Source organism: Medicago truncatula, chromosome 6, assembly GCF_003473485.1.
Source record: "Medicago truncatula cultivar Jemalong A17 chromosome 6, MtrunA17r5.0-ANR, whole genome shotgun sequence".
NCBI lineage: Eukaryota > Viridiplantae > Streptophyta > Magnoliopsida > Fabales > Fabaceae > Medicago > Medicago truncatula.
In genome coordinates this window covers 38,526,938-38,671,116 of record NC_053047.1, presented here as the reverse complement: position 1 = coordinate 38,671,116, position 144,179 = coordinate 38,526,938, and the positions used below count along the sequence as shown (strand labels likewise).

Here is a 144,179-nt window from a genome sequence, read left to right as displayed (position 1 = left end):
GGGACAAAACTAACTAATGTGGGTTTTAGAATATTTGAAACTTAAGAAAATAAGTTCTTTTTCTTATATGATAAATTCATGTTTTAACTAAGATCTTGCTAATTTATGTCGTATAGGACACAAATTAAGAAGTTTACAAAATAAATTCAAAGAAAAGTTTTATAATGAAAAGATAAATTTTTAAATTTTTAATACATTAATACATAATTTCCAAAATTAATTTTCTATATTTAAAGTTTCTTAATATCTTTTTGAAATAATATTTAATTTCTTTGCATGTGATCTCTTAGAAGAGCACAAAGCTAAGATTTTCCTTGTAATTGACACAAATGCTGATGTAGTTTACCCAGCAGTCTTCTAGACTAGACAATTTTAAAATAATTAAAAAACTCAAAATTGAGTCAAAACGTCACGACCAAAACCTGCTTGAAAATTTTCACTCGGTTTCAAATGCAAAACCCCTTTTATGGCTTGAACAACAAGTTTCTATATATTAGTAAAATTTCCACACTCTTTTTTGGTTGTTGATAATTAAGAAATTCTACTGTTTGTTCCACAAGACGTGTTTTATAACCGCGTAATATTAATTACCTAACATAGAATTTTTTTCTTGAAATTTAATTGCAACATTTTATTTCCTAGTCAAAATTAAATACTATGATAAGTTGTACAAAAAAAAAACTATGATAAGTTATAAATACTTTTTTTTGACAAAATAAGTTATAAATACTTGATGCGTTATTTTGGACATGGAAAGTTTGATAGCTCCTTATTGAACTTTAGTGACACAAACAATTACACATGCAATACAACACGCTTCTAGCCATTAATGTTTGTCCAAAAAAGAAAAGAGGGTAATACAAAAAAGCTAGATTATAGCTTGTTGGACTAGCTTATAAGCTTGTTTTGATAAAATGAGATGTGTTTAGTAAAAAGTTTTTCTCACTAGCTTATAGCGTTTTTTAAGAAGCTAATCCAAGTAGACTTTTAACTTATAACTTGTAGCTTTTTATACTTTCTTCCCATTTTAACCTTTTCTTAATTTTATTTTATTTTATTATAATAAAAAAAAAACTTATCACTATCTTCTTAAACTAACCACGTTTACCATGTATGGCTTTTTAAATTTTCTTGTCCACTTTTTTTTTTACTTTGCTCATAATTCATATAATATATAATTTTATATAAAATTTATAATAAATAGTGAAGCAAGTTTAGTTAAATAAAATTTATAAAAATAAAATAAAAATTGTTAAATAAAAAAATTCAATCGAATTCATAAATACATTTATTATTTTGGAGATGAAAATAATTTGAAATATATTTAAATATTTAAAAATAAATGCGTTAAGTAATAAAAATTATATATATAATATAAAAAATATTAAACAAGCATGTCCTTTTATGTCATTTTATATTTATAGTCACTTCAATAGCTAATTTTACCAAACACTTTTAATTTTAATCAGCTAACTTTTTAGCTATAAGCTATCAGCCATCAGCTATAAACTAGCTTTTCAACTATCAACTAACTTATAGCTTTTTTTTACCAAACACACCCTTGGTCACATCTCTATCACATACCTAATCAGATTGATTCGTTGCGTAAAACTTTTTATTGGAAACTTTGTTTCATAAAAAGATTCAAAATATTGACATTCCAATCTCCGATTGAAGATCAAAAGTGAAAATTGAAAGAACTATAACTTACTAACATAGGAAAGAGCTCCTTGTCTGCTAGTAGAGTATCTTGCCTAAAAGCAGGCCCCGCCTTGAGGGTGTGCAAGGTGCTCAACCAGGCCGGACCTACAAATGCTACGGGCCTCTAACGAAAAATTAAATCTAATACCCACCCCCCCACATAAATAAAAAATATATATGTTATATCCTTTTCTTTCTTTAGTACACGTTTGAGTTTTTTCTAGACTCTAATTATCCTTTTTGTACATAAATTTACCCTTTTCCACAACAGAGGAGTGACAAATCCAAACAACACCGTTAGATAAATTTCACCTCTTTCACTTAATTTTTGTTAATTCCTTTCATGTTTAGAACTTCTTCTAATTCTGGTTTTTTTAATGAAATTTAGCTAGACAAAAAAAATTACGTTTTATTTTACTAGGGGCCTGTTTTTAAAAAGAGAGCCGAGCCTCCTATTTCACGGGGACGGCCCTGCCCAAAAGGTGCTTGATGCTAACACTTGATCAATAGTTATTGAGTTAATATTTGATTGACTTTTAGTGCTAGTGGGGTATTAATAGAGTAAACCCTGATAGTCAATCTATATTGATTTAATTTTTCTTTGTATCATAATATTGATGTGTGTGTGTGTATATATATATATATATATATATATATATATATATATATGATATTTCTTTATTGCTTTTGTTTTGTTTCAAAATAATAAAGTCTCTAAAATAATTAGTATATGGAACATTGAGTGTGACTTATTCGTAAGACCCACTAAACTAAAAGACATTATTCTTAAAATGTACATATTTAGTCAAAAGCATTACTCCCTCCGTTCCTTTTTATAAGAGTAGCTTACAAAATAAAATAAAAAAGTCCCTAAGTATATAAGATCATATACAAGTTTCTACATGCATTGATTACTCTTTTTTCTTTCAAATATACTCTCCCTTATTGATGCTATCAATTTGCTTGATATATGTAAAGTTAATATTAAATATGCTATTAATGTCACACACATTTGAGACAACTTTATTATTCCAACAACTTTTCTTAATACTTGTAATGTTTATAAACTACTCCTATAAAAAGGAGTGGAGGGAGTACTTTAAAATGGGATAGTAGTAAGACAAAGACTATTATGTGGGTAGATAGAATCTGAACGGTATAAACACTCTATAAAAACATCCAAAAATACGTTGAAACATTTTAGATTCTATAATTCGAATAAGGCACACTGAGAATCTTAGAGTGGGAAAAGTAACGATAGAAAAATATAGGTGTTATTCTATATTCATTCTAAATTTTGCGAGGCTTTTCGCTTCTTGTATAGCTCATTGTAAATTTATGTTTGACAAGGGTAATTTTACGTTTCACAAATGATTCTTAGCCTGTGAAATAGATAATTTTCTAGTAATGTTGCTTCGTGTAAGAGTTTCTTATTTTTTTCGAGGGAAAGGTAAATTATTTCATTTCATCTAAAATATTAGAGTGAATACAATTGGGAGGATGAAAGAAAATACCGAGAATAGTATGTAATATAGACGCTCGAGCAAGGTTATGAGCGACTATGTTAGCTTATCTTCTAACACAAGTTAGAGCATAACTAGCATAAGCTAGGGCAAGGTTATGAGTTTCTTATTTTTTGTTTCTTTGAAAATTACGGATATTTAGGTGTTTGCATGTGGATCTTTTGTTTTGCAAATCGTTTGTACTTCTTTCTGTTTATCCTTTTGATTAGACATTTTCAATAACCTCCTAATTATTGAAAAAAAAAAATAAAACATAGATAGTTTCATAAGTTGTAGCTCAACTGCTAAAAATATCGAAATTGTAAGGATTGACGTCATGACTGGGATTCAAACCTTAGTACCTCCACCTTATGTGTGTGAGTTTATGAAGACTTTGCCATCTCGTCTATTAGTGAAAATAAATAAATAAATAAATAAAACAGAGATAGTATTACCATCTCTTAACAACAAGAGTACTTTTGATTGGAATGGATTCAACATGACTGTAACAGATATTTATTTAAGTGGTTTTCTTCGGAAACTAAAAATAAAATAAAAGAAATTACATAGAAACTCAATGTTATAATTTTCTTTACAAAATATATAATTTATAGAGACCTATACATTTAATCATATTTTTTTCTTTGTCAACAAAAATTAGAGGTGAAAAAAATAAATTTAATCTTCAACTTTAGCATTTAACAATGGAATTAAAGACGAATTTAACATTTTTCTCTCTTCAATTTCTTACACTAAAAATTACTACGATTTATTTATGGGGATGAAATAAAATTTAAAAGTTTAGTACAAATTAAAAACATATTTAATTTTAGCGCAGTTTATAAACAACATTCACACTCTATCTATGGTGAAACAAATTTCAACAAAGATACAATTTTAAGGACATTGCACAAGATCCTAAAACAAATGATGCACTTTTGAAATGCGGTTTGAGGTTAAAATATTGTTGTTGTTTATGGAAATCGAGCGTAGCCCCTTTACCTTGACTTAGGGGCTACCAATATGAACTTCCAGTGCATTAAAAAAGTCTTTTATTTCATTATAATTGAAAGTAAAGATAGTTTATAAACAACACTCATATTCATAAATCTATTTAGACACTTTATAAAACAAAATCACGAGGACTTTGCATAAGACTCCAAAATGGGTAATGCCAAAGAAATGTGGTTTGAGTTCAGAAAACATCAAATGAACAGTTGAAACAATTTTCATATCGTTGAATATACAAGTAATTAGTATTTCCCTTTATAATAATTTAATTTGTAGGTAAGTAATTACAAGTGAGTTTCTTCTTTTGGCACCCGAATTTACATGTATAATAATTAATAATTGATGAATTCGTGACACAATAAATATTTTTGATCTAGTTGCTCTTAACACGTATTCGATCCTTCCAAGAAACATGTATTTTGACCAGATGGGTAATCATCCAAGTGTCAAACCATAAAGAAGACAGACATTTTTTTTTTTGGCAATAGTAAAAAAAGACAAACAAACTGAAAGCAACTTAATCTAAAAAAAAACTACTCTAAATTTGTCATGACGAACAAAAAAATATATCTTAGAATTATGTTATATAAAATCATACCCTTTTTTTTTTTAATAAAATAAGATCAAGGTTCCTTGTTCCATAAGAATGCAATGCAACCCTTGTATTTTGATACGCTTAATTCTCAAACACCCAATCAACACTTCATTTTCTTTATCTTTATGTGTTTTTCACTATTATATTATATATAAGAAATGATATTTCTACAACCACTTTATGACATTTTTTTGACAACTTTCTCTCAAATACTTATATTATGTTCTTATTTTTTTTCCTTCAATTTTCTCTTTACTATTTTTGATCAATTAAAAAATAGAAAAAAGAAGTTGTCATAAAAGTTGTTTCAAATGGTTGATCAAATAAAAATACTCGTTGTATCTTTATCATAAACTCTCTTCATTTCTATCCTATGATGATGGATGTAAAAAAATATTTTTCCATAACAATGATAGTCAATGGTCACAATCACCAAACAGTGTAATATTTGAAAATTAATATGCCAAGTCGTTACACAAAAGCACATCATTTTCAACAACATTTTTAATTTTAGACCCTATATCCTATTTTCTTGGATATTTCCTCCGACATTCTAAGAAGCTTCGGATTATTATTTTATGCATGTTTAATTATTTTAATATGTATTTCAAAATTCTAAAGTCTATTCCATTTTTTGGGCTATAAATAGGAAGGTCTTGGACAACCTTCCCTTCTCTACTCGCCTTTGATATATTTCATCTTTCTCATATTACAAGACATCAAAACCTTAACTCTTGCTTCATAACACTTTTGCAAAAATGGCTACTAAAAGGGTTTTTGATGATTCTAATGATAAAGATCAAGACAATCCAAACGACAAACGAATGAGATCATCTACTAGTCGACCTTCTTTTGCTTCGTATGCACTTCTTTTCTAATCTACATTTTATGCTTCATTTTTTTTTACTAATCTCATTCGTATGCATGATATATTGAATTCTTATTGACAGTGTAATAGAAACAGCAGTTAAAGTGCAAAATATGCAGAACTTTTTAGGAGCTTTGGAACCTTTTCTTAAAAGAGTGGTAAGTCAAGTCAAACTTTACCATGACATTTGACAAAGATGCATACATATTTAGGGTTAATGAGATTAATTTGTTTCTCATGAGTTAGGGTTGGGGTGGCCTGATAATAGCTGACCCAACAAACAATATATTTATATTATACATTCTATGATATATCATCTTAAAATTTATTTGAGTCAAATTCAATATTAAAATCTAGCTCATCAAATATGAGGGTGTATCATAATAGTATATTGTACACAAAAATTGTTGTTTGGGTCACTGGATGTATGTCCATATTTGATATTATCTTAAAATTTATTGGTGTGTTAAATATGATTCTCTAAAATATGGTTTAAATATAGACCTAATTTACCATTTTTAATAAAAAAATGAATTTTATTATAATGTAAAATAGAGATTAAAAATAATATTTTATTAAAAATAGAATGATGTACGGTTAAAGCATATCTATATTAAACAACCCGGAAAATACTTTGTCTAGACACAAGTATTTGGTCAATAAATTTAGGCACACATAATTGAGAAAAGCTAAAGAGAGAAAATAATTAGATCATATTTATTTTTCAAATAATTAAAAAAAATGTATTTTTACGTGTGAGTGGCTAAATAATGTGTCCAAAAGTTTGTGTTTCAATTTTTTAGTGTCTTTAGCTAACTGCAATGTCAACTGTATCAACCATCAGTATGAAATCTCCAATTGCAGCAGTCTCCGCCTAGCTATTCATACTACAAAGAACCAACTCCACCTAACTACGAATCTTGCATCAATTAATTGAATACTACTTGTATTTCTCATTATGTAGTTATAATTTTCTCATGAAAGCTTACTTTATTATATGATTCATTTGGTTAGGTGAGTGAAGAGGTAGATAGAGCAATTGGAAAGTGCTGTCCATCTTCCATCAACAGGTCACCTTCATTAAGAATCCAAGCACCAAGGGATCAACAACCAACCTTACAACTCTCATTCAGCAAAAGGCTTTCCCTCCCAATTTTCACCGGTATATGATACTAATGTTCATTTTACAACCATTTCTTGAGATGAATTCCGACCCTTATAGTTACAATAGAATTAAGTTGAAATAATGACGAAAATTTAGAGATAGAAAAAGGAAAAATCCACCTTGTACTTGCAGTAAGTAAAATATCTAAAATTAGAGTTTAATCTGTTTAGGTCATAGAATACTCTCAAGTGTGGTATTTATAGCCTTGATTGAGCTTGTTTTCGTGTCTCAGGCCCTAAGTTGCCTTGATTGAGTTTGTTTTTGTCTCTTGGGCCTTAAGTAGTTTAGACCCCCAAGTTAGTAGGCAGACACTCTAGAAGCTTCTAGAAGCTAGGAAAGGCGATTTACGCCTCTTAAGACCATTGGCGTGCCCCCTAGGGCTAGTGAGCCTTTATTGAGGGCTAACAAGCCCTTAATATAATATTGGTGGTCCACACCTCTAATTTAGTCACTTAGAGATGCCAAATTTGATTACCAAATTTATATTTTTCATCTCTAGTTTTCGTCGTTATTAAATTTTTCTTGTATTGGTCAAACTTCTACCATTGAGTTAACTTCGTCCCAATTTTCACAGGTAGTAGAATACTCGACGCTGAAGGTAAGCCTATCTGCATAAGTCTTGTTGACAAAACAAACAATAACCAAATTGTTCAAACAAGTCTTCCTTACCCTATAAAGCTAGAGATTGTTGTACTTGATGGAGATTTTCCACATGATGAAAACGAGAATTGGACTAGTGAAGAATTCAATAAAGACATAGTGAAGGAAAGACCTGGGAAGAGACCATTACTTTCTGGAGAATTGAACCTTACTATGAGAGGTGGAATTGCACCAATTGGGGACATAGAGTTCACAGATAATTCTAGCTGGATAAAGTGCAGGAAATTTAGGGTTGCAGTTAAGGTGAATCATGGGAGTAATCAAAGTGTTAGGATTCAAGAAGGCATGACTGAGGCATTTGTTGTTAGGGATCATCGTGGAGAATGTAAGTTTTATAATCATAAACTTGGTATATTAAATCATAAACTTGGTATATTATATTCTATATATGTTATCCTGAATATGACTTAATTTTTTGTGTAGCATGATATATTATTGCAATATAGATTGGAATATATTTGATGACAATGACTAAACACTTATTTCCAACTAACTTTGTTTTTTAAAAATTGAATTTGTTTACATGTTAATGTGTTTTCCATTGATGATTTGCCAAGTAAGCACTTTTTTTTTGCCAAATCACTTAAAAATTAGACACATCAGCGTTTTTGGAAGAGAAATTAGGAGTTAAGACTAAAACAACAAAAACATGATAGTTTAGGGACGGTTATGTTCGATTTAAAAAAGGCAGGACCATTTTCTTGAGTTGGTCAAAATACGAGGGCCAAAAGTGTAATTAAGCCTAAATATATTAATAAGATGATCCCCACTTTTGTTGTTGTAGTTATGTTATTGAGTGTGCAAATATTGTTTATATTTAGTATTTACACAAAAAAATGGAGACGGTCCATTTCCTAAACAAAAGTAGTACTTTAAATCTTACTTTGATGTAGTATTAATTTTATGAGTTGCATATAAACATATTTGCCTGTTAAGGGAATCATAGTTTAGAAGTATTACTTAAGTTTTTTTTTTAAGAAAGTATTACATGCTAAATATCTAAATTTAATTTCTTGTTGACATTGTTTTCATCATTATCATTATCAGTGTACAAAAAACACCACCCACCAATGCTTAGCGATGATGTGTGGCGCCTAGAGAAGATAGGGAAAGATGGAGCTTTCCACCACAAAATGATGGCTAAGGGGATCATAACAGTGCAAGACTTTCTTAAATTAGCAGCTATTGATACTCCAAAGCTAAGAGAGGTATATATCTTTATAATTAGGGGTGAAAATAATATAGATTACTCCAAAACATTTCTATTTTTATGCTAATTTTGTTTAGGATCTATTTATCTAAAAAATCACACTTTAGTTCATAAAAAAGTCTTAGTTCTATTAGGTCAACATATTTGAATATATTTGTTATTAATATTTTCAATAATTTAAACATATTAAACTACGTAGAACATTATACAAGATCGTCTCATAAAAAAGTCCTAGCTCAAGTGACAAAAATGTCCAAATTGTTAGGTCGGACGTCATGATCGGGGTTCGAATCCCGGCACCTCCACTATGTGTGTGAGTTTATGATGACTTTGTCATTTCGTCTATCTACACACACAAAAAGAACTTTATACAAGATCAATTTCTTCAAAGGATTAAGTTAGACCGCAAATTTGAATTTAAACTTAATGATCTATTAACTTGTGCTCTTATGACACATGTGAAGAAATTTAAAAGTAAAAATTTTATACTGAAAAGAGTAGCTTGGGTACTTTTAAGAAATTGATTAGACGACTTTTGAGATAGAATTACTATATATATTTCCTTTAACATGTGCTATTAGCATTTTCCTTTAATTAAATATATTAGATTCTTATTTGTGAAGCAATATGAACTAATTACTTTTTTATTGATGAATTTATCTGAAATCAGATTTTGGGCATAGGGATGTCTGATAAAATGTGGAAAGTCACAATGAAGCATGCAATGACTTGTGACATGGGGAGCAAGATCTATAGATACCGTGGACCTCAATTTATCATTCTTCTGAATCCAATATGTAAATTTATCAAAGCTAATATCAATGGACAAGAATTTTCCAGCAGAGAGTACTTGAGCCAAATGAATAAGGTACAATATATTAACCATCTACTACTCAAGATTCACATTTGTAGTATTACTCTGTAGATTATTATATATATGCTAGATGTTGGTCCTCTAATTCATTTTAATTGGTGCCATACCATTTCAAAATTGGCAGAGCTATATAGACAAATTGGTGGGAGAAGCATACACAAAATGGCATGAGTTGGAGGAAATTGATGGGGTTTTAAATGATAACATTGCTTTGTTAACCCAAGGTATTTTCAATTAATCATCAATGACTTTTGTTCTCAATAAGCTACATTATACATACATTTTTTTTAATAGCAAATGTTAGTTGTTATTTTGTTGATAGAAATAAGTTCATATACTCATGTTGATTGGCTTCGTAGCACCACACAAGATATGTTGTACTGGATAACAATACATGTATTCATGTAGTCGGCATGTTAGTGATCGTTGTGATCAAATGACTTAGACTTTAAACTCGACATTTCATTTTAAAAAAAATCAAAATATATATCAAAATTTTAATCGATCATCTGATCTCAATTTAATCTTAACCGATGTGACCAATATGTTGAATGTGTGAATTTATCGATTGCAGCGAATCCAAATCTCATACAAATCTGTGCAAAAAACAAATTCATGTTAAGAGTGGTGAATGAATACAAATCTCATACAAAACTATTAGATATTATTCTAAAAAAATATCAACTAGCTTGTATATATAGTTCCATTTTATCAAGTATCTTAAAAACTTTAAATTATGAATTTGACAAATAATTAATTACATTTTATTCTACAATGAAATTAATGTTAATATGAACTTAATTATAGGTGATCAAATTGTGGAGCAATATCCAAACAATCATCCAGCAACAGTAGCAACAACATATCATCAGAATCAATATTATGGTGATCCATCTATAGAAAATATTGCTAGCTATGTACCAAGCAATAATGCACAAATGGTTAGTGGTGAGTGGTTACCAAATGCAAATGGATTTCCTTTTGGCTTCACAGGTTCACAATCAGATGGGGACATGACACCTTCAAGTTCTGTCCCTAGGGACATTAATGGGTTCACAAGACAACTTTAGATGTATTAAATGCGGACCTGAATCGTCTGTTGTAACTGCTTCACGCAATAGCCGATCGCAGCAATAGAAAAGTGATTCAACAATTTAAATTTATTTGGCTATTTTTCACAGTTTGATCTCAGCCATCGATTGGAGATCGGACGGCCAAAATCCATTACAGCAGGACGTTGTCACAACACCAAATCCTATTCTATTAAATTCCTACAAATGTTATAGTAAGCAAATATAATAGGAAAGCTACGTAGAAGTGGTACCCATAAATAATGTGTCAAAGTCAAAATGGTAAAAGAAGCTGCTTTGATTTTGGGTTGTACATAAAAGCAAGTGCAAGCATCGAAGATAAACAAATTAGATTTAGTGTAAAGGTAGCAGGGACTAATGTTGTGGAAATCAACCTGCTACTTCGTAGGGAAGAGCTAATACTCTGATATTAATGTATTTATGATCATGAAACAATAGTATGTCTAGTAGCTAGTAATACATATTCTTCTATACTATATAAAGAAAAGAGTAAATTGTTATTTAGTATCTGATTCAGCATCTCGTGGTCATAAAAGTCTCTAACTTAAGATTAAATATAAAAAAAGTCTCTGATTCTGTATTTCCGTTATCATTTTCGTCCCAGATGTTAAATAATTATGTTAAGTGATGATGTGCTACATATTTTACGATGACATGACATATAAAGTGTCACATGGACTAAAGTCAAAGTAGAAAATGGTCACTTTTGTTCTTGAACCAAAAATCAATATCCCCAAATTGAATCTCAAATCTTTAAATCCCTAAATCTCAAATCCCTAAATGTCGTCTAATTCTCTCTTTTGTTCAAAATTAATTTTTCATTAAACAACAACTTACTGTTAGATCTATGACTGTGCATACTTACTATCAGTTACGCCCCTGACAGTAAACATATACTCTCACTAAGATCCCTGAAAAATTGTTAATTTAACAGAATGCTTAATTATGTATTGCAAACTTGGCAGCTCCCTCTCAACAAACTTGTATCATGAGCTCCTTGCTTTGGAGCAATAGGAGGGCCTTGAACTTTTTCATCTCTATCTGCCTCCTATAACATATAATGCTTTCAGTTTCAAATCCATATTTTTAATAAAACTAAATGCATGCGTGTGAATCGTGTATTCTTTGACAAAAGATACTTATGAGTGTCTTTAAGAAGATGAAATGATAATAATAACAATTATAGTTATAGTTATAATTATAATGTTATCTCTATCTGCCTCTTACGAAGCCTTCGCATGATTGTTAATTATAAAAAACATGTAAATCCTATTCTGCCCATAAAGGAAAGGAATGGCAGACCTCCCACAAAAACTATGAGAATATATAGAAATTGTCTCTTAATTTTTATCATACCGAATTAAACATGTCTTGATTTTGTGAGAGTTAACTTAAAATAAAAAATCTGGAGTATCGTGCCACGATGGAGAAGCATCGCGCCATGATGGTTGAAGCAAGATTCCTGATAAGCTACTGGAAAAATCGTGCCACGATGAAGTAGGGCCGTGCCACGATGGTCGCGCTGAAGATAAAAAAAAACGTATTTTCAGTTAGATTTGTTTCAGTTTTTTAAGGGTTTACTTTCCACTATAAATAGAGCCTTGTATCAGATGATAAAAGTGTGTAGAAAAACAAAGTTTAGACCAACAACAAACTAGGGTTTATAGAGAATCTCTCTTAGAGACATAGAACCGTGGCATACACACCTCAACAGAATGGTCTTGCTGAAAGAATGAACAGGACTCTGTTGGAGCGTGTGAGGTGTATGCTGTTGGGAGCTGGATTGTCCAAGAGTTTCTGTGGAGAGGCTATTAGTACTGCAGCATATTTGATTAACAGATGCCCATCAACAGGGATAGATCTCAAGACACCTATGGAGGTTTGGAGTGGGAGACCGGCAGACTACTCTAACTTGAAAGTCTTCGGAGCTTTAGCGTTTGCCGATGTCAGGCAAGACAAATTTGATGCTAGAGCTGTGAAGTGTATTTTCATGGGTTATCCTGAAGGTGTGAAAGGTTATAGACTGTGGAAGATGGAACCTGGAGAATCAAAATTTATTATAAGCAGGGATGTTACTTTTGATGAGACCCGCATGGGGATGAAGTGCAAAGACCTGGATACAAGCTCAGAAACGGGGACAGAGAAACTTCAGTTTTAGGTGGAGCCTATCACTGATGAAAGGGAAGAGGAGGATCAGACTCCAGTACCTGATAAGGGTGAAGGCCAAGAGATAGTGAATCCTGACTATCAGCTAGCAAGAGATAGGGAGAGGAGAGACATTAATCCACCTAAGAGATACGGTTATGCTGACCTTATTTATTATGCTTTGAATGTGGCTGAAGAATTGCAAGACTCGGAACCAAAGAACTTCAGGGAAGCATTAGAAAGCAATGAAAACAAGGACTGGCTGAAGGCAATGAATGAGGAAATGCTTTCATTGGAGAAGAACCAGACTTGGAAACTTGTTTCATTACCTGAAAATCAAAGGGTAGTGGGAAGCAAGTGGGTGTTCAAGAAGAAAGAAGGTATACCAGGGTTCGAAGCACCAAGGTATAAGGCAAGACTTGTAGCAAAGGGTTTTACTCAGGTGGAAGGGATTGATTACAATGAAATCTTTTCACCGGTGGTAAAGTATTGTTCTATAAGGGTACTTATGGCGATTGTTAACATGTATGATCTTGAGTTAGAACAAATGGATGTGAAGACCGCATTTCTACATGGAGAGTTGGAAAAAACTATCTATATGCAACAACCAGAAGGTTTTGTAGAAGACAATACAAAAGTGTGTTTGTTGAAGAAATCTTTGTATGGGTTGAAGCAAAGTCCAAGGCAGTGGTATCGTCGGTTTGATGAGTTCCTAGTAAAGGCTGGTTTTATGAGAAGCAACTATGACAGTTGTGTTTACATGATGAGAAGGAATGAAAAAGTCATTCTCTACCTTCTCCTTTATGTAGATGATATTCTTATGGCAAGTTCTGACATGCAAGAGATTCAGAAGCTCAAGGAAAGATTGAATGATGAATTTGAGATGAAGGATCTTGGTAATGCAAAGAAGATACTTGGTATGGATATCATAAGGGACCGGAACAAAGGTGAGTTGTTCTTATCTCAGCAGGGGTATTTGAGGAAAGTGGTGGAGCGGTTTAGAATGAAAGATTCTAAAGTCGTTAGCACTCCTCTTGGTCACCACACTAAGCTATCTATAAAGCAATGTCCTCAATCCGATGAAGAGAAAAACAAGATGAAGGGTACTCCCTATGCAAGTGGGGTTGGAAGCATCATGTATGGTATGGTTTGTAGTAGACCGGACTTATCCTACGCAATCAGTGTGATAAGTCGGTTTATGGCAAATCCGGGTCAAGTGCACGACAAGCTTTGAAGTGGGTTCTGAGATATTTGAATGGATCTTTGAAAGGTGGTCTAAGGTATACAAGGTCACAACCAGGTAGGGATGCTTTGGAGGGATATGTGGATGCGGACTATGCAGGTAACGTAGACAATAGAAAATCTTTGTTAGGTTTTGTGTTTACATTGTTCGGTACAGCGGTAACTTGGAAGGCAAATCAACAATCAGTTGTAGCTGTAACGCCCTAGTCGTATTTTATTATTTTTAGAATTATTTAGAGTCTTTTATGTATTTTTATAAAATATGTGTGTTTTATTTGGTGTGTTATTTTATTTATATGATTTAATTTAATATATGAGAATATTATCTAAAATAAGGTTATTTTGGAGTGTGGGGTTTTGATTAGTAATTAATAGAATTTAGGGGAGGTTTAATGTAATAGGAGAAGTTACACTTTAGGGGATTAAGGAAAGAAAAGTCAGAAAAACAGTTTCACGTAAAAACAAGTTGGAAAGGAGAAAAACTAAGGCAAGGAGAGAAGACCAAGAGAGAAGAACTTAGGAACCGATTGCTGTGTTTTCTTTGTCTTTGCAATTCTAAGGTAAGGGTGAGATTATCTTTTAATGATTATAATATATAATTTCTGAAAATTAATCTAATTGAATAGTTCTTGAAGATAAAATTGAGAATTAGGGTATGAGGCTGATTTTTGAAAGAAAGGTGTAAGAATTATGTTTAACGTGTTGTAATTTGATGCTATGTATGATTTCTTAATCTGTAATGCTGCTATATTCTGAATTGGAATGAAATTAGGATTGGTTGATTGAATTGAGAAAATTGTAGATGATTGTTGGAATGAGTTGAATTGATGTTGTTAATGCATGTTTCGTGTTCCTTTCGATGACTAGTTGTGTATAGAACCTGTAAACAATCGCTGGAAAATGTTTTGGGTGATCAGGGGATTAAAACTGGGTTTTTGGAGTGGAGAGAAGTCTGAAATCGTAAGTTTTTACCCTGTCCAGATGAGTGGTCGCTTAAGCGAACATCCCGTCGCTTAAGCGAGCGATCAAGATCGCTGCCCAGAAATTGTCTTTAGCCGTTCGCTTAAGCGAACCGTGAGCGAGCCGTAAGCGTAGAATGCCTTTAGATACGACATTGTGTTCGCTCAAGCGAACTGTGAGCGAACCGTGAGCGAGCGAGGATCCAGATTTTCCTGTAGCTAGTCGCTTAAGCGAGCTACCCTTCGCTCAAGCGAACTGGGCCTTAGTCAACCTTTTTTTGAACCTTGCTTCGTGCAATAGGGGTCCCTTTTGAGTACTTCTAGGTGTTCCCTTAGCTTGTATAACTCTTGTATATGCATCAAATCTTACTTATAACACGATGTTAATTGATTGGTTAATTTTATGAATTTTGGAGATGTTGTAGTTACTTGAATCAAGTGAATGAACATGTTGCATTAAAGGGGTGGTGAGTCATATAAGTACATATGCATTTGTTGAGTTGTATGTAGATATACACAAGTGGAGTTAGTTGCATAAGCATAAAAACGGTTAGGACCTCGGTCCTGGAACGCCTTGTCATTCAAAGCGGTGGAACACTATGTTGTTCAAAGCGGTGTTAATGGGAGGACTCATGTCCTGATAAAAAGAATGCTTTAACCATTCTATAACGGTGAGGGCTTCGGCCCTGATATGGCGCCACATGCATAGTTGCATTTGTTGAGGAGTCTTAGTGGAGTTGTCATGTCCTGCATGAGTCTTAGTAGTGGAGTCGAGTGGTTGCATGAATCGTTATTTGCTGGCTTATTTACTATTGGATGTTGATGTTGCTAATGATGTTGTACTTATTTAATTGATGAATTGTTATAATGATAGGGTGTTAGATTCATTGATGTTATTATATATTAATATTATTGTTTGAGAATCTCACCCCTTCTGCTTGAAAATGTTGCCCTTCCTATGGGTAACTTGCAGGTGATCCTGAGTAGTAGGTGGTGGCTCACTGTGTCTAGGGCTCTGATACGTGGGATGAGATTTTATTTCTTGAATTCTTCCTATGTATCAATTTTGAAATATTGTTGTTGTAGCCCTATGGATGATTTGATTTCTTTCGATGAAGCGTTTGTGCCAAGAACAATTGTTGGAGTTTATTTAAGTTGAAAAATATTCCGCTGCAAGTTTAACGATGTTTTTATGATGAATGTTTAATTAAATAGATTTTTATATATTCTATTTAAGAAATTTTGATGATGTAGTGTGACATGCCCGTTGGGGTTTTACTCTGAATGTTGAAATATGATTATTTAATTGATTTTGGGAAACGGGGTGTTACAGTAGCTCTTTCAACAACTCAAGCGGAATACATAGCCCTTGTTTAAGGGGTCAAGGAAGCCATATGGCTTAAAGGTATGATTGGAGAAATGGGGATTATTCAAGGATGTGTGAAGATACATTGTGATAGCCAAAGTGCCATTCATTTGGCAAATCATCAGGTGTATCATGAAAGGACAAAGCACATTGACATTCGTTTGCACTTCGTCAGAGACATGATTGACACTAAGGAGATCATGGTAGAGAAAGTGGCATCGGAAGACAATCCAGCAGACATGTTCACCAAATCATTACCAAGATCAAGATTCAAGCATTGCTTGGACTTGATAAACTTCATTGAAGCATAGATGAAGGATTGGATAGAGCAGCAAGGTGATTGATGGTTAAACTGGCATCATCACTGATTTGAAGTCAAGGTGGAGAATTGTGAGAGTTAACTTAAAATCAGAAATCTGGAGTATCGTGCCACGATGGAGAAGCATCGCGCCACGATGGTTGAAGCAAGATTCCTGGGAAGCTACTGGAAAAATCGTGCCACGATGAAGCAGGGTCGTGCCACGATGGTCGCGCTGAAGATAAAAATAAAACGTATTTTCAGTTAGATTTATTTCAGTTTTTTAAGGGTTTACTTTCCACTATAAATAGAGCCTTGTATCAGATGATAAAAGTGTGTAGAAAAACAAGTTTAAACCAACAACAAACTAGGGTTTATAGAGAATCTCTCTTGGCAACAACTCTAGGGTTGGGATTGTTTTGATTCACCTTGAACAAAACACTATTAGGATTGAGTCTCTTGGTCACAGGAAGAGGTTGGGACTTGGGTAGAATTAGGTTTGAAGACTGATTCTTGAAACTCATTATCTCTTTGTAAAGAAACTCATTCATTATAGTGGATCGGAGAGCTACTCTCTCCCCTATACTAGGTCATCATTATACCGAACTTGGTAAACAAATATCTTGTGTTCTTTCTCTCTCTCTCTCTCTCTCTCTCTCTCTCTCTCTCTTTTATCTCTTGCTGTTTTTGTTTGGATTATTTGCTACCCGCTTGATTTGATTACTTGGTATTAATTTGCTCCACGCATCAAGTTTTATTGGTGTGGTTTTCTCAACGAATTCACAACAGATTTTTATCTTGCACAAATGTCTTATTGCTGTCAGTAGGTAGCATTCTGTTAAAATAAAACCTTTTCAAGGACCTTAGTGAAAGTATATGTTTAATGTCAAGGACCTAACTGCTAGTAAGTTGGCGCGAATTGGTGGCCTGGGACGAGGAGTTTGTAGGGTAGTGTAAGACCTTTCTTTTTTATGTTTCTTTGTAGGATACTGTTACAGATGAATGGAAGTGGCATCCTAAACAGGGAGACAGGTATACAGTATGTGGTGTGTATCAAATGCTCACTCGGCGGGAGATGCACAACTACGATGCAACTTCAACAGGTATATGATATAAAAATGTTCCTTTGAAGGTTTCTATTTCTGTGTGGCGTCTTCTTCGTAATATGTTGCCGACAATGGATAATTTACTTAGACACGACATTATTTCCTATGACTCTCAATTGTGTATGTTTAGTTGTGGCCATAATGAATCATCATATCATCCTCTCCTCCATATTGTCTTATTTTCGGTACTCTTTGGCAGTTTGTTAGAGAATGGATTGGTATCTCGTCAGTGGATCTTCAACACATTTTGCATCATTTTCCTCAATTTGCTTATTCTTCAAGATGCTTTAAACCCCAACGATCATTTTTGCAGCTAATATGGCTTTGTTGTGTTTGGGTGTTGTAGACTAAAAGAAATAGTAGACTCTACCAATAAGGTAAGGGTCATGTTAACTAGTGCCTCTCGTGACACTAGTTAAGAAAGTTTAAAATAGAAATTTTCCATTAAAAACAACAACTTTTTGACTTTTATAAAGTGGAACATTTCACTTTTCATCATTTTCCAATGCAAAATTTCTATATTAGTCTCGTTAACAAGTGTCCTGGAGGCACTAGTTAACATTTCCATCTCATAAAGTAAAATCATGTACGCATCTGATGAATAAAGTTAAAGTGTTATTCTTTTGGTGGCTGAAAGCTAAATTTGGTAGTTTTCCTTTGGCTTAATTACCTTTTTGGTCCTCTAACTATTTAGTTGGTATCGGATTGGTCCTCTAACTAAAAATTAATTTATTTCAGTCCTCTTAAGTTTTTCACCGTTACTACATTAGTCATTTCTGTTAGTTTTATTCAAATAAACGTTAAAGTTTGTGTTATGTGGGTACCTGACTTCCTGTTTCACACATACATATGAACCATAATAGTTACCAATAATATCTGTCATTATTTAATCATAATACCTTAACAAGGAATATGATCAAAATGATACTAATAAATAAAGTTAGAGGACTCACATAAAACAAACTCTAACGTTTATTTGAATAAAACTAACAGAAAAGATTAAATGTAGTAACGGTGAGAAACTTAGAACACCGAAATAAATCAATTTTTAGTTAGAGAACTAATCCGATACCAATTAAATAGTTAGAGGACCAAAAAAGTAATTTAACCTTTTCCTTTTGGTTACCATATATGATGGCAAAAATCTTTATATATTTGGACATCGTTTAATTTTATTTTTTACTATTTTATTTCTAATACTGTTTTGCTTCTCTTGACACATCTTGTGATATGTACTTGCTAAACAAAAATTAACAAGAATAATTTAATTTGCTGCTAAGTAATTACAAGCGAGTTTCTTCTTTTGGTACCCGAACTTTCAAAGGCATGGTGAATTCGAGACACAATATATGTTTTTGATGAATTGTAATTGACCTTACGTATTCAACAACCTTTCCTAGAAACAACTTGTTTGACTAAACCGTTAATCATCCAAGTGTCATTGTACCACAAGGAAGACAAATATATCAAGCTGAAAGCAACTTATGAAAAAAGAAAGGGAAATATTGTTACTTGTACCCTTAAGCACGAAATAAGGATCTTACAATAAAATTAAATAATAATATTGTATTAAAAAGTTAAGTTTTTAAGTTTATGAATGCATAATTTTCAAGATTTTTATTTAATTTTTTATCTTGTGCTCTTAGGGCACAAATTAATAAGACCCAAAAAAAATGTCCTAAGATTTGTTACTAAACAAGATCATACCGTATTTTATAGAAAAAGGTTTTGTGTATATACTTTAAGAGAAAACGAGATAAAAGAGAGGAGGGTTGGCCTATGGGCAAGAGGGGTGGCAACCCAATGTACCAGTTTTATAGAGGCACCAAAATTATTGTTTCTACGTAGTAGTTAGTACTAACTATATAGGTATATTTCTTTTGCAATAAAAAATGCAAGAATAAAGACATCAAATAATTAAAATGACACAATTTTATTAATTCGTTCAGGGCACTTAAAATCTTAGGACCGTCTCTGAAATAGAGTGATATGATAAGTATATAATTTGATAAAAAAAAAAAAATCAATAAAATGAAGTGTTGAATGAATCTATGAGAATGTAATTTGTTTAAATAACGATTGTATCCCATAATATTAAAAAGTCAATGGTCACAATCACCAAATAGTGTTATATTTGAAAATTTAAATGCCAAGTAGTTACATTACATCATATAATAAGCACATCATTTCAACAACATTTTTAATTTTAGACCCTATATCCTATTTTCTTGGATATTTCCTCCGACATTCTAAGAAGCTTCGGTTTATACTTTATGCATGTTTAATTCTAAAGTCTATTCAATTTTTGGGGTATAAATAACACGTTATTGTGAAACCTTTCCTTCTCTACTCGCCTTTAATAAATTTCATCTTCCTCATACTACACCACATCAAAACCTTAACTGTTTGGTTCATAATAACACTTTTGCAAAAATGGCTACTAAAAGGGTTTTTGATGATTCTAATGATAAAGATCAAGACAATCCAAACGACAAACGAATGAGATCATCTACTAGTCGACCTTCTTTTGCTTCGTATGCACTTCTTTTCTAATCTACATTTTATGCTTCATTTTTTTTTACTAATCTCATTCGTATGCATGATATATTGAATTCTTATTGACAGTGTAATAAAAACAGCAGTTAAAGTGCAAAATATGCAGAACTTTTTAGTAGCTTTGGAACCTTTTCTTAAAAGAGTGGTAAGTCAAGTCAAACTTTACCATGATGTTTGACAAAGATGCATACATATTTAGGGTTAATGAGGTTAATTTGTTTCTCATGAGTTAGGGTTGGGGTGGCCTAATAAGAGTTGACCCAACAAACAATATATTTGTATAATATACAATATTACATTTTCTAAAATATCATATCATATTATAATTTATTTGAGTCTAACTCTATATTAAAACCTAGCTTATGAAAATTGAGGGTATAGCATAGTATATTGTACAAAAATATTGTTATTTGGGTCACCAGATGTGTGTCAATATTTGATATTATCTTAATATTTAAGGTGTATTTAATATGATTCTCTAAAAAAATGGTTTAAATGTGAACATTTACCATTTTTAATTAAAAAAAAAAATATAATAAAAAATGTAAAATAGAGATTAAAAGTAACATTTTATTAAAAATAGGATGGAGGATACCAAAAAATAAAAAATAGGATGGTCGACTGCTTAAACCTGATCCATATTAACCAACCCTTATAATTTACTCTCTCCGTTCATTTTTAATTGTCATTTTTAGAGAAATTTTTTGTTTGTATTTAACTGTCACTTTCAAAGTTCAATGCAACATTAATTCTTGTTTTATCAATATTATTCTTAGATATTTATTGTGGAGAGAGAAACATATGAAATGAAATATTAAATTAATAAGGTCATTATAGTAAAAGTAAAAACAATTGTATCAAAAGTACTACCATTTATTGATTGTCTTGGTTTGTGTAAAAAATCAAAATGTGACAATTAAAAAGGAACGGATGTAGTATTTGAGAGTTTTGAAAATTGTGAAAATTTGTCTCCACCTATAACTAACTGCAATGTCAACTGTATCAACCGTCAATATGAAATCTCCAATTGCAGTAGTCTCCGCCTAGCTATTCATACTACAAAAAACCAACTCCACCAAACTATGAATCTTGCATTAATTATTTGAATACTACAACTTGTCTAAAAATATCGAAAATTTGTATTTCTCATTAATTTTCTCATGAAAAACTTCATTTATTATAAGATTCATTTTGTTAGGTGAGTGAAGAGGTGGATAGAGCAATTGGAAAGTGCATTCCATCTTCCATCAATAGGTCACCTTCATTAAGAATCCAAGCACCAAGGGATCAACAACCAACCTTACAACTCTCATTCAGCAAAAGGCTTTCCCTCCCAATTTTCACAGGTATGAAACTTACATTGGTTACAAGATTTGAATTCCAACCCTTAGAGAGTTAGAGTTACATAAACAAAAGTTGAAACTTGAAATAGTGACCGAAGTTTAGAGATAGAAAAAGGCAAAATCGATCTCCAAGGCTGTTCCTATGAAATTGTAGGCTCGACTTTCATAATAAAAATAGGCATGTAATAAAATAAAAACACAATTCTGTGAAAAATATAACATTATTGTGATTCTTTGAAATAGCTTTTCAATTGATTGATTAAGTGATTATACAAATTGGATGGTTTGATAGCATTGAATTCTTGTCTAAAAAGTAGAACTAGAGTCTAAAGGATAAATGTATGTTGGATTTGTGGTGGTTACCAGTGTGTGGCGGCGCGCGGCTGAGAGAACGCAAGAGAGGTTGAGAAGAACAAAGAAGTAGTGTTGTTGCTGGAAGAAAGAAGAAACAAAGACATGTATTGACTATAATTAGTTTTTGAGTCCCGTCTTTTTGGGTGGCCCAGCTCGATTGAACCGTTTCCACATCCCAAAGAATGGGCCTGTCTATCTCTAATTTAGTCGCTAACCGTAGAGTTGTTAAATTTGATTACCAAATTTATACTCAATGAAAAGAATTTCATCATTATTAAATTTTTCTTGTATTGGTCAAACTTTTACCATTGAGTTAACTTCGTTCCAATTTTCACAGGTAGTAGAATACTCGACGCTGAAGGTAAGCCTATCTGCATAAGTCTTGTTGACAAAACAAACAATAACCAAATTGTTCAAACAAGTCTTCCTTACCCTATAAAGCTAGAGATTGTTGTACTTGATGGAGATTTTCCACATGATGAAAACGAGAATTGGACTAGTGAAGAATTCAATAAAGACATAGTGAAGGAAAGAACTGGGAAGAGACCATTACTTTCTGGAGAATTGAACCTTACTATGAGAGGTGGAATTGCACCAATTGGGGAAATAAAGTTCACAGATAATTCTAGCTGGATACCGTGCAGGAAATTTAGGGTTGCAGCTAAAGTGAGTCATGTGAGTAATCAAAGCATTAGGATTCAAGAAGGCATGACTGAGGCATTTGTTGTTAAGGATCATCGTGGAGAATGTAAGTTTTATAAACATAAACTCGGTATATTAAATCATAAACTTGGTATATTATATTCTATATATGTTATCCTGAATATGACTTAATTTTTTGTGTAGCATGATATATTATTGCAATATAGATTGGAATATATTTGATGACAATGACTAAACACTTATTTCCAACTAACTTTGTTTTTTAAAAATTGAATTTGTTTACATGTTAATGTCTTTTCCATTGATGATTTGCCAAGTAAGCACTTTTTTTTCCTTTCAAATCACTTAAAAATTAGACACATCATCGTTTTTGGAAGAGAAAAAAGGAGTTAAGACAAAAACTGCAAAAATATGATAGTTTGGGGACAGTTATGTTCGATTTAAAAAAGGCAGGATCATTTTCGTGAGTTGGTCAAAATGCGAGGGTCAAAAGTGTAATTAAACCTAAATATATTAATAAGATGGTCCCCACTTTTGTTGTTGTAGTTATGTTATTGAGTGTGCAAATATTGTTTATATTTAGTATTTACACAAAAAATGGAGACGATCCATTTCCTAAACAAAAGTAGTACTTTAAATCTTACTTTGATATAGTATTAATTTTATGAGTTGCATATACACATATTTGCCTGTTAAGGGAATCATAGTTTAGAAGTATTACAAGTTTTTTTTTTTAAGAAAGTATTACATGCTAAATATCTAAATTTAATTTCTTGTTGACATTGTTTTCATCATTATCATTATCAGTGTACAAAAAACACCACCCACCAATGCTTAGCGATGATGTGTGGCGCCTAGAGAAGATACGGAAAGATGGAGCTTTCCACCACAAAATGATGGCTAAGGGGATCAAAACGGTGCAAGACTTTCTTAAATTAGCAGTTATTGATACTCCAAAGCTAAGAGAGGTATATATCTTTATAATTAGGGGTGAAAATAACATAGATTACTCCAAAAACATTTCTATTTTTATGCTAATTTTGTTTAGGATCTATTTATCTAAAAAATCACACTTTAGTTCATAAAAAAGTCTTTTAGTTCTATTAGGTCAACATATTTGAATATATTTGTTATTAATATTTTCAATAATTTAAACATATTAAACTACGTAGAACATTATGCAAGATCGTCTCATAAAAAAGTCATAGCTTAAGTGACAGAAATGTCGAAATTGTTAGGCCGGACGTCATGACCGGGGTTCGAATCCCGACACCTCCACTGTGTGTGTGAGTTTATGATGACTTTGCCATTTCGTCTATCTACACACAAAAAGAGAACTTTATACAAGATCAATTTCTTCAAAGGATTAAGTTAGACCGCAAATTTGAATTTAAACTTAATGATCTATTAACTTGTGCTCTTATGACACATGTTAAGAAATTTAAAAGTACAAATTTTATACTGAAAAGAGTAGCTTGGGTACTTTTAAGAAATTGATTAGACAACTTTTGAGATAGAATTACTATATATATTTCCTTTAACATGTGCTATTAGCATTTTCCTTTAATTAAATATATTAGATTCTTATTTGTGAAGCAATATGAACTTATTACTTTTTTATTGATGAATTTATCTGAAATCAGATTTTGGGCATAGGGATGTCTGATAAAATGTGGAAAGTCACAATAAAGCATGCAATGACTTGTGACATGGGGAGCAAGATCTATAGATACCGTGGACCTCAATTTATCATCCTTCTGAATCCAATATGTAAATTTATCAAAGCTAATATCAATGGACAAGAATTTTCCAGCAGAGAGTACTTGAGCCAAATGGATAAGGTACAATATATTAACCATCTACTACTTAAGATTCACATTTGTAGTATTACTTTGTAGATTATTATATATATGCTAGATGTTGGTCCTCTAATTCATTTTAATTGGTGCCATACCATTTCAAAATTGGCAGAGCTATATAGACAAATTGGTGGGAGAAGCATACACAAAATGGAATGAGTTGGAGGAAATTGATGGGGTTTTAAATGATAACATTGCTTTGTTAACCCAAGGTATTTTCAATTAATCATCAACGACTTTTGTTCTCAATAAGCTAAATTATACATACATTTTTTTTAATAGCGAATGTTAGTTGTTATTTTGTTGATAGAAATAAGTTCATATACTCATGTTGATTGGCAGCGAATCCAAATCTCATACAAATCTGTGCAAAAAACAAATTCATGTTAAGAGTGGTGAATGAATACAAATCTCATACAAAACTATTAGATATTATTCTAAAAAAATATCAACTAGCTTGTATATATAGTTCCATTTTATCAAGTATCTTAAAAACTTTAAATTATGAATTTGACAAATAATTAATTACATTTTATTCTACAATGAAATTAATGTTAATATGAACTTAATTATAGGTGATCAAATTGTGGAGCAATATCCAAACAATCATCCAGCAACAGTAGCAACAACATATCATCAGAATCAATATTATGGTGATCCATCTATAGAAAATATTGCTAGCTATGTACCAAGCAATAATGCACAAATGGTTAGTGGTGAGTGGTTACCAAATGCAAATGGATTTCCTTTTGGCTTCACAGGTTCACAATCAGATGGGGACATGACACCTTCAAGTTCTGTCCCTAGGGACATTAATGGGTTCACAAGACAACTTTAGATGTATTAAATGCGGACCTGAATCGTCTGTTGTAACTGCTTCACGCAATAGCCGATCGCAGCAATAGAAAAGTGATTCAACAATTTAAATTTATTTGGCTATTTTTCACAGTTTGATCTCAGCCATCGATTGGAGATCGGACGGCCAAAATCCATTACAGCAGGACGTTGTCACAACACCAAATCCTATTCTATTAAATTCCTACAAATGTTATAGTAAGCAAATATAATAGGAAAGCTACGTAGAAGTGGTACCCATAAATAATGTGTCAAAGTCAAAATGGTAAAAGAAGCTGCTTTGATTTTGGGTTGTACATAAAAGCAAGTGCAAGCATCGAAGATAAACAAATTAGATTTAGTGTAAAGGTAGCAGGGACTAATGTTGTGGAAATCAACCTGCTACTTCGTAGAGAAGAGCTAATACTCTGATATTAATGTATTTATGATCATGAAACAATATTTTGTCTAGTAGCTAGTAATACATATTCTTCTATACTATACTATATAAAGAAAAGAGTAAATTGTTATTTAGTACCTGATTCAGCATCTCGTAGTCATAAAAGTCTTTAACTTAAGATTAAATATAAAAAAAGTCTCTGACTCTGCATTTCCGTTATCATTTTCGTCCCAGACGTTAAATGATTCTGTTAAGTGATGATGTGACACATATTTTACGATGACATGACATATAAGGTGTCACATGAACTAAAGTCAAAGTAGAAAATGGTCACTTTTGTTCTTGAACCAAAAATCAATATCCCCAAATTGAATCTCAAATCCTTAAATCCCTAAATCTCAAATCCTTAAATATCGTCTAATTCTCTCTTTTGTTCAAAATTAATTTTTCATTAAACAACAACTTACTGTTAGATCTGTGACTGTGCATACTTACTATCAATTACGCCCCTGACGGTAAACATGTACTCTCACTAAGATCCCTAAAAAATTGTTAATTTAACAAAATGCTACCTACTGACAACAATAATACATTAATGCAAGATAAAGATTAAGACATGTTTAATTATGTATTGCAAACTTGGCAGCTCCCTCTCAACAAACTTGTATCATGAGCTCCTTGCTTTGGAGCAATAGGAGGGCCTTGAACTTTTTCATCTCTATCTGCCTCCTATAACATATAATGCTTTCAGTTTCAAATCCATATTTTTAATAAAACTAAATGCATGTGTGTGAATCGTGTATTCTTTGACAAAAGATACTTATGAGTGTCTTTAAGAAGATGAAATGATAATAATAACAATTATAGTTATAGTTATAATTATAATGTTATCTCTATCTGCCTCTTACGAAGCCTTCGCATGATTGTTAATTATAAAAAACATGTAAATCCTATTCTGCCCATAAAGGAAAGGAATGGCAGACCTCCTACAAAAACTATGAGAATATATAGAAATTGTCTCTTAATTTTTATCATACCGAATAAAACATGTCTTGATTTTTATCTTGCACAAATGTCTTATTGCTGTCAGTAGGTAGTATTCTGTTAAAATAACAACTTTCCAGGGACCTTAGTGAAAGTATATGTTTAATGTCAAGGACCTAACTGCTAGTAAGTTGGCGCGGATTGGTGTGGCCTGGGACGAGGAGTTTGTAGGGTAGTGTAAGACCTTGCTTTTTGATGTTTCTTTGTAGGATACTGTTACAGATGAATGGAAGTGGCATCCTAAACAGGGAGACGGGTATACAGTCTATGGTATGTATCAAATGCTCACTCGGCGGGAGATGCACAACTACGATGCAACTTCAACAGGTATATGATATAAAAATGTTCCTTTGAAGGTTTCTATTTTTGTGTGGCGTCTTCTTCGTAATATGTTGCCGACAATGAATAATTTGCTTAGACACGACATTATTTCCCATGACTCTCAATTGTGTATGTTTAGTTGTGGCCATAATGAATCATCATATCATCCTCTCCTCCATATTGTCTTATTTTCGGCACTCTTTGGCAGTTTGTTAGAGAATGGATTGGTATCTCGTCAGTGGATCTTCAATACATTTTGCATCATTTTCCTCAATTTGCTTATTCTTCAGGATGCTTTAAACCCCAACGATCATTTTTGTAGCTAATATGGCTTTGTTGTGTTTGGGTGTTGTTGACTGAAAGGAATAGTAGACTCTACCAATAAAGTAAGGGTCATGTTAACTAGTGCATCTTGTGACACTAGTTAAGAAAGTTAAAAATAGAATTTTTCCATTAAAAACAACAACTTTTTGACTTTTATAAAGTGGAACATTTCACTTTTCATCATTTTCCAATGCAAAATTTCTATATTAGTCTCGTTAACAAGTGTCCTGGAGGCACTAGTTAACATTTCCATCTCATAAAGTAAAATCATGTACGCATCTGATGAATAAAGTTAAAGTGTTATTCTTTTGGTGGCTGAAAGCTAAATTTGCTAGTTTTCCTTTGGCTTAATTACCTTTTTGGTCCTCTAACTATTTAGTTGGTATCGGATTGGTCTCTAACTAAAAATTGATTTATTTCGGTCCTCTTAAGTTTTTCACCGTTACTACATTTAGTCATTTCTGTTAGTTTTATTCAAATAAACGTTAGAGTTTGTGTTATGTGGGTACCTGACTTCCTGTTTCTCACATACATATGAACCATAACAGTTAACAATAATATCTGTCATTATTTAATCATAATACCTTAACAAGGAACATGATCAAAATAATACTAATAAATAAAGTTAGAGGACCCACATAAAACAAACTCTAACATTTATTTGAATAAAACTAACAGAAATGACTAAATGTAGTAACGGTGAGAAACTTAGAAGACCGAAATAAATCAATTTTTAGTTAGAGAACTAATCCGATACCAATTAAATAGTTAGAGGACCAAAAAAGTAATTTAACCTTTTCCTTTTGGTTACCATATATGGTGGCAACAATCCTTTATATATTTGGACATCGTTTAATTTTATTTTTTACTGTTTTATTTCTAATACTGTTTTGCTCCTCTTGACACATCTTGTGATATGTACTTGCTAAACAAAAATTAACAAGAATAATTTAATTTGCTGCTAAGTAATTACAAGCGAGTTTCTTCTTTTGGTACCCGAACTTTCAAAGGCATGGTGAATTCGAGACACAATATATGTTTTTGATGAATTGTTGACCTTACGTATTCAACAATCTTTCCTAGAAACAACTTGTTTGACTCAACCGTTAATCATCCAAGTGTCAAAGTACCACAAAGAAGACAAATATATCAAGCTGAAAGCAACTTAATGAAAAAAGAAAGGGAAATATTGTTACTTGTGCCCTTAAGCACAAAATAAGGATCTTACAATAAAATTAAATAATAATATTGTATTGGAAAGTTAAGTTTTTAAGTTTGTGAATGCATAATTTTTAAAATTAAATTTTTTATTTAATTTCTTATCTTGTGCTTTTAAGGAACAAGTTAATAAGACAAAAAAAAAACTCTAAGATTTGTTACTAAAAAAGATCATACCGTATTGTATAGAAAAAGGTTTGGTGTATATACTTTAAGAGAAAACGAGATAAAAGAGAGGAGGGTTGGCCTATGGGCAAGAGGGGTGGCAACCCAATGTACCATTTTTATAGAGGCACCAAAATTATTGTTTATACGTAGTAGTTAGTATTAACTATATAGGTATATTTCTTTTGCAATAAAAAATGCAAGAAGAAAGACATCAAATAATTAAAATGACACAATTTTATTAATTCGTCCAGGGCACTTAAAATCTTAGGACCGTCTCTGAAAGAGAGTGATGTGATATATGTGATAAGTATATAATTTGATAAAAAAAAAATATATATATATATCGATAAAATGAAGTGTTGAATGAATCTATAAGAATGTAATTTGTTCAAATTACGATTGTATCCCATAATATTAAAAGTCAATGGTCACAATCACCGAATAGTGTTATATTTGAAAATTTAAATGCCAAGTAGTTACATTACATCATATAATAAGCACATCATTTTCAACAACATTTTTAACTTTAGGCTCTATATCCTATTTTCTTGGATATTTCCTCCGACATTCTAAGAAGCTTCGGTTTATTACTCTATGCATGTTTAATTCTAAAGTCTATTCAATTTTTGGGGTATAAATAACACGTTATTATTGTGAAACCTTTCCTTCTCTACTCGCCTTTAATAAATTTCATCTTCCTCATACTACACCACATCAAAACCTTAACTCTTTGGTTCATAATAACACTGTTGCAAAAATGGCTACTAAAAGGGTTTTTGATGATTCTAATGATAAAGATCAAGACAATCCAAACGACAAACGAATGAGATCATCTACTAGTCGACCTTCTTTTGCTTCGTATGCACTTCTTTTCTAATCTTCTCTCTAGCTCTTTTTCTTGATAATCTTTAATACTTTGATCCATGTAGGAAACTACTATATATATCTACATTTTATACTTCATTTTTTTTTTACTAATCTTATTCTTATGCATGCTATATTGAATTCTTCTTGACAGTGTAATAGAAACAGCGGTTAATGTGCAAAACATGCGGAACTTTTTAGGAGCTTTGGAACCATTTCTTAAAAAAGTGGTAAGTCATAGTCAAACTTTACCATGACATTTGACAAAGATGCGTACATATTTAGGGCTAATGAGGTTAATTTGTTTCTCATGAGTTAGGGTTGGGGTGGCCTAATAAGAGTTGACCCAACAAACAATATATTTGTATAAATATACAATATTACATTTTCTAAAATATCATATCATAGTACAATTTATTTGAGTCTAACTCAATATTAAAACCTACCTTATGAAAATTGAGGGTATATCATAGTATATTGTACAAAAATATTGTTATTTGGGTCACCAGATGTGTGTCAATATTTGATATTATCTTAATATTTAAGGAGTATTTCATATGATTCTCTAAAAAATGGTTTAAATGTGAACATTTACCATTTTTAATTAATAAAAAAATAATAAAAAATGTAAAATAGAGATTAAAAGTAACATTTTATTAAAAATAGGATGGAGAATACCAAAAAATAAAAAATAGGATGGTCGACTGCTTAAACCGAATCCATATTAATAATCAACCCTTAAAATTTATTTGAGAGTTTTGAAAATTGTGAAAATTTGTCTCCACCTATAACTAACTGCAATGTCAACTGTATCAACCGTCAATATGAAATACTCCACCTAACTATGAATCTTGCATTAATTATTTGAATACGACAACTTGTTTAAAAATATCGAACATTTGTATTTCTCATTAATTTTCTCATGAAAAACTTCATTTATTATATGATTCATTTTGTTAGGTGAGTGAAGAGGTGGATAGAGCAATTGGAAAGTGCATTCCATCTTCCATCAATAGGTCACCTTCATTAAGAATCCAAGCACCAAGGGATCAACAACCAACCTTACAACTCTCATTCAGCAAAAGGCTTTCCCTCCCAATTTTCACAGGTATGAAACTTACATTGGTTACAAGATTTGAATTCCAACCCTTAGAGAGTTACATAAACAAAAGTTGAAACTTGAAATAGTGACGGAAGTTTAGAGATAGAAAAAGGCAAAATCGATCTCCAAGGCCGTTCCTATGAAATTGTAGGCTCGACTTTTATAATAAAAATAGGCATGTAATAAAATAAAAACACAATTCTGCGAAAAATATAACATTATTGTGATTCTTTGAAATAGCTTTTCAAATTGATTGATTAAGTGATTATACAAATTGGATGGTTTGATAGCATTGAATTCTTGTCTAAAAAGTAGAACTAGAGTCTAAAGGATAAATGTATGTTGGATTTGTGGTGGTTACCAGTGTGTGGCGGCGCGCGGCTGAGAGAACGCGAGAGAGGTTGAGAAGAACAAAGAAGTAATGTTGTTGTTGGAAGAAAGAAGAAACAAAGACATGTATTGACTATAATTAGTTTTTGAGTCCCGTCTTTTTGGGTGGCCCAGCTCGGTTGAACCGTTTGCACACCCCCAAGAATGGGCCTGTCTATCTCTAATTTAGTCGCTAACCGTAGAGTTGTCAAATTTGATTACCAAATTTATACTCATTGAAAAGAATTTCGTCATTATTAAATTTTTCTTGTACCGGTCAAATTCCTACCATTGAGTTAACTTCGTCCCAATTTTCACAGGTAGTAGAATACTCGACGTTGAAGGTAAGCCTATCTGCATAAGTCTTGTTGACAAAACAAACAATAACCAAATTGTTCCAACAAGTCTTCCTTACCCTATAAAGCTAGAGATTGTTGTACTTGATGGAGATTTTCCACATGATGAAAACGAGAATTGGACTTGTGAAGAATTCAATAAATACACAGTGAAGGAAAGAACTGGGAAGAGACCATTACTTTCTGGAGAATTGAACCTTACTATGAGAGGTGGAATTGCACCAATTGGAGACATAGAGTTCACAGATAATTCTAGCTGGATAAAGTGCAGGAAGTTTAGGGTTGCGGTTAAGGTGAGTCATAGGAGTAATCAAAGCATTAGGATTCAAGAAGGCATGACTGAGGCATTTGTTGTGAAGGATCATCGTGGAGAATGTAAGTTTTATTATCATAATTCATAAACTTGGAATTGTATAAACTATAATATCTTTAACATGCCTTAATTTTTTGTGTGTAGAATCGTATATAATTGCAATATTGATTGGGATATATTTGATGACAATGACTAAATAGTACTTATTTCCAACTAACTTTGGTCTTTTTAAATTAGTTCTTACACCCTTAAATAAATTAATAAGATGGTCCCCACTTTTGTTGTTGTAGTTTTGTTATTGAGCGTGTAAATATTGTATATATTTATTGTATCCGTTTTAAAATAATTAAGTGTCGTTTTAGCAAAACAAAAATTGTTTTAAAATGAATGTCACTTTCAGTTTTCATTGCAATAATAATATTTTCTTTTCAATTGTACCCTTCAATTGATACTAAACAAACTACTTCCAAAATATTATTATTTTTTCTTTAATGAAAAAAAAAACCGATAGTTGATTCAGATAACTTGGTAGAATATTATTTCTCTTTCTTTTAATTAATGTATTTCTTAATATGTGTGTAAAAACCTTAAAAGATATTCATTTTGAAACAGAGTGAGTAATATTTACACAAGGAAATGGAGATGAATTGCATATAAACATTTTTACATGTTAAGGGAATCATAGTTTAGAAGTATTACAAGTTTTTTTTATTTTTTTTATTAAGAAAGTATTACATGCTAATTATCTAAATTTTATTTCTTACTGACATTGTTTTCATCATTATCATGAAGTGTTCAAAAAACACCACCCACCGATGCTTAGCGATGATGTGTGGCGCCTAGAGAAGATAGGGAAAGATGGAGCTTTCCACCAAAAAATGATGGCTAAGGGGATCAAAACAGTGCAAGACTTTCTTAAATTAGCAGTTATTGATACTCCAAAGCTAAGAGAGGTATCTATTTTTATGCTAATTTAGTTCATAAAAAAGTCTTTTACTTCTATTAGGTCATCATTTTTGAATATATATGTTATCGTAATTTTATTATTCTATTATATTTTTGAACATTGTCTTGCATCAAATATATTTTTAATATTTTGAATAATTTAAACATATTAAACTACATAAACTTTATACAAGACTTATTTCTCCAAAAGATCAAATTTGAATTTAAATTTAATGATTTATTAACTGGTTTGTTTATTTAAGGGTATTGCTAACTTGTGTTTTTAGAATATATATAAATGAATTCAAACGTAGAAATTTTACATTAAAAAGAATAGTTTCAATACTCTTAAAAAATTGATTAGACGACTTTTGAGACAGAATTACTATACATGGTTCCTTTAACATGTGCTACTAGCATTTTCTTTTAGTTAAATACATTATATTCTTATTTATGAAACAATATGAACTTATTACTTTTTTTATTGATGAATTTTCCTTGCAATCAGATTTTGGGCATTGGGATGTCTGATAAAATGTGGAAAGTCACAATAAAGCATGCAATGACTTGTGACATGGGGAGCAAGATCTATAGGTACCGTGGACCTCAATTTATCATTCTTCTGAATCCAATATGCAAATTAATTAAAGCTAATATCAATGGACAAGAATTTTCCAGCAGAGAGTACTTGAACCAAATGAATAAGGTACAATATTAACCATCTACTACTCAAGACTCACATTTGTAGTATTACTTTAATTTGTTGATTACACTATATGCTAGATATTAGTCTTCTAATTCATTTTAATTGGTGTTATACCATTTCTAATTTGTAGAGCTATATAGACAAATTGGTTGGAGAAGCATACACAAAATGGCATGAGTTGGAGGAAATTGATGGGGTTTTAAATGATAACATTGCTTTGTTAACCCAAGGTATTTTCAATTAACCATCAATGACTTCTGTTCTCAATATTCATACCTTTTTTTTTTTTAAATAATAAATATTAGTTATTTTTTTTAATAGAAATAAGATCATATACTCATACTGGTTGCTACGTAGCACCATACAAGACCTGTTGTAGTGGATAACAATCGATATATTTACGTAGTTGGCATGTTGGTGATCGTTGAATTGTGATTGGATGACTTAGTTTTTGAACTCACCGCATTTCATTTAAAAAAAAATTCAAAATGTATATCAAAATTTTAATTTTAATCGATCGTCTGATCTCAATTCAACCTTAACCGTTATGACCAGTATGTTGAATGTGTGAATTTTCCGACCGCAGCAAATCCAAATCTAATTCAACTTGTGCAAAACACAAATTCATGTTAATAGTGGTTAATGAATACAAATCTCATACAAAACTAGTAGATATTAATCTAAAAAAATATCAACTAGAATGTATATATTGTTCCATTTTATTAAGTATCTCAAAAACTTTAAATTATGAATTTGAAATATAGTTAATTACATTTTAATCTAAAATAAAATTAATGTTAATGTGAACTTAATTATAGGTGATCAAACTGTGGAGCAATATCCAAACAATCATCAAGCAACAATAGCTCCAACATATCATCAGAATCAATATTATGGTGATCCATCTATAGAAAATATTGCTAGCTATGTACCAAGCAATAATGCACAAATGGCTAGCAGTGAGTGGTTATTGAATCAAGGCTATACCACAACACCAAATGCAAATGGAGTTCCTTTTGGCTTCACAGGCTCACAATCAGATGGGGACATGATACCTTCAAGTTCAGGCCCTAGGGACATTAATGGGTTCACAAGGCAACTTTAGATGTATTAAATTCGGACTTGGATTGCCTGCTGTAACTGTTTCACGCAATAGTCGATCTCATCCATAGAAAAGTGACTAAACAGCTCAGATTTATTCGGCCATTTTTCTTACAGTTTGATCGAAACCACCAGTTGAAGATTGGACGGCTAAGATCTATTACATCATGACGCTGTTACAACACCAAATCCTATTCCAATAATTCCTACAAACTTTATAATAAGCAAATATAATAGGTAAGCTACTTACACGTATGTATAAGTTCTTTTTATAATTATTGTAAACTTACACTTGCTTGCAAGTGGTGTACCCATAAATAATGTGTCAAAGTCAAAATGTAAAAGAAGCTACTTTGATTTTGGGTTGTACATAAGAGCAAGTGCAAGCATTGAAGAAAAAGAAATTAGGATTAGTGTAAATGTGGCAGGGGCTAATGATGTAGAATTCAACCTGCCATTTTGTAGTGAAGAGTCAATACTCCGATATTAATGTATTTATGATCATGAAACAATATTAATGTAAGACATCCTCTATAATATGGTTCTTAATTCTATTCTCTTATTTAGTGTTACAAAATTTCTATTTAGCTAATAATCTTTTTATAATTCTTGTAACTTACACTTACTTATAAGTGGTGTGCCCCTAAATAATGGAGTATCTATGTAAAATTCCTCACATGATAATTTCAATACATAGGTTTTTATTTTGTGTACAATACAGTGCATAATTTGTTTGATCAGGCCAATATTGGACATTTTGAATACTTCATTAATCAGCAATTGATGCATGCTATATCTTGAAATTCTGCAAAGTAGCTTGATTTCTTGTCTAATTTCTTTACAAATATGTCCTGAAAAGAAGAAACCATAATAGAAAATATGTTATCTGATATATATTCTAATTCAATTCATCCATGTCACTTCTACTTTAACCTCCATTTGCAACAATAGATTTATCTGAATGACCTTTTTCTTTAGTAAGCATAACATATAGTTTATCTGACCAATGTGTAATGCTTTTACAACAGTGTATCACACATATAAGATCCACTTGCTTTACAATGTGATATTAGAATATACAACAAATATGATAAATAATGCAGTGTGGAACATTTACCCCAAAATTTCATGAAGCTGATGATTCTTGTACTGATCTAGTAGGAGAAGAAAGAATAGGTTTTGGTGGTATTTCCAAACAATTCTTGTTGCCTTCTAACATTTCAATCACTCTACTCATTGTTGGTCTATCATTTGGAAATGTTTGAATGCACCATAAACCTACAATGGTCAATCTCCTTGCAATTTCATCTTCTTCCGAGACAATCACTTCGTCCGGTCTCAAATCATTGCGTAGATCAAGATTCTTGTATACCCAATGAGGAAAGTATATCTCACTTGTTTGACTTGCATCGGCGTTAATGTTTTTCCTCCCACCAACCATTTCTAGCAACATCATTCCATAACTATAAACGTCAGACTTGTGCGAAACTCATCCAAAATTTATATTCCATAACTCAGGAGCTACATACCCCATTGTCCCTCTAGCGTCTGACATAGAAATAATGCTCTCTTTCTTATGGCAAAGTCTTGAAAGTCCAAAATCTGATATCTTTGGACAAAAATTCTCATATAAGAGGATGTTATGTGGTTTGATGTCAAAATGTAAGATTCAAGTGCTACATCCCTTATGCAAGTACTCAAGCCCTCGAGCTATCCCTTTCGCAATTTGATAAAGAATGTCCCAACTCAGAGATGGAATGTCTCAGGTCCCTTTTTGTAGATGAATTTTTCAAGGGAACCATTCGACATTAATTCATAAATGAGAGCTTTTTTCCGTCCTTCAAAACAAAATCCAAGAAGGGCGAAAACATTAACGTGAGAGGTTTTAGTAATGCTAGAAACCTCATTCATAAATTCATCACCATTTCCTTTAGACTTTTTCAGTATCTTTACGGCCACAGGGCAATCATTGACTAGCTTTCCTTCGTATACTGTAACATAACCGCCTTGTCCTAATTTGACTTTGAAGTTGTTGGCCATTTTCTTCTAACACTAAAGGCTTCATGAGTTTTTAAGAATTCTCCAATGTCTTTGTTATTGTTTCTTGACATGTACTTGAAACAAAAGATAGTGATACATATCGGTAATCCTACTAATGTTGCACCTGCACTTCCTGTTAGGAGGCTTAGTTAATGTATTATGACATAGAAAAGAATTACAGTTTTCTTTATAATATAAGTTATTTTGTGTAAGAGAAAGAAAACACAAATAGGTAAAAGTTAAGGTTTCATTAATCAATACAATAGATTAATGATTATTAATATATATATATATACCTTGAATGATTTTCCTTTTCTCTTGCCAGCTCAAATGCTTACCTGTGATAGTAGTAGAAAGATCATAGAGAGGAATTTGTTTGAGCATTGGTTAGTCCTTTTGAATAAGAACTACATAGTGCACAGTCCAAAATTAAGTTGATAACAGAAGATGAAAACAAATATGGATCAGGGGACAAACATGGACACAAATGGAAGTGTATAAGAAAAAACTAACATTAAAGGATTGGAATGAATCCACTTAAGTTTTTGCATCAAATTAAATCCATTTTTTTAAGTTTATAAGAGATGCATCCATCATCTTAAGTTTTTGCATCAAATTATATCCACTTTTTACATAAGCATGGATAAGTAAGAATAGGGTTTGATATGCATATATGTCTTTCTGTCTATCCATCTATGGAAAAGAACACGTGTCGCCTTTTGTTGATTTGATTTTCTTCCCAATACTTTCTTTTCATACACTTGTTTTGATTAATTTAACATAACATAAGGGATCCATGAGGAGACATTGAGATATACAATCTTGCTGTAAATACAATAGCAAGACTAAACATCATCAAAACCAGTATTATTCCAACAATACCCTTCACTTCCCAAGCATCTTATGCACTCTTCATTCACAACATATTTGACCTGAAACCCCTCATATAAATTTGATCAAGATCATCACTTCCAATTACACCAAGATTAGTTGCAGGCACAAAAGCAAAATCTGCTTGTACTAAGATATGTTTCCCACATCCTTTTAACTCTGGAATTTGTTCCAACAGCATACCTCTTGGATCCTCAAAACATATAGCATTTTGTGATCCACACAAAGATTGGTAGTTAGCATAAGACATGACATCATATGAACAGTCGTAGAATATGCTTATGTTATGTGTTCATGTAGGAAACTGGAAAATATTTGGACTCAAGTAAGTATCATTGAATTTCAGAGTACAAACCTCGTCTGCAAGATCGGTTCGTCTCATTTTGATGGTGTATGTTGTAAGATTAATATTTAGTACTGTGAAATTTTGTGAGCCTAATAGAATTGTAGATGTGAAATTTTTCCTTTGATCTTCGAAACAGTTGAGGTAAAATAGATCGCCGCCACCGCAGTGAGAGGGTCGGTTGTGTCCCCAAAATGGATAAGAGATGTTGGATAGTTGATCTCCATAGTTGTAGGATTCTTCCCTACAAAGGGAATAATTCAGATTTGTTTGAGGTTGCTGTGGTTGACAGTGTAATGTTTGTAACAAAGTGGTTAACAAGAAGAAACATATTATGTGAATAAGTTTATCCATTAATTGTTATATGCAAAAGGATGTTTGATTTTTTTTTTTTTTTCATGCTAAAATCCTAAGTGTTTTCTGCTCAGCAATAGGAGGAAGAGGAGAAACAATTATTGTTTGTGGGTTATGTTGACATTAAAATGATGGAAACAAATTCTCTAAAGCAACTTTGTCATGTAGTTTTTAGTCCCGTCGTTCGATCTATATCAATGACAAAGATCGTTTAAAATTTATTTTGTTATTGTATAATTTCAGCAATCTGATCTTAATTTAAGGGACGAGATTGTGCAATGCGTGTTTGTGTTACGATAGGGAATTCGGGTCCCAAAATATAAGACAATTATTGTCATGGCCATAGTCAAGGAAGGAGACTGGTCAACTGTGAAATTACTACTCTCTTTCCTATTTCATAAAAAAATATGGTGGCCACGGAACAAAGAAAATGGAATCCAAAACCAGGTCAACACATTTTATGTAGTCTCTATTTTTTGTTTGTTTCTTGTTTAGTTGATTTGTCTTTTTAAGTTTTAAATAACAGTTAGATAATATAATAGTTTTGGGAACACTGGGAGTTTTATTAGGAATCCTTTAACATCATGATTAGAATAAGGTCAAATTTGTACCCAAAAATAAAAGAGAAAAGAATAAGGTCAGATTAGGCCTAGTGTGTTCACAGTTTTTTTTTCTTCCTTTCCGCAAGATAAATGAATTCATTTAGCGTAGAGTTAGGGACGTTCGCGTTAGGGACGTTCGTGGTGCGGTTTGGATTGAATATGAGACAAAAAGTCATTTATTCTAAAAATTTAAATACCTGTGGTTCCGTTTGAATCAATTCTAAAAAAATGTGTCGCCATGGTAATGAGTTTGATTGTGGAGGTCGCACATGAGCATGTGTCAGACACATGTTGATGTGTGCCGAATGCATGTTGACGTGTGCAAAAAGTTGACGTGTACCAAAATCAAATTTTTTATATTTTATTTTAAGAATTTGGGTCATTAAAAAGTAATACACCGCATAGTCCAAGCTGAGCTGGTCGACTGGACAATGGCGGAAGCAAGCCACATGGGTGTGGTGGTCATGTTGATTGTGTTATCTCTCATTTACAAATTGGGACACACACATAAACATTGTAGGATTGTTCCTTACAAAGGGAATAATTTAAATTTGTTTGAACGTTGCTGTGGTTTTTTTTTTGGTGAAGAACGTTGCTGTGGTTGATAATGTGATGTTTGTAGCAAAGTGGTTACCAAGAAGAAACATATTATGTGGATAAGTGTATCCATTAATTGTTATGTGCAAAAGGCTCTTTATATTTTTTTCATGCTAAAATCCTCAATGTTTTCTGCTCAACAGTATGAGGAAGAGGAGAAACAATTATTGTTTGTGGGTTATGTTGGTAAATTCTCTAAAGCAACTTTGTCATATAGTTTTTAGTCCCGTCGTTCGATCTAAATCAATGACAAAGATCATTTAAAATTGATTTTATTATTGTATAATTTCAGCAATCTGATCTTAATTTAAGGGACGAGATTGTCCAATGCGTGTAAATGCGTGTTTCCTTTACGAGAGGGAATTTGTATCCGAAAATATATGTTAATTATTGTCATGGCCATATAGTCAAGGAGAATGGTCAACTGTGAAATTACTCCTCACTTTCCTATTTTTTTTCTCTCTCCATTGTTTGATTTGTATGGCTGCTACCTCATCAAAATTTACTTACCAAAGAAAATGGAATCCAAAACAAGGGAACACGTTTTGGCAAAATCACAACAAAAAAGCTTTATATGTGGAAATCACTTATTTGATTGAAAGAAAGAGAAAAAGGATGCAGAGGGGTGATTCGGTGATTCCAGGTCAAAAAATGAACTAAAATCGCCCTTCATCGATGATTGAAAGAGCTCAGAGAGAATGTGGAGTTTCTCTCACTAAAGAACTAGGTCTGGTTTTTGATTTAACACCTTATAGGAAACTTAATTTGTTTAGTGACATAATAGGGGAATGTCATGTGAGACAATCCAATTGAAACACACAAGCCAAGCGAAAAATCACCGCAGAGAGCTGGTGATGATGTATCACCCCCACAACTGTCATCGGTCTAAGTCCATCAACTAGAGTTCCTATGACGACAAATCAGCTATGAAGAATGCATTTACTAGCAAGATTAATGACTATCCGATCCCAAAGTCCCTCCAGAAGCCTCTCAACGTCAGGCTGTACGACGAGACAAAATATCCTGATGATCACTTCAAGACCATGGTCACACTGTTGTCATTTGGCAATGCCACTCCAGTGAAAAGATTGTTTGTTTTAACCTAGTGGGAATATTGAGCTATGACATGGTTTAAGACCCTCAAACCTTGGTCCATTTATTCTTGAATCGAACTATGGAAGAGGTTTATGTCTCACTTTAAGGTGTCAAGGAAACAACCAAAGTTTGTAGACAGCCTGGGAGCCATACGTTAAAACAGAGGAGAGCCCCTAAGGGACTATATTGAGAGCCATACGTTAAGGGCATGCCTTGATCATTGCCTACTAGTTGCTTCCACATAAGATAAACTTTTTGTAGTATAGCTTGTTTTTCATTTGTAGCTTATGCAGTCGCCAACTTATAAAGGATATATGATGTTAAAATTATAAATTTAAAACATAAACGTTACATCACAAATTGTTCATGATTCTGCATTGAATATAAAAATAATTTGAGCACTGAGACCCACTTGCATGACAAGATGATTAAAAGTGATAAGATGATCTCTACTCTAATTAAAAATTACACATACCCTCAGATTTTAGGACGTGGAAGACTCTGATACAGATCTAGTCGGAGAAGAAAGCAATGGTTTTGGTGGCATTTCCAACGAATTCATGCTAACATCTAACATTTCAATCACTTTACTCATTGTAGGCCTATCATTAGGAAACGTTTGAATACACCACAAACCTACAATGGTCATTCTCCTTGCAATCTTATCTTCTTCTGTATCCATTATTCCATCAGGTCTAAAATCACTAGCAAGCTCAAGCCTTTTGTATACCCAATGAGGAAAATATATCTCACTTGTGCGACTTGCATCAGCATTAATGTTTTTCCTCCCTCCAACCATTTCCAGCAATATCATTCCATAACTATAAACATCAGACTTGTGTGAAACTCCTCCAAAATGTCTATTCCACACTTCTGGAGCTACATACCCCATTGTTCCTCTTTGATCTGACATTGAAACAATGCTTTCTTTCCTGAGACATAGTTTTGCAAGTCCAAAATCTGAAATCTTCGGACATAAATTATCATCTAAAAGGATGTTGTGTGGTTTTATGTCAAAATGTAAAATTCTAGTGGTACATCCTCCATGCAAGTACTCTAGTCCACGAGCTATCCCTTTTGCAATTTTATACAATTTATCCCAACTCAAAGATGCAATTGTTTCAAGTTCCTTATTGTAGATAAATTTGTCAAGAGAACCATTTGACATAAATTCATATACGAGAGCTTTTTTGTTGCCTTCAAAACAAAATCCAAGAAGGGTGACAACATTAACATGAGAGGTTCTAGAAATACTAGCAACCTCATTAATAAATTCCTCACCATTTCCTTTTGATACATTCAATATCTTCACTGCCACAAGACAACCATTAAATAACTTTCCTTTGTACACAACACCAAAACCCCCTTGCCCGAGCTTATCCTTTAACGAGTTTGTCATGTTCTTTATTTCTGAATATTTATATCTTTTCTGCAATAGAGCTCCATGATCTTTTAAAAATGCTTCAATGTTTTTATCATTCTTTGTCCTAAACCAAGATGTTACTTGTTGTATTAATGACTTGCCTCTAAAATAACAAATTGTGATGCACATCAGCAATGCTACCATTGCTGCACTTCCAACACCTGTTGTTAGAAGTAGAATTATCTTATCATGTGCTAATGGAAGAACAAAGCTAAAAAAATAAATAAAAATAGCATCGTGTCTTTTCCTATGAAGTTATTTAGGGTGTCGGTGACAAAATATGACTTCCTTCTAATGAAAGTGATAGAATTTAGTATCTCTCTGCAATCAAAGTTATATTGGTAAGTCATGTGCTTATGGTTTTTCCTGCTACATAGTTAATACTTAATACTAATAGTTTGCTGAAAAAAGACAAAATCCAAAATATTGTTGTGTTAGGAAACTTTGTAAAAAAAAGAAGATAAATAGGCAAAATTTGAGGTTATACTTTATAGTATAGTTTTGGTCTTTATTTGTCTATCTAAGGGAGGAAAATCGTTCTTCTTTTATTACATATAGGAAAATGGTTTCCTATATTCAATTTTTAGTTGCTCTAAAATTATTTGTCTCTTTTACAACACAATAGATTATTTATTATTCTTTTCCACTAACATACACTTATTTATTGCAATTCAATCATCTAAATGTTCCACTAAACTATAATTAATAAAGGTGTTTTAGTAAATGAAACACATTTTACCATTAAAATTAGGGTCTTGCTAATCGGTGCCACCAAGGCATTGGTTAATGAATCTACAAATAAAAATTTTGTCTTGGAAATATAAGATTAAGTAATGATTACACAACTTTTTTCATGAAAACTTACTTGTTTTGGATGTTTAACCAATGCCCTTGGAGCACCGGTTAGCATTCTCCTTACAATTAACAATACTAAACATTTTCTTAATAACTTGTATAGAACTCAAAAGGGACATCTGATTTGAGACGGAGGGAGTACTAAATATCGAACAAAATACGAGAGAAATAAAATAGAAATTTATATCATAGATGTATCACCTAGAATGATTTTCATTTTCCCTTGCCTGCTCAACTGCTTACCTGTGATGGTAGTAGAGGAATCTTCAAAAGAATAGAGGAATTTGTTAGAGCATTGGATACGCCTAAAAAAACTTAATTTAATCTTGAATATTTTTTTTTGAAAACGCAAAAATGGAATTTCAACAAGGGTAATCTTTTCGGCATAAGGGCGTATCGGAGAAGTTCACAAAAGATACAAAAATGTCTAATTTAATAGTTGACAAATAAACAGATTAAGATAAATAGAAGAATGTCTAATTTTGGCAAAATGCTGAAATTGTTAAGTCGGATGTCATGACCAGAGTTCGAACCCCGGTACCTCCACTTACGTGTGTGATTTTATAATAGTTTTGTCATTTCGTTTATCTCTTAAAAAAAAAGATAAATAGAAGAATGTCTAATTTAAGCTGCATATGGTAAAGAAATTTGAGAGGAAATAGGGAAGGCAGAAACAGAAATAGGAATAGGGAACTAGAAATTCACGAGCAGGATTTTAAAAAAGACGAATACTAACAATTGCCTTAAGCATTGTTTAAGGAGACAAGAGTAAATTTGTATGGGAAAATGTGTAATCATGACATTTTTAATCGCAAAAAGTTAAATTTTTAAAACAAAATTTCTTTTATGATTTGTGCTATATATATATATTTGCTATTCAAAAGCAACCTTGGCCTCACCTTATATATTTATGAGATAAAGAGATAAGAAAACATACTATTGTGAAGAGGAGAACAGTTATTATCAATAGACCCATCTGGACAATTATCATAATAGCACAAATCAACATTTTTATCCAAATAATCACTCGAACAATATCCTTCATTTCCCAAACAATTTAAACATCCCTCATTCACACTGTATTCTACCTCAAATCCCTTATCCAAATATTCTTTGAGATCGTCATAATCAAAATAATGTTCATATTCTACCGGCACTTTAATATGTTTCTCACATCTCTTTTGATCTAGATTTTCGAAAAACAGCCAATGGGAATCAGAAAAGGAAGGATTGTGAGATCCACACAGAGATTTTTTAAGTAAATCTTGAGAGACATTGTAAGTACAATTGTAGTATATGTCTATGATTTTGACACTTGGGAGGTACTGAAATATTGTTGGAGACAAGAAAGTATCATTGTATTGAGGAGAACAAAAATTTTGGGAAAGGTCTGTTCTCTTAAGTTTGATGGTGTGAATTTGTGAGTTAATATCAAGTACTGTGAAATTTTGTGATGATAATAGAATGGTAGTAATACTGTTGTTGTGGCAGTTAAGGTAAAACGGGTTGCCGGCGCCACAGCGATACGGACGATTTTGTCCCCAAAATGGATATATTATGTTGGAAATATTTCCGCAGTTGTAAGAATGGTCGACATAGTTACAACTTGAATAATCGTGAACTGGTTGAGAGTGGGATTGTGTTGGAAAAGAAGTGATTATTATCAATAAGAAGAAACATAAGAAAGAGATGTATGTAATATTTAGGAACATAGTTAAGAACAAGGAAGAAATGAAAGAATTTATGTTATTGTTATGAAATGAGGTTTAGACTTTAGATAGAAGCAGTTTACTGCATGATTCTTCCATGTTTAGCAAATATAAATTCTCACGTCGGTCTATTTAGTCAACAAACACAACGCGAGAAATTGCCTCTCTCTTCGTTATTTTCTTTTGGTTGGACTCTCCCTTTCTTTCTTATTTCTTTCTATTTAATGAATTAAAATTTAGATTAGAAAATATGACCGATATCTTGCGGCCAGAATTAATAGGATTTTTTTTTGAAACAAGATATCTAGAAAATTGATTGGACTAATTAGCTACATCTTAAATTATAAATCGTTGATATTTTTATAAAAATTAATGGACGTAATAATATTTTGTGAAAAAGAGAAATTATAAAATTATTTTCTTTTGGTAGGACTCTCTCTTTCATCCGGTAGGACTATAATGGTTGACAAATCTTCCCTCAAGAGATTTGATGGTTGTGTGTTTCTTGGGTTAGAATCAAACTCAATAACGCATGACCTCTGATTAAATCGAAAGGGATTCATTACCATTTCATCCAAGTGATATTGGGTGACAAGTCTATTATTAATTAATATCATCATTACTAAAATTGATAACATATGATATATGCATATACACACACACTCTCTCTCACACACACACACACTCTCTCTCTCACACACACACAAATTTTGTTCTTTTTAAATATAATCCTACCATTTAATTCTAATGATTTTTTTATCAGTTTTATCCATCATTAAACACCAGTTTAAGTTATAACCTAACTTTTATCAAATTTAATCGATATTTACTAATGAAAGTTGACTTAGTTGATAAGTAGTTGATTCATGAAAAAGGTTGTGGGCTTAATTGCCATTGTCGATGTGAGCTTGAGTCTTTCCTTGACCCTTGGTGACCACTCGGAGCTCACCTAAACTTTCTATAACCAATTTATTTAGAAGATAATTCATTTTTCAAATAATAAATTGCTAGAGAAAATTTAAAATAAGTGTTATGCTAACAAGTGCCCTAAGAACACTTATTAAGGAAACCAAAAGTAGTATGTTTGCATTTTATTCAATAACATTTTAACTTTTAAAAAGTTAAATTCATCACTTTTTACCATTTTTCAAAACGATATTTCCATTTCCATCCTCTTATCCAATGCCCCAAAGACACTATTTAGCATTTCCCTTAAAATAACCCTTTGATTAAAATTAAATTACTTGTTTTAATCAATTTTAAATATAATAAAATAATATTTTTTTACATGTGCCCGTTTTATTAATTCTAATTACATATTCTTGATTAATATTCAAACTTACACAACTAAAATTTATTTATTTTATATTTTAGATAGATCTTAATAGTTTATGACTTTATTCTATAAGTTCGGGGTTAGAATATAAGTAATTTCTCTACTCTCTTAATTTTGAGATGCATGAATTTTTAATAAATATTATACATTTTTTTAACACTCGGTAGCTAACTCAAGGATCGACTAATCATAGTGGTCTAATCTCAATAAATATTATACATATAACCAAAAAATTAATATTATATATGTAATGCAAGTAACATAAAAAAAAAAAATACACCAGTGTAACTTCTAACACGAGTTAGACAATTTTATTTTTCTCATAGTGACTTATCAAAGTTATGGTTTCTATACATGGGAGAGGGAATAGTGGTCCATACTTGATGTGCTGTGATACGTGTTCACAAAAATGTTTGAATAGTCCAGTCCCCTTCCTTGACTGTGAGACTTTCACTAAACAGGTTAATAGCAAATGTACATTTGAATTATTATGTTTTAGTTGACATTTATATAAAAAATGTTTGAATAGTCCCCTTCCTTTATTGCGAGACCTTCCCTAAACAGGTTAATAGCAAATACATTTTAATTATTATATTTTACTTGACATTTAAATTTCAAATAACAAACAAATGCAATTTCCTAAAAAAAAAAATACAAATCAAGTGCACATTTGCACCACAAAGTGCAAACAAATTTACTTAGTTCAAATATAAAAGTGCAACCAATTAAATTATTAGATGGCAAAGTTGTCATATTCAAATGCATGCCTCTCTTTAAAAGAAAATTAAATAACATTATAAGAAAAGATGAATGACATTGTCACATAAAAAACATAAAGAGTAGTTCACATGATCCTAAGAATTATATTTCTCTTGTAATCTCCTTAATTTAATTGAAAAAATGGTCACTTTAATCCCTGACTCTGCACCTCGCTGTCACATAGGTCATTAACTCAGGATTAAATACAAAGAAGTTCCTGACTCGACACTTCCGTTATCACTTTAGTCTCTGACGTTAAATAATTCTCTTAAGTGTGCCACATGGACTAAAGTGAAAGTAGAAAATGGTCACTTTAGTCCATGTGGCACACTTAAGAGAATTATTTAACATCAGGGATTAAAGTGATAACGGAAGTGCAGAGTCAGGAACTTCTTTGTATTTAATCCTGAGTTAAGGACCTATGTGACAGCGAGGTGCAGAGTCAGAGATTAAAGTGACCATTTGCTCAATTAAATTATTACATGGCAAAGTTGTCATATTCAAATGCGTGCCTCTCTTCAAAAGAAAAATAAATAACATTATAAGAAAAGATGAATGACATTGTCACATAAAAAACATAAAGAGTAGTCCACATGATCCTAAGAATTATATTTCCCTTGTAATCTTCTTAATTTAATTGGTTAGGGATTCTCTCGATGTTCGATGGATTTACCAAAATGAACTTCAAAGTGTTAAAGGAGAACAGGTTATGAACAGTCGTAGTTAGCATTTGGCGATGAACAACATACGCCAGATGAACAGTCGTAGAATATCCTTATATTATGTGTTCTTGTAGGAAACGGTAAAATATTTGGACTCAAGTATCGTTGAATTTCGGAGTACAAACCTCGTGTGCAAAATCGGTTCGTCTCATTTTCATGGTGTAATTTGTGAGGTTAAAATTTAGTACTGTGAAATTTTCTGAGCCTAATAGAATTGTAAATGTGAAATTTTTCCTTTGATTTTCGAAACAATTGAGGTAAAATAGATTGCCACCGCCACAATGAGAGGGTCGATTATGTCCTCAAAATGGATAAGAGATGTTGGATAGTTGATCTCCACAATTGTAGGATTGTTCCTTACAAAGGGAATAATTTAGATTTGTTTGAGGTTCTTGTGGTTGACAGAGTGATGTTTGTAGCAAAGTGGTTAACAAGAAGAAACATATTAAGTGTATCCATTAATTGTTATGTGCAAAAGGATGTTTGATTTTTTTTTTTCATGGGGAAACAATTATTGTTTGTGGGTTATGTTGCATTTAAATGATGGAAACAAATTCACTAAGGCAACTTTGTCATATAGTTTTTAGTCCCGTTGTTTGATCTAAGTTTATGACAAAGATAGTTTAAAATTGGATTTTTTTTATTGTATGATTTCAACATCCCGATCAAAATTTAATGGACGAGATTGTTTAATACGTGTAAATGTGTGCTTCTCTTACAATAGGGAATTCAGATCCCAAAATATATGACAAGTTTTTTTTTTTTTGACAAAAAAATATATGACAATTATTGTCCTTTCCATATAGTCAAGGTAGGAGACTGGTCAACTGTGAAATTACTACTCTCTTTCGTATTTGATAAAAAATATGGTGGCTACGGAACAAAGAAAATGGAATCCAAAACCAGGTCAGCACATTTTATGTAGTCTCTATTTTTTGTTTGTTTCATCTTCAGTTGATTTGTCTTTTTAAGTTTTAAAGTACAGTGAGATAATATAATAGTCTTGGGAACTATTAGGAATCCTTTAACAAGATGTACCAAAAAAGAGGCATGGTGTATTTAGCGCAGTTTTTGCCCTTCCTTTATGCAAGATAATTGAGTTTATCTAACGTAGAGTTAGGGACGTTTGCGATGTGGTTTGGATTGATTGTAAGACAAAAAATTATTTAATATTTGTGGTTTGGTTTAGATCACTTCTAAAAGAATCTGTCGCCACGATAATGAGTATGTTGACATGTGCTGGACACATGTTGAAGTGTGCAAAAATTTGATGTGAGCTGAAAATAAATTTTTTTAAATTTTATTCTAAGATTTCGAGTCATCAAAAAGTAATACACCACATAACCCAAACCGAGCTGGTCAATCGGGCAACGTCGGAAGTGGGTGTGGTGGTCATATTGATGTGTTTTCTCTCATTTACAAATTGGGTATCCCTTACAACACACATACACTTGTGTTCCAACAAATATTATGTCTTGTAACTAGTAACACAACATATCAAGAGCTCTTTCATGATATAGTTTTAGTCCCTTACAACTTAACTAGAGAATGTAATTGCGTTAAATTTTTTAAGAGTTACGCCGTCAATTGTTGTCTTACCCGACTCAAAAAATTAGTCACAATATATTTTGTTTTTATTACATTATTCTTTTTTACTTTGATGAAAAATTATAAATTTATGAACGTTTTATATAATTTAAACACATTGATCGACATCAATTTTTGATGTATTTAAAGATATTATTATAGACTAGAAATTATGTAGATGTTATGTAAAGTTAAATTTTCTAAAATGTCATGTTTTATACCAGAACATGCTTTTTTTTTCTTTCTTTTTTCGAACAGGTAGGCTTAATCGGGAATGGTTATGGTGCATAAGGAAATTCTTATGGACCGTGTATAAATTCCAACATAATTGCTTCCTACACCCCTAAAGTGAGCCAAAACCATTTTTGTTCAAAATGAAAGAAATCTGATGGTTGTGATGTGTTTATGCACGGTGCATAAGGAAATGACTTATGCACCATAACTTTTGCCGGCTTAATCTTATTGATATATTTAGGGGAGTATCCTTTCAAAAGGTAGGGCCGGGGTAGCCTTGGCTGCCCAAAAAAAAAAAATATTCTTATAGTAGTTGGTTTGTATATATATCCGACTACCCTAAATAAAAAATATTGAGATACCTCAAACAAGTTTTAGTTGTCGAAAATTAGTATAAATAAGAAAGTAAAAAAATTATTACATGATTGATAGATTTATTTGTATTGGTTTTGATACTTCCGGTTTTAATAATAATTATAGAGAAAACTTTTTCCACACTAAAAACTATCAAGACAATAGTCATAATTAAACATAACCTATTTGTGTACATTGGAAAATATATTAATCTATTTTGTAAATAGTCATTTATGGATAAAATTGGCTTCTTGAAACACATTTTGTCCAACTATTTTAAATAGCTATTTTCAAGTTTTATCATTTGTTACTGCTCTTAGTTAATTTTCATGCATTGGTTAATTTTTTTGATTATTTTTATTTTAGTCTCTACATACAACACTTGCTATTTTATTCTTTAAGATTTTGTTTAATTTTAGTCCTTAATTTTTTGTTATAAAGATGAAAAACAATTTTTTTGGTTAATATGTTGGTTTTTTTTTTTTTTTTATAGTTGGCCCTGCGTAAATTTTTTTCTAGCTTCGCCGCTGGATATATTAATGATGAGTTACTTTTAGAGGAATATATATGATTTTCAGTGTTTGTCTCCTACCTCTTATTGTTTTAAATAATTTCTTTTGAACATCCAATATTATTGAAAAAACCAAAATCCACTCAAGAAAAGTTGGACGAGACAGAACAAAGAACAAATAAGCAATCCTCCAAAAACAAACAGGGGACACAAATACAGCAAGAAACCATAACCATAACAAGCCTCATGAAAACATCATACCCTAACATTAGCCCTCCTAAAACTCCAAAGCACAACCACCAATATGAAAACATAGTCCACATCATCCACAAGGATTCCCTAGCAAGACATTTTCTTGGGTTGGCGTGCACTTCATTCATCCAACAAGTAAGATAAATAAAATTTGCGACGTGATAAAATTAAATTGCATCCAGTTCATGACATAACGCCAAACTTTTGAGATAACTTCACATCGAAGAAAAAGATGTACCTCTGTTTCCTCCACAAAAAACACACCTCTTAAAATTTTGTACATCTAAGAGGCGTCTCTTTGTAAAGTTAACTTTTATTGGGATACGATCAAGTAGGTCTAACAAAGGTCAAAACCTTTGATAGAACCGGGCCCCTCCAAATATAGAAAAACACAACCAACTCCTTTACATTCACCCCTTATATGGACCACAAATTCTCTAGTAAAGTGTAACAGAATCTTACCGAGAAATCCTCCAATGACGTCAAATCTCTCCACCACCTAGACACAAGAATTCCAAGTCCACCCTCCTACTCACTCTTGGCCCGTATCTTTTCTCTAGAATTTCTTCCAAACATATTCTCATCATGAAGAAGTTTCCATCTCTCACACCTATACTTCCCTTACTTCTTGGTTGACAACTTCTCCTCCACTTCACCCAATAAATTTTCCTCCCACCTACCCCCCAAAGAAACTTTCTTTGAAGCCCACAACCTTCTAAACCACTCTAACTAGCATCTTCAAAAAGGAAAGATTTTAAATAATATAAACATGTCATCTCCCTTCTGAATATACTCTCATTCATTTCAGCCATGTCAGTTCTATTTGTACCTGTAGCACTAGCAAGTTTATTCTTTGATTTCGTAATCAGTAGAAAATTTTTGTAATGCACTTACATACACTATAACAAAAGTTTAACACCAATATGTGATTTCCTTGCTTCATAACTATGATAGAAAAATATAAAAACAAGTATGATTAAAATAATGCAGTGTGGAAGACTTACAACATAAATTTCATGAAGCTGACGATTTTGGTACTGGTCTAGTAGGAGAAGAAAGAATAGGTTTTGGGGGTATTTCCAATGAACTCACATTGCCTTCTAACATTTCAATAACTCTACTCATTGCAGGTCTATCATTTGGAAGTGTTTGAATGCACCATAATCCTACTATGGTCATTCTCTTTGCGATGTCATCATCTGTGGCAATCACTTCATCGTGTCTCAAATCAGTGTCTAGATCAAACCTTTTGTATACCCAATCAGGAAAGTATTTCTCACTTGTATGACTTGCATTGGCACTAATGTTTTTCCTTCCTCCGATTATTTCCAACAACATCATTCCGTAACTATAAACATCAGACTTGTACGAAACGCCTCCAAAGTTTCTATTCCACAACTCAGGAGCTACATATCCCATCGTTCCTCTAGCACCTGACATCGAAATAATGCTTTCTTTCTTGAGACAAAGTCTTGCAAGTCCAAAATCTGATATCTTTGGACAAAAATTTTCATCTAATAAAATATTATGTGGTTTTATATCAAAATGTAAAATTCGAGTACTGCATCCTCTATGCAGGTACTCCAACCCTCGAGCTATCCCTTTAGCAATTTCATAAAGAATCTCCCAACTCAGAGATTGATAGGTTTCATGTTGCGCGTTGTAAATAAATTTGTCAAGCGAACCATTAGACATGAATTCATAGATCAGGGCTTTTTTGCGACCGTCAAAACAAAATCCAAGAAGGGCAACAACATTAACGTGAGAGGTTTTTGTTATGCTAGAAACCTCGTTCATAAATTCTTCACCTTTTCCTTTGGATGCGTTTAATATCTTCACGGCCACAAGGCGGTCATTGAGTAGCTTTCCTTTGTATACTGTACCATAACCACCTTGTCCTAGTTTGACTTCGAAGTTGTTAGTCATTTTCTTGATATGCGAGAATTTGTATCGTCTTATAGTAAAATCTTCATTAGTTTTTAAGAATGCTTCGATGTCTTGGTTAATCTTTTTGTCTTGATTATTCTTTATGGACTTGTATGTGAAATAAAAGATAGCGATACATATCGATAATCCTACAAATGTTGCACCTGCACTTCCTGTTAAGATTATGAAAAGATTTAGAAACTTTTATTTATATAAGCAATTTTGTGTAAGTGAAACAATGCAAAATTCCATAACTCTATGTAATCAAAGTTACATTGGCAGACAAGGCATGTACATAAGGTTTTGCCTACCACAAAATAGTTAATGAGACAAATCAAATATGAAATCAGATGTGTTACCTGCGATAATTTTCATTTTCCCTTGCCAGCTCAACTCCTTACCTGCGATAGTAGGAGAAATCATAGAGGAATATATGTTAGAGTATGGATTTACTCCTAAAAAAAACTATCTTGAATTAACTAGCGTGAAGACGAACACATTATTTATACCGCGAAATCATATATTTATTTCACTACAAGAAAATATAGATTTTGCTGCCATTATTTTACTACAAAGTGTTACTAGCAAATCTGAATTAAAAATACCACTGAAATACCACAAAAAACAAGTTATTAATTTTTTATTTTATTTTACAAATCTTATATTACATTCACCGTCTCAAACAATAGCTTCGTCTCCGATCACGATTCACCATGTCCGATCACCGAGTCACCATCTTTAGTTCACCGATTCACCATGTTCGATCTTCGACTCACTGACCTTTTTTGGAATATAATATAATCAAATAAATATTTAATTTTCTTGTTTCAATTATACTTGAATTGTTTCTATTATAACGAAATTTAATTGATTTTTTTTTAATTAAATATTTAAATAGTATTATGCAAAAGATTAATTTGTGATTTTTTACAAGATTTAAAATAATAATCTAAATGAAGGGTATAATAGATGTCTGATAGCTAGCGTGCAAATAAATAGTTAAAGATGCAATGAAAAATATTCAATTTTAGAAGAATTTTTAAATAAAAATACTATTGTCACTATTATAAGCAAATGTTCACCATTATCAAATTTATTTTTTGCTCAAAATAACAAGGATCTACATATGGACTACATATTTTTGAGAGATCCATACATTAAAATTATTTCAATGATGGACACCCTATTGTAATTGTGTATACACCTCGAGAGACATAGAGATAAAGAAAGTGTGATAGATATGATAAATTAGTGATATGATAGAAAGAGAGATGAAAAGAAATAAAGTATTAAAATGAGTGTGGAAATAAATGATGGACAAATTAATATCATTGTTGTATTTATCTACTTAAGAGATAGAGATAAGAAAACTAACTTTTGTGAATAGGATAACAGTTTGTTGAAAACTCACTAGATCCATGTGGACATTTATCATAATAGCAAGAGGACACTGCATATTTCTCAATATCACTATTGTTCTTCAATCCACAATCTTTATCTTCAAATCCCAGACACCTTAAACATTCCTTATTCATACTATACTTCACCTTAAATCCCTTATTCAACCCACTTTCAAGAACACCACGTTGAAAATAACCATAATAATCATCATTCATAGGAAAATCATCTCCTACCGGCACTTGAATATGTCTCATGCAATTCCTTAACAATTCATCTTCATTACCAATATAACAAAAAGAAGGGTCGTGTGATCCACATAGAGAATTTTCAAGTATATATTGAGAGACAGTGGAACTACAATTATAGTGTATGGTGATGTTGTTGACATTTTGTGGATATTGAAACAAAGTTGGAGACAAATAAGTTTCATCAAACTGAGGAGCACAAAGATTTTGGGATAGGTCAGTTCTTTTGAGTATCATGGTGTAACTTTGTGAGTAAATATCAAGTATTGTGAAATTTTGTGAGGATATTAGAATGGTAGTAATGTTTTTGTGGCAGTTAAGGTAAAAATGCTTGCCGGCGCCGCAGTACGAAGGACGATTTTGTCCCCAGAATGGATAGTAAATGTTGGACAAATTTCCACAGTTGTAGGTGTAGTTTGTGTTTTGACAATTTGAATAATTGTTAACTGATTCATCTTGTTGTGGTTGAGAGTAGGATTGTGTTGGAAAAAAAGTGATTATTAATAATAAGAAGAAAAAAAAGAAAGAGATGAATGTAATATTTTGGAACATTTTGTTTTGAATGATGAGGAAAAGAATACAAGTTATATTATGGAAGGAGGTTTAGATAGAAGCAGTTTAGTTCATAATTCTTACATGGTCATAAAAAATGATTCTTACATCCATTTAAGGTGTGTTTGGTCTAATTGTGATTTGGACGAAGCAGCACTTAGCTTGAATGTTCAACTTAAGCAAATCATATAAACAATCAAATTTGGACCCGGAACCTAAACATGCAATTAGTCAACTAATTAAAAAGTCACCTTTGAAATTTTCTCTTTTTTCTTCTTATTTCTTTCTTTATTATGAATTAAAATTTAGATTAGTATAAGTTGTTTTTGATAGGACTAAATAGATAAGTATAAGTTGTTTCGATAGCACTAATTAGCTACTCATGATGTCTCAAATTATGAGTTGTTTCGATAATTTCATATAAACGAATAAATGTAACTATTTTTTTCTCTTCAGACAAATAGATGAAATGTCACTAGCTATTAGAAAAATCACAAACATAAATAGAAGATTGTGTATGACCAAATAATTTTAAACATTTGGCTAAAGTGCACTTTTGGCCCCCTATGTTTCAAAATATTGCGATTTTGATCCCTATTAAAAAATGGCAATTTTGGCCCCTTTCATCCCAAAATTGCTGAGAAGACACCACGTGTCCCAAAAAAGGTGCTATAATCGCAACTTTTTGTAAAGATAAGGGGTCAAAAAGCATATTTCCCTTATGTTAGGAGGTCAAAAGAGCATATTTTCCTAAACATAGGGGGTCACTTTTGTCATTTTTTTTAATAGGAGGCCAAAATCGCAACATTTTAAAACTTAGAGGGCGAAAAGTGAAGTTTAGCCTCAACATTTTTACAACTTAAGTTAAGCTATATGACCTGTGGACATTTTTACCTTACATTTAAACCTCAAATAACAAACAAATGCAAATCAAGTGCACATTTTTCTCACAAAGTGCAAACAAAATTATTGGACGGCAAAGTTGTCATACTCAAATGTGTGCCTCTCATAAAAAATAAACATTGATTATAAGAAATTAAAGATGAATGATATTGTCACAAAAAACATAAAAGAGTAGTCCACATGATCCTAAGAATTATATTTGAAGTGAATCATCAGCTTCGTTCTTGAATTTGTAAGGATCGGTCAAAATCGTCCCTTAATTATGCGAAATATTAAATAAATCCCTGAATTTGTTATATGTAAATCAATTTAGTCCCTCCGTCCAATTTGGGTGTTAACGGTGTTGACGTGGCCGTTAACCTCTCACATGGGTCTTCATGTCATATGCCACACAAGCAGGAACTAATTTGGCCGATAATAACCAAAATTTTCAAGGACTAAATTGATTGATTTGTAGAAAATGCTTTGCTCTTTCTCCCTCAACGGTTATTTCTTCCCCAAATATTGAAAACCTAATTTTACAATCTGTAATCTACACTCCAAAATCTCAAAAATATTATCCAATAATTAGTGGTAACTTTCTTCCCCAATTCAAAAAACTTCAAGTCCTAATTATTTGACTAACTATCAAATCGATCCTTACATTATATTAAAAAGTCATCAAATAAGTCATTGAATTATTTAATCAGATATCAATTTGATCCTCGAAGCATATATATGTAGAACAAAGTAAAAAAGTCAGATGACACAACTTGATCCTGAAATATTACATAGGCAAAATCAACCCAACTATGAGGCATTAACAAGTCATAAGTCTTCAATATTACATAGGCAAAAAGAAACCCAGCTATGGGGCATAATTCAAACAAGTCTAAATATTACATTTCCATCAAGCATCACTTCTTTGGAAATTTAGGGGTTGGGATAAACTCCACGAATTTATGTTGAGTCGAACCGAATAGACCATAACTTGGATATGGTACTCTAATAACGCCAGGAGCAGTTGGATGTGTTTGTGCATGACCCCTCACTGGTGTTTTCTTAGGCCTCTCATTTAAAATAATTGGTCCTCTAATGTCATATATCCTTATAGTAACACCCTGCAATTACATATTCAATCAAATCAATTCCTAAATTATAACATATTCAATCAAATCAGTCCTTAAATTATTACACTTACCAGCAAATCGATCCTTAAAATTTAAGAGTCATACATGTCCAGGAACTACTTCATTTCCAACAACATTGTCAGCATTTTGAGCATTTGCAACAACATTTCCAGCAACAACGTTTTCAGCATTCTGAAAACAAATGGATAAAAAATGAAAATAAAAAAAAAACAGTCACAACAATGGAGATAACGAGCAGAGGTAAAAAGAAAAAAAAAAGAAGAGGAATGACGTTTACCGTAACAAACGACGAAATCTCGTTAAAAACATAATCTTTTTCAACGTTGATCGATGAAAATGATGATGATTTTAGGGAGATGAAGATGGTGAAAGTTTTAGCGGGAAGGTGAAGAGTGAGGAACTTATTTGATGTGTCTGAATGAAATGTAAGGATGTAAATGAATGGGTAAGAGATGTGTAAAATTGAAAAAACAGAAGAAAAAAAAATGAAAGTGAAAAGTTAAAATGAAATTTGTTGCTTTTCAATCAAAATGGTCCTTGTACACGTGGCTGACTTGATGACACATGTACAACACATCACAATATGCAGGAAGTCACCTCATCACCACTAACAGAGAGATTGGACGAAGGATTAAATAGGACTAAATTGATGGACGTTTGACAAGACTTGGACGAAGTTGATGGGATTTTAAATGATAACATTGCTTTCCATAAGGTATTTTCAATTAATCATCAAGGATTTTTTGTTGTCGGTATGCCAAATTATTTATACATAAATATAAATAAGACAAAATACTCACGTGGGTTGACTATTTTTGTTAGAACTTATTTGTATGAAAAAAAATACGTTTTCTCAAATAAAAAAAGTCATATTTAAAAGTATTCGTCTATATATTGAAATAAAAAAAAAAACTTAAAAAAGGATTCAAATTTTATATTGTTTAGAATAGTATTGAATATAAAAACTCCAACATTTTCTTCAACAAAATATAGATTAGAAAGTTAATTATAACATGAGTTGACTTTGGCGTCGTACCAACGAAACTATAACATTTTCTTTGGTTTTGTTTTTACAGTGCCCTCTATTGACGTCTGTAAGTATCATTACAACATGGTAGTTCTCTCAAGCTGCGCCTGTTGCACTTCACTCATAGATGATATTCTTCATTGTTTATATGAGTGCTTTATCGATGTCAAACTTTGGCTTTACGAGATGACATGTGGCGCCTCCTCAATTTTGTTTGTCACGGGTTGGTTGTAAGCATGGTGTTGGAGAAATAATATTATTTTTAAGGATCAACATTGGCTTATAAAAGAGATGGTGCGAAAGACCTTCTTCTTGCATGACGAGTGAATTGCTTATTATCCAAATCTTGTAATGAATTCACACTCATGCGTCTCTTGGACTACTAGAGCCCTCTTTTTGAAGGTACTCTCAAACGTAATGTTGATGATGGTTTCTTGGAAAACTATGGGTGCTTAGGTGTTGTGGTGTTATTTGCAACCATGCCGGTTATTAGGTGGTTGATTTTTCTCACTATAAAATTGGAGGTGATACATTGTTGGCCTAGTTGTGTGTTATACAGATGCATGTGTCTTGATTTTTGTCATAACAAAAGCTATAACAAGATTATCTAAGAGTGATTGTTTGAAAGTCATTGAATTGTTTACTGATGATCGTGATCATAACTAAGACGCTTATGCTACTTACATCATTAATATTAGGGATGTTTTAAATGAGAATAGTAGCATAATATCTTAAAGAACAAAAATTTTGTGCAAATTTTATAGCAAAGGAGACATCAATTTTGAGGTGCTCTGCTATGAAATCCATTGTTATAAAAACAACGTTATTGTAACATATTGAATGTTGTAGTATATGTTGTAAAATTACAAGGGAAGAAACCGTTTTAAATATTCACTTGCAAAACAAGAAAGCCACTCCATATTCCACACTTTGATGGCTAATTTGCTTAAGCTAAACATAATAACTAATCTACTAACATTTACCTACAACAACAACCCAATCTTATCCTAAAGCCCGGCTAAAATAGTCAAATGACATCATTATATTCTATCATATTCCATATTTCTATCTAACTCATTTATTTAGGTTTTTAGATCTATCTTATAATTTTTATATTTTTTTCTTAATAGTCTCTCTTATAAAAGTTTTGACTGAAATTAAAAGTTTCTCTAGCTAGTAATTATATAAATCATCTTCAGCCTCTAATGGTTTAATCTATTTTCTTATAACCGCGTAATTTGTCTATTTGCTGTTTATGGTCAATACTCGTCATAATTTATTATTAATTTGAAGCATAACATGTTCAGATTTAATTTGTTTACTATTATGTGGAAAAAGAACATTCTCAAACCATATCACGAGTAACACGAAGCATAAAAGTAAGAAGATCCCTTATATAGCAATTGTATTATTTTTAGTGGAAGCCTAATTCAATCAAAACTTTATTAGTAGGGTCTCCTTTATGTTGGGCCTATTGAAAATGTCATCTTTTTCTTTTTCTTTTTAAATTCTTCATATTTACTTTTTACATGGATATATGGATCTATAAAAATGAATAATTTTCCCTCACGTACTGCATCATGAAAACAACATCATCTTCAACAACATTCAATTAAATAATGTTAAATTAATATTTATAAAAATATTTTAAAAACTAACATAATAAGGTGAAATGATAGAGTGATTTTATTGGATGCATGCGAATTTCTTTTTTAAACATTATTATCCAAATTAAGTCTTCTTTTTACTTACCAACTTTAATTAATAATTAGGAATTTGACTTGGTTCACCTTGACTCACAAATCTCACCACCTTTAAAAACATGAGTTCATATTTTTCCTTTGCCTATAATAACTAAAACTTCTATGCTACCTATTTCTCTTTTTTGTAGTTTCAAAACTATGTTGAAGCAGCTTTTCCTTCTGGATTTGGTGTTGATATTTTGTGTTCTAGTATTGGCCTCAGCTCAAAGTGAAATCAATGTGAATGCTACATATCGTTCTTTCAATTCTCCAACAACTAAACAAGGTATAGGAAACAAGTGGAACTTGAACACAGCAGGTGTGTTATGTGCATCTCAAGATGGGAACAAATCATTGTCATGGCGAAGCAAATATGGTTGGGCTGCCTTTTGTGGTATATGGCTAAGCAAATATGCTTGTGGCAAGTGCTTAAATGTAAGTATAATAATGTTTGCAATTTGGTTCTTATTTTCTTTATGCCATACAACCCTTGTTGGAATCTCACACATCCCGGGTTCAAATATCCACATCCTAAAACAATTTGAGAAAATTCTCTCGAAAACAACTTTTTTTCCTCCATCGAGAGGTGGAATCGAATCTCAGGGACTTGTAACACATTTAGAATGCAAAAACAACTAATATTTGATTATATTTTCTGATTTTTGGGTAAACTTTAGGAGCAATCAAAAAAAAAAAAAAAAACTAATATTTGAACTTTAGGGTTTACATTCACGCCCTAAAATGTCTCTATAGGCTACAACCACCATTTAAAATGTACTTATAAGACTAAAATTGTTTCAATAGATAAATACAAAAATTGATTTTCTTTTCGATCTGTAGTCTGTTTGAATCGGTCCAATTATTTTTTTTATATCATCTGAATATTATAATTTGATATAAAATTTAAAATTTTGTTAGTTTCATCTAGAAAGTAGATGATAGACTATAATTCTGATAGTTGAATTAATCATTTACTCATTGTTGATCGATTTAATCATGAGAGATGGCAAATCTCTAGTAGTTCAGTCCATATATAAATCTATTAAGTCTTTTCATTTTGTCACCTCGAATTTCAGGTGACAAACAGAGATAGTGGGAGTACGGTAGCACAATTAAGATTTCCGATCACCCAAACAGTAAGAATTGTTGATAACTGTAGTCATGGAGGGCTTGAATTGGATATGGATGTCTTTCAAAAGCTTGACACCAGTGGTTACGGGATGTCTCAAGGTTACCTCGTGGTGGATTACGAATTTGTGAACTGTGGTACTACTAATTATCTCTTTTACCCTATTATAAGTTGATTATATTCTAGTTTTAATTTCTATAAAAGAAATCATCAACATAGTTTATGGTTATATGATGTTTTGATTCTCATTGACATGCCAATATTAAGAAATGAGGAAGAGATCTAGGTAAATTTACTATAACATTCTTTTTTATAGAATCATCAATATTATTTTTAAGGGTCACACATAGAAAAAAGGATCTCTATTATTAAGAGTAAAACCTAACTTTTTATATCCAGAAGTCCTAGCTCAACTGGCAAAATGCCGAAATTGTTAGGCCGGATGCCATGATCGGGGTTCGAACCCCAGTACCTCCACTTGTGTGTGTGAGTTTATAATGGCTTTGCCATTTCGTCTATCTATCAAAAAAAAAAAAAAAAAAAAAAAAACCCAACTTTTTATTATTAAAGAGTAAAAAGGATCTCCATTATTAAGAGAAAAAAGGATATCTTATCTGAATCCAACTTTTTTTATCTTTTAAAATCACGTGGTACCCACCATTTGTCGGATGCTTCAAAAGTTGAGATTTATTGACTAGTTGACTTTGACATACCATTTGGTATCCACCATTTGGTATCACTGATTCACTATATCATTATATATTGTACAAAATATTATACATTTTGTTTAAACGTTGTTTCTTTACATATCTATATATTTAAAAGAGAAATGATATTTCTACAACCATTTTTTGATAACTTTTGAAATAACTCTCTCTCTCATATTCATATGTGTTTTTATTCTCTCTCCTTTTCTTTCTCTCTCTGTTGATTTTGTCCGATAAGAAGAGAGAAAAAGTGGTTGTCACAAAGGTTGTACAAAATTGATTGTACAAATATCACTCCTCTATTCAAAATATCATCTCAAATGCATTTGCACATTTGATTCTATAAAATTCACGAGATAACCTCTTATCGAATAAAATTCTGGTTCATGGAGATTCTATTATTTTAAAAGGAAGCAATAATTAAATATCAAATACTTTAACAAACAAAAGACAAACATTAGTGGGGCAATTTGCCCCCATATTATGTGAATAGATTTGTGCCTGATTGTTCAAACGGGTAATAAGTAACCACAATAGTCCTTCAATGTATCAAAAATTCAAAATAGTTTTTGTTGTGCACTTCGTTAAACAACACATGTTATTTTCTTTGATGTCCCTTTTATATAAAGAAAATAACATGTTTTGAATTTTTTAGGCTGACTTTTTCAGTTTTCAAAATTACTCTCAATTTTCAATGCTAATATCACATATAATCAAATAGATAGGAGTAAATTTAAATATTAAAATAAAAGTGTAACAAACACGATATTAGTATATATATATATGTCAAGTTTTTTTCCTTTCTCATTTAAAAAGTGTAACAAATTAGATGAGTATATACTTACTTTTTCATTATCTCATTTATACCATTAAACAATTTTTTCTCAAATAAAGATTGTTGTCGATGTCATTAAAAATATAAGAATTTATATTATTATTTTTTGTTATAACAATTTTTTCTCAATTAAAGATTGTTGTCGATGTCATTGAAATAGATAATCATGGTTAGTTTGGTTTGTTATAACTTGAAAGCAACAAACATTTATATTTTTAATTTTAATCAAAATCAAAATTTCATAAAAAAAAAAAAACATCATTCATAATTTTCAAACGTTAACGCGATAAAAAGAGCTGAAAAACACTCACATATTCATCTTTTCGCTACTATCATAATGATGAAAATTCTTTGGCCCTGACCTTATGATCTAATTAAGCCTAGATTTTTTTTTTTCAAAAATAAATACTTAAAAGTATTTGAGCTTTTATTTTTTTGAAAGGAAACCAAGCATAGAGCAAACCATAATTGAAATCATTGATTGATTTTTTTCGATTTATGCGACCACCAAGAGAAAAAATTTATACTATCACAAATATTTGATTTTTTTTTTAGGGAATCACAAATATTAGAGTCTTGTTTCTTACCAAATATTTATTATTATCCTATTTTTAAAAGGATCTACGTACAAACTATATTTTAGAAAATGCGTAAGAAGAAGATTCTTTTTTTATCCGCATATACTGTTACTGATGGTGATTAATTTTTTTTTCCTATATTTAGTTTACAGCGAACCACACGTTCTGTCAAAGTCAAATGTATCAAGTAGAGAACCACACGTTCTGTCAAAGTCAAATGTATCAATTAGCGAACCACACGTTCTGTCAAATGTATCAATTATAATATCTCCGACACCAGCACCAACACCAACACCAACATCAACGCCAACACCGACACCGACATTCTTATCGCCTAATCCTTTATCGAATTTTACTCAACAATTTCATCGTGCTACAACTGGTATGTTCTTCACCCTTCTACCTCTTTGATCATAAATTTTCTAATCTATGACACTATATATGTGTCTATAAAATTATTTAAGCAGAATATATTTTAATTCCTCTTGCTCTTTATGTTTATGATTGTTTGCAGGCAGTCACTCTAACTGGAAAAGGAATGTCATTATAGGTAATATATCAAACCTCACTTTAATCGTTATTCTCCGCATCTATAGACACGAGGATAAAAAGTTATAGGAAGATTTGACATGTTAATTCTAATTTACACCTTATATCTATTGTGTGAGTTTCACTCACTACAAGAATTTTGCTTATTACTGGCTGAACTAAACCCTTAATAATGCACAAAATCTGTCAGTAATGAATATTACTGAGGGATAGGTGTCCCTCAGTAATACTGGCGTCAATAATGTTACCGACGGAATATTCCCTCAGTAATGAATTGGTAGTCATGACAAAACATTACTAAGAAATTATTCCCTCAGTAATTACTAACGGAACAATCCGCCAGTACTGGCTGATTTTTTTCATTCCATCCTTACATTACCGACAAATTTAAATCCGGCACTAAAAAAATTTCATCCCCAAATCATTACTCACGGAAAAATTCCGCCACTAATTAAGTCAGATCGGTCATTAACATTACAGACGGATTTTTCTGTCAGTAATCCTATTATAATAATAATTCTTATTTTTGTGTGTAACTTTTGGGATTATTGAGGGGTTATATCCGTCAGTAATGTTACCGAGGTTTTTTTTCGTATTACTGAGGGTTTGGGCGGCCAGTAATTACTAAGGGTCTAAATCCGTCAGTAATGCAATTTTGATTTGGTCACTAATTAAGGGAATTCCTGAAGTTACTTATATATTTTTGAATCAAAAATAAATAAAAAATACTAGATAATCAATCTTAAATCATGCGTCTTCAAATTTTTTAACCTAAAATGATTATTCATATTTTAGCATGTCTTTGATGATATTAATGTTTGTGAATTCTAACCAAGATTCTTTGTACAACTTTACCAAGAGTATTTTGATTAAGGATTAGAAGGAGATCATTGACACACCAAATAACTATATAAGAAAAGAAAATATAAATTTTCTTTATATTTATTCAGTTTAGTTTCTTCTATCAGGACATAATTAATCGATTCTCCTTTTAAACAGGTGTTGTAAGTGCGGTTATGACCGTATTGTTAATGTGCATAATTATTTACTGTCTTAGAAGCAAATCATCAATTCGACAAGGAAAATTTCAGTGTAGAACTAGGAATGAAAAAAAAATCGAAGCATTTTTAAAAGATCATGGAGCTCTGTTGCAGAAAAGATATAAATATTCAGAAATAAAGAAAATGACAAACTCTTTCAAGGTTAAACTTGGTCAAGGGGGTTTTGGTGTTGTGTACAAAGGAAAGTTATTCAATGGTTGCCACGCTGCGATAAAGATATTGAATTCATCCAAAGGAAATGGTGAAGAATTTATTAATGAGGTTGCTAGTATTACTAGAACCTCACATGTTAATGTTGTCACCCTTCTTGGATTTTGTTTTGAAGGCACAAAAAAAGCACTCATATATGAATTTATGTCCAATGGTTCTCTTGACAAACTTATTTACAATAAGGGACCAGAAACCATTGCATCTTTGAGTTGGGATAATTTGTATCAAATTGCAAAAGGAATAGCTCGTGGACTAGAGTACTTGCATAGAGGATGTACCACTCGAATTTTACATTTCGACATAAAACCACATAATATTCTTTTAGATGAGAATTTTTGTCCAAAGATTTCAGATTTTGGACTTGCAAAACTTTGTCCAAGGAACGAGAGCATTATTTCGATGTCAGATCAAAGAGGGACTATGGGATATGTAGCTCCAGAAATGTGGAATAGACATTTTGGAGGAGTTTCATACAAGTCCGATGTTTATAGTTATGGAATGATGTTGCTGGAAATGGTTGGAGGGAGGAAAAACATTAATGCTGATGCAAGTCTCACAAGTGAGATATACTTTCCTCACTGGGTATACAATAGGCTTGAGCTTGGTAGTAATTTGAGACCTGATGGAGTTATGGATACAGAAGAAGACAAGATTGCAAGGAGAATGACAATTGTGGGTTTATGGTGCATTCAAACATTTCCAAGTGATAGACCTACAATGAGTAAAGTGATTGAAATGTTAGAAGTTAACATGAATTTACTTGAAATACCACCTAAACCATATCTTTCTTCACCTACTAGGTCAATATCAGAGTCTTTTAAGTCTTAATATTTGAGGGTAAGTATAATTGTTATATATCTTTTAATCAGAGTTGGTAACCTCTTCAAATGAAGACACTCTCCACCCTTTTAATCATTTTGTGAAGCAATTAGGTTCAAGTGTATGTCTCGAATAGTTTTTATACTTATGCAAAGTCATGAACAATTCATAATGTTATCATCTTAAATCATTTAGAAGTTGGTTGCTGCGTATGCTACAAATGGAGAACAAGCTATACTAGAAAATGATTTTATCTTATGTGGAAGTAACTAGTAAGTCGTGATTAAGTCATATCCTTAATATGTGTAATGAAAATATTAGGTATATGATTAAAATATTCATATTCTCCAAAAATAATAGCATCGAATTTTTTTTTTAGGTGATCTAATATTTTAACTTGTCTACTATTATATATGTGATGCCCCTCTTCTTTTGGTGCTTTGCATTGGCAGTTTTTGTGATGTTTTTGTTTCTGTTTCGGTGCTGCCTTGCATATTCTTTTGCTATGAATTTGTTTTTAGATAGGATGGTTTATGATGGTTTCTTCTTGCTGCGTTGGCAACTTTGATTGATGTAGGGAGGTTTTTTCTTGTGGGTAGGTGGATGTGGAACTTTAGTGTGGGTGATGTTGGTCTCTGTTCAAGCGAGAACAAAATAAAAAGAGAAAAGATTAAAAAAAATGATGAAAAAAAGAGGTGTTTATGAGTTGTTTCGGCTTTGAGCCCTTATATGTGCGTAGAGTGATCGGGTAATACCTTAGGATTTTAGAATCCGCAGGTAAGATATATCTGCAGGAAATGTGAAATTATCCGTGGAAAATGTGAAATTATTCGCAGGAAGGAAGTAACGTTTTAGCGATAATTTTTTTGCCCATGCTCTATAAAATTCATGGCTCCGTCACTTCTTTAATCTCTACTTATAGTTACGGGTGTGCATGGTTGGATATTTTGACCGACCAAACCATATCCATATATAAACCACTTATATGGTTTTGGATTCCTAACCAGGACCATATTTTATTGTAAACCGGTTATGTAAACGGTTATGGATATATAACAGGTTATTTTTACAAAATCGGATTATAAATGAATATGGTTTGGTTTAAAAAAAATATCCGGATTATTTTAATATCGGGATTAAAAACCAGCTATTTCTCTTTCAAAATTGATTTTTAAAACCATGTTTTATAAACAATAATCCAAATTTAAAACAACTTATTCAAAATCGCTTATCTAATACAAAATAGCTTATTACGATCTCTTTTTAAAAAAAAACAATTTATTTATGCCAAACAACTTATTAGGATCTCTAATAAGATGTTTTGAAAAAGAGATCCTTATAAGATGTTTTGCATAAATTAGCTGTTTCGAATAAGTTATTTTGAAAAAAGAGAACTTAATAAGCTGTTTTTGCATAAATAAGCTGTTTTGAATAAGTTATTTTGAATAAGTTGTTTTGAAAAAAGAGATCCTAATAAGCTCTTTTTCATAAATAAGTAGTTTTGAATAAGCTATCTTTTTAAAAAGAGATCCTATTAAGTTGTTTTGCATAAATAAGTTGTTTTGAATAAGTTATTTTGAAAAAAGAGATCCTAATAAGTTGTTTTGCAAAAATAAGTTGTTTCGAATAAGTTAATTTAAAAAAAGAGATCCTAGTAAGCTGTTTTGCATAAATAAATTATTTTGAATAAGTTATTTTTAAAAAGAGATTCTAATAAGCTTTTTTTGCATAAATAAGTTGTTTTGAAAAAAGAGATCCTAATAAGCTCTTTTGCATAAATAAGCTTTTTTGAATAAGTTATTTTGAAAAAAGAGATACTAAGAAATTGTTTTGCATAAATAAGTTGTTTTAAAAAAAGAGATCTTGATAAGTTGTTTTGCATAAATAAGTTGTTTTTTAAAAAGAGATCCTAATAAGCTGTTTTGCATAAATAAGTTGTTTTGAATAAGTTAATTTGAAAAAAGAGATCGTAATAAGTTGTTTTGCATAAATAAGCTGTTTTGAATAAGTTATTTTGAAAAAAGAGATCCTAAAATCGTTGAGTAAAAAAAGTGGATACGGTTATGGATTTAGACATCCAACAAAAATCCGAATTCATAAACAAAATATTTTGCAGGGACCTTTTTTAAAATCAAAATATTTTGCAGGGACTATTTCTCTAATAAATGGGTTCAGTCATCATGTGCCACGTGTGCAAATCATCACAAAAGTGGAGCCAGGGACCAAAACCAAAATGAGGCATATTTGCAGGGACCAAAAACAACAACAAAATTTTGCAGGGACTAAAACCAAAACGAGCCATATTTGCAGGGACCAAAACCATATTTTAGCCCATTAACATTAAATCAATTCAACATTACGTGAACATTATACGGATGATTGAAATTCAACAAAAGTGCAACATTAGACAACACATTACACATCGATACACATATAAAAATCTCTACCAACAGTCTGAGCAGCTGCAGTTTGAACGAACATAGAGATATAACATAATATTTTCAACCATAGACCTAAACATAAAAATCTATGTCGCTATCGTCACGAATAACCCGATGAGCCATTTTCCACGTGTCTTCATCTTTATCCGCCCTCAAATCTACACACGGTACATGTACAAATACACGAGATGTAGTATGATTTTCACCAAGATAAACAAATTATTTGTTAAGTTGTGACTTCAACTCATCCATTGTGTCAGTCGGAGTTAAAAAAAAACTTTAATTGTCTTCTTCAAAGTAGAGTATCAAACATGAGCTTTAATCTGAGCATCTTTAGACATGTTGAACTTCACAAAATTTTTTGAAATATCAAATATAAGAATAAAACAAAATGAAAGGTAAAGTATAAATTTGCCGAAACATAGACATATATTAAATGCAGAACATTAATAACAAAGAAAATTGTCGGTGTTTTGTCCACCACATACTATATTTATATAATTTATAAAATGTTAGTAATATATTGGCCACAAAAAATGGAATTACGTTATCTACCATAAAAATATGTCGGTGTGATATCGGAAAAAAAAAAAAAAAAAAAAAAAGATGAACACCAACAAAAAAGTTTCATCTTCCATCTAACGGAATTGAATCATCTTCATCTTCCGCAATAACTTCAAATTTTTCATTTTCTTTTTCAGTAGTGTCACACAAAATTGGATTGTTTCAGTTTGACTCATTTTTTAGTCGTGACAGTTTGTGTCTCTTTTCAATGATCATGAGGTCTCGGAACCAGGTTTGTTGATCCAAAATTTAAATTACCATGACGACGCCTCTTCACTCTTGTAGCTTCCGCTCCGTAGATGATGGAGGTAGTGGACATCATTCTTTCAAAACAAAAAAAAAAAAAAAGAACAAAATGATTTGAGATTAATCCAAGAAACATGATGTGGGTTTAAGAGTTAAGCGGTGGCCTGCCTCTAATTGAGAAAAATGTCTCTGAAATTCCAATTTCAAGATTTCTCAACTCCACCACAACCATATTGTAATAGGTTACAATGATGCCACCCATATCTGGCACTGTAAACCATTTATCTTCAAGTACAATACAACTACTATTTTCGGGATGATGCAATCCATTCAAGATATAGTTAAAACGATCATCACTAAAATATATTTGAATATAGTCTCTCCTATGTTCTTTCACCTCTTGAATAAGTGCTATGCGAACCATAACATGACTTTCTTTCATCAAACACATGTACTCAGCTATAGCCGAAACCCACATTTTTCATCGCCTATAACATCCAAAATTTTCTTAATAAATGGTGTCATGAATTTTGGCATATAATGAATAGGAATCGAGGCATATCTTTCTTTGAGTTAAGAAGTTGACGCAACATCCGAAAAACCCAAGGTATGTTCTCCTCCTTTTTAGCCGTCAGAAATGCAAAAGCAATCGAATTTGTCATATCGGTTGAGGTGACCTCAATTATCACAAACAATGGCATCCTGTACAAGTTTATTTTATTGGTGGAGTCAAGGATCAAAACTGTTGGAAAATTGTTAAACAACTTAATCGATTCGAGATGAGCCCAAAATATGTCCTGAATAATAGCTCTCTCATATTGTGTTCTTGTGAAATAAACATATTTGTACTCTTCGAACTTTGACACTAGATATTGTATCTTCGTCTTGTCATATGTGATTGTATACTTATTTGACACTAGATATTTTTTGAATATGTAGGTAAAAAATATGCACTTCAAGTTATGGTTTCATTGTATACTTAAGTGATTGTGCAATTTGATGACTTTAGTGTATTTTAGATGAGAAAGAATGATAGAAGTGTGATTAAATCAAATTATTTTGATGCGAGAAAATTATTAAAATTAAAAAAGAGATAGAAACAAAATCATCAAAATCACCAAACTCAAAATCACATAGTTACTCTCTTTTTACCTACACACTTTAATTAATAATTGAGCATTTGACTTAGTCTACCTTGACTCACACACCACTTCTTGGTAGCTTCTTTAACCATATCTAAAGACACGGTTTCTTGTGGCAATTGCTTAAATGTATGTATATATGTATATGTATAATGTTAGCACTTTACTTCTTATTTTATCCACGCCCTAAAATGTCTTTGCAGGTTACATCCATTACCTAAACTGTATTTTTTTCTTTTTAAGAACTTTCTCTTAAAAAACAATATTTTTTTTTAACTATCTCGAGGTGGAATCGAATCTCTTCGACTATGTAACAAATTTAAAATGCAAAAACAACTAGTATTTGATTATATTTTCTATCAGGTGAACTTTAGGAGCAATCCAAAAAAACAACTAATATTTGAACTTTACGTGTTAAATCCGGACATTAAGGGCAATCAATGTGAAAAAAAAAAAAAAATTAAAATATTGTTAGTTTCACGTAGAAAGTACATAATTGATTATATTTTCTATGGAACTCTGCATTGTTCTTGTCCAAATTAACTTTTAAATTCACGTGATATCTATGAAGCTTCCATACTTCAAAATGGATGACGTATCGTATCCCCTGCGTATCCTGCACCGATACCTGCCCGATACTTCCCGATACGTATCTGGAGAGTATCCAAATATTAAATTTTATTTTTTAAAAAAATAATTATCCGATACTTTCCGATACATCCCGATACGCACAGATACTTGTGTTTTTTTATATTATTTTGATTTCTGTTTTTTTTTTGTGTAAAAAATAAGAATAAAAACATTATAAACGTTAGTTACTTGTTAGTGTTAACTCTTAGTACTGTTGTGTTCTTTTTTTGGATATAGTGATTCTTTTTTGGATCGATATAGTATAGCACTAACAAGTTCCTTTTGGATATAGTGTAGCATTGATGTATAACACTGCTGGTGCTCTTTTTGGTATATATTGCGTATGTAATTACCTAATGACCACTCTCTTAATCGTCAATATTATATTTATATTAATGTGCTACGAGCCTGGTTTCTTGTGTTTGTTAATATACTTGCATAATAAAAAAAATGGTTATAATTATATAATACATTTAATTATATAATTTTTTTTATTAACGTATCTCAGCCGTATCGTATCTTGATTTTTGAAATTTTTCCGTATCGGCGTATCGGTGCAGTATCGTATCCGTATCGTATCTCATATCCGAGCTTCACAACGTGATAACCACTATTTGTCGGGTGCTTCACATGATTACATTTGTTGACTACTTGACTTTGACTTAGGAGTATACATTTAGATTCACTGTATATTGGACAAAAGATTAAACATTTTGTTCAAGGGTCCCTCTTGCATGGTCCAGCTACTCTTTTTCACCTAGCTAAAAAGAGTATATCAGTAAAAAAATAACTGTAAAAATAGCTGTATTATATATATATATATATATATATATATATATATATATATATAGTTAGGATTCGTTGACACCAAATATCAACTGTTAAATCTAACTGATCCAATGGCTTACAATGTTGTGTGTTAAACTTGTGATGGCTAAAATATGGTTTTTGTGCCTGCAAATATGCCTCGTTTTTGTTTTAGTCCCTGTAAAAAAAAATTGTTGTTTATTGGTCCATGCAAATATGCTTCATTTTAGTTTTGGTCTCTTACTCCACTTTTGTGATGATTTGCACACGTGGCACACGATGCCTCGTTTTTGTTTTCACAGTATTATTGTACATGAAATCAATTGTTTATTTTTAGGGGATACAATCCATTGTTATAAAAGCAGTATTATTGTTACATATTCAATTTCTAGTATCTTTATATTGTTCTTAATAGTTTATATTATAATTTTATAAATCTTTCTTCGGTCTCTAATGATTAATCTATTTGCTTTAGTACATAATCTGCCTATCTTCTCTCTAAATAAACCTAATTTCCAGATTCTAACATCATTTGCCTTTAAAAAAATCAATGCTTTGTTGCATGCGCCAGCTTCCTTTTTCCAAAGGCCACCGTTGATCACCGCGTATAAAAGTAAAAAGATGATTTACATGGCAATTACATGATTTTAGTGGAAGCCTAAATCAAAAACAACTTTATTAGTAGGGTCTACTTTATGTCGGGCCTGTTGAAAATGTCATCTTTTTCTTTTTCTTAAGAAATGTTTTTCTTTTTAAATTCTTCATATCTATATATCTATCTAATATAAATTTAGAACTCATTTCATAGACTTTTATGGAAATGAATTACTATTGTTTTGGTATTGCCACATGTCCCCTTTCTTTTTTACAAATGCTTCAAAAATAAAATATTTTGCAGGGACTATTTCTCTAATAAATGAGTTCAGTCATCATGTGCCACGTGTGCAAATCATCACAAAAGTGGAGCTAGGGACCAAAACCAAAATGAGGCATATTTGCAGGGACCAAAAACAACAAATTTTTTTTGCAGGGACTAAAACCAAAACGAGGCATATTTACAGGGACCAAAACCATATTTTAGCCCATTAACATTAAATCAAGGCTAAAATATGGTTTTGGTCCCTGCAAATATGTCTCGTTTTGGTTTTAGTCCCTGTAAAAAAAAATTGTTGTTTTTGGTCCCTGCAAAATATGTTGTTTTTGGAAATAGTCCCTGGAAATAGTCCCTGCAGGGACTATTTCCGAAAACAAAATATTTTGCAGGGATCTTTTTCAAAATCAAAAGATTTTGCAGGGACTATTTCTCTAATAAATGGTTAAGTCATCATGTGACACGTGTGCAAATTATCACAAAAGTGGAGCCAGGGACCAAAACCAAAATGAGACATATTTGCAGGGACCAAAAACAACAAAAAATTTTTGCAGGGACTAAAACCAAAACGAGGCATACTTGCAGGGACCAAAACCATATTTTAGCCTTAAATCAATTCAACATTACGTGAACATTATACGGATGATTGAAATTCAACAAAAGTGCAACATTAGCCAATCATGATTGAAATTACTAACCAATCAAAATTGAGATAACATGTCATCGTTATAACATTTACTTTGTTAGTCAATATGTTTGTCATCATTTTCATCATCTCTCTCTCTCATATGTTTTTAATTCTATTTGTTTTCGTTTTCTTTATTCATCTATTGTGTTTTAATTTTGTTTTTGTTTTTGTTTTCTTTTTAAATATTTCAACGAAGGGAAAGCTCTCTAAATTTTTTTAATGCCTTCCATAGTTTATCCAACATTAAAGGAATGATATGGTAAATAATATGTTTATACACATTTTTAGTTTTTTTTTTACACATTTAAATTAAATAAAAATATATTTGGTCAAAAAATAGTGTGTGCAAATGTCAAATACATGTTATCAATTGGTTTTGTAAAAAAAAAATAAAAAAATCAATTGGTTTGAATTACTGCGATTTTGTTTCTAAGATCAAATGTATCGATTGATGAATATTAATGTACAATATTATTTTTTCGTTATTGTTTGCATGAATCAACCACTTGATTATTTTGTTTATTTTATGTCTTTGGTTATAAATATCGATTTTGACTCCCACATTTTTCACACCACTCTATATTCACAATTCATATTATTAATGCACATATAAATATCGATTTTGAAGTCGCATGTTACTCTATCATTCTAAATCTCATTATAATGGCTATTACACTAATCTACATCATCATGTTTTTAAATTGTTTTGTTCAACAAGATTAATTGAATTATAGCCTATCAACATTTCAAAAAACAATGGTCAACTTTTAAATATTAATTTTTATTAAGAATTTTAAATTTCAAAATAATCTCTCCTAATTTATGTCTTTTATGGCTATATATTCCCCCACGATTTTTCTCAGTTTCGTTCATAACGTGGATCTCGCTCCTTCATCATTTTCTTCGTTTTTGGTCACTTCCACAATGTTTTTTTTGGTTACAAAGAAAAAAGGAAAAAAAAAATTAAGGTCTCACAAACCGAGTACCATTAGCATCAGCAATTAAAAAGGGGCCTAAATCTGTAGGGGGTTTCTACAAACTGTGAGGTCGACATTGTTTCTAGCACCCGTCTTCGCAAACTAGTCCGCACAAGAATTACCTTCGCAGTAGATGTAAGATATATGCACCTGCCAATTACGTTGTAGCAACTCCCTTATTCCCTTATTCCACCCGCGGATGACAACTCCTTAGGTTCTTGGGTGGAGAATTGTTTTAAAAATCATGGAATTTTCCCACTTTTAATCATGTGGAAGTGTTGGTGTGCCAGAAATAAGTTCATTTTTGATGGCATAAAGACACCATTCTTTATAATTGTAGCAGAGTGTAATGCTCTTTACATGCACACTATCAAGACATTTGGGATTGGGGGCACAGGTGCTCGTGGAAGTGAGGTTGCACGTGAGGTTTGTTGGAAGAGACCGGATACTGGATGGATTGCTTTGAATGTTGATGGGAGCGCTCTCACTAACCTAGGTGCAGCGGGCTTTGGAGGCATCATTCGAAATCATGAAGGTCGATTCATGCTTGGGTTTAGTGGATCTGTTGGTTGGTCTAATATCTTGTATGCCGAGTTGATGGGTTTGCTTAAAGGTATGTTGTTGTGTTGGGAAGAAGGGTACCGGAAAGTTCAATGTTTTACGGATTCCTTGGAAACTATTAGACTCCTTAATGAGGCAAACACATTATATCATCTTTATGGTAATGAGGTTGCTTTGTTGCGTAAGCTGCCACTTCCACAATGTTTAACTTCACTACTTTAATCTTTTTCTCTTAGTATTTAATTTTACATATCAATAATCCTCATTCATCATTTATTTGTGGTGAAAGGATATCTATGCGATGAAGATATCAAACACATATTTTGTCAATCATGTCAATTTGATACATCTATATGGCAATATAATGTTTTGAACAATTATTTGAGTGTATTTGGGTATGTGTTTTTTTTGTGGACAAACCTTATTTATGGGTGTTGTAATGTTTATCAAGCCAATACATGGTTTTCAATTTTGATTGCATTTATGTTGTTGTATATGGTAAATATTTGGTGTGATCAAAAGATGGTAACATTATAATTCAAGATTTGAACGATTATATGGTTTGAATAAACTCATCGACAACCAGAATTGAAATTCTTCCCTTTGATTTAAAAGCAAAATCATTGCCTTTGGAGGTGTACAATGTCATTTCTTTTACTTAACTAATCTCAAACTGTGTAAAATCTATTGTGGTCTCCTACTTGAATCAATGAAATATTTACTTTATATTTTTTTTTATAGGATAGCTCAATATAATTATGAGGCATTATATCTGAATCATATAATTGTATTAAGATGGATCATTTTTATGTTGAAATAAGAAATGTTAAAATCCAACAAAATACCATCAATCTAAACGTTTTGATATTGAAATAATTTCTTTATATTACCAATTGATTTATGTGTCATTTGTGGTGGTAATTGTGACAAACATTGAAAGAGCTATCACGATAGAATGATACAGTTAGGAGGACTCATGAAAATAAAACAGGTTTATTTCCCTTTGTAAAAATAACATTTTTAAAATAGCATATAAGACAAAAGAATTAAGAAAATAGCATAAAAAACCAAAATATTTCATCATAATGTTGGGACTTCGGCAAATGGGTGGGGTGGGGGCTCAACTGAGTTGGATAATCGCATTATGCTAAGAGCAATCACAATTAGATTGACAACACACATTCAACCAAAACCATAAGGCAGTACGTATATCAATCATCTCACTTTGCTCAACATCTATTTTTGCATTTAATGTGGAACTTTAACCCACACTTGATACATCGAAATAAGGTCAAACAGATGCACAACATGCTAAAAAAGGTGGATTTGTGGTGGTTTCATACAAGGAGGTTTTTTTTCATTTGTTTTAAAAAAAGAGAGAAAGGGAATTAGAAAACGAAAAAGATGATAAAAGGAATTTGAAAATGATAGAAATTATAAGGGAAAAAAATAAGTATTGTGTACTTTGTCCGTGAGAGTATAAGAAATATAATGAATTGTAGGTAATTTGATGAGTTTGTTGAAGGAGTTCAAGATTTTTGGCTAATTATTTTACCAAAAAATTATACCCACTATTACAAAAAGCTACATCATTTTAAAATGTCTAATAAGTATGTATTTCTTCAACTCAGTATAACACATGCATTTTTCCATTTTCATATTCAATCCAACACCAAATGTATTGAAATTTAAAATGATAGAGGTCGAATAAAAAAATTGCATGAAAGAAAATGATAGCAAAAAAACTAAATTTTAGGATAAGAAATTAAAAAGATGACATGAAAACACTAACAAAAATTTGTTCATCATAGTGTTTGGACTTTCAGATGGGAGCCTACACTGGGTTGAATTATCACATTATGATAAAAGCAACCACACAAATGAGATTTATACCACATCTTCACTTAAAATGTTTAATAAACATGTATTTTGTTAGCTCAATATAACATGTATATTTTGCCAATGTCATATCCCACAAAACACTAAAGTGAATGAATTTGAAATGACATCTAAATACTAAAATTCAAGATGAAATAACTAAGTAGATAACATCTAAAAACGAAAAACAAATAGTTCATCATGATGTTGAGATTTCCCATGGGGTTAAAGTGGGTTAGATAATCACATTTAGGCTAAGAGAAACCATATAAGTGAGATTGACACCCCAATATTTAACCAAGACCTTAAAGCATTAGGTATTATGGTCATCTTACTATATGTTGCTCAACATCTATATTTGCATCTAATGTAAATCTTTAACTCACATTTGACACATTAACATCTCTCCCTTAAGCGTGAAACTCTCTGCATGCATGTGTAATAAAGAGACAGAGCCAAATAAGATCAAAAGAAATGACATCTAAAAATTAAAATATAAGATAAAAGAATTAAGTAAATGACATTCAAAAACGAAGAAAACTACTCATCAAAATATTGAGACTTTTAGGGGGATGAGGGATGGCTAAACTGGGTTGGATAATCACATCTATATTATCACAATATACACATGCACCCAACGTGTAACTTTAATGGGTAGAATGCACTTAATTGGACTAAGACCAACCACACAAGTGAAATGGATATCAATCTTTCACTGAAAATCTTAAGACATTAGATATACGGACCACCTCACTATATGTTTCTCAATATTACTCTTGCATATAATGTGAAATTTTTACTCACACTTGACACAGTATCTGTGTTCCCCCACCAAGAGTTGCTCCCCCACAATTTTGAATCGGGATATCATATCATCGTTATACTTTTTGTTGGAGCCAACATTTATGTGGATCGACACATTGGAGAAGGAACAACCACAAAAGTGCGAATGCGACTACATCGTCATCCCAAATTTTAATGCTTACATACGATTTTTTTTCCACTTATTTGTTAATCAACCTCCACTATTTTATCCAATGTTTGGTTTTAACTGATGCTCAATACATCATAATATTCTCTCCCTACACTATAATGTATTTTGTCAATTCAGCATAACAAATGACATCCAAAAGTTGACATAACACTTCATCCTAATTTTGAAACCTTCGAGGGATCATAGTCTAAGTTTGATCACCATATTCGACTAAGAAAAACCACACATGTCTGACTGATATCAAATTTTTGTCCTAAACCTTAAGACATCAGATATATATGTCATCTCACTTATATATTGTTTAAAATTTACCATATATCCCATCCTAACATAGAACTTTGACTCACACTAGACACACTAATATTTCTTAACCAACTGGGCAACTATTCGTGTTCGTAATCATGTGACATAGTAAAATAAGGTCAAGCGGAGGAACACCATGTTCCAGAAGGTTGGTTGGTGATTGTTTCATGAAGAGAGTTTTATATTCCTTTCTTTTATGTGAAGAAAAAAAGGAAATTAGAAGGAAAAGTAACGGATTTGAAAAAGGAATTTGAACATGAGAGAAGATAAGGGAAAAATAATTATTGTGCGTTAAGTTTGTGAGAGTATAGAGAGTAGTGTGAGTTATCGGTGATTTTATGAGTTTGTTAAGGGAGTTGGAGATTTTTGGGTAATTATTTTACTAAAAAAATTGATTCAATTAAGAAATGCCACATAATTTTTAATGTCTAATAAACATGTATTTTGTGAACTTAACATAACACGTCTGCAATTTTCCATTGCCACTTGCCGCCAAAGTTCAAAAGTTGATGAATTTAAATTAATAGAGGTTGAATGAAAAAATTCAGATGAAAAACAATGACATTTAAAAACTAAATTTTAAGATAAAAAATGCAAACAAACGACATCAAAAAATTAAAAGACAAATTATTTGTGACTTTCGGGAGATTCTGCATCGAGTTTGATAATCACATTAAACAAAGAGAACAATACACGTGAGTTTGACAACACATCTTCACCCAAACCTTATGAAATTAGGTATATGGATCATAACACTTATATGTTACTCAACATCTACTCTTACATCCAATGTGACTTTAACTCACACTTGACACGTTAACATTTCTCCCTCAAGTACGAGACTCTCTGCATATGAGATCTACCACCATAAACCAATTCTGCTTTTCCACATAGTCGATCTGAGCTATGATACCATTGTTAGCCCTTACGAGGGAGCCAACACTGGCATGGATTGACCCATTACACAGAGAACAACCAGACAAATGAGAATGATATCAAATCTTTACTTAATATTTTAAATATCACGAAATTCTAGCCCGTGCTTGGCACGGGTTTCTAAGCTAGTTATAAATCATTCAAGCTTGCTCATGACATGTGGCATTATGAAGTAAACCAAGCATTCTCATGAATTTGACATTTAATGCTATTAATTTATTTGCATTTGAGTTTTATAAAATTATTCTAATTTGATGTGTTGCTATATATTCATGGAATATTAAATATATAATATATCTTAACAATTATTTTAATTGAATTTTTTCTTTTCACACACATATACACACGAATCTATTTATATCCAAATTATTTTGTGTTTGAAATTAAATGTAACAAAACCAAATGATACACTTCATTGTATTTTGTATTTTCGTTCTTAAAAAATAGCATATGTTATATTTTCGTTAAAAAAAAAAAAGAAGTTCATATGTTGTAATATTATTAAAAAATTGGGTCAAACTTAAATATTACTATAATCTGAAAACAATAATGAAAATAAACTATTAATAATTTTTTTTTTAATGAAACATTTATTGAGAAAATATTCATTATTATCACAGACCAAAATTTTAATTGTTTATGCTTGGATCATTACATATATTATAATAATAAAAAAAAAACACATAATCAGAAGAAAAAAACGACTTCTATTTTAAATGATTATATTACATATATATATATGTCAAAATCACCTCTAACTTAGCATAGGAGATTTCCTACAAAAAAAAAAAAAAACTTAGAATAGGAGACTTTTTTATGATACGCTTTTAATGGTTATTAAAACAATTTATGGACATTAAAATTAATTCATGACCAAATAATTTTGTAAATGAATACCCTGCATAGAACAATTGTTTTTTATGAATGTTAAAAAAATAATGGTTATCATACCAAATTACGGTGTGAAACAAGTCTATAAATTAGAAATATGGATTGGCATAATTTCACATCACAATTCACAACTGTTATCCTCTGTTTTTTTATTCTTTGTTCTTCTTCTTTTTTAACTTTGATATCAATGCTCCAAAATTTATATTTTCTTTATGTTGTGGCTTTGATGAATAAAATGTTCAGACAAAGATTGTTTAGTTTTTTTATTCTTTTTTCTTCATATTTTTTTTCATTGATATCAATGTTCCAAGAGTAATATTTCCTTCATGCTGCGATTTTGATGAATCAAATGTTCACATAAAAAGTAGTTTCTTCGTCTCTCCTATAAAAAAATTATTCATCTCTCCTTTATTTTTTTTTTCATGTGACTTATTTTATTTTTTCCTTATGCTTTTATGACATTATTATGCTTTTTTGTTTTCGTTATTATTCTATTTAAATTTATGGATGGTTTATAAATGAATAATATAGTTTTTTTTTTACTTTTGCGGTTGCTATGCATACAAGGTATTGAATCAAGAAATCACGAACAAGCACAAAAAAATAAGAATATGGAGATACTATTTTATAGATGAAACCGATTATATGATGGTTGAGTTCAAGACAACATATTCTTCACACGAGAGCCCAGGGGAAAAAAGATGACATTATGACAAACTTTGAGATTCCAAAGAAATTAGTCGTTCTTAGAAAAGAATATAGATAAATTTTTTACTATGATGAGTCACTATTTTATGTCTCTTATACAAAGAAGGATTGTGTAGTTTTTTGGTATGATTTATATGTAATCGGACTGAAAAATGGAACAAAGGAATATAATATTGATGAAATTAGTTAATAAATTACTTATCATTTTAATGCTTTTTACTATTAGTTCATAATTGAGTTTATCATTTTCTGCATATTTAAAGTCAGTTTAGTCGAAATCAAAAATAAACATCATGCACACACACTATCAAATGGCAACGCCCAAGTTTCACCAGCAATCTCATGTCCTCTTTTCTTCGGTAAATTGTATATTCGTTTATAATTTGTTATGATTTTATTTCAATAATTTCTTTAAAAAATTATTTTTCATTATGTAGTTGACAAAGAAAGCTATGACCAGTTGTTTATTGGACGGTAATCAATAGCAATATTTTTTTGTTGTTGAGGGAAGTAATAATCTTGATTAACATATTTAATTTATCCATCACAACACCATATATGTTGTAATGTAAATGGTAATTAATAAAAAAAATATTAATTGAGTAATATAGTTAAAGCTCATTTAATCATTTTCACAAAAGAGTAGATAGAACTCTTTTTTTCGAGAAAAATTTAAGAATGCCATGAAATAAACCTTTGATCAAATAATTAAGGAGTTTATTTTTTCATGTTTATAAATCATGAAAATTCTAGACGTTATTATTTTTTAATTAAGACAAATATCTCTAAGGATCAACAATTTTTTGGATGTAATTAATTTGATACAAACTTTTTAAATAATTGATCTGTAACGCCCTATTTGAAATATTTGATTTATGTTGATTGAACTTTGAAGAAAAAAAAATATTGCATCTGTTTCTAGTTACGACCTCTTTTAGGAAAAATTTGCACTTAATATAAATAAACATAATTTTTAATTATGAGATAAATTTATTGTTTTTCTTTATATATTTGATACCACATATTAATTTTTTTTTGGAAGATAAAAACTAATTATTAGACATTTTTTTTTGAAAGAACTAATTATTAGACATGTCAATTTTTTTTTAAAGAAAACATATATATTATTATATACAAAATATGCGACTGATATAGTGTTATTCTTTTGATGAGATTAATTTTTATGCATCAATAGTATAAAACTTTTTTTACAAATGTTTTCAATTAAATCATGTCAAATTGATATTTATAGACATATTTTACAAAAAATGTAGACACTATTATCCAAATTTAATCTTGTTTTTAGTTACCAAACTTTAATTATAATATTTTTGCATTTGGCTTAGTGTACCTTGACTCACACAAATCTCACCACCTTTAAAAACACGGGTTCATGCTTTTCCTTTGCCTATAAACTAAAACTTCTATGCTACCTACTTCTACTTCTTCCAAGTAACACACCACTTGGTAGTTTCTCTCTTTTGTAGTTTCAAAACTATGTTCAAGCAAATTTTCCTTCTGGATTTGGTGTTGATATTTTGTGTTCTAGCATTGGCCTCAGCTCAAAGTGCAAGGTTTGTAGAGGCTAAATATCGCTCTTTCAATTCTTCGAACTTGAACACATCAGGTGTATTATGTGCAGCTCAGGATGGAAACAAATCATTTTCATGGCCAAGCAAATATGGTTTGACTGCTTTTTGTGGACCTGTTGGTCCTGTTGGCAAAGCTGCTTGTGGCAAGTGCTTAGATGTATCATATGTATGTATAATGTTTGCAGTTTAGTTCTTATTTTCTCTATGTCAAATAGTCTGGTTGGAATCTCATACATCACGAGTTCAAATATCTGCCCCCTATTTATTTGCAGGCTGCATCAGACATATTTATTTATATTGTGTTTGTTATATTTTTTAATATTTAAATTTATTTTTATTTGTTTGTTATATGTGTTATTTGTATTGAAAATTGAGAGTATTTTTTGAAAGAAAAAAAGTTAACCCAAAAGAATTTTTTTTTTTAGGGAAACTCAACCCAAAAGAGTTGCAAGGGTTGTTTTCTTTATAATATCGTATAAATTATATATATATATATATATATATATATATATATATATATATATAAGGACCACTAATTTATACCTATTTAAAAACACTAAGGTGTAAATTAGCAATAAGCTAACAGTTGCACAGTTGCTTCTGTTCTGGCGGTAATGAAGGTTTAAAAAAAAAATTGCTTGGAAAATTGCTTGGTGTTGTTAGCTCGAATGTTGCAAAAGCATATTTCTTTTTTTATTTTGAATTACTATTTTCAATTTGCTTTGTATTAATATAACAATTTTATTTTCAATTTAAAACGACATTTCTCTCTTTACGTAATATTTTAAACTCTGCCAATGTTGATGGTCTACGCAATATATATTTTTTCTAGGACAATCCCTCGCCAAAAATTTTTCTGACTGAGCTCGTCGAAAGAGTAAGAATTGTTGATAACTGTAGCAGTGGAGGGCTTGAATTGGATATAGATGTCTTTAAAAGGTTTGACACCAGTGGTTACGGGATGTCTCAAGGTTACCTCGTGGTGGATTATGAATTTGTGGATTGTGGTACTACTAATTATCTCTTTTACCCTATTATAAGTTGATTATATTCTAGTTTTAATTTCTATAAAAGAAATCATCAACATAGTTTATGGTTATATGATGTTTTGATTCTCATTGACATGCCAATATTAAGAAATGAGGAAGAGATCTAGGTAAATTTACTATAACATTCTTTTCTATAGAATCATCAATATTATTTTTAAGGGTCTCACATAGAAAAAAGGATCTCTATTATTAAGAGTAAAATTAAAGTTGATCATATTATTTTGAGAATGACTTTCATAAAGAATGACATAATAAATTTCATTCAATACAAAAAGATTGTTGTTAAAGCAAATATTACAAATAATTTAATGAGTGAATATATGGAACTTTGCATTATTCTCATCCAACTTTTTTTTTAGCTTTTAAAATCTGTGGTACCCACTATTTGTCGGATGCTTCAAAATTGAGATTTGTTGACTAGTTGACTTTCACATAGATTACACCAAAGATTATACATTTTGTTCAAAACTTGTAATTTTGTAAAAATAAAATAAAATAAAATAAAATAAACCTTTTTTAAGGAATGTTCATATAGCTTAAAATAATTGTCCCTAAAAAAAACTTTTTGTGTTGGTAACTCTTTTAACATGGATATTTTCAGGAATGTTCATATAGCAGAAATGTTTTTAAGGAAAATGTTTTCAATATTATAAACAAACATATTTTCAATATCATTTTCTGTTTTTAATGGAAATGGAAATAGGAAATGAACTCAGTTTGAAGAGAGTTATAATATCAAATTCTACCTCCTTCATCATAAATTTTGTAATCTATGAGACTATTTGTCTATCAAATTATTATTAAAGCAACATATATACCAACTCCTCTTGCTCTTTATGCTTATGATTTCTTGCAGGTAGCAGTCACTCTAACTGGAAAGGGAATCTCATTATAGGTAATATATCAAACTTCACTTTGATCATTATTGTCAATCTTTAACTAATACATTTGCAAAGAAATAACAACAAGGTACTAGGTAGTTAATTCCGCATGTATAATAGGAGGATAAAAAGTTGCAGGGAGATTTGATTAGCTGAGAGAGTGAGGTGGATTATAATACTACGACTATGCACTTTACACTTAATGTGTGTGAGTTTCTGATAGACATTTTAAAACAAAAATAAATAAAGAATACTAGATAATCAATCTTAAATCACGTATCTTCAATTTTTTAACCTAAAATGATTATTTACATTTTAACATGTCTTCGATGACATTAATGTTTGTAAATATTCTAACCAAGATTCTTAGTACAACTATTTCAGAGTATTATGATTATTTGTCAAAAAAAAAAAAAGTGTATTATGATTAAGCATTAGAAGGAGGTTATTGCACACCAAATAACTACATAAGAAAACGAAAATATATTTATTTATTTATTCAGTTTAGTTTCATCCATCAACACATAATTAATCAATTCTCTTTATCAGGTGGTGTAAGTGCAGCTGTGAGCGTATTCTTAATCTACTTCATTCTCTATTTTTTTGGATGCAAATTATCAATATGGCAAGGAAAATTTCAATTTAGAACTAAGAATGATACAAATATTGAAGCATTTTTAAAAGATCATGGAGCTCTATTGCAGAAAAGATATAAATATTCAGAACTAAAGAAAATGACAGACTCTTTCAAGGTTAAACTTGGTCAAGGGGGTTTTGGTGTTGTGTACAAAGGAAAGTTACTCAATGGTTGTGATGTTGCTATAAAGATATTGAATTCATCCAAAGGAAACGGTGAAGAATTTATTAATGAAGTTTCTAGTATTACTAGAACCTCACATGTTAATGTTGTCACCCTTCTTGGATTTTGTTTTGAAGGCAAAAAAAAAGCACTTATATATGAATTTATGTCAAATGGTTCTCTTGACAAATTTATCTACAACAAGGGACCAGAGAGAATTACATCTTTGAGTTGGGATAATTTGTATCAAATTGCAAAAGGGATAGCCCGTGGACTAGAGTACTTGCATAGAGGATGTACCACAAGAATTTTACATTTCGACATAAAACCACATAACATTCTTTTAGATGAGAATTTATGTCCAAAAATTTCAGATTTTGGACTTGCAAAACTCTGTCCAAAAAAAGAGAGCATTATTTCGATGACAGATCAAAGAGGGACAATGGGATATGTAGCTCCAGAAGTGTGGAATAGACATTTTGGAGGAGTTTCACACAAATCTGATGTTTATAGTTATGGAATGATGTTGCTGGAAATGGTTGGTGGGAGGAAAAACATTATTGCTGATGCAAGTCACACTAGTGAGATATACTTTCCACATTGGGTATACAATAGGCTAGAGCTTGGCACTAATCTGAGACCTGATGGGGTTATGGATACAGAAGAAGACGAGATTGCAAGGAGAATGACAATTGTGGGTTTATGGTGCATTCAAACATTTCCAAGTGATAGACCTACAATGAGTAAAGTGATTGAAATGTTAGAAGTTAACATGAATTTACTTGAAATACCACCTAAACCATATCTTTCTTCACCTACTAGGTCAATATCAGAGTCTTTTAAGTCTTAATATTTGAGGGTAAGTATAATTGTTATATATCTTTTAATCAAAGTTGATAACCTCTTCAAATGAAGACACTCTCCACCCTTTTAATCATCTTGTGAAGAAATTAGGTTCAAGTGTATGTCTCGAATAGTTTTTATACTTATGCAAAGTCATGAACAATTCATAATGTTATCATCTTAAATCATTTAGAAGTTGGTTGCTGCGTATGCTACAAATGGAGAACAAGCTATACTAGAAAATGATTTTATCTTATGTGGAAGTAACTAGTAAGTCGTGATTAAGTCATATCCTTAATATGTGTAATGAAAATATTAGGTATATGATTAAAATATTCATATTCTCCAAAAATAATAGCATCGAATTTTTTTTTTAGGTGATCTAATATTTTAACTTGTCTACTATTATATATGTGATGCCCCTCTTCTTTTGGTGCTTTGCATTGGCAGTTTTTGTGATGTTTTTGTTTCTGTTTCGGTGCTGCCTTGCATATTCTTTTTGTGCTTCATGTTTCTGTGTTCCTAGTATCTTTTGCTATGAATTTGATTTTAGATAGATGGTTTATGATGGTTTCTTCTTGCTGCGTTGGCAACTTTGATCGATGTAGGGAGGTTTTTTCTTGTGGGTAGGTGGATGTGGAACTTTAGTGTGGGTGATGTTAGTCTCTGTTCAAGCGAACACAAAATAAAAAGAGAAAAGATTAAAAAAAAAAAAATGATGAAAAAAAGAGGTGTTTATGAGTTGTTTCGGCTTTGAGCCCTTATATGTGCGTAGAGTGATGGGGTAATACCTTAGGATTTTAGGATCCGCAGGAAAGATATATCCTCAGAAAATTTGAAATTATCCGTAGAAAATGTGAAATTATTCACAGGAAGGAAGTAACGTTTTGCGATAATTTTTTTGCCCAGGCTCTATAAAATTCATGGCTCCGTCACTGCTTTCATCTCTACTTATAGTTAGGGGTGTGCATGGTTGGATATTTTGACCGACCAAACCATATCCATATATAAACCACTTATATGGTTTTGGATTCCTAACCAAGACCATATTTTATTGTAAACCGGTTATGTAAACGGTTTTGGATATAATTTTTACAAAATCGGATTATAAATGGATATGGTTTGGTTTAAAAAAAATATCCGGATTATTTTAATATCAGGATTAAAAACCAGCTATTTCTCTTTCAAAATTGATTTTTAAAACCATGTTTTATAAAGGAAAATCCAAATTTAAAACAGCTTATTCAAAATCACTTATCTAATACAAAATAGCTTATTACGATCTCTTTTTTAAAAAACAACTTATTTATGCCAAACAGCTTATTAGGATCTCTTTTTTCAAAATAACTTATTCAAAACAGCTTATTTATGCAAAACATCTTATTAGGATCTCTTTTTCAAAACAACTTATTCAAAACAAATTATTTATGCAAAACACCTTATTAGGATCTCTTTGTAAAAAACAACTTATTTATGCATAAGCTGTTTTGCATAAATAAGCTGTTTTGAATAAGCTGTTTTTTAACAAATAGATCATAATAAGCCGTTTTGCATAAACTAGCTGTTTCGAATAAGTTATTTTGAAAAAAGAGAACTTAATAAGCTGTTTTTGCATAAATAAGTTGTTTTGAAAAAAGAGATCCTAATAAGCTCTTTTTCATAAATAAGTTGTTTTGAATAGGCTATCTTTTTAAAAAGAGATCCTATTAAGTTGTTTTGCATAAATTAGTTGTTTTGAATAAGTTATTTTGAAAAAAGAGATCCTAATAAGTTGTTTTGCAAAAATAAGTTGTTTCGAATAAGTTAATTTAAAAAAAGAGATCCTAGTAAGTTAAATTAGTAATGCATACTGTAACGCCCACTTTCGTTTAATAGTTATTTAATCGAGTTTAGGCAATTATATTATAATTATATAATATATGCATGATTTTGATATGTTTTGATGATATGATTGATGACGTGATAAGTTATGAGTTTTGGAGGATTTGATTATGATATGAGATTTATTTTATTGATAAATAGAATAAAGATTTGAAAATAATATAAAATATTTAGTTGAGGGCTGTTTTGATATTTTAGATAGTTTTGGGGGAGAAATTGAGATAAGATAAGTAATTAGGAAGAGATATAAATAGAGAAGACCTAATTGTTAGAAAAACTGATTGTACGTGAAAACTTTTGGAAAAGGGAGAAAAAGCTTAGAGAGGAGCAAGAGACCAAGAGGGCTGCGATTTTCTTCATAACCAGGTAAGGGTGGGACTAATAACTCAGTAGCATTAACCTCTGTAATTCTGATGATTAGTTGACAAAGTTAGGATTGATTTAGAGAAGTTTTGGAATTAGGTCAAAACCCTAAAAATTGAGAATAAACGGTAAAACTTGTTTAGATTGATGTAAGAATTGTCCTGTAACCTTAGAATATGTTTAGGATGAATTCTGGAATCAAAACCAAGCTTAGAACCATGTGAAACGTCGGATTTTTGTGATTTTAGGAAGCCTGGCCGTAGCGACATTCATCGCTCGCCACAGCGAGCTATGATAGTCGCCTCGCGAGTGATGAAGATTCATCGCTCGCCACGCGAGCCTTTCCCCTTCGCCTCGCGAGTTGTCTGGTGCAACTCGCCATGGCGAGCAACCTTTCCTCGCCTCGCGAGCTTAGGCAGAGAGCATGTCATATTTCGTGTTTCGACCTTTTTAGTTAGACCTTGAGTGCCTATAAGTTCCTAAACATACCTAGAGAGATTAGGAATGATTTTAGGACAGGATTGAACCCAGAACAACATCAGTTTGGGAGATTAGTATTACTCGCCATGGCGAGTAAGTACTCTCGCCTCGCGAGTACAACCAGAATGTAGTTGCTTGAGTGTTTGTGCGATCTGTGTCGCATGTGTTGATCAAGAGTGAACCCCTAATTGGTATTGAGACCTAGTGATGACGTTTAATGCAGCCTGTAGAGTTGTTTAAGATTATATTGATATTAATTGAGTATGAACTAATGTATTGTATATTCATGCAAGATATGAAGGTTTGATAATAATGCAATTTATGTGCTATTGATATAATGATATCATCTTGATGTGTGACTTGTTTATGCTGCTTCCGTTATTTAACTAAGTGCATATGTATATGATAAGGTTTAGCTCCAAATTATTGGATGCATGTTGATTAAGATGATTACGTGTTTTGTTCATAAGTGTCCATGCATAGCATATCATTGAGCTTAGTCCTCACCACGAATATTAGGAGCTTTGTCCTCCGCACGTTTTATAGGAGCTTTGTCCTCCGCACGATTAAAGTATATTAATACTTATGATGACGATTGGTACCACATGCATATAAGGAGTCTAAGAGCATTGTCAATTGTCATGATTAAGATGCCTTGTTGATAATGATTGAATATGTGATTACGTGATAAATGTTATTTGATATGTTATGATATTCCTAATTATTGGACATACGATTACGTGATAACTGTTTAGCAATTATGCAAAGTTAATAATGGAATGATTATGTTGTTAATTTATGATTCTCAATTACATTGATTAATGTTATTGTATTATGAAATCTCACCCCTTCTGCTTGAAAATGTTGCCCTTCGTATGGGTAACTTGCAGGTGATCGTTGTTATCATGGTTTTTGGGTGCCAAGCCATTAATTGGACTTGAACCTTTTGACCGTTGATATCTCTTTTTTTCTTGGGAAGGGTAAAAGGAGAAAAACCCTTGAGTTTCCGAATTCGGGGGTCGTTTTCGCTACGGGAAGGTGTTAGGCACCCGGAGCGATTATGGTATTCCATAAGAACCGTTCTCCTAAGTTTATTTCTACGCTTTATTTTTATTGACTATTTGAAAAAAAATGAAGGTGTGATTAGTGAAGAATGGGGGTGAGAAGAAGTAGAATTTGATTTTATTTCGGCTTGGAGGAGTTTTGACTCATTGCCTACGTACCCTTTTAAGGGATCAAAACCGATCGTAGTTCATTCTCAAAAAATAGTTTTTGTTTTTGTTGGTTGATTTTAAGTTTGAAAAGAGATTTTGAAGAATAGAGATGAGAGGCCTCAAGGGCATGAGATTTGGAAAATGTGAGGTGGAATTAGTTATTTTGCAAAGTAAAGTCTAAGTATGGTTAAAATTCATTAAGATTTTTACTTAAGAAAATAAAAGGAAAATGAGGAGTTTTGACTCCTATTTTTTGGAAAAAGGTTTTCAAGTGAGGTTATTCACATTTCTTTGGGAAAATGATTTTTGTCTAAGCATTATAAAACCTAAGCATACATCTAAACATACATTCCCTAATCATGCATCTAGAATATCCATGTGGGGTGTGTGCATGTGTCGGTGCTTGTGTCGGTGTACATCACTTATAGTGTCCATAGTCCTTTACATTGAGTCCTAGATACATGCTATGGTCTTGCAAAAATGTAAACTAAACTAAACTAACTAAATTTATTACAAACCAATTGGCATAGAAATGAATACAAAAAGAAAACCTAAACTAGGAGCAATGAGGGTACAAAGATTAGGTGCTTATGGAATGAGTGAGATATGAAACATAAGAGTTAGTAACACAAGTACAAAATGATAATAAAAAAAAAAATGCAAGCAATATAGAATTGAATAGCACAAGAGAAAGAAAATAATGCAATGAAACAAAATAGTAAAAATACACCTAGAATTTAGGTATAACACTCATACATGCATATGACATATAATTCCCTCATTATAGCCATTTTTGAAAGGTTTGAATTTAAGCTACAATGTGAGGATCATAAGAGTACACACAAGCCAAGCATTATATCATATTCCTAGAGATATTTTCACACATTATTTCACATGCAAAAATATCACAATATGTAAAAAATGCATCAAGAACATATATGGAATTTAATGAGCAAGAATTAAAAGAACAAAGTAAAGAAAATAAATGCAAAAATAAGCAAATAAATTCTAACACTTAGAGGAAAAATTAAAATGATAGGGAAACATTTTTAGAAGCATAAAATGCCAAGAAAGTGTAAAAAAAAAAATATTTAAAACACACAATTAAAAAGCAATTAAAAAGAGGCTCAGCAGGATTTAATCTGGACCGTTGGATGAATCCAGAGGTCCAGATCTAACTCCTAAGATCACATCACAGCCACTGGATCAAAGATCCAAGGGTCCAAAAAAAGCACAAAAGATAGTGTAAAATGCAGGAAGCACAGTGACCGTTAGATCAAAGATCTAACGGTTCAAACAGAAGATATACCATATTCCACACAAAAAGTCACACACAGGATTCAAAATCAAACACACAGCAGCCATCAGATCTTGGAACAATCCAGATCTGATGGTTCACAGAGCGAGGGAACACAGCAAGAGTACGCACGCGCGCGCGTGGGAACAGAGTAGTATAAAAAGGAATTTCACACAAAAAATCACATAAACTTCTTCTTCTTCTCTCTCTAAGTCACACTTAGAGAGAGAAGCTCTCCCTTCTCTCTAAAAGTCCTGCCGGAGAAGAAAGTGGAGGTGGTGGTTCCGGCGCGGCGGCCGGCCGGTTTCCGGCGGCGGCGCCACCGCGCCGGAAAATTCAAACTTAATTTTCTTTCAAAATTTTTACATCAAAAGTTCCGTCACCACCTCCTCTACACAAATCCGGCGTTAGTTTTAGCGAGAACGGAGCGATTCGGACTAGATCTACATTTTTTCTTTGAAAATTTTTCACACTTTTTTTGAAAAAAAACTACGGATCTAGATATCCTTTTCTCTCTAGAGTCTGAATCCGGCCTCAAAGTTCTCAAAATCCGAACACAAAAGCCTAGATCTACAAATCCGTAACAAACTTTTCACATGCAATTTCAAGCAAGAACGCGCGGAAATGGCTTAGAAAGGAAGGAGAAACGCGTTACCTCTGTCGTAGAACGGAGAAAAAAGATATCCGGAAAACTTCGAATCTCTCCTCTTCTCTTTCGCGCGCGCGCTATTGCCTCCGTTGATGTGGTTTCTGCTCGAAAATCCGGTACGATTTGGTGTTGATGTGATGATTCGCGGTGGTTTTGAGTGAATCCGGTTCGGATTTGTTGATTTTGTGGTGGTTGGGGATGATTCTGAGCAGATCCGGTTTAGATCTGTTGATTTTGGTAATGAAGTGTTCTTGGTGTTCTTCCTCTTTTCTCAGCTTTTTTCTGTTTTGATTCTGTTATGGATGAGAGAGAGAAAAAGATTCTGTTTGAGAGTGATTGTGATTGATTCTGATTTTTTTTGACTGATTGTGATGGATCTGACACATTTACTATTTATAGGCTGCCATGTGTATTGGAGACCCAATGGAAAATTGACACCTGGACTGTTTTGGACTTAAGGACTAATCTGCAAAAAAGTTAATATGAGGACTAATCTGCAAAAAAAAAAAACTAAAAAAATGCAAATAAAAAAAATAAAAAAAAGAGTATTGGACAAAAATGCAATTTTGGGATCTGTTTAGGGACTAAAATGCAATTAAAATAAAATTGGACTAAAATTGGCAAATTGGACAAAATGTAAAGAGAAACTGAAATTTTGACAGGAAAAGACAAAAATGCCCCTAGGGACTAAACTGACTCAAATTGACTCAGATGCAATTTCGAAATGACTTTTGAACAAAGACTCCACAATGATTTGTAAAGCAAGTTGAAAAGACTCGGAGGAGACAATCACAAGGGCTAAAATTGGTTCCACTGCAGGAAATGACCAAAATACCCTTTTGTATGATTTTTGAAAATATTTGAAATAAAATGCAAGAAAAGTAATGCAATGATTCAGAGAGTTTTCAAATGACTTGTAATGCAAGAAAGACGCTTTGGATAGTCTTACGCAAGAAAATCACGATTGAACACACTTCGAGACAGAGATAGTAAAAAATATGCAGATGCAAAGAGAGTTGTAACGCCCTCTTTGAATTATTAGATTTATTTAATTATTTAATTGAGTCTAAAATTTATTAAGAAAAGTTTAAAATATATTTATTTGATTATGTGATTTATTAAGTGGCTTATGTTGTTATTTAATAGATTAAGATTTGAAAATAGAAATAAGATTGAGTTGAGAGTTTGTTATGAGATTTTAGAGAGTTTTGGGGGAGAAAGAGAAATAAGATAAAATAGAAAAAAAAAAGATTATAAATAGGAGAAACCTAGCTTAGAAAAAACATAACTTACGATCAATTTTGGAGAAAAGGGAGAAAAAGCTGAGAGGAGGGGGAAGACCTAGGAGTGCTGCGATTTTCATCTATAAGGTAAGGGTGGGACTAACATTCAATAATCTTAAGTCATTGATTCTGAAAATTGGATTTAACATGTTGTAGGTTTTCGTTTTTGAGAATTTGAGAATTAGGGTTAAAAGTGGTTAATTGATGATTTTCTAAAATAATGTTTTTGGTCAAGTTTTATATGATTTGAGTCTCTTTTGATCTTTATAAATGTTTAGACAAATTTTGGAATCAAATTTGGGCATTGGGAAGTCAAAATTGGGATTTTTGGGTGAAAAATTGGTTTTTCCCGAGAGCTGCACAGTGACAGCATCTTCTGTTCCATGTTCTTGCGTCTTTTTCACACGTTTCCGTTTTGAACTGGGTTTTGGTGTAAAAATGAAAGTTGTAGATAATTTTGTTATCTTTCCATTGGCGTCGGTTTGACTTGAAAATGATTTTTGGTTTAGGAGTTATGATGAAAATACTCAAAGTAGGTCTCAGTGAATTTTTATGAATTTCAGCACAGCTTTGTCCGAATTTGAAATGAAAACTGGTATTGATTGGTACAGAATTGGTCTTAGGTGTAAACACGAAAGTTGTAGGTATAAATGTTAGTTTTCTAATGCCGTTGGTTTGACTTCAAAACGATTTATAGAATTTGAGTTATGGTCAAATTACTGAACGTAGGTCACAGTGAATAATTGATTATGATTGATGAATTAGTATATGAATGTATATGTTGTGAATACGATATTGTCCATGATTGATGAAGTGTTATATGTATATATGATGTTTTAAGATGTTGATTATTATTTGATGTTGTTATACTGTGATATAATTGTATATGCATTACTTGAATTATATGTGAATAATTGAGACGTTGTTGACTTGCATTTGATATTATTATGTCATGCTGTTTTTGTATACTGTTGTGTTGCTGTTGTTATTTAACTAAGCTGCATGAGTCGGTCTAAGTTGATTAAGATGATGAAGTTCCAAATTATTGGATTATATAAGAGGTTGTCGATTTAACATGTTAAGAGGTCGAGTCCATGCATTAGCATTTCATTGTTGGGGGCTTGATGCCCTGGAGCCTTTGCTCGATTAAGTTGAGGGCTTGATGCCCTGGGAGCCTTTTTACGCTCAAATAAAGTTGAGGGCTTGATGCCCTGGAGCCTATTTACGCTCAAAGATTGGTACCACATGCATGATTAGAAGATTAAGTTGCATAGTCAAGAGGTTAAGTTGTCAAGTTATCAAGTTGTCGAGTTGTTAAGTTGTTAAATCATGAAATTGTTTAAAGCTGTGATTCTTTATATGAACTATTAAAGAAGTGAATTATGATATATTATTATCTATGATGAATATTATGATGATTACATGATGTTGTCTATGAGTTGTTAAATATGATTGATGATGCTTATGTTGTTAAATGTAATTGATGAATTATATGCTTAATATTATTGTTTGTGAAATCTCACCCCTTCTGTTTGCCCACCATGGGTAACTAACAGGTAACCAAGAATAGTTGATGTCGTGTGAGCTTTCCTTCTCATGTGTCTTAGGTGCTCTGATACGTAACGGGATGGGAACTTTGTTATTGTTTTTCTATTCCTTACGTATTGTTTTTGAAGATTTATGACTATGTTTTTAGATTGGATTTGTATGAGACATTTATGAAGAGGCCTTCGTGCCAAAGACTGTTTTAGTTATTGAAATAAATTCCGCTGCGAAGTATTAAAGATCTTGTATTTGAATTTTAAAGGATAAATAGTTATTTATTCAGTTTATGATTTTAAGAAAAGAATGTGACATTCCGTTTATGTTGAAAAACTCTGATTATTTATGCGAAATTTTTATGTTGGGAAAACGGGGTGTTACAAGAGTAAAGGTTCGGAGTAAAACAACAGCAAATTGACAAATATCAGTATCAGAAAATAAATTTGAATGAGTATTTTTAGGTCCAAAATCAGGGTACAACAATCGTGCTTAGTGTGCAGTTGCCGTCGTGAGTGGCCTTGCCTTCACTGTGTCGTCTAGGTCGCTCTGATACGTAACGGGATGGGGTTATATGCTATAACATGCTTCATTCTCTTACGTGGATAATATGTTATTTTTATTATGTCATGGAATATGAACTATTTTGATGGGGCCTACGTGCCAAACTGATTTATGATTTTTGAATTAAATATTCCGCTGCTATGTTAAAGATATTGTGAAGGTTAAATTATTATTTAACTGTTTTTGGATTACGTTTCTATGTGATATCCCGTTTATGGTTGTTACTCTGATAATTGTTTATGAAATTTTGTATATTGGGAAAACGGGGTGTTACACATACAATGCATTCTACATTACAAAACCAAGTCAATTCTAGTCTGTTATGACATGTAATTAAGAACGACAATTCCAGAGGACACACACTATACTAAGTCATAAACAATAACGTTACATAATTTTTCAAGATTCATTAACATTAAATCAATTCAACATTACGTGAACATTATACGGATGATTGAAATTCAACAAAAGTGCAACATTAGACAACACATTACACAACGATACACAAATAAAAATCTCTACCAACAGTCTGAGCAGCTGCAGTTTGAACGAACATAGAGATATAACATAATATTTTCAACCATAGACCTAAACATAAAAATCTATGTCGCTATCGTCACGAATAACCCGATGAGTCGTTTTCCACGCGTCTTCATCTTTATCCGCCCTCAAATCTACACACGGTACATGTACAAATACACGAGATGTAGTATGATTTTCACCAAGATAAACAAATTATTTGTTAGGTTGTGACTTCAACTCATCCATTGTGTCAGTCGGAGTTAAAAAAAACTTTAATTGTCTTCTTCAAAGTAGAGTATCAAACATGAGCTTTAATCTGAGCATCTTTAGATATGTTGAACTTCACAAAATTTTATGAAATATCAAATATAAGAATAAAACAAAATGAAAGGTAAAGTATAAATTTGCCAAAACATAGACATATATTTATATTAAATGCGGAACATTAATAACAAAGAAAATTGTTGGTGTTTTGTCCACCACATAATATATTTATATAATTTATAAAATGTTAGTAATATATTGAACACAAAAAATGGAATTACGTTATCTACCATAAAAATATGTCGGTGTGATATCGGAAAAAAAAAAAAAGATGAACACCAATAAAAAAGTTTCATATTCCATCTAACGGAATTGAATCATCTTCATCTTCCGCAATAACTTCAAATTCTTCATTTTCTTTTTCAGTAGTATCACACAAAATTGGATTGTTTCAATTTGACTCATTTTTTAGTCATGACAGTTTGTGTCTCTTTTCAATGATCATGAGGTCTCAGAACCAGGTTTGTTGATCCAAAATTTAAATTACCATGATGATGCCTCTTCACTCTTGTAGTTTCCGCTCCGTAGATGATGGAGGTAGTGGACATCATTCTTTCAAAAAAAAAAAAAAAAGAACAAAATGATTTGAGATTAATCCAAGAAACATGATGTGGGTTTAAGGGTTAAGCGGTGGCCTGCCTCTAATTGAGAAAAATGTCTCTGAAATTCCAATTTCAAGATTTGTCAACTCCACCACAACCATATTGTAATAGGTTGCAATGATGCCACCCATATCCGGCACCGTAAACCACTTATCTTCAAGTACAATACCACTACTATTTTCGAGATGATGCAATCCATTCAAGATATAGTTAAAACGATCATCACTAAAATATATCTGAATATAGTCTCTCCTATGTTCTTTCACCTCTTGAATAAGTGTTATGTGAACCATAACATGACTTTCTTTCATCAAACACATGTACTCAGCTATAGCCCGAAACCCACAATTTTCATTGCCTTTAACATCCAAAATTTTCCTAATAAATGGTCTCATGAATTTTGGCATATAATGAATAGGAATCGAGGCATATCTTTCTTTGAGTTAAGAAGTTGACGCAACATCTAGAAAACCCAAGGTATGTTCTCCTTTTTAGCCGTCAGAAATGCAAAAGCAATCGAATTTGTCATATCGGTTGAGGTGACCTCAATTATCACAAACAATGGCATCCTGTACAAGTCTATTTTATTGGTGGAGTCAAGGATCAAAACTGTTGGAAAATTGTTAAACAACTTAATCGATTCGAGATGAGCCCAAAATATGTCTTGAATAATAGCACTCTCATATTGTGTTCTTGTGAAATAAACATATTTGTACTCTTCGAACTTTGACACTAGATATTGCATCTCCATCTTATCATATGTGATTGTTTTTTTTTAATTTATGACGTTCATTGTATACTTATTTGACACTAGATATTTTTTGAATGTGTAGGTAAAAAAAAAAAATGCACTTATACAAATTATGGTTTCATTGTATACTAAAGTAATTGTGCAATTTGGTGACTTTGATGACTTTAGTGTATTTTAGATGAGAAAGAATGATAGACGTGTGATTAAATTAAATTATTTTGATGCAAGAGAATTATTAAAATTAGGAAAGAGATAAAAACAAAATCATGAAAGTCACCAAACTCAAAATCAGATAGTTACTCTCTTTTTACCTACAAACTTTAATTAATATGCTTAATTGCACTTTTAACCCCCTATCTTTTCAAAAGTTGCGATTTTGGCCCTCTAACTAATTAAAATACAAAACAGTCCCCTATGTATTGGATCTTTGGCATTTTTGGCCCCGAAGACCACTTTTGACTTAGTCTTCGTTGACGTGGCACCCACATTACTTAAGTGAGGTGCCACGTGTCGACTATTGTGGGTGCCACGTCAGCGAAGACTAAGTCAAAAGTGGCATTGGATGCCAAAATTGCCAAAGATTCAATACATAGGGGCTATTTTGTATTTTAATTAGTTAGGGGGCCAAAATCGCAACTTTAAAAAAAATAGGGGGTCAAAAGTGCAATTAAACCTAATTAATAATTGGGCATTTGACTTAGTCCACCTTGACTCACACACCACTATTCCAACACCACTTCTTGGTAACTTCTTTAACCACATGTAAAGACACGGTTTCATGTTTTCCTCTTCGCATATAACTAAAACTTCTATGCTAGCTACTATTACAACACACCACTTGCTAGTTTCTCTTTTTTGTAGTTTCAAAACTATGTTGAAGCAACTTTTCGTTTTGGATTTGGTGTTGATATTTTGTGTTCTAGCATTGGCCTCAGCTCAAAGTGCAAACAATGTGACTGCTACATATCAGTCTTTCAATTTAACACAAACTAAACAAGGTATAGGAAACAAGTGGAACTTGAACACATCAGGTGTGTTCTGTGCAGCTCAAGATGGTAACAAACCATTGTCATGGCGAAGCAAATATGGTTGGGCTGCCTTTTGTGGACCTGTTGGTCCTGTTGGCAAATCTGCTTGTGGCAAGTGCTTAAATGTATGTATATATGTATAATGTTAGCACTTTACTTCTTATTTTATTTTTGTCAAATCGTTTGTAGAGAATCTCACACATAACGCGGGTTCAAATATCCACGCCCTAAAATGTCTTTGTAGGTTACATCCACCTAAACTGTATTTTTTCTTTGTAAGAACTTTCTCTTAAAAAACAATACATTTTTTTAACTATCTCGAGGTGGAATTGAATCTCTTCGACTATGTAACATATTTAAAATGCAAAAACAACTAGTATTTGGTTATATTTTCTATCAGGTGAACTTTAGGAGCAATCCAAGAAAACAACTAATATTTGAACTTTACGTGTTAAATCCGGACCTTAAGGGCAATCAATGTGAAAAAAATATTTAAAATATTGTTAGTTTCACGTAGAAAGTACATAATTGACTATAATTTTGATGGTTGAATTAGTCATTCACTTAGTATTGATCGACTTCGTCCCGAGTGAATGTTGAACTCCGGTGGTTCAATTCAAACCAAAGATTTTATTGATTTTGCCACTCCTAATTGCAGGTGACAAACCAAGATGGTGGGAATTCGGCAGTGCAACAAAAATCAATAACTCCGACCACCCAAACAGTAAGAATTGTAGATGAGTGTAGCAATGGAGGGCTTGACTTGGATATGGATGTCTTTGACCTGCTTGACACATCTGGGGATGGCAATGCTCAAGGTTACCTTTTGGTGGATTATGAATTTGTGGACTGTGGTACTACTACTTATCTCTTTTACCTTATTATAGTTCTAATTTCAATAAAAAAAATCATCCACATAGTTGTTTTTAGGGTTAATAGTGTTTTACCATGTAATATACGACATTTCCGGTTTATCGATGATATAACAGAAGGTAAATCGAAATTTTCTCAAATTAACAGGAGTAAACCAAAATTTGCTCAAATTGCATGGGGAAACCGAAATTTCCTCAAATTATAGGGGGCAAAAATTTTCATGAAGGTCTAAAATCAAAAAATCTTCAAATTACAAGAACGAAATCAAAAAAAAAAATTTTACAGGATGGAAAATTGGAAATGACCTATATTACAGAGGGTAAAGTACTGTTAACCCTTGTTTTTTATTATAGGATGTTTTTTTCTCATTGATAAAAAAAATATGACATAAAAATTTCATTCAATAAAAAATAATAGTAGTACAAAAAGATTGCTGTTAAAGTAAATATCACAAACAAATTTTTTTTAGGGAATTTGTAAATATTACAAACAATTTGATGAGTGAATATATGGAACTATGCATTGTTCTTGTCCAAATATGCATTGTTCTTGTCCAAATTAACTTTTAAATTCACGTGATACCCACTATTTGTCGGATGCTTCACATGATGAGATTTGTTGACTACATGACTTTGACTTAGGAGTATACATTTAGATTCACTGTATATTGGACAAAAGATTAAACATTTTTGTTCAAGGGTCCCTCTTGCATGGTCCAGCGACTCTTTTTCACCTAGCTAAAAAGATTATATCAGTAAAAAATAACTGTAAAAATAGCTGTATTATATATATATATATATATATATATATATATATATATATATATATATATATATATATATATATAAACGTTCATATGAAGTTTCACCTAGCTAAAAAAAATTGTTCCTAAATAATTCTTTGACATGGAATCATTCATTCATAACTTTTTCAAATTAAGCTTTCAAACATTATTGATCATCTTTTTAATTTAATTATCTCATTTCGTTGTTTTCTAATTTGAATTGAAGTTTATCTTGTAAATTAGGTTAAAACATAATTTTTCATTTTGTATTTTATTAATGAATAAATTATTTGAAATTTTGTGATTGGTTGCTTTTAAAGGTGATCTGTTAGCTTCGACTTTACCTAAGAATTTCTCCAATAGCTCAACTACCGTATCTCCGACACCAGCACCAACACCATCACCAACATTCTTATCGCCTAATCCTTTATCAAATCTTACTCAAGAAATTCATCGTGCTACAACTAGTATGTACTTCACCCTTCTACCTCTTTGATCATAAATTTTGTAATCTATAAGACTATTTGTCTATAAAATTATTATTAAATTAGTCACTCATTTTGCTCTTTGAGCTTATGATTATTTGCAGGTAGTCACTCTAATTGGCAAATGAAAAGGAAAGTCATTATAGGTAATATATGAAACTTCAGTTTAAACGTTATCAATCTTTAATTAATACTTTTTGTTAAGTAATTAACACCTTATACTTAATGTGTGAGTTTCACTTACATACTTTTTAAACAAAAATAAATAAATAATACTAGATAATCAATCTTAAATCACGTGTCTTCCATATTTTTAACCTAAAATGATTTATATTTTAGCATGTCTTTGAGAACATTAATGTTTGTGAATTCTAACCGAGATTCTATGCTCAACTTTGCCAAGACATTTATAATCAAGAGTTAGAAGGAGATAACTGACACACCAAATAACTACATGCATAAGAAAAGAAAATATAAGTCTTATTTATTCCTCTTAAAATAAACTTTATTTATTCAGCTTAGTTTCTTCCATCAGCACGTAATTAATAAATTTTCCTTAAATACAGGTGTTGTAAGTCCAGTTATGGTTGTATTGATAATGTGCATCATTATTTATTGTCTTAGAAGCAAGTCATCAATACGACAGGGAAGGTTTCGGTTTAGAACCAAGAATGATAACAATATTGAAGCATTTTTAAAAGACCATGGAGCTTTATTGCAGAAAAGATATAAATTTTCTGAAATAAAGAAAATGACAAACTCTTTCAAGGTTAAACTTGGTCAAGGAGGCTTTGGTGTTGTGTACAAAGGAAAGTTATTCAATGGTTGTCACGTTGCTATAAAGATATTGAATCCATCCAAAGGAAACGGTGAAGAATTTATTAATGAGGTTTCTAGTATTTCTAGAACCTCACATGTTAACGTTGTTACCCTTCTTGGATTTTGTTTTGAAGGCACAAAAAAAGCACTCATATACGAATTTATGTCAAATGGTTCTCTTGACAAATTTATTTACAATAAGGGACCTGAAACAATTGCATCTTTGAGTTGGGAGAATTTGTATCAAATTGCAAAAGGGATAGCTCGTGGGCTAGAGTACTTGCATAGAGGATGTACCACTCGAATTTTACATTTTGACATAAAACCACATAACATTCTTTTAGATGAAAACTTATGTCCAAAGATTTCAGATTTTGGACTTGCAAAACTCTGTCCAAAACAAGAGAGCATTATTTCAATGTCAGATCAAAGAGGGACAATGGGATATGTAGCTCCAGAAGTGTGGAATAGACATTTTGGAGGAGTTTCACACAAATCTGATGTTTATAGTTATGGAATGATGTTGCTAGAAATGGTTGGAGGGAGGAAAAACATCATTGCTGATGCAAGTCACACTAGTGAGATATACTTTCCACATTGGGTATACAATAGGCTAGAGCTTGGCACTAATCTGAGACCTGATGGGGTTATGGATACAGAAGAAGATGAGATTGCAAGGAGAATGACTATTGTGGGTTTATGGTGCATTCAAACATTTCCAAGTGATAGACCTACAATGAGTAAAGTGATTGAAATGTTAGAAGTTACAATGAATTCACTGGAAATGCCACCAAAACCATTACATTCATCTCCCACTAGATCAGTATCAGAGTCTTCTTAACCTTTTCAAATGAAGACAATCTCCATCCCTTTAATCTTCTTGTTAAGCAATTGAGTTCAAGTGTCTCATATAGTTTTTATATTTATTGCAAGCTCATTAACAATTGATCATGTAAATTAAACTGTACTCCCTCCATTTCTTTTCTTTTGATGATTTAGAAATTCAAATGTATTCCAAAACATTAGATGTTGTAGTGAATTTATTATTGTTTTCTCAAGTTTATCTTTATTGGAAAACACCTTAAACTATTAAAATAGTTGTGACCTTTGGTTTATCACATGTGAATTTAATGATAAATAAGGATATTTTAATCAAAAATACACAAATATTTATATACTTTAATTACTCCTTAAAATTTGTGCTAAGAACTAAAATATCAAAAGAAAAGAAATGGAGGGAGTATGTTACATATGCTACAAATGGAGAACAAGCTATACTAGAAAATGTTTTTATTTTATGTGGAAGTCACTAGAAAGCCGTGATTGAGAGGGATATACTAATGGCTTAAATATGATTTTCGTCCTTGTAAAAAAAAAAGTTTGAAAAATATCCCTGTAATTTTTTTTTTGTTTGAAAAAGGTCCATGGCCCCACATTTTTGAAGATATGACATGGGTTTTGCCACGTGGCAGTTGCTGACTGTGCAACTTATGCCACGTGGCACTGATGTGACAGTTCACGTAATTAAAAATTTAAAATTATTTTTAAAGTAAAAAAATATGAAAATAAATTCAAAAATCATTAAAAAAATCGAAAAAAAAAACTGTTAAAATTAAATTTTCGACCATTAATTTTTTTTAATTTAAAAATTATATTTATTTCTTCATATTTTAAAAAAAAAATTAAAAAATCATTTCATTTTTTTTCGAAATTTCAGATTTTATAATTTAAAAAAAAAAAAATTTGAAAATTATATGATAAAAATAATTTCAGAAAATAATTTTAATATTTTTTATATTTTAAAAACAATTTTTAGAAAAATTTAATATTATGTGGCATAAGTTGCACAATCAGCAACTGCCACGTGGCAAAAACCATGCCACTTCAACGTTTTAGTGGGGCCGGGGACCTTTTTCGAATAATTTTTTTTTTTTACAGGGATGTAATTCAAAGTTTTTTTTTTACAGGGACGAAATTTAAAACCGATCCAAATTACAGGGACTGATATCTTATTTAAGCCTATTCTAATTAATATGTGTTATGAAATATTAAACATATTAGTAAAATATTCATTTTCGCCCATAATAATGACATCTAATTTTTTTATTTTTTTTGGGGTGATCTAAAATTTATGATAAATGCTAATATGTGTCGGGTACATGTTGAAAAATCAAGGATGAAAATGATGTATTGAAAATGTGTCATAATATATATGACTTAAGTACATACGTTAGCATAACAAATTTTTTATTCAATGTGACGATTGTAACGACACATAAATTAAAAAAGGATTTGTCTAACCTGTGCAAACTTGCACATGTTAAGGCTACTAAAAATAGTAATTTTTCTTTGAAAACCAATAATTAATTATTAAAAACCTACATATTTAATATAAAATGCACAAGTTCCAAGTCAAAGTTACTACTTTAAATTTGTTAACATGTGCAAATTTACACATGATAGAAAAACCCATTAAAAAATTATAATTGAAGGTATCAAATCCTTTGCAATCATTGAAGAGTCCGCTGGAATCCACACCCTTAAATATTTTATCTTACTTGTTTTTAACATTCAGTTCTCTTCATCTCTTAAAAAATATTCAGATGTTTTATTTAAATAGACCTCTCCTTTCAGAGTAGAGGATCCAGTTCCATAGTTGAATGAACATTTCCTCATAAATGCTATGTATATCGAATTTGTTTTCACGAATTTATCCCAAGGAGTATTATTTAGTTGCATAAAGCGAATTTTAAATTGAGGCATTTTAAGTGTGTTGACATAAAAACTTAAAAATTAAGAACACTAAATGTATAATTTTATTTGAGGCATGTGACACTAAATATGAATATTATTCCCAATCAAATATTTTAATATTGATTCATCAAACTGCGAGAGTTTAACTCCTTTCGTTAGACTCAACCTAGGGCAAGCACTTTTTAAAAGCAAATAACATTATATTCATAGAAATTTGAAGAAAAAAGAATTTAAGATACCTATAATCAATAAAGTAGTTACCTCTGGGATCAAACTTGCAACATGAACTAAAAATCTACAACTCTCCATTTAACTATTAATTAACTGAGCTAGATGCGAAGATGTTTAAAGAATTTGACATATAGAAATATATTTAAAGCAAAAAATATTAAGGACCTATATATGAGGCTTAAAAAATTAGGAGGTATATTATATCTATGAAGTTCCTCTTCTCTTGGTGGCTGGGTTTTGGTGCTTTGCAGTGGCAGTTATTGGTGCTTAGGTGGTGGATGGTTTTGAATTTATCACATTTTTGCTCGATCAATTGGTTGGAATGACATATTTTTGTTGTCAGTTTCATGTAGCAATATTTTGGTGTTGTTATATCATGATACATGTTGTGCTCTTGGAGCTGCTGCCTTGCATATTCCTTAATTTTGTGATAGCAATCTTTTGGCTATGCATTTGTATCTGGTATTTAGGACAGTTTATGGTGTAGTCTTCATGCTGTGTTGGCATCTCTGATCAATGTTGGGAGGTTTGTTCCTTTGCATAGATGGATGTGGCTCTTTAGTGTGGGTAATGTTGGGCGAGTCCTTCTCAAGTAGAGCCACACACAAAATAAGAAAGAAAAAAAAAACATAAAAAATAATGAAAAGAAAAAAAGGTGTTTATGTGTTGTTTGGCTTTGAGCCCACATATGTGTGAGCAGTGATATAAAAGCGATTTAATACCTACGAAACTTGCTCATTATTCATAAACATAATTTTCTTTTCATCTTTACTTATAATACAAAGATTTTGTAGAGAGCAAAGCCTTTTAGTACTATTAGTAACCATCCGTTAACATTGGTATAGCTTATCATTGAACGTTATTCTTTTTACTTCTTAAATTTATAGAAAATGATATTTCAAGCGAAAAATATCATCCGAGCATTTTCAGACACAGTTGGCATTTATTGATTGGAGCATGTTTTTCATCGTCATGTGTTTTCCACCACCTCCTCCATGTATTCCGAAAATAACACAATTTAATTGGAGCATGTTTAATTCGCGAGACCTTCGTTATAAAGGTTGTCGCTTATATAGCAATTTTTTTTTCCGATTGTTGTTGGTCGAGTGACACTTAATTGTTATTCGGCTCTCCATTAGTAGTTAAGTGTAGTTCCAAACATTTTAGATCGATTTCAATATTCCTTGTAAAACATTGAATTTGAGCTTGCCCAAATGTCTTTTTACGAATACAAACACTTAAAAAGCACAGTTTAGTGTCTTTCTGAGAAGTACTTTTGGAGAAAAACATTGTATATCATGTCTGAAAATATATTTCGTGAGGTTTTTTTTATAGAAAATGGATGGTTAAAGTTCTTTTAGAAGAAAAATACCATGAAATTGGTTTCAAGACCAAATTATTAGAAACAAACATTCCATTTGATAGGGTTTTAAATTGAGAAATAAAAATCTACATCTATCATAAACTTGTCATTTATGGGACACCATGCATTTGGTGCACAAAGAAGATAAAAATAAAATAAAAATGAAAGAGGACACTTCTAGAAAAATGATAAAAGGTAAGGGTCTACTTAAAATCTGCAGATTCGCTTTAATATTTCTTATGTCAAGCTCTCTTAGAAGGAGAAAAAAAAAATACTCCTAATTCTAGTCTAATTTCAAATTACTTAATATATTTATTATTTTTCTCAAATATATCCTTTTTAGAAAATATATTTTTTCTCAAATATATTAATACAAAAAGAACAATTTAGTCCCCTAAAAAAAAGAAGTAATAATACTTCACAAAATATTCACATTAATCAATATACGTCAAAATTGTTTATAAAAAGAGTGACCAAAGTAGTTGTATCCCTTCTTTTTTTTCTTACCAAATTTAATATTAGTCTTTCATAAAAAAATCCTGAAAACTAATATCCTATTTGGACATTTGACTTCATCCACAATATTGTCTCACAAATCTAACCGCTAAATACTTATTGTTTTCCTCAAAATCGTGGCTTGATTTTCGTTTTCACGATCTCCTTGGTTTTTTTTTTTTTTTTTTGGCTAAAATATGGTTTTAGTCCCTGCAAATATGGCTCGTTTTGATTTTAGTCCCTGGTAAAAAAAATTTGTTTTTGGTCCCTAGAGGGACTATTTTCAAAAACAAAAAATTTTGCAAGGACCTTTTTTAAAAACAAAATATTTTGCAATGACCAAAAACTACAAAATTGGTTCAGTTATAATGTGCCACGTATGCAAATCATCACAAAAGTGGGGTCAGGGACTATTTTCAAAAACAAAAAATTTTGCAGGGACCAAAAACAATTTTATTTTTACCAGGGACTAAAACCAAAACGAGGCATATTTGCAGGGACTAAAACCATATTTTAGCTTTTTTTTTACAGCTTCCAGCTGTCTAAAACTGCTAAAAACTAATTGAAAAACAGACGATACATGGCAGACATCTCCAAATATACATGTCATAACTCCAACATGTCAATACATAAAATCTCTGAATCCCGACAAAAGGGTAAAAATTTCAACAACATCAATAATAACCCGAAATAAAGATATCGGCTGACATCCTAGATCAGAGTCTAATCTAAGACATCAAACGTATAAATAGAGGTAGTGTAACACCCTATTTTATTATTTATTTATTTTATCGAGTTTAGTGTCTTTTTGTATAATTTAATTGAATAATTGTGATATGTTATATGTTGGTAATTATTAGTAGCTTAATATGAGCATTATTAGTGAGGGAATATAATTAAATTAGATTAATGAGACATAAAGGCAGAACTGGAATAAGGGAGAATATGTAAGTTAAGAATAGGAGGGGTTATGAATAGAGAGTCAGAACACGTAAAAACAGTTTTTGGGAGAAAAAGAGAAAGTGAGAAGTCAGATAAGAGAAGAGCATTGTGAGAGGGCAAGGGAAAGCTTAAAGAATTCAAAGTTCATCCAATCTAAGGTAAGGGTGAGACTAACCATCTTTAATCATGAGTCTATAATTCTGAAAAAGGGTTTAATTTTATTGTTGTTGATAATTGTGATGTTAAAGAAGTTGGGGTTGGCAAAAGAAGTTAGGGTTTTCAATTTGCAATTTGATTCTTTAAAGTGTAACTAATCCAATGAATTAATGTGAAAGTTGATGTTTAGGTTGTAGAGTAACCCTAGGTAATGTTTTCTATCAAATTGGGATCGAATGGGGTCAAAAATTGAGATTTTGAATAAAAGTGATTTTAAGTGTTTTTGGAAAATAAGTGATTCTGGGATAAGCTGTTTTTGGAGATTTAAAAATACGATTTTTCAGTAAAATATGATAGGATTTATTTAATAGGCGCGTAGGCGAAAACGAAATTGGAATCGGGATAACAGTTGAGTTTTTACGTGCGAAATGATAAAACCGGAAAAAAAAAAAAGAAAAAAAAAAAAACCAGGACTGCACAGAGCTGCAGCGCAGGTCACTAACTACTGTCTGCCCACGCCTGGGTGTGTAACACCCCATTTTTCCAATATAAAAATTTCAAACATATAATCAGAGTAATCATCAAATAACGGGATATCACATTCTTAAAAATCTTAAATCATAGGTAAATATATAATAATTTATCTTTCATCAACAAAACAGCAGCGGAATTAAATTCAAATCATCATAAAGTCTTGGCACGCAGACCTCATAAATATACTCAGTCAAATGACATAAAAGCATAGCATATACACAAAGGAAGAGAAAACAAGCAAAAAGGTTCCCTCCCGTTACGTATCAGAGCAACCTAAGACTCAGTGAGGATAGGCCACTCACGACAGCAAACTCAGCAACTCTAAGCTCAATCACCTGCAAGTTACTCATACGAAGAGCAACATTTTCAAGCAGAAGGGGTGAGATTTCACAAAACAATAATATTAATCAATATAATACAACGATCATATTTAACAACATGAACATCAATATAAGAATCATAAACATCATCACATTACAGATAATAGTATATCATTTATCACTTCATTAAAGCATCATAAATCTCATAACATCTTAACATCTCGACTCGACAATGCGACTATGCAACCTAGACATCTCATATGCATGTGGTACCAATACAGGGCATGAGCCCCCATCGCTATAAGTATTAATATACTTCAGGGCATGAGCCCCCATCGCTATTCGAGCTAAAGCTCCATCGTGTTGAGTACTAAGCTCCAGGGCATGAGCCCCCAACAATGTATGCTAATGCATGGACTCGATCTCTTAAAAACATCTCGTTAATCATCTCTTATATATCCAGTAATTTGGAGGTTCAACACGTTCATCTCAGAAGACTTATGCAACTAGTTAAATACCAATAGCAGCATAGGCAGATCACAACATCTACATGACATTATAATATCAAATGCAATTTCAATAACCTTTTTAATATTCAATAACATCTCAAGTAATACACATTCACCAAGTCACATCCTAATTAGCATCAAAACATCTTAAACAGCTTTACAAATTATCTCTAACATCAACATTAGGTCTCACTACTACCCAGGGGTCCATCTCTAATCAAAACATGCGACACAGGTCGCATTAAACTCACTTGCACTCAATTCTGGAAGTACTCGCGAGGCAAGGGCATATGCTCACCATGGCGAGTACAAGCCAGGTTCCCAATAAAGGTTGTTCTAGGTCCAATCTCATCCTACATTCATTCCTAATCATTACTAGGTATGTTCAGGCACTCAAGGACATCCAAGTATCAACTCAAATGTCAAAATTGCAAAATCTTGCATGCTCTCTGCTCTAGCTCGCTATGGCGAGTAGGACTGCTCGCTGTGGCGAGCTGCATTGCGCAACTCGCGAGGCGAGCGATGAATATCGCTACGGGCAGAATACAGTTTTCACCTAAAAATCACCAACTCTCATAATTTTCACCAAGGACATCCAAGTACCAACTCTACATCAATCTAACCAATTTTCACCATTTAATCATAATTTTCTCACCAATTGACCTAGTTTTCGTTTCCTCCAATTCAATCATAATCTTTGCTAAATATAATCAGATGAATTACATGATCAATAATATTGTAGAGTTAGTCTCACCCTTACCTTATACAATGAAATCGCAGCCCTCTCTTCGGATTCTCCCTTCAATGGCTCTTTCTCCCTCTTCCAAAAGTTTTCACGTACAATAAGTTTTTTCTAAGTTAGGTTTTCCCTATTTATATCTCTCACACTCAATCTTATCTTATCTCACTTTCTCCCCCAAAACTCTCTAAAATCTTAAAACAACCCTCAAACTCAATATTTATTTATTTTTCAAATCTTATTTTATAAAACAACAAAATAAGTCTTATCTTCTCATAAAATCACATAAAACATCACAAATCACAATTCATCGCTAATCATCTAAATTCATTGTAAATCACACATATATTATTTAAATATAATATAACTCATCTAGACTCAATTAAATAATTAATAAATCGAAACGGGCGTTACAGGGTGCAGCTTGCCAGCACCTAGGCGCCGAAAGACAGCCCTCATGGGTGACTGCTTTGTTGTGCCTTCGTTTGCGTGCTGTCAGGACTTCGGTTTTTGAGTTTTTGTGCTTTTTCACCCTTTTTCTGATTTGAATTGACCTTTGGTGTAAACATGAAGGTTTTAGATAATTATGTTATATTTCCAATGGCGTTGGTTTGACTTGAAAATGTTTTGTGGATTTTGAGTTATGATGAAAACACTTCAAGTAGGTCTTGAGGAAATTTTAAAGAAACTTAGCATAACTATTTCCAAGTCATTCCAATACTTATGGTTTGGTTTCTAAACTTCAAACTTGAGTAATAAAGGGTTAAATTAAGGTATGAATGCTTGAGTTTCGTAACTATAAGTGTGTTGATGAAATTATTGTTTATATGCGAAGAATAATGTTGATTAATTGTGAAATTGTGATGCGAAGTTGATGTTGCTTCTGTTGCATTTTAATTGTGTCATTGCATAATAATTTCATACACTCACCAAGCAAGCAATAAACTATTCTTGCACGTTGTCTACCCATTCATACAAATAGGTAGGCGGTCCACCATAGACCACTGGGATTAGCTTCACATGAATCATAAACAAGAATAAGCAAACATAAGCATTCAAGGATTTTATGCATAACTCATATACATACCCATCCCTCCTAGAATACTAACATCACATGATTATTATTCCCCATTTCATACACCTCAAGCTATCACATTACTAACATAACATAGCAAACATATTCATCATGTCATCGACGTAAGCTCATCATTTATCAACATCAATCAAAGAAAGGATTACTCACCTTATTCCTCATTTAACATACTTAACTCAACAAGTACAATTCATCATTTCAAAGTTATAAACAAACCATCATCATTATCAAAGAAATCACCACATCATATATATATATATACACACACACACACACACACACACACACACATAGATATACAATTCTCACCTCATTACTATTACCAAAATAATTATCATCAAATAGATTCACCAAGTGTATAAGCACAAGCAAGTAAGGCATGCAATTAGAGCATAGTTCAATTATTTACAACCATCAACAAAATCCACCAATGTACATATACACCAATCCACACAATCACAACATTCACCAAATTCCACCAATGCACAAATTCATCAAGTCACATATTCAATTATGACACGCCTCATCAATTACACAAATGCATGCAATGTTCTAGACTCTTCTAGATGCATGCGGTACCGTCACCAACAACAAAGGTCGTCACCTCATGATGCAACAAAAACATCATATGTAAGATTTGACATCCGTCTTACATTTCAACGAAGTAAAAGTTCACCACCCTTTTACAACATATATGACTCAATATGACTATGATGCATGGACATACAAGCAAAGACTCGACAAAGCAAAATCATCTCATATATTCAACAACAACAATGTAAGAGATCACCTCCATTTACATTGATCAACTTCAACAACAATTGCATTATCAAGTATTTACTTCCACACAATCAACAAGTCACAATTCAAATAAGAGTCATCACCACATTATCATTAACATAATCATTATCACAACTATCAACCAACATCACAACAACTTCATACAGTTTCTCACAATTCAAGTAAAGGAGAAAATACAACACCTTATGATAAACATCATATTCAAGAAGACATAGGTTAAATACTTTTAAACATCATAATTAAACTCTTAATACTCAAGTTTTGAAATTTGGAAACAAACCATAAGTTTTGGGTTGACTTGGAAATAGTCATGCTAAATTTACTTAAAATTTCTCCAAGACCTACTTGGAGTGTTTTCAACATAACTCAAAATCTAAAAATCATTTTGATGTCAAATCAAAGTCATTGGAATGCTAATTCAATTATCTAAAACATAAATGTGTGAAAAAGATGCAAGAACACGAAAAAGGAAAAGTTGTCACTAAATTTCGCCAATAGCGAAATTCTGGCTATTAGCGAAATTTTTCCAGATAGAATTCGCCAATAGCAAGTTTCTAGTGAGTTTTCCCCTGTTGATACAGTTTTTACACTATTTTTCACCCAAAAATCCAAATTTTGATCCCCTAACACCCAAATTCTTCCCTAAAGTTTGTTTATAAGTTTATGTACTTAAAAGACAATCTAAACAAACAAACAAACAAACAAACAAAAGTCATGGATTCATTCGCTTCGTTCTTCGATTCAACACCTCGATGGAATTTCAATACTCTCAAAAACTTCAATCAGATTTCTCCCAGCGTTTAGAATCACCTCAAACAGGTTTATTTGACCTTGTGTTTTGTTGTAGTCGCTGCTGCTATTGGAGCTTACCTCCATGTCCTTCTCAACATTGGTGGTATTCTTACCACAATTGCGTGCTTGGGAATTAGTGTTTGGTTACTCTCAACACCTCCTTCTGAAGAGCGAATGAGGTTGACTTTGTTGATGGCCGCGACACTGTTTCAGGGTGCCTCTGTTGGACCCTTGATTGATTTCTCTATTCAAGTCGATCCAAACATCATCTTCAGTTCATTTGTCGCAACTTCCTTGGCTTTCGGGTGTTTCTCTGGAGCAACTTTGGTTGCTAAGCGTAGGGAGTACCTCTACCTTGGTGGCTTGGTTTCTTCTGGGTTGTCCATTCTTATATGGTTTCACCTTGCTTCTGCCATCTTTGGAGGTTCAATGGTTCTTTCAAGTTTGAGTTGTATTTTGGGCTCTTTTATCCTTGAAGCATGCTCTGACCTTGTTTAGTGATTTGGTTGCAGTTTTTTTCCGGAATCTAGCCATCATTTTGAATAATTCCGGCAAGAGGGCTGAGGAGGAGAAGAAGAAAAAGAAGAGAAGAGAATAATTTTCTTACCAATCACACTTGTTTGACTCTTATCCTGTAATCTTTGGATGATAGTAAGATACAATAACAATTGTCTGAAGAGTGTTCTCAACGTCTTGAACTTATTCCCAACTATGTAGTTAGTCATGTTTCTGCTTTATAACACATGTTGACATGTTATTTTAGTTTTCTAATAAAAGAGGTTATTACGTACTTAAAAGACAATCAAAATCATATAGAACTTGAAATCAAAACAACATTTCAACAATTTCAACAATGTTTCACCAAAACTCTCAACAACAACTCAATTCACATCAGAATTCCATAATTATGAAAACTCATGGTATCAATTCATCACCAACACATCTCATAACAACAACAAAAATTAACCATGAATTCATCAACAATCCAACAACAACAACAACATCATTCTTCATCAATTTTGAGCAACACACAAAATATACCCATATATACATATCAAGCATGCCAATTCAACATCTACAACACAATTATCATCAAATTCACATACTTAAACATTGCATCAAAACATAAGCACGAATTTCACCAATTATAATCACAATAATCACTTTTCACAAATAAGCACTTTTGAACTTGAGAAGGAAAAGAGATTATACAAAGGATTATGAATGAAAACTAGTCCCCTTACCTTAAATCTTCACAAATCTAAGCTAGTGCTTCACTTTAACTCCAATCCCTTGAGTCTCTACCCTCTTTTTGCTCTTCAAGTTCTTCCCTCTTCAAAACCCTCTCTCTAGCTCTTTCTCTCTCTACCTCTCTCAAAATATTTTGTGAGAATGAACAAATGATACTAGGTAACCTAGTTTTTCCAATAACTAAGGTTTAAATAGGCTCACCACTATTGAGCTTAACCCTTAATGTCTTAATGGACTCAACACACTCATTAACTAATTGAAAATGTTTCTGTTCACTTACGGATAAAAACAACAATAGTTACTGACTCTAAATTAATTACCTCACTTTCTAGCCACTTAATAAGAAGAATAACTATTCTCACTCAAACCACTAAAATAATTCTACATGGTAAAATTATTAGTTTACCTTTGTCCACAAAAAGACCAAAATACCCCTCTAGCATTAAAACCCACTAAAATACACACATAAGCAATTAATCACATACAAGCATATATAAAACACACAAAAACAATTAAAATAAATCTAACGAAAATGTAATGTTACACGGTGTGGGTTTAATATTTCTCATGTCCCAAATTATAAGTTCTCTTAGAAGGTAAAAGTTATTTCGAAATTTAAGCCTAATTTCAAATGACTAGAGGTATTTATTATTTTTCTTAAACATATCTTTTTAATACTATTGATTTATCTTAGGAGATAAAATGTTATTAATTTAAATATTTAAAAAAAGAAATTTAGTAATAATAATTAACATAATATTGACATTAATTAATTATACGTCAAAATTGTTTATAAAGAAACGGACCAAAGTAGTGGTATCCCTTATTTTTTCTTACCAAATTTAATGTTAGCCTTTCATAAAAATCCTGAAAATTAATATCCTAGTGGACATTTGACTTTGTCCACAATATTGACTCACAACTCTAACCACTAAAAGACTCGTGTCCAAGTTTTCTTCTACGCTACTTCCTTTTCCAAGTAACAAAAGCCACTATTACAACACTATGCTGGTTCCTACCGTGCAACATACTCCCTCCGGTCACATATATAAATAAAAAACAATTTTTTTAAGTATATTGAATAACTAATGTATCTAACATATAAATGTGACCGAATACATTAATTATTCAATGAACATAAAAATGTATTTTTTACTTATAAATGTAACCCAATGGAGTATAAAACTCATTATCTAAAAATTGTGTTAACCACGTAATAAAAAATGAAAAATATTGTGTGTCAAAAAACCAATACTTAAAAAAGCATATCATTTAATTACTATTATAAGTAAAAATCTACATTTTAGATTCATTAAATTAATGATATAATGATCTTTATTATAGACCACATACATTATTCAATTAATAAATCTAAAATGTTGATTTTTACTTATAATAGTAACTGGAGGGTGTACATATTAATCATTTACGGAACATAGTTAATATTGTGTGTTAAAAATCATTACTCAAATGAACAATATTCTGTGTTAAAAAATCAATACTCGAATAAAAACATTTGAATGAAATGGCAAGATCTCTTTCAACTTAATAAGAATTACTAAATTCAAATTCACTTTTAAGTCGTGTTAAACCAATAGATTGATATCTATATATGCGTGTAAAGAATATATTCAGTTATAAAAATAAAAAAATTAAAAACAAACATGTATATATTTTTTTTAATCCAATAAACACGTATGGTTAATCATCTCTAATAATGTGTGAATAAAGACAAGGCATTATCCTCATAAGTTCTTCCATTTTAGAAACCAAACAAACGCAAAGCATATTCGTAGAAAACAAGGGCAACTCAACTTATTACTTGTAAGAACAATCACTACACAACCATGGCAAGCAACATAAATGGTCTTGTTTTTGTGCTGCTCGCAGTGGCTAACCTTCTTCATGGATCCGTAGCTAAAACCTTCACCGTGGGTGATGGCTTAGGCTGGACTATCCCATCCGTTGGATCACAATTCTATGTCAACTGGGCGACCAATAAAACCTTCACCTCACGTGACACTCTTGGTATGTAAGACATCATGTAAATCTTAGCTATTAATATTAATAACTATAAATCAGATTATTTTAATTAATTTCTTTTAGCGAACAGTATTCAACTATCAATTGAATGCACACGCCGTTGCATGGGTAACAAAATCAGATTTCGATAGTTGCAATGGAACCAACGCACTTGCGGTTATGACAAAGCCTCCAGCTAAGGTGTTTTTCAATCTCAGCACTGTAGGGCAACAATATTTCATATGTACCTTTCCTGGTCACTGTTCTGCTGGTCAGAAACTGTCGATTTTCGTTGATGAAGTTTATGTTTTACCTACCTCTTCTCCTACGGCCCCCGTTCCATCACCGGTACAAGAACCAGCACCAACTGCCACTACTTCACCTGCTCCTGCTACTGGTATGTACTTCACCCTTCTACTAATTTTGATTTTTTTTTTCTGACCCTCTTTTCGGAAAAAAATTCCAGTCTGACCCCTTTAGTTTTTTTTTTTTTTTTGTCTTATTCGCCGTTCCCGCTATCTGAAATGGCGGGACTGACCACCGCGTCAGACTGCACTCTTTTTTTATTATTATTTTTTGGTCATTCCCGCCATTTCAAATGGCGGGACTCATTATTTTATTTTATTTTCGTTTTTTCTTTTTTTTTACATTAAAAGTATAGTAATGATAAATAATATTGATAAATAAAAATATAGTAATGATAATGATGATATATTTAATTTAAAAACACTAATTATTTTATTCATAAGAGATAAAAACAAAAACAAAAACAACTTTCTCCACGGAAACCAATTACGCCAATGTAAACTATGACCTCCCGTAGCACATAATTTATCTTTTTTATTTCGTACGGGTCGTTGGTTTTGCTCTTGCTCTTCCTCTTCCTCTTCCTCGTGCTCTTCCTGTTCCACATCCTCGTCAAGAATTTCAACATCATCATTAGTTTCCATAGCGACTTCATTTTGCACTTGTGAAGCTGAGTTGGTCCAGATTTCATTAACGAAGTCATCGTCATTAAACCCTGCTGCCAGACTTTCTATGGTATTAGTTTGTGAATTTGGCCATTGAGGTGCGTAGCTTGTTTGGGGATAGTTGACAAACTGTAGAGGGGTTGGTAGGTTGAACGAGGAGTATTGTGATTGGTCTGCATAACTGGTTTGTGTGGTGTATTGAGTTGGATTGTAGTCATCAAATGAATAGTTTGATGTTCGAGAGCTTTCTCCATGATGACTTTGTTAAGAATAGCTTGGATATGGGATTGGGGTGTTATGTAAGATATGGTTTGTGGGTTGTGGCGGTGATTGGTAAGTTTGGTTGTAGTTGTAGTTGGTGGATGGGTTAAAGGTTTGGTCAAATATTTGCCACTCACAAATATTTTAATGTGGTCGGTTCCATTGAGTTATCGGTTACGATTGAAAATCGGGAGATTTCACAACATCATCAAACACCACAACCGTGTCAAACACCTCCATTGTTTTCACAAACACAATATGAGTTTGAACACCCATCTTCATCACAACAATTACCGTACACGCAGTTGTTCTCACAAACACAATATGAGTTTGACCCCCCTTCTTCATCACAACAATTACCGTACACCCAACCGTTTTCACAAACACAGTATGAATTTGAACCCTCATCTTCACAACCACCACCACAAACACAACCAGAAACACAAACCCGCCTAGAAGACATCCCAGACACCATTCAAGATCAAGAAGAAGAAGCTAGTAGTGAAAGTGATGAAGACGAGGCACTTCAGCATGATGCAGATGAAGAAGACGAACATGAAAACAGAAATGAAGAAGATATTTGGAGGAACATTATGGCTGGCACACAACACAACCACCGCTACAGGCAGTGCCGATCAGAGCTGCTTATTGTCCCCCGCTGCATATGCGTAACGTTGATGTTGATGCATATGATGCTCTGTGTAACACCAGCTCGTTTTCCCAACTTAAAAATTTCATAAACAAATATCAGAGTATCCATCAAATACGGGATATTACACTTCTTAAAAATCACAAATAAGATAATTAACAAATTATCCAACATCATAAATCTTTAACATAATAGTAGCGGATTAAATCGTCATAAATATAAGTCTTGGCACGCAGGCCTCATAAAACATCTAATAAGTTCAGTCAAACATCTTATTCATAAACATCATAATCAATACGTAAAGAAATGGAAAATAGTCATAAAGTATCCCATCCCGTTACGTATCAGAGCAACCTAAGGACTCAGTGAGGAACAAGTCACTCACGACACCAACACCAGTAACCTAATCCTGATTACCTACAAGTTACTCATACGAAGAGCAACATTTCCAAGCAGAAGGGGTGAGATTTCACAAAACAATAACATTAAGCATATAATTCAATAATTACATTTAACAACTTAAATCATCATCTTACCAAAAATATATCATTTAACACTTCTTAATAATTCAAGAAACAATCACAATCTTATCATCTTAGACTCGACAAATGCGACTATGCAACTTAGACCTCTTATATGCATGTGGTACCAGTTCATCGTAATAGTATTAATATACTGTCAGGCGTAAGCCCCCATCGTGGTTGAGCTAAAGCTCCATCGTGGTGAGTACAAAGCTCCGGAGCAGTAAGCCCCCAACATATGTATGCTAATGCATGGACTCGACATCTTAAACATCTTAAACAACTTCGTAAATAGTCCAATAATTTGGAACATCATCATCATCAACTTGGATTGACTCATGCAACTTAGTTAAATAACAAAACAGCAACTAAACAGTATGCAAGTCATCGTGATATAACAATATCGAATGCAATTCATCAACTTCATATCATCAACATAAATCATGCAATGTTTATACATTTATATAACATCAACAACATCATCGGATTAAAAAATTTAGACTCACTGGAACATCAACAGCAAGCTAGGCAACTTAGTTCTTAACATCTAAAATCATCTCACAACAACTCGTGCGACAAGGACCGCATTTAACCTAACAAGGCATGTTGTAAAGGGGTAGCTCGCGAGGCGAGAGCCTCTGCTCGCCATGGAGAGTACAGGTTCATTCCCAAGGAATTCGTTTTCTGATCTTTCCAGGTTCAATCTCATTCTACATTCTTTCCCAATCGTTATTAGACTTATTCAGGCACTCAAAAGCATCTAAGGGTCATCTCAAAAGTCAAAAATACAGAATCTTGCATGCTCTCTGGTCTAGCTCGCTATGGCGAGTATGTTTGCTCGCTGTGGCGAGCTGCATCGCGCAACTCGCGAGGCGAGGGGAAATGGCTCGCGAGGTGAGCAATGAATCTTCATCACTCGCGAGGCGAGGTTCATAGCTCGCAAAGGTGAGCGATGAATGTCGCTACGGGCAGAAGTGCAGTTTTCACCAAAAATCACTAATTCTCATGGTTTTAAGCCTAACATTAATTCCAGAATTCATCCTACACATTATCTAAGGTCTAGGGACAGTTTCTACATCAATTTAACAATTTTTCACCGTTTGATCATTAATTCTCCAATTTTGACTTAATTCTCAATTCCTCTAAAACTCATCCTAATTCATGTTAAACCTAATCATTGCATCATATACTTAATGAAATTGCAGAGTTAGTCTCACCCTTACCTTGTTAGATGAAAATCGCAGCCCTAGGTCTCTCTTGCTCTTCTCTTGACTTTTCTCCCTTTTTCAAAAGTTTTCACGTACAATGTGTTTCTCTAAAATTAGGTTTTCTCTATTTATATCTCCTCTAATTATCTTATCTTATTTCTCTTTCTCCCCCAAAACTCTCTAAAATCTCAAAACAACCCCCAAACTCAATATTTTATTTATTTTTCAAATCTTATTTTATTAAACAATAAAATAAGTACCAACTCCTCATAAATCACATAAAATCACCTCAATCATATAAAACCTCTTAAATCACACATATATCATATAAATATAATATAAACTCATCTAAATAACTTCTAGACTCAATTAAATAATTAAATAATTTGAAACGGGCGTTACACTCTGCCTACCGACGATCACTGGAATTCGAATGAATAAAATAATTATTGTTTTTAAATTAAATATATCATCATTATCATTACTATATTTTTATTTATCAATATTATTTATCATTACTATACTTTTAATGTAAAAAAAAGAAAAAAAATAAAAAATAATGAGTCCCGCCATTTGAAATGGCGGGAATGACCAAAAAATAATAATAATAAAAAAAAAGAGTGCAGTCTAACGCGACGGCTGTCAGACCGGCGGCCAGTTCCGCCGTTTCAAATGGCGGGAACGGCAAATAAGACAAAAAAAAAAAAAAAAACCAAAAGTGGGTCATTTTGAAAATTGTTTTCAATAGGGGGTCAAACTGGAATTTTTTTTCGAAAAGAGGGTCAGAAAAAAAAAATTCACTAATTTTCAGGGTGGGCGGGAGCCTAGGGCACCATTTTCGTAAGGACATTCAAATTATTATATTAATGTTGTAGTCAGTACTATATAGATATATTTAATTTTAAATCCTTTTAATTAATTATATTGAAAATATGTTTTTAAATAACTTTGATCATGAATGAATCTTTTGCAATAAAAAATGCAAGAGAAAAAACACTCAAATAATTAAAAGGGTATTATTAATTTCGTCTAGGGCACTAAAAGTCTTAGAACCAGCCCCGTTGACTTAGATTTAGATTACCATTAGCCTAACTAATTTGAGTAAGTTTAAATTTTTTTTTTTTGTTTTTTGAGCAAGTGAGTAAGTTTAAGTTATTAATGTGTTAATTACTACTCTATTTATAAAGTAATTCTAGTATGGTCACGAGCAGTATTCACTTTATGATTTTTATGAAATTCACATTATTATCCACAATCATTGTCTGTGGGAAATTTCCAACTTTTTTTTATAGGGGTTAAACTAAAATTCGCTTAAATGGTAGAGGATGAAAATGGTCCCTCGCCAATATTCGCTTAATATTATTTAATCTTAAAAAAAATTCTATTTTTACAATCTAACTTTGATAATATTCCTTTAAAACAAAAATTATGAAAATGGTCCCTCACCAATTTATTTGTTTATAGACCACAAAAGTGACAAACATACTCTCTTCGTCTCTATATATAAGATATCTTTGTATTTTTCGCATTTCTTTAAATAATTGTGAACATAATTAATGTGTCTATTTTATATGTCAATATTACTAAATTGTTATTTGTTTGTATGTGTATTAAATTTGACTTTTCATATTTTAAAACAAGTTAATAATATTAATTAGAGGTATATTTTTGAAGAAAAAAAATAACAAATTTATTTAGTAATTTGTACAAGTGATGTTTTTTTTTCTTTTCTTGAAGTGTACTTAAGATTAGGAACTGTGGAAGTATGTTACAAATTTGATGATAAACACGATGAACCAAACCACTTCAAAATGGCACTGCAAAATGTTTGCAAAATTTTCTTTTATAAGCATACACATACTAATGTAAAAATTTGGCAAGTAGATTGCAGCACAAAAGGTGGAAAATGTGACAATATCTCAAAAGGGTCGCAGGGATTAATATTCTTTAATGGTACCGCTAATATAGTGGTGCGAATTCTTTCTGTGTTGATTTTGATTAAGTTACCGCTGTGATGATTACTAATTTACTACTCTATTTATAGAGTAATTCTAGTATGGTCCCGAAAAGTACTCACTTTTTTAGGGTATTTACGTGTATATATCTTTGAAATACATATAACTCATGGGTTCCAGCTATAGTAAGGCACTATGAGAGATGTTGAAATTTCTTCTCCTACATGCCTATAGAAAGTAGCTTGCGGTGCTTAACTTCAATTTGTGTCAGAAGCAATTTGAAAGCACGGCAGATGGTAGTTCAAAAGTCAAGGACGGTTGAGTATAGTGGTTGAATGTGAGAACCAAGCATTCAATGTTTGTGGTTCAAATCTCTCTATAAATAGAGAAGAGCTTCAGCAAAGCAATCACACCACAACACAACACAATCCTCGGGAGTTGAGAGAAAAATAGAGAGTTCCTCGTAAGAGTGTGAGAGAAAAATATAGTAAGCCAATTTGTGAGAGTTGTATCTATAAATTTAGATACGTAGTTAGGTCCATCTGAGGGTGAAGATTTGTATTCCCATTATTATTATAGTGGAGATTTAAGAGGCCTACGGATCCCGTGGTTTTTTTCTTACTCACATTGAGAAGGTTTTCCACATTAAAATTTTGTTGTGTGTCATTTTATGTTTCCGCTAAAGTGCCTATTTTGAGTTCAGAGAGGAGGGAAATTATGCAGGCATTTCCCAACAATAATTTTTCTTCCTTAAAAAAAAAATACATATAATTTTTCTGTACTTTTTTAGGGTATTGATGTGTATAAAGATTTATTTTTTATTTTTTTTATCAGCATGTACTGTTACTAATGGTGAACAAAAAATGTATTATATATAGTTTGCAGTAATGGTACACGTTGTGATCACAAGGCCAATAACAGTAGATCAATTACATTATCTCCGACACGATCACCATCACCAACTGGTATGTCATTCACCCTTCTGCTTCTTTGATCATAAATTTTATAATCTGAGACTGTGTCTATAAAATTATTAAAGCAGAATATATATACCAACTTCTCTTGATGTTTATGCATATGATTGTTTTCAGGTAATCACTCTAACTGGAAAAGGAAAGTCATTATAGGTAATATATCAAACTTCACTTTAATTGTTATTGTTAATATTTAATTAATACATTTATAAACCAACTAGTTATTAGATAGTCAATTCCGCATGTATAGATAGGAGGATAAAAAATTGTAGGCAGATTTGATATGCATTATATACCAATGAGTGTGTGTGAGTTTCACTTATAGACATTTTGAAACAAAAATAAAAAAATAAAAAAAATACTAGATAATCAATCTTAAATCACGAGTCTTCAATTTTTTAACATAAAGAAAATGATTATTTATATTTTAGCATGTCTTTGGTGACATTAATATTTTAGCATGTTTTTTGGTGACATTAATGTATGTGAATTCTAACATATATTATGCATGAGAGTTGTTGTTCCTACATTTGATTTGGCTGTTGCACACGAGTATTTTACGTTTTTGCCTCCTCGGCAGTTAACTGTCGAAATTTTTGAAATCCGGCTGCAGTTAACTGCCAAGGAAAACAAATTATGCAGACTGTGGGTTCTGCATAATTCTAAATATTTCCAAGCCATTTTTCGCCCAGTTTTTACCTATAATTAATCCAGAGCATTTCCAAAGGCAAAATAATTCATACAACATTGAAACTCGGACATAAACAAGGTAAATACAATATCTTTTACAATTGTCCATAATTAAATCAAACCGACATTTGGTTCCAATTACACAAACGTTTGAAATTCATCAAAACGTTACAAAGTGTCCATAATTAAACAACTCATTACACATCATTAAATTAAATCCCTACATACATTCAACGCAATTGCATATCGATCAAACATACATATATAATATATTATCTTCCACCATATTCTAAAACATAAATCCGACGTCGCTATCGTCGCGAATAAGCCAAGGCATATAGCTTGCCGTTTTCCAAGCGTATTCATCTCTATCTTCTCCTAGGTCTATGCATGGCATTTGACCAAACAAGTGACGTGTATATTGATTTTCACCAAGATGCTCAAAATAATTGTTAAGTTGTGCCTTCAAATCGTGAAGAGAGTCCGTCGACGTTATCATAACCTTAACCGTCGTTTTAAACGCGGAGTACCTAACACGCCCTTCAATTTGTCCAACCTCAGACATGTCTCACTTGAAAAAAGCTTTAAGAAAAGAATCATAGATTAGAACAAAATTAAATGGAATGTAATAACGAATAATTCAAATGTGTAAACATTAATAAGCTATAAACAAGTATTGCACTAGTTTCACCACATAAAAGTCATATTATCATATACTACCTCCGTCCCTATTTATAAGACCCTTTTGAAAAAAAAATTTGTCCCTTTTTATAAGACCCCTTTGCTATTTCCAACTACATTAATTATTTCTTTACATACATGCCCCTATTTATTATACATCTTTTTCTTCAATCAACAATAAATAACATGTTGAAAACATAAACCAACTCTCTCTTAAAGGATAAAATTGTAAAAACAATAGTAATTACAAACATATTTAATACAAATATCGACTATCTTAATTCCCGTTATTTTTTCAAAAGGGTCCTATAATTAGGGACGGAGGTAGTATATATATATATATATATATCGATATATCGATATAAATTACATAATGTTAGTTATATATTGGCCATAAAAAATTGGCGTTACAATTTCGACCCCAAAATATACGTCGTTGTAATTTCTACCAAAAAAAAGGACTAACACCGACAAAAAAATCACTCATTAAAAGGCAAGTGATTGGAGAAGATCAAGTGACATAGAATCTTCCTCATCTTCCGGAATAACTTCAAATTGTTGCTTTGGTTTTTCGGGAGTGTCCAACAAAATAGGCGCCGCTTTGTTTGACTTCTTTTCTAGTTTCGACAATTTGTTTCCACTTTCAATAGCCATGAGCTTTCGAAACAACTCATGTTAATCCAAATACTCATCTTCCCACGTCACCTCATCTTATTTCTTTTGATTGTGCCACTCCGTAGATGATGGAGGTAGTGGACAACCATTCTTCAAATAAATAAGCACGAAATGATTCGGAATTGCCCCAAGGCACAAGATGGGAGCTTTTTGATTACCCGGCGGTGGTGGCCCTCTTAGTGGGAAAAAAGATTCCGAGTTTCCAACTTCAAGATTTGTCAACACGACCACACACATTTTGTAATAGTTAGCAACAATGTGTCCCATGTCCGGAAAAGTCAACCACTTATTAACAAGATGTGCACAACTTTTCGTATTTGCGGGAGGATGTAAGCCATTTAAAATGTAGTTATAACGATCCTCATCCGCAAATACTTCAACATAATCACCTCTATGATCTTTCAACTCTTGAATAAGGTGTGTACGGAGCATGAGATGATTTTTTTCGGTCAATCCCATGAACTGGGCTATAGTCCGGAATCCACAATGTCCATCGTCGATAACATCCACCACTTTTTCAATAAATGGAAGCATGAAGCGTGGCATATAATCAATAGGACTCATAACCGGGATAGCCTTAGGCTTTGGATACCGAGTAGGTGGTGGAAGTGGGGAAAGTGATGTTTTACCAAGACGAGCACCTTTTTTCCTTTTGTTTGATGATGTTGTTGGTGATGGTGACGGTTGGCTATCCGGATTTTTGGAATCAACAACCTCCCACGAAGAAGGGATCCGACTAGTCGATGTAATTTTTCCTTTAGACCTCGCAATGTCGACTTTTTTCTTTGCTCCCTTGGTTGGTACTTTTCGTGGTGGTGGAGACATCATGGTGGTTTCAGGAAATGTCAACTGCCGTAAACCCTCTTTGACCTCAACCTTCATTTGGAAAGGGAGTTTCTTTAGATGTTCTACAATAGCCTTCAACTCAACCTCGACACAAAAACCAACTTCGTTACTTTCTTCACCCATACGTAACTTAAGCCAATGGTGGTATATCTCATCAATAAAATTGGCTTCTCTTCAAGGAGCTTAGTAGCAATTTCGCATGGACATGGTAACCCGTAAGAAGTCCTTTGAACACAACCTCAAATGTCATTGTACATGCACAATGTTTTCCTACAATGTGTCTCTTCCAAAGCAATGTTGTCCAAAGCATATCTAGACACATGACCACCTATCCCCGAGTACAAAGTGACATATTTGAATCTATGTTCCAACACGCTAACGCTCTGACCAAAGGTTGTTTGTATAGCAATGAACTGAAGCAACAACATGTCATGTATTTTCTCCCAACAAGTACCCAAATCACCCACACTATTGTCCAAATATTTCTTCAATAAATCGTGAGCTGATTCGACCCTCTTGGTGGTCCTGCAACCAAGATGCAACACATGGTCTGTCCATGCCCTCACAATTTTGTCCTTCACTTCATTCAAGGTGGTCATGACATATTTTTTGAAAATTGGAAAATCACTACATGAATCTTGGAACTCCACTAATGCATTTGCATATAACTGTCGAGTGGGCGATTCAACTATAGCTTTCCATGCCCTCAATATCTTCTTGACAACATCGCGATTACTCACCTCTTTCCCATCCTTTTTTCCCAAAGGATATTTGCAATCTAAGACGCACCTTTGTTTAACATTTGCTTGCACATCAAAGTAGCAATTCATTGCATAACTTTCGGGGAAAACATTTGCAACCACTTTCATCAAAGACATATCCCTGTCGGTAACAATCACCTTAGGCATATTCATCTTTGACGAAAGAAGTTTACCAAACATTTTTAAAACCCAAACAAAGTTTTCCTCTTTCTCATGTGTCACAAATCCAAACCCAACCGAATATGTCAAATCGGTCGAAGTGATCCCAACTACCTCAAACATTGGCATCCTGTACATGTTGGTTTTGTAGGTGGAGTCCATAACCAAAACCGTTGGAAAATTGTTAAACAACTTAACGGATGTTGTATGAGCCCAAAAGATATCTTCGATTGTAGTACTTTCACTTTGTGTTCTTGAGTAATAAGTATAGTTGTGCTCCTCCAACTTCGAGATTAGATATTGCAACGGCTTCTTGTCACCTCTATTTGCCTTCCATATTTGTTGACGTTCATTGTACACTTGCTTCATATTTGTCATGCAATGTGGTCTTTTGTTCTTCAAATGTATAAAAATATTTCTTGGAAGCATCTTGCTCTTGATCAAGTCACGTACAATCTTCTTGTCATTCTCCTTTAATCTACCGGCAAGAATGTGTCCTTCTAAAGTCGGCTCCATCGCATGGTTGTGAACTCCATTAAGAATGTTCAATCCTCATTCCTTTGTTACCTTACTTTGATATCCACTAATCATGAACAACCACCCACATTTTCACACACTAGGCGGAACATTGGATTGATCAAGCTTGATCTGTGTGTAACAATTGTAAATCCCGCCTTATTTGCTTGACGACGCGCCCACTCAAGCAATTCATCTCTATCTTTCGACTTAACGTCGTCTGAAAAAAAACTTAGCCGTGTCGACCTCGTGGGCTACGGGTGGGAGGACACTGGAACCGCCAACATACTTTGAAGCTTCAACATGGACGGAAGCTCCATCAATGTTTGGCTTCGCTTCAACCCTAGGCGGTTTGACATCTCCGGAAATTTCGACAAAATTATGTTTTGTCTCTCCCAGAACATCTTCCGCGTTCTCTACCATTACTATAATTAAACAACACATAAATATAAATTAACAACTAACTAATGCATAAACATCAATGCCATAATGAATTAAAACAAAAAAAACAAAAAAAATAGGAAAAAATGGCAATAGCTGCCATTTTTTCGTTGTGATAATTTTTCACAAGAGTTCCTCGGCACCTTACTACCTTGGTTTTCCTCGGCACCAAACTACCGAAGTTTTCCTCGGCAGTTAACCGCCGAGGATTCTCATGACAGAGTTCTACGTAACTGACGTAGATACCCATAACAAACTCAAAAAATGAACGGATTAAAATGCTCAATATCTTTTTTTTACGTCAAAAGTGTGTTGATACCTCCTATGCTTGATGCTTGAATGATTTTGGATCAATATTTGATAAAAAATAATAATATTGGATTTGGGGATTGAATGGTAGGGAAAATGAAGTTGATGATGAAATAGTGTGTAGGGGGAGCAGATGGCTGTTTCATCAGATGAAACATATTCCTCGGCAGTTAACTACCGATGTTTTCCTCGACAGTTAACTGCAGCCGGATTTCAAATTCCTCGGCAGTTAACTGCTAAGGGGGCATTTCAGTAATTTACTGGTGTGTCTTAGCCCTCTTCAATGTGTCAGCAGCAAGGTTCATTATACATTATCCCTACCAACTCGGCTAAACTCACGTCAAATAACTATATAAGAAAAAAGAATATAACTTTTATTTATTCAGTCATGTTTCTTCCATCGGCCCATATAATTAATCAATTCTCCTCATAAACAGGTGTTGTAACTGCAGTTATGGCCGTATTGTTATTGTGCACCATTATCTATTGTCTTAGAAGCAAATTATTAATACGGCAAGGAAAGCTTCAGTTTAGAACTAAGAATGATACAAATATTGAAGCATTTTTAAAAGATCATGGAGCTCTATTGCAGAAAAGATATAAATATTCAGAAATAAAGAAAATGACAGACTCTTTCAAGGTTAAACTTGGTCAAGGTGGTTTTGGTGTTGTGTACAAAGGAAAGTTATTCAATGGTTGTCATGTCGCTATAAAGATATTGAATTCATCCAAAGGAAACGGTGAAGAATTTATTAATGAGGTTTCCAGTATTACTAGAACCTCACATGTTAACGTTGTTACCCTTCTTGGATTTTGTTTTGAAGGCACAAAAAAAGCACTCATATATGAATTTATGTCCAATGGTTCACTTGACAAATTTATTTACAATAAGGGACCTGAAACAATTGCATCTTTGAGTTGGGAGAATTTGTATCAAATTGCAAAAGGGATAGCTCGTGGGCTAGAGTACTTGCATAGAGGATGTACCACTCGAATTTTACATTTTGACATAAAACCACATAACATTCTTTTAGATGAAAACTTATGTCCAAAGATTTCAGATTTTGGACTTGCAAAACTCTGTCCAAAACAAGAGAGCATTATTTCAATGTCAGATCAAAGAGGGACAATGGGATATGTAGCTCCAGAAGTGTGGAATAGACATTTTGGAGGAGTTTCACACAAATCTGATGTTTATAGTTATGGAATGATGTTGCTAGAAATGGTTGGAGGGAGGAAAAACATCATTGCTGATGCAAGTCACACTAGTGAGATATACTTTCCACATTGGGTATACAATAGGCTAGAGCTTGGCACTAATCTGAGACCTGATGGGGTTATGGATACAGAAGAAGATGAGATTGCAAGGAGAATGACTATTGTGGGTTTATGGTGCATTCAAACATTTCCAAGTGATAGACCTACAATGAGTAAAGTTATTGAAATGTTAGAAGTTAACATGAATTCACTTGAAATACCACCCAAACCGTTGCTTTCTTCTCCTACTAGGTCAATATCAGAGTCTTCTAAGTCTTAAACAGAGTAAGTATAGTTATTATTTAAGGAGAGGGTAAGTATAATTGTTATATATATTTTAAACAGAGTGGATAACCACTTCAAATGATAACAATCTCCACCCTTTTAATCATCTTGTGAAGCTATTGGGTTTAAGTGTCTCAAATAGTTTTTACATTTGATATTGCAAAGTCATGAATAATTGATCATGTAAATTAAACTCTTATAATGTTATCATCTTTATAACCTTTAGAAGTTTGTTGCTGCATATGCTACAATGGAGAACATGTTATACTAGAAAATATTTTTATCTTATTTGGAAGTACTTTCTCCGTCCTTATATAGAAGCACCCTTTTATTAGAAGGAAAGAGTGCTTATATATAGGGACGGAGGGAGTAATTAGTAAGCCGAGATCGATGAATATCCTTAATGTGTTATGAAAATATTAATAAAATATTAATATTTTCCCATAATAATGACATCTAAATTTTTTATTTGAGGTGATCTAAATTTTCATGAGAAATGCTAACATATAATCGACACATAGATGAAAGTTATGTATTAAAAATGTACCATAACATGACCAGGGATATGTTAGCATAACCAAATTTTTATTCATACGGACCATTGTAATGACACCCAAATTAAAAACTTATAATTAAAGGTATCAAATCCTTTATAATCAATATCATTGAAGAGTCCACTTGAATCCAAACCCTTAAATATTTTACCTCTCTTGTTTTTAACGTTCAATTATCTTCACCTCCAAAAAAAAAAACATTCAATTCTCTTCCATCTTTTCGTCGTAGAGGATTCTAAATTGAATGAATATTTCTTAAGAAATGTTTTTTTTTTTTTGACAAGATTTCTTAAGAAATGTTATCTGCAGCAAATTTGTTTTTACGAATTTATCCCGAGGAGTTATTTAGTTGACCAGTACGGCACTACCTACATGATTGCCACAAAACCGGAATTAAAATGTGAACAAAATTGTGTTGCCTTTAATATTTCTTATGTCAAGCTCTCTTAGAAGGAAAAAAAATACTCCAAAATTCTAGTCTAATTTGAAATTACTTAATATATTTATTATTTTTCTCAAATATACCCTTTTTAATAAATATTTTTTTCCTTTATTGAAAAAAAAGATATATATATTTTTCCACAAATATATGGTATTATGATTATTCGACGATGATTGTAGGGGTGTGTCTCTCCCCGTTTAGTTTTTTCTTTTCGGGCTTAGGCCCCTTTTAATACAATAATACCAAAAAAGAAAAAGAACAATTCAGTAATAATACTTCACATTTCACAAAATATCCACAATAATTAATATACGTCAAAATTGTTTATAAAGTGAGGGACCAAAGTAGTGGTATATATCCCTTATTTTTTCTTACCAAATTTAATATTAGCCTTTCAAAAAAAAAAATCCTGAAAATTAATATCCTATTTGGACATTTGACTTCATCCACAATATTGACTCAAGAATCTAACCACTAAAGACTAGTAACAAAAGCCAATATTACAACACTTGGTGGTGGCTTCTCTTGATAATTTCCAAACCAAGATAAGATCAATAATATGTCGATGCAACTTTTTCTATTGGATAAGGTGTTGATATTTTGTGTTCTAGCACTTGCATCTGCTCAAAGTGCTAACAACGTGAAGGCTACATATCAATCATACAATCCTCATAAAATTAAATGGAACTTGAACACATCTGGTGTATTTTGTGCAGCTCAGGATGGGAACAAATCATTGTCATGGCGTAGTGAATTTGGTTGGGCTGCCTTCTGTGGACATGCTGTTGGCAAAGGTGTTTGTGGCAAGTGCTTAAATGTATGTATGCATATGCTTTTATTACTTGAGTTGTTTTTCTATTGTGCTTAAATCAGCTGGTCTAATTAGAAAATTGGATTCTTATTCACGCAGTCAAATGACTGCGTGGCTGTCTTTAATCATAAGTAAATTTAATTTTTTTTGTTAAAAAATAAAAATACTTAAGCTTGAGATCTAAATAGTCTAATTTTGATCAATCGGTCACATAGTCACAAACAACATAAATGTGAGCAATCAACAATGACTTTGGGGAAATTTCGATCTCATATTTATTAGAAATAACTAACACTATTGGATTGGATACTAACGACTAAATTGGTAATTTACCAAGTTTGATGTTGTAAATATAAATTACCAATTGTCGTTTTATTCTCTCAATTACATAATTTTTTTAGTCCTTACCAAATTTGTTTATATTAAAATTGATCTTTTTAATATTTATTTTATTCTTAGGAACTAATTAAAATAAATCATTCTACATATTACGAAGATCAATTTAATACGCATAAATTTTGTGTGAACTAAAACAAGACAATAGGAACGAAAAGAAAAAGTTATATATTTAGAAGGACTAAAAGTAAAATATTATAGAGATTAAAATAAAAAAGTTGTATATTTGTTTGGGCTAAAAAATTAAACTTTAATATTTTAAAATAAATTTAAAATATTGTTCACTTCATAGATATTGTTGATAATATCCTAGAACTTTATTGATTAATAAATTAGTCATGGACTAATTGTTGGTCGATTGCAGGTGACAAACAAAGAAAATGGGATTATAGTCTCTAAAATAGTAAGAATTGTTGATACATGCACCAATGGAGGGCTAAAGTTAGATATTGATGTGTTTCAAAAGCTGGATAGCTTTGGGACCGGGAATGCTCAAGGTTACCTTATGGTGGATTATGAATTTGTGGATTGTGGTGAGTAGAATATTTATCTCTTTTATCATGTTAAGTTGATTATCCATAGTCACGTTGGTCCCTAAATGCGTAACGAATTGTCATAATAGTCTTTTAATATATCAAAATTTCAAAATAGTCTTTGATTCTACACTCTGTTAGTCAAAATAGTCTGTGGAGCTAAAATAATCTTTCAATACCCACCATAAGTCTTTTCATATATGGATTGAAATGTCAATAAAAAAGTACTTATTAAGACTGGTATGACAATAAGTAAATATATTGAAGTACTGATATGACAATATTAATGAAGTATTTTAATATCATGGACTATATTGATTAATGAAGTCCATATCAAGGACTTTTTTGAAAGTTCGATACATTGATGGACTATTGTGACTACTCGGCACACATTCAAAGATCAAAATAACTATTATCTCTTATGTTAATTTAGTCATCAATCTAAGTTATTTAACAATGTATAGATTACAGAAAAATGTTACTGAGGAGAAAATTGTTAATAGTGTGTATCAAACTCTTGAACTTTATTTTTTAAATCTGGATTTTCCCACACCAGGTTAAATCAATTTTCCCCCATAAAATTTGGATGCGGGTTGGTTTGGTTTGGTCGGATTGAATTTGTTTGCATACCTAGCATAGAGATAGACACAAAGTTATAATAACTTTCCTGCTCTAAAGTTAGCAAATTCAGACTCGGCCAACACACGTAAATTACTTATTTTCAAACACATTTTTAACTATTTTTTTTAGAAGAAATGTACACAAAATCCTTTAAGGCAGAAGCATGTAATTTTCGTTTAATAAACAACAACCTTCAATAGATAAATCTATTTCGTGTATGTTTGATATCACGGTCGATGTATCTTAATAAGATGACATACCGTGATTTTTCAAAAACTATATCAAATATAGTTTTTAAAAAATTACAGCGGATCACCGTGAATCTGATATACTTCCTATCATACCAAACATATGTTTTGACAAGTTTAAAGTGAGGATCAAAGGGAAGAAGTTGACATGTAGAACTAATAATAAACTTTATTTTTTGTCGGTTTTGTAGTTATAAAATGTGAGAAAACACCTTCTATAATTGAAATTAACATTAGCAACAAAAGGTAGTCATATAATAATATTTGCAAGATTAAACGTGGATTTAATTCTTAATTTTATTTTTTTTGTGAGGAGATTGCAACACAAAAGGTGGGAATTGTGGTTACATCTCAACAGAGACGCGACGACAAGCAATTCCTCGAAATGGTATTATTACTACTCTTTCATATTTATTCTTATTCATACTTAGAGCAATACTAAGAAAAAAGATTAAGTGCATGTTGGCTTTGAAACTATTGGGACAATATTTGCGGTGATACATAGCAATACCCTCTTACGTAAGTTACATTTATTTTTATAAAAAAGAAAAAATTATTATGTGAGTTGAACTCCAGATTCACTGTCCTCGTGAGCTTAACTCAGCTGATAAAGATAATGTATAATATATGCAAGGTTCAGGATTCGAACCCTGACGACCACAAAAAAAAAAACTCCAGATTCACTAAGACTAGTCTCAAAGCTTAACTCAGTTTATGAATGTTATTATTTACAAATCAATTGCATCCTCACGATGGCAGCAGAATTTGAATTCTTATCCTTGCGGCTTAGTCGAGACCATTTCTAAGATTTTGGTGGTCTAAAGGCAAACCTATAATTTAGACTCTAACTAATTAATAAGTATATATTTTTTTTTGAATTCATAAAATGTGAATAATTTTCTTTAAGATGATTGTTTTTATTACGTTAGATAATAATAGAATAAAAACATCAAACTTCATGAGTAATTTACAACAAAAACAATATACGTTGTGCACATGTTTATTGTAAATCAACCATTTTCTTTCAAAAGTACCCAATTCAATTCTCTAATAGGCCATTTTCAATTAAAATGTCTATGGTTTTAGCATCAAGAATACTCCAATTTCTAGGATCATAGATATCTAAAGGATAGATGAAGTGGTCATCTATGCCTACATTAACATTCGACGCATTAAAAACATTATCATTGATAAGATTGTCATCATTCCAATTTTCATTGGATTGTTCGAGATCATCTTCTTCTACGACCAATTAATCATAATTTGAAGACTATCATTTGTTTACAAACAAATTTATCTATGACTCACTTTTGTGATTTTGTTGCTCATTTTTTCTTCCCTTTTTCACTACAAGATGCATATTTTCGTGGCAACATTATACGATAAAATAATAAAACAAAAAATAAAATAATAATGCGTGAATCATACTCGGCAATGAAGATGCCGTTGAAACCCTTTTTCTTCTTACCCTTTAAGTTTCCAATGCAACTTTGTCTTTCTCTCATGTACCTTTTTATTTTGGTATACATTGTTATAGTGTTGTTGTTACAAATTAGGGATTTGAACTCTCTTTAGTAACATGATGTGATAAATTTTTAATAGACCAACAAAGAACTAAACTTTTAAGTATTATTATTTTTGGACTTAATAGACGCCTAATTTTTATATCTTGGGGCCTAATTAAATATTTTTTTGGCTTAGAACGGCCCTCTCCTTGCTCTGCCTCAGATACGACCCTAAGTTGAGTCAAACTTATTGGTGTGAGTATGATAGTTACTATAAGTCACCATATTTTTATATCTCAACATGGCAAAATGCGTCGATGCATCTTTCAATTAACCCGCAAAAAACGAGGCTCAAACAGTCACCATTGCAATCAACAGTTCATGTCATTTATCGAGGCTAAAATTATGTTGTCCCTCTCTTTTCAAATGATCCAAATACTAGCGAACCAAATGACATGTAAGTCAGTTCACCAAACTTTTGAAATGTCTGTTAAATGAACAAACTGAACAAATGGTCTGAAATACGAAAAGGGTCGATTGAAAAAATCCCAATCCAATGTTGAACAAGGTAACAAATAGCACTAAAAATATTACAATTCGTCATCGGGTTATACGACATCATCCTCACGTCGTCGTTATCATAAAGCAACAATTTCAAAACAATAAAGTAATGCACATAACATTTATAATACGTCAACATTAACCCAGATCACAAATACACCATATACACCTAACATGATACATATGCTATTACACTTCATTCCTAGACTTATATGCATCCCGGTACCGGTTTCTGATCAACATTTGTATGTCAGATTTGAGTTACTGAACATACAAATATCATTTGTCTTTCGTCATTTTTATGCAATGTGATATGATGCATGGAGACTCACTAACAACATGTAGTAAATACTCGACAACAGATCATCTTCACAACATAGCTCATTTACGTCGTCATTATTCAACATAATACAACATGGTTATTACTTCATCATTCAACATTTTTCAACATAGTCAATACATCATTACTCGACATCATAATCAATCAACATCTCCTTAAAACCTATATTCAACATTAACTATCTTCATTCACTAAGTGCTTGATCCTAACGACAACTCTCCATTCAATTTCATCTTATCAATTATTTTAACATCATTTATCCTCTTAATTCGAGCACACTCTATTTATTTTAACTTAAGTTCGTTACTTCACCATTATCATTATTTCTAATAGTATCCCTTACTTTAACTTACACCTTTATATTTCAAATTACCTTCGTCTTATTTCTCCGACTAGCATCTTCATTACCTTAAACCACTTCACCACTCTACTTGTTCATGTTGGTTCTATACCTTACCCTTTATGGAGTATCCTATTCTTCGTCTTAGATTTAAGCCTTTACCTCATCATTACTTCCACTTATAAAATCATATCTTCATATATTGACTCATTTCCTTCACCGTCTACTGCCTTATGCCACTAACATCATATGCTTGTTTTACTAATAGTTTGTACTTATTAGACTCAACCTTTATTCTAAGATTCTTTTATTATTTTCGTATTTTGTTTATGAACTATTCCAAATATAATCCCATTTTCTTCATTTAGCCATTATCTTCTTTCTCTCTCATCTAACCCTCTTCTAATCGATTCATATCCTAACTTATAGCTCCTACTACCCCTCACGTCATTCATTTACTTCATACACAACTGTATATCTTCATTTACAATCCCCTCATCATCTTCAGTTCTCTAATTCAACCTCACTATTACACTGTTATCAACCTATCTTATTATTCAAGAGTAACTCGACATTCATCCTTACTACGACCGACATATCTCACCCTATATTTTATTTTTAAACTACTCCCTTCTATCAGCAGTTAACTACACTTCATCGTATCTTTATCATTACCATTTAACTTGACTATTCTTCTCTTCAACCTAACAACTTTCCTACGTTCTCGCTCTTCATATATACTACTCGCTACAATTATCATTCACTCTCATTTACTATTATTTTCATCTTTATTAGTTCATGAATTACCCTTTTACAACTCTCTCTACTTTACCTTGAAGTCTTTCACAAACATCATTTATTACGTCATGCATCATCGTCATATAAAATTTATACTATCAACCTATGCCATCATATTACAACGTTAACATCTCATTGATCCATTAACATCATATCTACATATCATATATATAGTTTACATCTTCGTTATTTCAACATCATGTTTAAAACACACATCCATCATTAGGTGTATATGTTTGCCTGTGTTTTCAGCAAACTACGAGGTAGTTCTGATTGTTACAAGCGAGACCGGACTAGAGATCTCAGGAGCACGTTGTGCAAAGGTTTTGATTGAAAAAAAAAAGGTTTGAAAAAGAGCCACGAGATGCACTCAGATTACTTAGAGAGCATGACGGGTTTGTAAAGAAAAGGCATTGTCTCTCGACAGATTTGAGATTGCAAACAAAAGCAACGTAAAGTAAAAATGAAAAGATAAAGGGCTTTAAACATGTAAATTAAAGGAAAAGGTAAATGCAATGCATTAATCTAAAGGTGGTCTACAAATCAGTTTACATACATTCTATATAACTCATTTCCCTAGACGCATGTAGTTTGAATGTTGTAGAATTATGTATATGATTTGCGACCCATTTTCCAGCTTGTAAACACTTATTTGTACTAAAAACCTAACTGGCAAACCGTTAGCCCCATGATCAACACTTCCTCCATCTAGGACAACTGCTTGCCCCACGTTTCCACTAAGTAAACCGCTTCCAAACTTGAACTCGTGCTTTCCTGCCTTCATTGCTTGACCTTGACGCGAGCTTTCTTCGACTTTGTTCCATCGAACTTCAAATCACGCATTTGCTTGCTATATTGTCGAAATCTTCAACCTTATAATGAGAAAGCCTTCAATTCTTGCAAAGTAAAAGGTCAAACAAATGTTGATCATATTAAATGAGCCTGTTGAATTTAAAGGCTAACAATATCTCCTTATTCTTTTAGGCTCATTAAGTTTAGGATCACATCTTCATATATAGTTTAATCGTTACTATCTTTTATTGTCTTAAGCCACTCTCACCAGTTCATGTTTTAGACTCGTCATTATTGTGATATTTATATCTAAGACTCTCCTAGATATGAGATCACATCTCACTTCATCTAAATCACACAACCCGTGGTTTCAATGATTACATTAAAAAAAGGAGACACACTCCAATAAACAAAACATACCCTTTGCTGAAAAGATTTAGAGCGGTTCAAAAATACAACTCAAATAATTAGTCCAGCTCAATGCATTAAGGTCATACAAAGAGAGGCTCACAAATAACATTGACTCAAACCCTAATACTATTTTCTAAATATGATGGATTTGATCCAAATACAATTCAACTAAAACAAACCATCTATGTGCTTTGGTAATCAATGGCAACACACAAAGAGGTATAAAAAATAAAGTACAAGCCTTAACAACGAAATCCTAAAAAACTCAATTCAATAATATTGATTTCATAAATGAAACTATGTCTAATTCTTCCTTATATAACCATCCAGCAGTTTGGGCTTTTTCTTCACATGCTAAACAATCAGCAGACCAAAACGTATATTCGATCTTCACAATATTCTAGGAGAAAATATATTATTTTCTTAAATGTCTAGGACATTTAACTTAGAAAATACCACGTAGCAAACCGACAATGAAAAACTTCTAGAAACATACGCCTCTTGGATCACAAGTCATGACGTAAATAAAATCTTGAGTCAAATAAATATTCAAGGATTTCACGCAAAAATATAATCTTCCACGAAAGCAACACAAAGTACTTCACATGGTACATGATGTCGTACTAACATGTCTAGGAAATCTGGTCCAACATCTTGCTAGAACATCTTGTTTTAACAAAATGCGGCCAACAGTATTTAAAAATCAACAACAAAAAACCGAAAAAGATGGGTTGAGTTGGGTGGGTATGATTTAAAAAATGGAAAACCCACAAAAAATAATGGGTTTCGGGTAAAATCAGACACAAACCCAATAAAATCACGTACCCAATAATACCCGCATTTTTATTTTTATTTTTATTTTCATAAAAAAGAAGGGGAATACCAAAGATTTTGGTCATACATCAAGTCTAATCCAAAATTGACACAAGACATCCTCTATATCGAAAATAAAAAATGCTAGAGTTTCAAATTTGGATGTTGCACTTTTTGATTATTTTGATGCTAATGGAATTTATGTCTTGCAGTTTTAGTTTGTTACAAATACTTTATAATGAAATTTATTATTTCATATTATCATTATTATCTTATGACGCTAAAATAAAGTGAAAATAAGTTACATAATATTTTTTAGAAAAAAAAATAGTTCAGTAATTTTTATATAAAAAAAATAATATGAAACTCATCATTTAGTCATTTAATATTGAAAAAAAAAAAACAGAAAAATAATTTGGGTAATCCACTACCAGACAACCCAAATCAAAAATTAGAGGGTTTGGCCAAACAACACTAATAATGTAATGGATAAACACCCAAACTAGAGCACTTGTTATGGTTCGAGTCTTCGGTTTGGCCATACCCAATCCAAACCGACCCACATACACCTCTACTCATAGCCCTCTTTTAAGACCATAATTCCCTAATTCCTTAGGTGAATCCGTTTGAATAAAGGATAATTTAGAAATCACAAGCTAACAACTTTATATCCCTAGATTATCTGTTAAGTTGACCAATATATTAGATATAAGTTATAGGATGATGTCAGCAGTCATATAAACTATGTATTCAATTTATATTTTACCAGAACATAAAAACATTAAGCATGCATTATACTGAAGAAAATAGATTTGCAATTATAAGGAAATAGACTTTAGATATTACATTGTTCAAAAACTTTAGAACAAAATCATTCAAGACCTAATCATTAAGAAATTAGCTACTTATGGATAAAGCATAAACACCATACGAAAATAGGATTCATTACATTAAATGGATGGCTAACTATGAGTTTTGATAACCTCCCACCAGATCTTCAGTTTTTGAGCTCCAAAGATGCATTTTTTCGTCTCCAATTTTCGAACCCTTTGCACAAAAGCTCGTCTGACTTTTATAGATCCTCCTTTTGTAATTAAAAAATCGTGCCCCGATGGTAAAAAATCGTGCCACGAGTGTTTATTCAAATTCAAAATTCCTCCATACGCTCCTCAAATCGCGTCACAATATGCAGAAATCGTGACACATTTTTTTACGACTTGAAACTCCATAAATTTGTTCAAAATCATGTCACGGTGTATAAAAACTGTGACACTATGGTTTAATTACCTTGTTTCCTCAATTTCTATCATTTTCCACCTTATAACCCCTAAAAATCATATGAACTCTACTAAAAATCATAGAAACAACTAACAAAATAATGCATGACCTAATGTCATCACTAAACATTCAAGATATTAACGCAACCTCCATGTTTATGTTAGTTTTACTAATAGTGAAATCTTTAAAATTACATTATCTCAGTTTATTTTTCCAGCATATATTTGTTACTAATTAGTGAACAAAAAATTGCTACATATAGCTTGCAGTCCACAAAGTCGTGGAGCATCAGCTTGTCTCAAAGTCAATGGCTCAACTACAATGCGACCAACACAGACACCACCACCGACACAGGCACCGACACCAACACGGACATCATCGTTGTTACTGCCTAGTCCTATATCACCTAGACTTAAAGTTGGTATGTATATTCACCCATCTACAGGTTTTTACTCAGATTTAGTTTTCCCACGTATAGAATAATAAAAGTGCAAACCTAGGCTTTGAATTCATATGCAGGAATTATTTTTGTCAGAATATTTGTTTTACTAATATGAACAAAATTCTGCTGTATATAGTTTGCAGTAATGGTACACATTGTCCCAATGCCACTGCTGACAATAGCTCAATTACATTATCCTCGGCACCAGCACCAACACCAACACCGATACAACACATTCATCGTGCTACAACAGGTATGTATACTTCACCGTTTTACCGATTCAGATTTAGTTTTCATAAATTAAGATATAAAATATGTATTCAAAAGAAAGGTGTTTAAACTTTTAAACATTAAATACACAATTTAAAAAAAAAAAATTATTTCAAGAAAAGTGTTTCGCTTTCATTAAAAAAAAAAATAATTCGCCTATGATAAAAAAGTAGAAATTCAATAAGAGAGCTTTAAAAGACTATTTGTTTTTTTTTTTTTTTTGTTGAATTTAAAAAACTATTTGTTAGAATAGTCACGGTTATTGATTATTTTCTTTTCTAAAAAATTATAAAGACATAACTCCGTAAAAAAAAAAAAAAAAAAAAAAAAATCAAGAAACAGTAACAGTTCTTTCTTGCTCTCAATGCTTATTATTGCAGGTAGTGACTCTAATTGGAAAAGAACAGTCGTTATAGGTAAGTAAATCAAACTTCATGATTTCTATTACTATCAAACTTTAATTTAATGCACATGCGCAAAGCAAAAAAAAAAAAACAAAGTCAAGTATATTGATCTCGACTCAAATTAAAAGAGTCATTTGATAATTTTTCATATATTAACAAAAGTGTATAAGTGAAAGAAAAAGAAAAATAATTTTAAACGTTCTTATCAAGTTTTGACACATTCACCATTATCATAAATGTAAAATGAAAAATACATCCGCCTGTTATTATTATAAGCAAAAACTAATATTTTAGATTCATTCATTAAATGATATAAGTGATGTATAATAAAGATCATGTACATCGTTAATTAAATGAATCTACAACATATATATATATATATATATATATATGGATTTGCTAGAACACACCCACTAGTTTTTATGTGGGAGTGTTTTAGCAAAGCTACACCTTAAGGTGTATTTAACCACTTTTTAGTTATTCACTTGCTAAAATACTCCTTCTAAAAAATAAGTGGGTGTATTCTAGCAAATGCCTATAGGATTTGCTAGAACACACCCACTTGCTTTTTCTAGAAGGTGTGCTATAGCAATATACACCTTAAGGTGTATTTATTAACTTTTTAGTTATAACTTGCTAAAACACTCCCACATAAAAATTAGTGGGTGTGTTCTAGCAATATATATATTTGTGTCTAAATAAATTGTATTTAAGTTTGTGTCTACGTAAGTGTCTCTATAAGAAAAGACACATTATAACTTTTATTTATTTTCTTTGATTTCTTTCATCGGCATAAAAATAAAGGTAGTTCTCCTTTTGTAACAACAGGTTTCGGAAGTGCAACAATATCAGCATTGTTAGTGTGTATCATAATTTGTTATTTTAGAGGAAATTTAATAAATGTGTGTATAGTTTGGCGGTGACGATAATTGATTTTGATAGAATTGAGTTTGAGATAATTTATTTTGGCTAAAAATGAGTTGGATGTTAATTCGTTATTTTTGGATACACTTATTTAAAAGTGATTCTTATGGGTTGATGTTGTTTGGATAGTTTGAATCAAAATTGATTTTGAACTTTAAATGACCAAATTACCCTTTTAATTGTCTTTAACTAAATTTTTATTCTCATTTTAGATAATTATTTCAACTTATCTAAAATTAATAATGGATTTCAACTTCAATATAAATTATTTCCTCAAAAGAAAAAAAACTTCAATATAAATTATAACTATTTTTTTAACATTATTTTATTTCTTTCAACAAAAGAAAAATAAATATCCTCTCAACAAAGAAAAATAAATAATCGAAAACCCATAATATAAACACACTTAATGGGCCAAAGAGTTAAATAATAGAAACCCCAAGGGTTGTCTTCAACCTACACCTGCAGTCGGAAGACAATGAAAAAAAAAATAGAGTACTGAAGAAAAAAATATGTGTAGGAAGTTGGAGAATAAGATAAGGGTAATATGGTAAGTAAATTTGTCAACAAATATTCCAATCTATAGCTTTAAAGAAACTCATGTTTTGGGTAGATTCACGTTTTAGAGAATTGGTTTTAAAGTTATCCAAACATCCATGAGATGGTTGAATTGGCGTTTGGAATTGAAAACGGGAGTTTGGGGTTTACAAACGTGTAACCAAATAGATACTAATACAACAAGTAAAACTCTGGTTTAGCAAAAAGAACAATTCAAATATTGAAGCATTTTTAAAAGATCATAGAGCTCTATTGCAGAAAAGATATAAATTCTTTGAAATAAAGAGAATGCAAACTCATTCAAGGTTAAACTTGGTCAAGGAGGTTTTGGTGCTGTGTGCAAAGGAAAGTTAAACTTGAAGGTTAAACGGTGAAGAATTTATTAATGAGGTTGCTAGTATTTCTAGAACCTCGCATGTTAATATTGTCACCCTTCTTGGATTTTGTTACGAAGGCACCAAAAAAGCTCTTGTATATGAATTTATGTCTAATGGTTCTCTTGACAAATTTATCTACAATAAGGGACCTGAATCCATCACATCGCTGAGATAATTTGCATCAAATTGCGAAAGGGATAGCCAGTGGGCTACCTTGCTTGTCATTTTCTGCATAAATTGGGCAGAATTAGACACATAAAGCATAAATGGTATAAATACAACAATTGATAGATTTTCCTTAGATAACTTGCAAAACAAGTCACTAAAATGCCTAGATTAACACATAAAATATGTTACTTTTAAGCACTTATCAGTACTTCTTCACCAAAATCTGTCTTTAGTTTTGACACCCTGATTATACTTATTCATGCGTTTCATTCCTCCTAGGTCCTATTCAGCTCTCAGACATTCATTTTAACCGTCATATACTAGACAGAGTTGATTAGGCTCACCTTGTAATGACATTCAGAATAAATATCTGAAACCCAATGGTCCCACTACGTTCATTGAATTCTAATTACTCAAGGCACGATCTGAATCGACCTGCTCTGATACCAAATGTAACACACATACTAAATTTATCTAGAATATTTAGCATGTGCGTTAAACCTAGTATTAGATACATTAAAATTACAACATAATTTCTTTCAAATGAATATATACATCGGCACAAGTTCGTACATTTGATATATCTAAAGTTAAAGTATATTAAAAGGTGAATGTACATGATTATGTTGACTGAAAAAACTAATTGTTGACATTGAAATTGAGTACGTCAATTCACATTATAAAGGATTACATTTTAATTTCTTTGTTGAAATTTCTGTAATGGTTAAAAGTATGATAAGTGTAAGACTTGTATTTAAGTTAAAGAGAGGATTTTTCCATGTTTTGTACACTAACATGGCTGGAAACGTTCTATATTATTTTCCTTAAATTCTATGTTACTGAGTTTTGCTCACTATGTTTTTCGGGTGACGTTTCCAGGTATAGAAGTACACATTTGAGGACTGAGGACTGAGGAGTTTTGCTCAGATATTAATGTAAAATTTCATTTTTTTAAGTTGTAAACTTTTCAATAAAGTTTTTAAAGAGAATTAAAGTTTCTATTTAGAAAATATTTCATTCAAATTTTTAACTTAAATTTGGGTGTTACAGCAGCTATAGTGAAAGCGACTTTTGTCGAGGCCTTGAGACAAGAAGGCTTGGTCGCGGAGTTTTGTTTGCAACATTGGGTCCTGCCCAATTATGTGAAGGATATGGGCACTTAGGCATGTTCCATGGAGCCCGTTGTTTATCTAGGGCCGTTCTTAGAGTTTTACGGATCTTAGGCATAATATGAGAAAATGGTCCCTTATATAATACGTCATAATTTTTTTTAGTTCATTATTGTGATTTTATTAGTTCTTTATTTTATTTTATTTTTTTCCTCTTTTCACTACCATTTTTTTTAGGCAACATATTATGAAAATAAATCAAATACTTTACAAACACTAAAACAAAATAAAAAACCTTAGAAGAGAACAATAGCACATGCGAAATGATCATGAAGGCGTTTCACATCGGCTTAATGAGCATGAATGCTCTCGCATCAACTTGCAATATTGAATTCAATTTTACAATCCTTTCTATCAATTCAAGAAAGTTTTTTTTTTTTTTGAAAGATCAATTCAAGAAAGTTGTCATCACAATATTAATATAATTTATTTTTTTGAAACCTGAGAAATATAAGATTAAGATTAATTTCATAGACTCATTTTCAACTAAAATGTAATTGTTTTGTTATGAAAATTATCCCAATTTCTTTGATAATAAATATCATCAATATTTTTAATACTAGTGAGGCACATTATTAAGAACAAAGGGCCCAAAAAATATTGTCAATTTCTTCGATAATAATTTTTTTTCTTCACATTATTGAGAAAAATCAATTTTTTTATAAGGAGGGTCTATATAGAAATCTTTGTGTTATACAAGGGTATATATAGCAAATCTTGTCAAAAGGCCTAATACATTAACAGATTTGAGTCCAGTCCTTCATCATGTTAATATTTCGGGCCTTTCAATAAAGTTTTCTATATAAACCCCCAATGAATCCAATATTTCTATATACACCCCCTTACATAATTTTTTTTAGTGTCCCCTAATGGCATGGGCCCTAGGCCGTCGCACCCCCGGCCTATGCCTAGGGCGGACCCTTTTGTTTATCCACAAATGCTATAAATGTTGAACCAAATAATTAAGCAGTAAAGGTGTCTAAGCCTAACATGTCCCACATCGAAGTGTTTATTTTTTTTTTGCTTTCGCACCGGTTTCCGACTCACCAAAGGTGCACAACTAATCTGGCTCATGCGTAGAGGCATGCGCACTAGCCAAGCGTTGCTCCCCCTGTGAATTGAATTCAGTATTGCTCAGGTACGTCCTTGCCACTATAGCCCAAGAAACTATGTTCCACATAGAAGTGTTTAAAAAATAAAATTAAACTTGGAAGACCACTACGTTCAAAAGTATTTCTCAATCACAATTAAATCAAAGATAAAGATTAAGTGCAAGAATAACATCAATATCAAATCAAATGCTAGAACCATATATTTATAAATCAAATGATTACATGTTTAAGCTATGATCAAGTACCTCTAATCCCAACAAAGGAGATTTAGCTACTCATTGTCATGGAAGCCTTGCAAGGATGAATTGAAAGAGAAAGATCCATTACACACTTGTGATCTCTCAACAAAGTGATGTAGAATTCACTTTCTATCACTCTCACTCTATAAAGCACAAGCCCTATCTCTCTCTCTAGAAATATTACAAGTGAAAAACTCAGAGAAAAACTAAAGTATATAAAACTATCTTAATGAAATGGTTGAGTGGGCTATTTATAGAATTCTGACTCTGCATCAACTCGCCTCGCGAGCTACTTCCTTCGCCATGGCGAGTTGAAGTTTCTTCCCCATTGGGTTTGTGCCACGTCAGCATTGATAGGCTAAACCGCCCATACTCGCCTCGCGAGTCATTCCACTCGCCATGGCGAACAGACTCGCCTTTTACTCGCCATTCCGAGTTGGTGGCGTGTAATCTCTGTTGGCCACTGGAATTGCTCGCCTTTTACTGGCCATGGCGAGTTGGGGGCGAGTAATCTTCATTTTTCAACCTTTTTGTACTTTTCT

The 144,179-nt window shown here is 31.8% G+C and overlaps 7 protein-coding genes, 1 long non-coding RNA gene and 2 pseudogenes across 16 annotated transcripts; 6 read left to right on the top strand and 4 right to left on the bottom strand.

The window, feature by feature from the left end:
• The first annotated feature begins 5,498 nt into the window (after positions 1–5,498).
• Positions 5,499–11,181, top strand: LOC11436711 (protein SAR DEFICIENT 1). Its single transcript, XM_039827160.1, has 8 exons — positions 5,499–5,668; positions 5,760–5,835; positions 6,692–6,839; positions 7,417–7,827; positions 8,550–8,710; positions 9,383–9,580; positions 9,711–9,810; positions 10,394–11,181. Exons 1-8 carry the CDS (start codon positions 5,568–5,570, stop codon positions 10,654–10,656), a joined length of 1,458 nt encoding a protein of 485 aa, XP_039683094.1. The 5' UTR covers positions 5,499–5,567; the 3' UTR covers positions 10,657–11,181.
• An 8,989-nt stretch (positions 11,182–20,170) lies between these two features.
• On the top strand, positions 20,171–25,903 carry LOC120575779 (protein SAR DEFICIENT 1). The gene is made up of 8 exons (XM_039827161.1): positions 20,171–20,327; positions 20,419–20,494; positions 21,548–21,695; positions 22,384–22,794; positions 23,517–23,677; positions 24,353–24,550; positions 24,681–24,780; positions 25,144–25,903. Exons 1-8 carry the CDS (start codon positions 20,227–20,229, stop codon positions 25,404–25,406), a joined length of 1,458 nt encoding a protein of 485 aa, XP_039683095.1. The 5' UTR covers positions 20,171–20,226; the 3' UTR covers positions 25,407–25,903.
• Positions 25,904–29,547: 3,644 nt separating this feature from the next.
• Positions 29,548–35,177, top strand: LOC25496840 (protein SAR DEFICIENT 1). The gene is made up of 8 exons (XM_039827204.1): positions 29,548–29,735; positions 29,896–29,971; positions 30,702–30,849; positions 31,533–31,943; positions 32,674–32,834; positions 33,335–33,532; positions 33,663–33,762; positions 34,351–35,177. The coding sequence occupies exons 1-8, from the start codon at positions 29,635–29,637 to the stop codon at positions 34,635–34,637; spliced, it is 1,482 nt and encodes a 493-aa protein (XP_039683138.1). The 5' UTR covers positions 29,548–29,634; the 3' UTR covers positions 34,638–35,177.
• Positions 35,178–35,490: 313 nt separating this feature from the next.
• Positions 35,491–38,352, bottom strand: LOC11437155 (LEAF RUST 10 DISEASE-RESISTANCE LOCUS RECEPTOR-LIKE PROTEIN KINASE-like 2.5; annotated as a pseudogene).
• Positions 38,353–40,868: 2,516 nt separating this feature from the next.
• Positions 40,869–44,626, bottom strand: LOC11439933 (LEAF RUST 10 DISEASE-RESISTANCE LOCUS RECEPTOR-LIKE PROTEIN KINASE-like 2.4). The gene is made up of 3 exons (XM_024786042.2): positions 43,771–44,626; positions 43,035–43,097; positions 40,869–42,139 (listed from the first exon to the last, which is right to left on the bottom strand). The coding sequence occupies exons 1-3, from the start codon at positions 44,543–44,545 to the stop codon at positions 41,040–41,042; spliced, it is 1,938 nt and encodes a 645-aa protein (XP_024641810.1). The 5' UTR covers positions 44,546–44,626; the 3' UTR covers positions 40,869–41,039.
• A 5,539-nt stretch (positions 44,627–50,165) lies between these two features.
• Positions 50,166–53,778, bottom strand: LOC11432157 (PR5-like receptor kinase). 2 transcript variants are annotated; one of them, XM_024785656.2, is made up of 4 exons: positions 53,599–53,778; positions 52,583–52,624; positions 51,302–52,396; positions 50,166–51,126 (listed from the first exon to the last, which is right to left on the bottom strand). In XM_024785656.2, the coding sequence occupies exons 1-3, from the start codon at positions 53,756–53,758 to the stop codon at positions 51,312–51,314; spliced, it is 1,287 nt and encodes a 428-aa protein (XP_024641424.1). In that variant the 5' UTR covers positions 53,759–53,778; the 3' UTR covers positions 50,166–51,126; positions 51,302–51,311. The 2 variants fall into 2 exon arrangements, with proteins under 2 accessions (XP_024641424.1, XP_024641423.1); XM_024785655.2 differs by having other exon boundaries at positions 50,166–52,396.
• Positions 53,779–59,249: 5,471 nt separating this feature from the next.
• Positions 59,250–101,390, top strand: LOC25496836 (PR5-like receptor kinase). 3 transcript variants are annotated; one of them, XM_013597542.3, is made up of 5 exons: positions 59,250–59,658; positions 60,300–60,489; positions 62,618–62,854; positions 62,987–63,022; positions 64,021–65,301. In XM_013597542.3, the coding sequence occupies exons 1-5, from the start codon at positions 59,347–59,349 to the stop codon at positions 65,118–65,120; spliced, it is 1,875 nt and encodes a 624-aa protein (XP_013452996.2). In that variant the 5' UTR covers positions 59,250–59,346; the 3' UTR covers positions 65,121–65,301. The 3 variants fall into 3 exon arrangements, with proteins under 3 accessions (XP_013452996.2, XP_024642006.1, XP_024642005.1); XM_024786238.2 differs by lacking the exons at positions 60,300–60,489; positions 62,618–62,854; positions 62,987–63,022; positions 64,021–65,301 and adding exons at positions 98,068–98,263; positions 99,387–99,533; positions 99,656–99,697; positions 100,118–101,390 and having other exon boundaries at positions 59,262–59,658; XM_024786237.2 differs by lacking the exons at positions 59,250–59,658; positions 60,300–60,489; positions 62,618–62,854; positions 62,987–63,022; positions 64,021–65,301 and adding exons at positions 97,152–97,534; positions 98,068–98,263; positions 99,387–99,533; positions 99,656–99,697; positions 100,118–101,390.
• Positions 101,391–106,889: 5,499 nt separating this feature from the next.
• On the bottom strand, positions 106,890–112,525 carry LOC25496835 (uncharacterized). The gene is made up of 3 exons (XR_003013226.2): positions 112,344–112,525; positions 111,707–111,828; positions 106,890–107,180 (listed from the first exon to the last, which is right to left on the bottom strand). It is a non-coding gene; the product is annotated as an uncharacterized lncRNA (long non-coding RNA).
• On the top strand, positions 110,963–111,708 carry LOC25496834 (bax inhibitor 1-like; annotated as a pseudogene).
• Positions 112,526–114,087: 1,562 nt separating the features above from the next.
• LOC25496829 (LEAF RUST 10 DISEASE-RESISTANCE LOCUS RECEPTOR-LIKE PROTEIN KINASE-like 2.5) lies at positions 114,088–142,368 on the top strand. 6 transcript variants are annotated; one of them, XM_039835312.1, is made up of 12 exons: positions 114,088–114,378; positions 114,464–114,769; positions 120,816–120,902; positions 121,029–121,064; positions 129,244–129,344; positions 130,099–130,267; positions 131,453–131,524; positions 138,237–138,395; positions 138,553–138,669; positions 139,067–139,102; positions 141,997–142,052; positions 142,168–142,368. In XM_039835312.1, the coding sequence occupies exons 1-11, from the start codon at positions 114,198–114,200 to the stop codon at positions 142,014–142,016; spliced, it is 1,284 nt and encodes a 427-aa protein (XP_039691246.1). In that variant the 5' UTR covers positions 114,088–114,197; the 3' UTR covers positions 142,017–142,052; positions 142,168–142,368. The 6 variants fall into 6 exon arrangements, 5 of the variants coding, with proteins under 5 accessions (XP_039691246.1, XP_024642015.1, XP_039682486.1 ...); XM_024786247.2 differs by lacking the exons at positions 141,997–142,052; positions 142,168–142,368 and adding an exon at positions 139,919–140,137; XM_039826552.1 differs by lacking the exons at positions 138,237–138,395; positions 138,553–138,669; positions 139,067–139,102; positions 141,997–142,052; positions 142,168–142,368 and adding an exon at positions 134,933–135,181 and having other exon boundaries at positions 114,090–114,378.
• The last annotated feature ends 1,811 nt before the right edge of the window (positions 142,369–144,179 follow it).

Excerpts from the sequence above, each read along its gene's own strand:
- LOC11439933 (XM_024786042.2), bottom strand. The coding sequence starts at position 44,545 with ATGTTCCTAAATATTACATACATCTCTTTCTTATGTTTCTTCTTATTG. Across the intron at positions 43,098-43,770 it reads CTGTTCTCCTCTTCACAATA|ATTCCTCTACTACCATCACA; the intron begins GTATGTTTTCTT and ends ATTCTTTTGAAG. Across the intron at positions 42,140-43,034 it reads GAAAATGAAAATCATTCTAG|GTGTTGGAAGTGCAGCAATG; the intron begins GTGATACATCTA and ends TTCTAACAACAG.
- LOC11432157 (XM_024785655.2), bottom strand. The coding sequence starts at position 53,758 with ATGAATAAGGAATGTTTAAGGTGTCTGGGATTTGAAGATAAAGATTGT. Across the intron at positions 52,625-53,598 it reads CTGTTATCCTATTCACAAAA|GTAAGGAGTTGAGCTGGCAA; the intron begins GTTAGTTTTCTT and ends CTACTATCGCAG. Across the intron at positions 52,397-52,582 it reads GAAAATGAAAATTATCGCAG|GAAGTGCAGGTGCAACATTT; the intron begins GTAACACATCTG and ends TAATCTTAACAG.
- LOC120575779 (XM_039827161.1), top strand. The coding sequence starts at position 20,227 with ATGGCTACTAAAAGGGTTTTTGATGATTCTAATGATAAAGATCAAGAC. Across the intron at positions 20,495-21,547 it reads AACCTTTTCTTAAAAGAGTG|GTGAGTGAAGAGGTGGATAG; the intron begins GTAAGTCAAGTC and ends TCATTTTGTTAG. Across the intron at positions 22,795-23,516 it reads TAAGGATCATCGTGGAGAAT|TGTACAAAAAACACCACCCA; the intron begins GTAAGTTTTATA and ends TATCATTATCAG.
- LOC25496836 (XM_013597542.3), top strand. The coding sequence starts at position 59,347 with ATGCTACCTATTTCTCTTTTTTGTAGTTTCAAAACTATGTTGAAGCAG. Across the intron at positions 60,490-62,617 it reads TTACGAATTTGTGAACTGTG|TTTACAGCGAACCACACGTT; the intron begins GTACTACTAATT and ends TCCTATATTTAG. Across the intron at positions 63,023-64,020 it reads GAAAAGGAATGTCATTATAG|GTGTTGTAAGTGCGGTTATG; the intron begins GTAATATATCAA and ends CCTTTTAAACAG.
- LOC25496840 (XM_039827204.1), top strand. The coding sequence starts at position 29,635 with ATGGCTACTAAAAGGGTTTTTGATGATTCTAATGATAAAGATCAAGAC. Across the intron at positions 32,835-33,334 it reads ATACTCCAAAGCTAAGAGAG|ATTTTGGGCATTGGGATGTC; the intron begins GTATCTATTTTT and ends CCTTGCAATCAG. Across the intron at positions 33,533-33,662 it reads ACTTGAACCAAATGAATAAG|AGCTATATAGACAAATTGGT; the intron begins GTACAATATTAA and ends TCTAATTTGTAG.
- LOC11436711 (XM_039827160.1), top strand. The coding sequence starts at position 5,568 with ATGGCTACTAAAAGGGTTTTTGATGATTCTAATGATAAAGATCAAGAC. Across the intron at positions 8,711-9,382 it reads ATACTCCAAAGCTAAGAGAG|ATTTTGGGCATAGGGATGTC; the intron begins GTATATATCTTT and ends ATCTGAAATCAG. Across the intron at positions 9,581-9,710 it reads ACTTGAGCCAAATGAATAAG|AGCTATATAGACAAATTGGT; the intron begins GTACAATATATT and ends CAAAATTGGCAG.
- LOC25496829 (XM_013597536.3), top strand. The coding sequence starts at position 114,198 with ATGGCAAGCAACATAAATGGTCTTGTTTTTGTGCTGCTCGCAGTGGCT. Across the intron at positions 114,379-114,463 it reads CACCTCACGTGACACTCTTG|TATTCAACTATCAATTGAAT; the intron begins GTATGTAAGACA and ends TTTAGCGAACAG. Across the intron at positions 114,770-120,815 it reads TTCACCTGCTCCTGCTACTG|TTTGCAGTAATGGTACACGT; the intron begins GTATGTACTTCA and ends TATTATATATAG.